Here is a 144,179-nt window from a genome sequence, read left to right on the forward strand (position 1 = left end):
ACTGATTTTCCTTATTTTTTATTGCTCTATTCAGTATGATAGCAATTCTTTAGCAATATCCTGGAGGTGGTAAAAGGGAAGATATGTCTCTGGTTCACCCTTAATCAGAGAGTGTAACCCTTTTGGAACCCCAGCTCAATATGGAGTAGATCTCCTTTGATTTCTGCCTCCCTCATCCTGTGGTGAGTCCATTGTTATCATTGGAAGAAAATTAGATGTTTCTCTAAAACGAGGCAAATAATTAGAAAATAAGACTCAGTAAAAAAATGTGGGTTTTAACCTCTTCAGGTCTTCATGCATGAAAATTTTATTTAAAAATTTACTTTTCCTTAAAATAATCTCTAATAAGCACATTTTATAAGTGGAAAAAAACATATAGCAACATCAAAGAAAACTTATCACCACCTATATCACACATGTTGGCAAGCTATGGCCTATACTTTTTTTGTAAATTAAATCTTATTATAACACAACCACTTTCATTTCTGTGCACATTATCTATGACTGCTTGTGCAGTACAAGGCAAAGTAGAGTAGTTGAGAAAGTGACTCTATGGATTATAAATCTTAAATTATTTACTGTCTGGACTTTTAGAGAAAATGACCCTTTTAGAAAAAATTTCCTTTCTAAGGGAGTCACTTCAAACTTTATCTAATTTAACTATAAATAAACATAGATGATAGAAGACTTTGATGTTGAAAATATCATGCTTAAAAAGAAAGGTGTTAGCCCACTTGGAATGTCCATTTGACTTTGACTTAAAATAAATCTATAGAAACTTTCAAGATCCTAACTAATCTGCTTCATTTAACATTGCCAGAAAGTGAAAGTGACTAATACCATACTTTTTTATTGTTTAAATCATAAAAATGAGTAGCATATACTATGGATGAACTTTAACACCTCTGACTCATGTGTACATTTATAGTTATTTCTAATCTGTTGCAGAATTACCTATACAGAAGCATAAGACAGTTTTCATATTTTGGTTTTTTTTTAAAAAGGAGGAGGAAGAAAAAATAGAAAGATAATCATGGTTACTCTACTCGCAAGTAATTAATTTCTCCTAAAGAATGATATTGATAAATATCAAACTATCAACCTTTTTACATAGCTATACAAATGCATATTTGTGGGTCTTGAAAAAAGGTCTGAGAGGACAGAAAAGTAAGGGAAATGCCCCTTCCAAAGACTTCTTATCCTCAGAGTAAGGGATGCCTATCTGATAATAGATACCATTTTCTTTGGATATAACCCCTTAGTAATTCATGGTCTGACGGTTAATACTAACCCTCTCTTCAAGAATGCCCTAAGAAAGTATGCACCATGGAGACTGAAGCCTTCCAAAGGGCCATGTATGCCTGATCTCTCCAGCAGGAAGTCAGAATCCCAGTGCTAATGATTATATTGATTAAAAAATATCATTCATTATTATTATTTTTAGTTGACATACAATAAAATTAAATTTTATGTTGGTGTACTGCATGCATGAATTTTTTAAATCACCACCACTGATAGGATAAAGAACAATTCAACACCCCAAGAATTCCATAAACTAATCATAACTCAATTAAAAAAATGTTAAAAAAAAAACCCCAAGAATTCCCTCATACAAGCCCTTTTGTATTCAGACCCTGTTCCCACTACTAACCCCAGGGATCCATTGTCTCTATAGATTTATCTTTTCCATAAACTCATAAATGTGATAATAGAATATGGATCCTTTTGGGTCCACATTCTTTAACTTACTAAAAAATACATTTAAAATTCATCCACATTGTTACATATATAAAATCCATTCCTTTTTATGGCTAAGTAGTATTCCATTGTATGGCTGTACAACAGTTGAAGGGCATCTGGGCTGTTTCCAATTTGGGGCATTATGAATAATGCTGTATTAAATATTTGCTTGTAGGCTTTTGTGTTTTAACTTCTCTAGGTTGAGTACCTAGAAGTGTGACTGATAGGGTTCATGATGAGTGTATATTTAACTTTATAAGAAATTGCCAAACTGTTTTTCAAAGTAGCTGTACCCACTCTGCACTCCCACCAGTAATGGTAATGTTACAATTTCTCCTAATCCTTGCCAGCACTTGCTAGTGTCAGGGTTTTATAACTGTTTATTCCCAATCTAATAGGTATTTAATGGCATCTCATGGTTTAAATTTGAATTTCCCTGACTCATAATGCTGAACATATTTCATATGCTTACTTGTTATTCATTTATCTTCTTTGGTGAATTGCCTATCTGTCAAAGTTTTTTGTCCATTTAAAAAAATTGGTGGGCTGCTTGTTTTATTATTGTTGAAGTTTGAGCTTTTTTTTTTAATGTATTCTGGATACAAGTCTTTTATCAGGTATGCAATTGTCTACCAGATGGTGGCTTGTCTTATTATATTTATGGTGTCCTTAGCAGAGCAAAGTTTTTAATTTTGGTGAAATCCCATTTAGTGAGTTTTTCTTTTATGAATTTTGCTTTTGATGTCAGATCTAGGAGGTCTTTGCTTAACCCAAGGTTATGAAAATTTGTTCCTATGTATTCTTCTAAGAGTTATATATTTTAATAGTATTAATTTAGGTTCATGATCCATTTTGGGTTAACTTTTGCACATGGTGAAAAGTTTAGGTTTAAGTTCATCCCTTTTTGCATGTGTATATTCAGTTGTTTTAGCACTGTTTGTTGAAAAGACTTGCCTTCCTCCATTGAATTGTCTTTACATCTTTGTCAAAAGTTGATTGACCATATTTGTGTGAGTTTCTATCTGGACTCTCTCTTCTGATTTCATCAATCTATTTGCCTATCTTTTCTCCAATAGCACACTGTCTTGATTATTGTAGCTTTATAGTAAGCTTAATATTGAGTGATATCTGTACTCCAACTTAACTATTTTTTTTTCAAAATTAGTATGGGCATGGCTATTCCAGTACCTTTGTCATTCCATATAATTTTTAGAACTCACTTGTGTATATCTACAAAGAATTTTGTTGGAATTTTTTATTGGGATTGCATTAAATTTATAGATGCATTTGGAGAGAATTGGCATCATGGCTATATAGAATATTCCAATCCAGGAACATGGGATATTTTCCATTTACTTAGGCCTTATTTGATTTCCTTTATCAGTGTTATATAGTTTTCAGCATACAGCTCATATGTTGTTTGATATATACTTTAATATTTCACTGGGGGGTATTGTGAATGTCATTGTTCATTTTTATTCCAATTTCTACTTGTTCACTGATAGTGTATAGAAATACTATTGATTTTTGTATGTTCACCTTATATCCTTCAGTTTTCCCAAACTTATTTATATTAGTTCCAAGAGGTTTTTTTGTAGATTTGCTAGGATTGTCTACATAGACAATCTGGTCAATTGTGAATAAGGGTAATTTTATTCTTTTCCTTTCAAATATGAAATCCTTTTATTTCATTTTCTTCCCTTTCTTCACTGTCAAGGACTTTGAGGAGTGGTGAGAGCAGACATCCTTGCTAGTTCCTGATTGTAGGGGGAAAGCATTCAGTCTTTCACCATCAAGTATGATATATGCTGTAGGTTTTTTGTAGATATCTTTTATCAGATTTATCATTAGGCATGAATGTAGGGTTTTATCCACTGCTTTATTGGCATCAACTGAGATGACTATATATTTTTTTCTTTTTGGGTTTGTTAATATGGTGAATTATATTGATTGATTTTCAAATGTTGAATTCTTTGCATTCCTGGGACAAACCCCATTTGTTGATAATGTATTATTCTTATTGTATTTTGTTGTATTTGAATTGTTAATATTTTGTTGAAGATTTTTGAGCTTCTGTTCATGTTATTGTTTTATAGTTATTATTTCTTGTATTATTTTTGTTTGCTTTTAGTGTCAGGGTAATGCTGGCCTCAAAATACATTAGTAAGTGTTCTTCTCTTCTGGAAGAAATTGTATAGAAAGTGTAATGATTTTTCTCTAAATATTTGGTGAAATTTAGCCTTTTTCTTTTTGGAAGGTTTACTATTATGAATTCTAGTTCTTTTATAAATATAGATTTAGTCAGTTTATCTATTTCATTTTGTGTGAGTTGTGGTAGTTTGTGGTTTTCAAGGAATTGGTCCATTTCATCCAAGTTGGAAACTGTATGAATGTAGAGTTGTTAATAGGGTACTTTATTAGCCTATTAATGTCTGTGGAGTTAGTAATGATATCTCTCCTCTTTCATTCATGATTTTAGTTATTTGTACTTTCTTTTTTCTTTGTCTATCTTGTTACAGGATTATCAATTTTACCGATTTTTCAGAGAATCTTTTTTTTTAGCTTTATTGATTTTTTTCTATTCTTTTTCTGTTCTTAATCTCATTGATTTCAGTACTTATACTTATTATTTCCCTTTTTTTCTTTGCTTTGGGTATTTTTGTACATATATTTTGAATAATTCTATTAGGTTAAAATTACTCTTTATAATTTCTTTGCATTACAACACAGATACCCAGAACAGACATCATAGGGCTTTACTTTCTAACTAAGCTCTTCCATCCTAGCCAAGCTTTTTAAATTATAAACGAAAGTCGTACAACCAAACTTGATTCTATCTTTCCTTTTTGGTAAGTTGATTGAGCCTTCTCTGTGACTGTGTCATCTGGCATTTCCCCACTTCTGTTGTTTTCCCTTTTCTCAAGTCCGACCTGTCTCATATGATACTTTCTTCTATAGGCAGATTTCTATCTGCAAAGCCATGGCAAGCCCTTTCTTTCTTTATGCCAAGCCCAATTTAAAGCATGGTGTTAAGAACTCCCATTTATTGTGTAGTTACTAGGAACCAGACACCATGCTAAGTATTTTACATGCATTTTATCTAATCTACACAACAAGCCATTTGTTAGGGACTATTATCCATTTCATTGAGCATAGCAGAAGCTTAGAGAAGAAGTATGACTTGCCAGACCATAGAGCTAATATGTGGAAAAGCAAAAATTTAAATCCAGGTCTGTCTGACTGCAAAGTTACACTCATCAGCACTACATTATATAGCCTGTGGTATATTCCAATATTCTCCTTTTATTAAAATAAAAATATTTTACATTTAGTATCAGAATACCTTAGATAGCTATAATTAAAGTACTACACTGTAGTTCATGCTTATCCTAACCTCCCCATTTATATAGAACAGTATGACTCTTACCCAGGGTTGTAGCTCACCTCTACTTCCTCATAAGCTTTCTTTTTAAATTTTATTTATTTAAAAAAAATTTTATTGAAGTATAGCCAGTTACAATGTGTCAATTTCTGGTGTACAGCACAATGTCCCAGTCATCCATGTACATAACATATATTTGTTTTTGTGTTCTTTTTCATTAAAGGTTACTACAAAATATTAAATATAGTTCCCTGTGCCATACAGAAGAAATTCTGATAGACTTTTAATGACCCATTCCTGAGCTGCTTACAATTTCTTACCCAATACATTGGAAGTCTCATCTCCCTGGCACGACAGCCTTCCTCTTTGGTCCAAGCCTGCACTCAACATACTGGTATAATTTGGGGATTTTCAAACTTTATTGTGCATCAGAATCACCAGAAGTTCTTGTTAAACAGATTGTTGGGCCCCACCCCCAGAGTTTCTGACTCAGTAGATCTGGGGTGAGGCCCAAGGATTTGCATTTCTAAAAATTTTCCAGGAGAAGCTGATGCTTCTGGTTCAGGGACCTCACTTCAAGTATCACTGGTATACTGATATGGGTGATCAAATGGTCTTTGGTATGATTTCATGGTATTGGTAGATTTATGAACTAGTTATGAATTCCCACTTATTTTATGAGTTTAATATAAAACATATGGAAGAAAAAAGCAAAAAGAAAATAAAAGTCTGAAAAGCCCCAGTCACTAAAATTATTCCACACAAAATACCTTACATCACCAACAAAACTTGAAAAGCTCTACACAGCATCGTCCCATTTAGATCACAGTGTACGTTAGTTTATAAAAGGCTGTAAGAACTATGTCAATAAAGTTACTTCTCAAATTATATTTAACCCAATATTTCTTTCATTACTTTTTTTTAAAACTGAAGTGTAGTCAGTTACAATGTGTCAATTTCTGGTGTACAGCATGATGTCCCAGTCATGCATATACATACAAAAATATATTCATTTTCATATTCTTTTTCATTATAAGTTATTACAAGATAAGTACTCACCTATTTTTGATTAATAAATACATATAAATATATTTGACTGTTTAATAATGGTTCTTGCTGTGTTTTCTACTTGAAAAACCCAAGGGATTGACACTGCATTCCATAAGCTTCATGATTATGCTACCCTTCTTACACTGGTGTATGAGAGAGACAGTAAGAGCTGATTTCTTATTCTCAGTTCCAGACTTGTTCAGAGAATCCTTAATTATATTTCTGGCATTTACTTTGTTTCAGTCAGTAATATAAATATTTTGTGTTTAGTACTGAAAAAAATCTCATTTACGATGATGGATTTGATTTCCTCTTAAAAATGATATCCCTTTAGAAGCTAATTCAGTTCTAATAGACTTAAAAATCTTTATTGTTTTTCATTATAAAAGTAATTCATTCTTTAAAAATGAAAATAACTAAAGACAGGAATAAAGTAGAAAATGAAACTTCCCCATATTGATGGTGGGACCAAGGGATGGAGTAAGAATCAGGAATGGCTGCCTAATACATTATTGGTAATAAATAAAAAACAGTGATTTACATTTTGACTAAACTGTTTTTTTTTTTTTGACTATGCTGTTTTTGAAGGCCATCTGAAAAAGTCCTAATTTTACCTACCTCATAAAATTGTTATTACGGTTAAATGCAAAAGTGTCTGCTAATTGTGATACACTATCCAGATATAAAATTTTAAAATATATTATTCACAGGTGGTGTGGTGTGATTTGTGTGAAATAGTAGGCTTTGGAAAGCAAATATGAATGTCCCAAGAGGTTAGGTCTGGTGTTTTAAAAGCTTAGGACCTAAAACGATGAAGGTAAAACAGTTCAGTAATTTATCAAAATTGATGTACAGAACTATATTAGAATATTAAATTATAATACTAATTATGAATTTAACACCAAATGAATTTCGTCAGCAGCAGCACTGGAGTTTTTATGTGTATAACTAATGCTGTACTCCACCTCCTGTTTTATGGGGCTGACGCTCCTATCTATCTCTAGCCCTAGCCCGTTGCTTCAGGCTAATGGTGTAATGGCAAAGGATAGAGTTAAACCAAAGTCATTCAAGTCTTTTTTCCTTTCACCTTCTCTATGATCAAGGAGAAGTATGTTCATATAGAAAAGCTCAACAAACATTGGTCAGAGGGAGCTGAAGGCCAAGGTAGTGAGATGACTGTAGGAAAGCACGTAGGTTTTACTAAATGGGTCCAAGTCATGTGATCCAGCAGAACTCAATTCCAACCTTCTGACAGAACTTAAAGTTGAGCTTGCTTAACTGCTGTTGGGAAACTTTAGACTAGGCAATGTTTCAGAATATCAGAGATGAAAAAACAGTCTTGATTAAAAAAAGAATAGCAAATTTACACACTAAGCAGTTTAGTCTGATATCCATTCAAGTCAAAACTCTGTATCAGAGTATCAAGTGTCTGATGATACCTGTACTTAGAAGAGAGATAGGTGATCCCTGAGAGTCCTTTGGTATTCCTTGTTATGGTTTCTGAATCTCTGTCCTTAAGTAAATTTTAATTGTGGCATAATTTTGCTCAGAACTAAATAATTCCAATGTTCTAAGAGCCACATTAGAGAAAATCAGACCTGGATTCTGTGCAGAGCAAATAACTCCTCTGTATGATTTTGAATGCAGCTGGCACCAAGCCTCTCTGATTCTGGCAGATCACCAGGGGTGCCTGAACTTTCTTGTAAAAGAGATTACCTTAGAGTAGCATAGCATTTCTCAAAGTGTGTCATGAATAACACTGGTCTACAGTGTGTTATACCTGGAAAAGTATTTTGTGACCAAACGAATTTAAGAAATATTGGATTTACTATATATAAAAATAGATAAAGAACAAATTTCTTACATATAGCACAGAGAACTATATTCAATATCTTGTAATAACCGTTAATGGAAAAGAATATGAAAATGAATATATGTGTGTGTGTGTATATATATATATGATATATATATATCATATATATATATATGCATGCCTGGAACATTATGCTATACACCAGAAATTGACACACTGTAACTGACTGTACTTCAATTAATAAAAAATAGATGAGTACTAATATCATCTGCATAAAGGAGAAATAAAACAATTGGAGATACAGATCAACCAAGGCACACAGGAATTCTCAGAGGAGCAAAAACTTTGGAGAGAATAATTGATAAGCCTCTCTGAGGTAGACAAGGGTGGTCAACATCTGTTTCATAGTTAAATGTGGTTTGTCTGTCAGATAGTGTCTAATCTCATTCCTTATATACTGTCCCTGTGGTTCAAGCTCTTGCTCCTTCACACCCAGCCATGTAGAACAGGGATGGATGAGGCTCAGGAATTGGATGAGTGTGTCAGTTTCACACATTAATTTTTGCCCAACTGCATCAAGGTGGTTACCTCAAGCTATCATATGTCCAAGAAATATGGAGGGCAGGTATGGTCACCATTCTACAGATGAAGTAATTTTTTTCTTCATCTCAATCTCCTGCTTTATTTACTAGGTCACCTCTTGGATGCAGATATTAGCAGCACTCTGTGTGAGTGTTTATGAGTTTGCGTATGCTTGACATTCAGATTTCAACAATCAGAGCTGACTGGATGACCTCACTTAACACCCATTCCCTGTTCACATATAAAGCTTATTCAAAATGATACTGCTAGTGATATTAACAAGTTATTGATCTGATATTTTGCCCGGCTGTTTGGCAGGTCATATGTTTCTAATTAACTTTTCATTGATTCTTGAGGAACAGCATTAAAATGAACAAGGATTAGATTTGAAAGCTTTGCATACAACACACAAATAGAAATGTAAATATATAATAAATTATTTTAAAGACTTTTTAAGGTCGATTTTCAGCATTTTGCATTCTTCTCCCCCATAAAAAAATACAAAGATTCTTTTTAAAGTCACTTACATGCTAACAGTTCAAAACCGTTTTTTTTTTAAATTTCCACTTAGATGTTTTAGATGGCCAGATACAGAACATAATTGACAATTTTATTGAGCAGAATAATATAGTAGAGAACAACTTAAACTCTAATATGAGTTACCCTCTGTTCAAATGCCAGACTTATCATACACCAGTAGTTTAACTTTGGGAAGTTTTTCAGCCTCTCTGTGTAATGTCTGTGCCTCAGTTCCTCACCTATAAACCCTCATAAATTTGGGAGGATGACAGATAATCCATTTAAAAGTTCTCCACATGGTCATAGTGAGTGACCGGTAAATCATTACCTTTTGTTCACTCAGCAGATAAAAACCTGGCTAGCCAGCTTGATGATATTCTCTTCCTCTCCAGAATGGTGGGGGTGTCTTAGGTTCTACAGTATATATACACACTAGGAAGATCTCCCTTTTCTGAAAACACCTTCATTGTCTGAGTATTCTGGAGTTTAGTGGTGCTGAAATACCTCACAAGGCAAAATCTGGTGGATAAGTAGATACTATGGTTGTAATTTTAAGTAGTAATATAAGTGCTGAGCATATTTAAATCTCATCATATCAAGGAAGGCAATTCTCAGGACTTGCAAGCTCCCTTAACAACTATATATTAAAAAGACAGTCAAACTCAGTGTTTCCTAAGGCACAAATAAAGTCAGGGTACATTCCTTTGTAAAAATGCAAAACAATAAATATAAATGTTAAAATGCAAAGCATTTGTGGAATGGTTAGATTCTTCTTGACCAATTTCCCACGTAGGGACAGCAATTTAATCATTTAGACAAATCTACCGTACTTTAAATTAGAAAGCCATACGAGGCCTGGAGCAAGATAAACAGGTCCATAAATTAGAGAGAGTTGCTAGAAGGAGACCCCATAGCAATCTCCCTTAACTGCGATTACCAGCTGCGTTTTGCAAAGAATGCAAATTTATCTGTGAAACCTAGTGTGTCTCTAGGCTAATACCCCGTATTTTGGTCTGGGACTCTGGAATGATAATACTCCTGCTTGTAATTACCTTTGCTAAGCCTAAGAACCCTGGGAAAGCCAATTTCATGTGACGTTTGTGACGTTTTTTCTTCTCAAGATTTGGCATGGACATGTCTTTGTTTGCCTGTTTACGGTGAAAGTGAATTTCCAAGCCTGTGGACTTGGAATCTCTGGCTGCTACCCTGAATTTCCACATTTCCTCGCTTTCCAGACTTCTTAGCCTACCGGGCAGCCTGGTAGCTACCTGCGTGGTAAAGCAGGGCCTCTCCGGGCAGGTAAACCTGCCCGGTGATTCCGCCCCTCAGGGGCGTGGCCGTACTATTTCCTGGAGCCATCTCCCAGGGTGGTTCCACTTTGCATTTGCACTCAACTACTTTGCTGCCTCCTCTGCAGCTGCCAGACCTGCTTCTGCTGCTGCTCAGGTAACGCTTGTCTCTAGGCAGAGGTGGCTGATAAAAGGCTCCGACGTGTGCTTGCCTGCCTGCTTTCTTACCCCTTTCTTTCACGATCTTTCGCTGTTTGTTCCTTAGGGAGAGCATCTGGGGAGGACCTTGCTGACCACTGAGAAGATGATGAGCTCAAGCTATTGGAGTGAGACGAGCAGCAGCAGTTGTGGGACTCAGCAGGCCCCAGAGGGGCTGCAGTACCAACCCCAGAATTACCACTGTTACCATCAGTCAAGCCCAGCCCAGCAGCCTCCAGAAAAAAATGTAGTTTATGAGCGAGTGAGGACCTACAGTGGGCCCATGAACAAGGTGGTTCAGGCCTTGGACCCCATCGGCTCACGAGAAGTGCTCTCCCCTCTCAAAACTGCCTCCTCCTACCAAAATTTGGTTTGGAGCGACCGTTCCCAGGTACCACAAAGACAGCTATGCCAGAAGAGTAGCGAGGGGAAATCTTGAACCTCATTTCCTTTGTTTCCTGCTTCTCTGCTTCTGTTCTACAGGATCTCATCTTTTGGATCGCAGCTATTTAGGCAACGTATGGTCACTCAAATTCTATCCTTTGGCTGTTCTTTCATTTACTAGGGCCTGTAGCCTTTTGTTTACCAGTTCCGATGATTTGCATAATCTAACTAGAGCATAGGATGACTTCATTTTTTGTTGGATTATTTGATTGGAATATCTGATTTGAAGTATTCTTTTGCTCCCACCGCAAAGCAATCCTCAACTTGAATAGTCATTAAAAAAATTTTTTTTGGGGGGTAGGGTAGGTGATTTGGTTTATTTTAATGGAGGTCCTGGGGATTGCACCCGGGACCTCGTGCATGCTAAGCATGCGCTCTACCACTGAGCTATGCGCTCCACCTTGAATATAGTCATTTTTATAAAATAAATTCCCACTTGTTCACTTCATATAGCAAAAGTTAAACAGGCTTTTTTTTTTTTTTATCAAATATGGTGGTGCAGGGATTTGGCATGTATGGAGTGATGAGCAATTATTTGTGTTTAGCTGCCTTGGGATAAGCGACAGGCACAAATGTCTGAATTGTCTTATGTGTTTCATCTTCTGAAAAGGATACATGGGCTCTTGTATAGCCAGGGTGGATAATTTATGAATATTTGTAGAAGGAGTATTGAAAGAGTGGATATAAGACTGAGGAAGGCAAGTTGTAAGCAACTGTTACATGAAAGTTAAAAATATTGGAGGTCTAAGCCACCGTTTAAAATGAGATACATTTATTTTTAAAGGTGTTATTTTAGCATTAGTATCTGTGCTAATAGTCTTGCCAATGTATGTGAAAGAACATGTAAGACAATATCAGATTAACAGTTCCATCTGTTTTCATCTTTAACGCTTTTACATTAAATTTGAGTGTCTTTGAGCTTTCACAGAAACTTCTATCCTATCTGAAATTATATTTCAAGATACAAGTTGTACTGTCAAGGGCTCAAAAAGCAACTAGCGGGATGATATTATCCTAGATTGCATTATTATGCTGATCTGGAATAAGATGGATTATTTTCCCAAAAACCACAATTTAAAGTAGGATATGAAGCAACCTTTCTAAAATGCATGATAAAACTATTTTTAAAAGAATTTTTGAAAGAGATAGGTTACTCAACAACTACAAAGGTCACAATTTTACTCTTTTATTTCACTCCTAGCCTAATTTGAGGGGAAAAAAATACAAAGAAAAAAAAAAAAACCAGCACTGACTTTCAGTAATTTCCTAGTTGAGAAAACTCCACCTGTATTGAAGTCAAAGGGAAGAAAAATAAAAGGTTAAAACTACTAGTTTGTGATCCCAATAATGCAAATATACATTCCAATATTCAGTATTAGGATGTTAATGAACAGCAGAGTGGGTGTCACCCATGTTCCTGAGTAGCCCCAAAACAATGCGAAAGTTGAAAACAACAGTTACCATTATCATAGGAATGCTAAAATCACCCTATCTGACAGAATTCTTTAAATACATTAACCTCTTTTCTTATCAAACTTGCTAGTAAAAGAAAGATAAACAGATCAAAATTTAAAAACTGAAATTTGGCAAATTATAAATATTGACCATGGAACAATTTTTAGGATCACACTTTATGGTGTACTCCCTTATTTCAACTTTCCTTTTCAATAGTCCTGGGACCAAGCTGGTTGAGTTTTTTAAAAGACTTTATTTCTACCTGATATTTGCTAAAGTGATCCTTCCAAGAGTAGTTCCACCTTGAATCATATCTCCCCATAGGGGAGTTTATAAAGAAACTTTGGGACAGAAAGTATGGCCACAGAAACTGGGATAAGAGATTGGAATGGAAGGTGTTGTGAAGTTAATCATAATTGGAAAGAAAGAAAAGTAAGGACTGGGTGAGGATGAAGGAAGTGAGATTCTAGATCTGTGATAAGAGAAAAAAATAAGAGTCTTTGAGGGAGAGGGTATACCTCAGTGGTAAGAGTAAATGCCTGGCATGTACAAGGTCCTGGTTTCAATCCCCAGTACCTCTGTTTAAAAAAATAAACAAATAAACCTCAAATTACTTCTCCCTCTTAATTTTTTCTTTAAAAAGCCTTTCTTTTTTTTTTTTCAAAAAAAGAATCTTCATTCCCTTAGTGAAACAAGAAGAGAGAACATTTGACTATAAAATTTCAAACTGAGTTATGTATCAAAGGGCATTCATAAATCCACTGAAAGATAATTTGGCAAGAAAGCTTTTAGATAGCTGCCACAAAGAATGTGACTAGGAAACTATTATTTTATTTCCTTTTTCCCTGTTTACTGGGAGGATGGCATTGTATAGCGTAGGACTTCAAATTTATCTGAAATTACCTTCATGCTAACTAAATGGATAAGATATGTCAGCGGCTTTATTATATACCATACCAGGCACAGGCAAGCAGTAGATATGACTTGAAACCCTTTTTGTTTGTTTGTTTGTTTTATGTTTTAAAATTCTCTCCTTCAATAGGCCATGTTTCCACGCATTTTGAGTTGTTATATAACAATTACTCTGATGCTAGAGTTTGTGACCATGGCAGCTAGGAAAATAGTTATAATAATCAATTTTTGGTTACATGAATTCAATTAAACTTTTATTTCAATTGTTTTTTAGCATTTTGGTGTTAAGATGGCAGTTAGAGAATTCATAATTCTTAAAAAAAAATAGGATTGCCGGTAGTAAAATATGTTCCCTTTAGAAACTGAAATTGATGCTACTCAGCTTTGCTTCCTGAATCTTAATTTTAGCTTATGTGGTAGACATTTTAGATTTAATCAAATGCTTTTTGCAGCATTTTAATATTTTCTATTTCTGGCTTTTTGTGCTTTCTTGCATTAAAATGGTGTTTATAGACAAACATATTTAAAAATTCTTCAGATATAATGTTGCTTTGTTTCTTGCCTACAATTGATTAGATACATTTTATGACTCTTGGTTATTATTTTGTCTGATTGATTCAGGGTTTCTCAGAAAAAACTGAATGTAGAAACCAGTTGCTGAGGAAATTGTCTAAATTGATGGTAGAATGAAAATGACTAGGCTTATCCATATGAACAGGAAAAAGCAAAAGCAGGTGTAATCAAGGTCATGGGTGCATTTTAGAACTGAATGTGGTCTTGTAAATAAATGGAGTTCTAGAAACTACATAAAAAAGAAAACACAAACCTTATAGCTCAACCTCTTAAAAGGCCTAAATATTAAACAACCATCACTAACTCAAAATGAACTACTGCCTTAATTCAACAGCATTGCTGTGAATACACATTGGACATGTATATTTTCCTTTCCATTAATTTTAGCTGTTTATGAAGTTCAAGCTATTTTTCCATGTATATAGAAGAGCTCTGTTGTGTGAGAGAGAACTTGATCAAAATAAAATATTTTCAATACCAGCCATTCTTTGAGCACATATTTATTAAGTGCCTATTATGTAGGAGGCACCATGATTATCCGGATAAATACCATTTGCTTATTGAGGGAGAGTCCACATTGAGGACAGATATATAAGACCTGGTCTGTAGATGTCCTATATGCCTAGATTTCATTTTAAAATATAATTTTGTGCTTTAGCCATCAATATTTTATCGAATAAAACAAGTTATGGTGCAAGAAGGGACCTCTTAGAGTATGTGTTATGTGGGTTACCGGTCTTTTAAATTTGAAACTTCCAACCAAATTTAACTCCAGAAAGCAGCCCAGGGGAGAACATGAATTTATGAATGGCCTCTCCTCTCAATAATTATTCAGCTTGGGCTTTTCTTTGTTTACATGATTTTTTTTTCCTTTTTCTTTGGTTACAAAGATCGTGGATTGCTCCCTTACTGTGCCAGGATTTCTATACACTATCAGAAAATTTTCCTGTTCTATGGAATGGGTGTGTTGCTTTGATAAATTGTTATTCAAAGGCGTGGTCACTAAAGTGAATGATTGTTCAGGGAAGTAGGTTGCCTGCAAAAGGAATGAGGTCATAGGATAAAGAGGCCAGAGGTTTCAGCTTTGGTCATCCCTCTTGTGCTTGCAATTAAATGAAGCTATAGAAATTGAGTGCAGTTAATTGCTGGGTGAAAATGCCCTTGCCTATTGTCTCTTGTTTAAGGGAGGGCTGATAATTGCCGAGCCTGTTTTCAGTCAGTGGCACCCACAAGCTATCATTGTGTGTGTGTGTGTGTGTGAGTGTGTGTGAAGGTCAGGTTGGGGGTTGGGAGCAGGTGTGGCGGGCAAGGGCAAGGGAGGTGAACTTTTCCTTTAACTGTTGTGAAAAAAAAATTTTTTTCTCTTGACAATTCTTGGTAAAACAACTGCAAAGTCTTGGACTTGCCATGCTCTTAAACCCCATTTCAAAGTGAAACATTTTCTAAACAAGTATATTTGAGCTTCACACCAACAGCTATCTTAATAGCCATCTTTTTAAAAATTTTATTTTTTTGGAGGGAGGAATTGGATTTACTTATTTATTTGCTTTTAGAAGAGATACTGGGGCTTGAACCCAGGACGTTGTTATGCTAAGCATGCGCCTTACCACTTGAGCTATACCCTCCCACCATACCCTCCCCGCCATAGCCATTCTTTTTTGACGTACATTGGAGCATATGTACTTCTTGTTTTTAAAGACAAAAAGCATACATTGCGAAGTGACTATCTACTTTTTCTCTCCTAGTTTCCTTCAAGAAAAGAAGAGAAAGCATCTAGGAATGGGTCTCTTAAATGAGGGATTTTCACTGGAGGGAAGGGACGAGGGGAAGGAGTTCTATTGCTATTACATTCTATTGCTTTCTTTACATGAGAACAGAGTCACAGACTTTATCCTAAATTAAGAAAGTGTTTGTTTCCTCCAAAGAGAGATCATTATAATTTACATGTTTCTTTCTGTACAAAGTTCAGAACAGCATCTCAACAATAACCTAAGGCAGGTGTTTAACCATGTTACTGACATTGAAAGGTTCTAACAAAAACATCTCCCATTCTATTCAGAGAATTCATTCAAATGGCAGTTTGCCTTGGCAAATTCTGTCAGCATGAATGTCAGGTGGTTTTTAAAGATACTGCCTCTTTTGAAACTGCTCAGCCTAGACTGTTCCTAAGTCACTATTAATACTTTCAGTGATTCTCATAGTCATTAAAACTGACAGGAGCATCTACAAGGCTCCCATGGTTTTCCTTCTCAGAACATTATATTATTTATTCATTTTTAAGTAAAGTTTTAAAATTCAAAGTAGACAACATGAAAGAGTTTCACATTCATTTCAACAAGCTTCCAAATATTTAGAGAACAAAGTCCTGTACTATGTATGTAATCTTTTCTGTTACCTAATTCTCACTTCCAGCAATCTCGGTTTCTCTCCTGTATGTATTGCACCAAAGTCTTGAACTCTTTGACCAGGCCTATCAATAGGAAAATGAAAGCCAATAGGTATTGACTGAAGATGTTCATTATTTTTAGAGTCTAGAGACCAATCACAGAGAACATTGTGTGGAGAAAATGTCCGTACAAATGAATCTATGTGTAATATCTTGACAGAGCTACAAATAATAAATGTGCAATGATGAGGTAGACTTTGGGAGAACTGAACTATAAAACAGCCTAGTGTAGTGGCTAAGAGTGTAGGCTTAGGTTTTAAACTTCTTGGGTTTAACTCCTGGTTCAGGGACTTGCTAGCTCTATGCCTCACTTGCCTCATCTGTAAAACGGGGCAATGATAACACATAAACATCTAACTCATAGGATTGTTGTTAGAGTCAAATGCAATAATAAATGGTGGAAAACACGCAGCACAGTGCCTGACATATATAGTCAATGTTACTGGTGTATTACCTGGAATAAATGACTTCTCAGGACCTCAGTGTCCTCATTTGTAAAGTGGGAACAATAAAATCTTCAGGGTTTGTAGTGAGTATTTTTTTACACTTTTTTAGGGGGAGGATGAGAGGTAATTTGGTTTATTTATTTATTTAATGGAGGTACTGGGGATTGAACCTAGGGCCTCATGCATGCTAGGCATGCACTCTACCACTGAGCTACACCCTCCCCAACCCTGTAGTGAGTATTGAATGGGGTAACACGTGCAGGTGTCCAGCACAATGTTTGGCTGAGAGTTAGCACTGAATAATTCTTTCCATTTGTATTATTGATTTATAAAAATATAGCCAACAATAGCTGCTAACCACACAAAATAAGATAATAAACTAAATGAATAGACTCTAAAGCAAGACGTCCTTTGACACTGGAAAGATTAGGTAAACATATATGCTTGCAAGGCTTATTAGGGCTATACTAGCTAAGAATGACTAATGAGGAAAAGCATTAAAGCAATTTTCTAAAACTGATGGTGTATGATCAAAAGACTGGAAGAGAAGGAATTTATTTATAGTGTTTACTGGTGTAAATATCCTTTAGAAATAGTAATTTGGAAGTTTCCATGCTCTTAGCATCTTTGAACTTGAACTTCAATATTTGAAATGGAGTTTTTTTTTTTTTAAATGTGTGCTTTCTTTCCTTTTTCCTTTTAAAAATGTGGTGACACTGAGCATTAAAGCTTACTTGCAGTCTACCTCTTACCTAATGCTTCTAGAGCTGCATGTCCAATAGGGTAGCATGTGGCTATTTACATCTACAATTAAATTAATTAAAATCAAATAAAACTAATTATTCAGTTCCTCAGTCTTGATAGCCATGTTTTAAGTGTGCAATAGCCACATGTGGCTAGTGGCTACTCTACTATACAGAGGCAGAACATTTCCACCATTGCAGAGAGTTCTACTGGAGAACTCAGATCTATACATTCAAGATCTATATGGTCAGGCTACTCATTTAAATACAGAAATACTTCTAAGGTCCTCACATTCAAAGAAATTCATGGTGGTGCAAGTGTGGTGATCAACGCGCTGCCAATTTACACGATCAGCTATAATAGACACATAGGAATGAAACAAAAAATGAAGCCACAAACTCTTAAAGTGTAAGTTTAGAATGACTCAGTAGGAGAATTAAAGCCATAAACCTTTAAGAAAAGAGCTGAATGAAAGATTTTTACTTATGTATGCATGCACAGTCATCCTTTGCTATTTGAGGGGAATTGGTACTTGGATCACCCCCACCAAATCAAAATCCAAGGATGCTCAAGTATCTTATATAAAATAGCCTAGTATTTGTGTATAACCTATGCATATCCTTCTGTGTATTTTAAATCTTTAGATTATTTATAATACCTAGTACAATGTGAATGCTGTTGTAAATACAATGTGAATACTCTATAAATAGCTGCCGGATTGTGCCAAACTCAAGTTTTGCTTTTTTGAAACTTTCCAGATTTTAATTCTTTTCTAATATTTTCAGTCCTCCATTGGATGAATCTGCAGATGCAGAACCTGTGAATCTGGAGGGCTGACTCTATCCTTCTATGTATGTAATTTCCCAAAAACCTCTCTTTTTGGAAGAGCAAATGGTTAAAAAGAGGCAAAAGATGCAAAAATACTCTTCCCTCCAATCAAAATGCATTGTCCTTTTTTGGGGGCACCTGATCTGGGTTTCATAGCCTCTCTGGAACTGCCTATCTCCCTTAGCCTACTGAATTAATTTTAAACTTTAGTAAGTAAAGTTCAAACATCATTCCCAGTTTTACAGAGGAGGTAACCAAGGCACAAGGGTATCATGTGACTTGCTCAAGTCTATACAGCTAGTATGTGGTAGACCCGGGATTTAAATCCAAGCAGACAGGGTGGGGGGTAGGGGCTATAACTCAAGTGGTAGAGCTCATGCATAACATGCACTAAATCCTGAGTTCAATCCCTAGTACACCTCCATTAAAAAAACAAACTCAAAAAAGAAATGAATAAATCCAAGCAGTCTAGTTTCAGGTCTATGCTTGTAACCACCATGCTATACTGAATATCCCAGCTCTACACATTTGATGCTTATCTATGTTCCACAGTCTCTGTTATCTGATTGCTGTTTATACCTCATGATCATTTTCTTGTATGTGCTTCCACTATGAACCACCAAAACTCTTTTGGGACACAAGTCAGGGCATAAATTAATAATGTAAATGAACATTTCAATGCTTAAAATAAAATGTTATTTACCAAGAAGGCAGATATATTTTGTTGCTGTTCAGAATTCTTTTTTCAGTATTTCTCTCATAAACTTTATTGATTGTTTTGTATCAAAACATACAAAGCTTCAGCACTGGGTAACAAGTTGATTAATTATTAGTTATCGAAAGACTCATCAATGCTTTGGGAGAACTTTGATAGAAATATTAGGAAGAAATAGCATTGGTTTGTACCTTTCTGTGAAATTAATGATCTCAGCAATAAAATGGCATTTGATTGGTAATTTAGAACCTTTTCAAAAACTTTGATAATCGGGTTCCAAAGTTATATTTAAACTCCTCGACTTGATGATGTTAAAGCGCCTCCTTAGGACAGTTCTACCCTGTCCATACTGTCTTATCTGCCACTACTCACATCCTCCCACCTTGTGTTCCAAACACACTGTACTGCTCTCCATTTCTTGAACAAACAGCATTTTGCCTCCTTCTCACCCCTTCCTTTGTTCATTCCATTTCCCGCTCTGGCAACGTTCACCCTTCCTTTCTATGTTTGCTGGAATTTTATCTGTCCCTCAAAATCCATCTGGAAAGCCATCTTGAAGACATCCTCTCCAACCCTGAATCTTCCTGCTCTCTCCTCAATGTAGGATTCTACTCTCACTTGCATCCCAGATGTGGTCTCCTTTTAAAGCTTGTATCACTTTTTGTTATGTAACTAAGTAACCTATGTATAATACTGAGTAGTATGTTATTTCTGTGGTTCTTATTTTCCACCACCATGGACTGTACATTTGTTGATGGTTGAAATTTTTAAAAAAATCAAAACTCAAAGCCAATCAAAATTAGTGTTTTGGGGGAATAGAATGGAACTTCAAATCCTCTCTCTCTTCCCTCCCCTCTCCCCATTCCCCTTTGTGATTATGGCTAGCAAAAATGCCTGAATGTGGCTGTCACCAGTCACTTTTATAAAGATATATGACTAGGACTGTTTAGTGGGTTTCACTCCTTTATGCCCTCTCTTTGAACTGACAATGGAAAGTAGGATGCAAATTCCTTCTTTCAAACAGTGAACAACATATAAAATAAATGTAAGAAAGCTATTTAATAAGTCAGTTTTTACTCTAGTTCTTGGGTCTAAGCATCTGGATTTGACTTGTTTATCTTTGATTAATACTTCTTTTTCTTACAGACAAATATTTGTCCTTACTTATGGCAAATGTTGTTAAAGGGTTAATGATTCTCATCTGTCATCAGATCATTTCCCTGGGATCTTGTTGATACTTCCTTTAACAAAATTAGTTTAAAGCTGCTAAATAGTCTGCTTTTAGAGACATTCCCTCTACCTCCCCTGCTACTGAAATTCTGTTTAGGTGGTGTTTTTATTTATTGACTCTTAGTCAATTGCCCAGTAATTGGTTTAGCATATCAGTTATATGCCCTGAGATTCTCTCATAAAAACTATTACTGCTGTTCAGTACTTATCCACATATCAAAATACATTTAGAACTCTCCAAGGAAAGATTTTTATCCTCAAACATAGTGTTTACCCATTTCTTTTTAACACAGACTTCAGGTTGGATGTATAGATTCCTGAATAAAATTATTTAAAAATCTTTACAAATCTAATTACAGCTAAGAATATGTTCTCTGGAAACGTTGCTTAAATGACCTACAAACACCTCAGATCTCTCTTCTGCCACAAAAGCCTCCAATGACACTCAGTGTCTGTAAATTTCTTAGTCTGACTTTCAAAGCCCTCCATTACCTGGCTCCCAGAGACCTTGCTGCCTGGAACTCCCCTTCTAGTGTTCTCTGTTTCAGCCAAAATATAAACTGTTCTTTAAATATAAACCCCCATTTTCCACAGCTATGTCTTTTCACATGTTGCTCTTACACTTGAAATGCTCCTATCCCCCATCCTCACCAATCCTGAGATGCTGAAATTATACTCATTTTTCAGGCAACTTTCCTCAAGTGTAACCTTGTGATGAAATCTTAAATTGTCCCAGGCAGTAGTTATCTTAGGCTTCGAAATTCTCAGAGTAAGTTCCTTATAGCTCTCATGATACTACACTTTACTGTTATTCACATTAATAGTTTTTACCCCCAACTGATTATAATCTTTGTGAGAGTAGAGAGTATATTCTATCTTTGCTATCTCTTTCATTACTATTACATAGCAAGTATTGAACAAGTAACTTAGTTACATGTTACCAGTCCAGTAAAAATAATGCCTCATGTTAATAGATGGTATATTTTATTTTTCAAAATTCTTTTACAAGCGTTATTTACTCACTAGAACTCCAAAATTAGGTAGAAAAATTATTATTACATCTGTTGCACAGTGTACAAGTGAAAACATGCATTGAGAATTTTCTGTTGGACAAATACAAAAATCAAGGTTCATATAATAGCTGAAAATAACTTGTCTAAGTTAGAACAGCTAGTTAATGAATGCTCTGGCTTTAGAAACCAGTTCTTGTTATTTCCACTATATCAGCTATCTCCCTTAGTTAACCTTAGTTAGATAATGAAGAATTTTTAATTTTATTTTATTGAGCTATAGACAGTTTACAATGTTGTGTCAATTTCCAGTGTAGAGCACAATTTTTCAGTCATACATAAAAATACATATATTCATTGTCACATTATTTTTCACCATGAGCTACCACAAGATCTTGTATATATTCTTCTGTGATATACAGTATAAACTTGTTTATCTATTCTATATATACCTGTCAGTGATACTGAGGAATTTTTAAACAAGTTTGTATTTTTTAGATTTAGCAGATCATTTGATGATCACTTTTACTGGCTTTTTTTCCATTCTAATATTCCATTATCAGAGTGGAAATTATCAAATATTAGAGGGCAAAAATCATTTCTGTTCTGCTTTTCAAGGTCTTGCCCTGTAATAATCCTGGAATTCAGAGTATGTCCTAAATTTTTAATGTTTCCCTTCTCACCTAAAGGAGAATAACACCTCTCCAGCTTCTGCTTTCCCTTCTATCTCTACTGCACTGAGCTACTCAAAAGCTCTTTGACTAAGGTAAGTAACTGAGTGATTGGGGCCATTTGCATTTCATGTGATTTAACTCTGAATCACATAGCCATTTTAACAAACAGAAATAAGATACTGTTTGTGACTAGTGAATTCTCCTTAAGGCAACTAGAGTTTCCCAACTCTGATTTAGGGTATACCAAGAAATTGCCAATTATCTCAAGTGATGTAGTAAGATTATCCCTCAAAAGCAGGCTGATTTTAATCCACTCTGATCTTAAAATTGGTAATGCCATATGTACTTTATAAGGGAGAAGGAAGAGGAAGAGGAGGAGGAGGAGGGAGGTAGAAGATGAGGGGAAGAGAAAAGGAAGAGGGCTCCCACAACTTCCCCAAACTTGAAAATCATTCCTTTAGTCAGTGTGGGGAAAAATAGGCCTGGATTTTATACTAAGCCTAAGCCTACCTAATTATAAACAAAATTATTTTTCCACAGGACTCTACCTAAAGAATGTTGCCAACAGGCAATATTTATATATTTAGCCAATCTGAACCTCAGGAATAAATGACTCAATACTATGCTGAGAATTTAACAAGAAAAAGTAAGGCCTTCCTCTAAAATCAAAGGGCTTAAATGATTATGAGTAGTAAATAAAAATTCAGTGTTTTATTGAGTTTAGTGATCTGTGAGTACACTCCATAGCTATATCCTGCTGTCTGTTTTAAAAACCATATTGAATTTGTAGAAGTTTAAATTATTTAATCAGGGCTATTCTCTCACACAGTCACTTATGGGTGGATCTCTTGTTTTCAGAGTTGCTTTTGACAGTAAATAATAAAAAAGACAAATATCTCACCTCCCATTATAAGAACTAGTCAAAGCTAATAGTAGAATTATGTTCCACACTTGAAAAATAAAAATATAATGAGACAGGCTATGGATGTGGCAAAGTATAACGATTAAGAGCATTAGTTCTAGAGTCATGCTACTTGAGTTGGAATTCTAACACCTTAGTATTAGCTGTCTGATCTTCAGCTAGTTACTTTATCTATATTTACCTAACTTTACTCATGTAAAATGGGGTTATAAGAGTTCCTTCCTCATAGCATTTTTTCTGAGTGTTAAATAAGATCTATGTAGCATATTTGGCAAAGGAAGCTCTTAATAGTTGTTCCTTGTCATCATCATTATCAAAGGAAAACAAGACTGACAAGTTGAAAGGATTTGGAATTGTTTTGCCTATATGGAAAAATAAGCTGGGAATGACCTCTTGTATTCACAGAATGTCAGAAATAGAAAGAGGCTTAAAGATCCTCTAATCTACACTCATCCATATTCACACCCCATTTCTCACATGAGGAAACTGAAGCTCAGGAAGATGGCATGAGTTGTTCATTATAACAGCTGGCTGCTGATATAACTGGAAGTAGAAGCCAGGGTTTCTGACTTTAAGTCCAGGACTCTGCACTATATTATGATAGTCACCACCACCCCTTCCCCAGCCTTTTATTATTAATGGAAATGTTAGGTATCTTGATTGTGGTGGTGGTTTCATAGGTGTACACATCTATCAAAATTCATCAAATTGTACATCTGAAATATGTGTAGTTTACTGTACAGAAATTATACCACAATAAAGTTGTTTAAATTTTTTTTTTAAAAAAAGAAACATGGCTATGGCATTAGAAGACATAGGCACATAAGGTGTGAACTATTCATTGGATTTAATGATTTCAACATGGAGTAGATTTAGGTAAGCTGTACACAGATGGCTGACACTGAAAATTAAACATTTATATAGGTTACCAAGAGGGAGATTGACTCCCATTCTTGAGATGCTTTTAAAGATAAGACATCCTTTTCATTCATTCATTCAAACATTTTTGATCATTTCCTGTAGAATAGGTGATAGCTATTTGTGGGATGACTTGCAATCCTGCCTAGAGCTTGATGCCACTGAAGGTATCTTCCATCATCCAGATAATGTTAATTTTGGACACTTACACTACTTACCTAACTCTGTAGACTTCCAGGAGAAAAAAGGATTTTCTTTAGCAAGTCTTCCTGGAATTAATAAACCTTATATTCAGATAGGGTTTTTTTTTCCCACTTTATGATCAACCTAATACTGCTACAGTTTAAATTCGTGCTGGTCAACACCGTATGTCTTAATGTCTTTGACCCATGTTAACCTACCACCTTACTATTTTACACTTGGAAGTTTTTCTATTTGTCCTTTGTTTCCATGAGGGTTGTATGCAAAGAGGCAAGATCAATTCTAATAAGGCTGAAAACAATTAAGTATAATCTATGGAATGAATGTACTGGCTTTCCAAATATAAGAAGATTGAATAATTCCTTCATTTTAGGACCACACTAGTCTTTGTGCAAATACACGAATTTGCCTTTTGAATATCTACTGTCCTGGCATCTGAATAAAGTAACCCTGCCTATACTACTACAAATAGATGTCCTAAAGATGTAAGATATATGTATATTCGTGCGTGTGTGTGTGTATTCCTACTTGACTTAATTTCAGCAAGTTTATTGAACTCAGCACATTTTTTATCTCAAAAGCTAGTCTACATAGCTAGTCAGTGTCATTCTGTTTAATTTGCTGATGTCATCAGATTTGAACTGAGTAAAGGTAAGGAGAAAGAACAACCGTATATAGAACCAGGTGCCAGGCAGTGTGCACTGTCTTCTCAAAATGACCCTAGTATTACTAGGCCCAGCCTAAAAAGGCTAAAAATTTTCAGAAAAGCATGTTTCAGGCATGATACTTTTACACAGTTGCTGATGGCAATATCACTTCTTTGTGAGATTCTCGAGAAATACTCACATTGGACAAGGATGCTCATTGCAGCATGGTGAAAACCTGGAGACAATTTAGACAAGATAGATAGCTGAACAAGCTAATCTACAATGTAAGAGATATTGCTTGGCTTACATTGCAGAATAATAAAGCAATGCATATTATTATTTATACATATATATTTATGTAAAGATACCCTTGATAATAAAGGTTACTTCTGGGTAATAGATTTGGATGGAGGGGAGGTGGTTAAGAAGGATCTTTGACTTTATCTGTATAAATTCTTATGTTAGAATGTATTCATGTACTATTTTTATTTTGCTTATTTATTTTTTGTTTGTGTTTTCGTTGGGGAGGGGGATTAGGTTTTTATTTATTTAGTTATTTTGTTAATGGAGGTACTGAGGATTGAACCCAGGACCTCATGCATGCTAAGCACGTGCTCTACCACTAAGCTATACCCTCCATTTCACGTGCTATTGCATAACTAAAAAGCATATTTTTTCCCCTTGTCTCTCTGAACCCTCTTCTGTTGGATCTGTGGGCCAAATCCACCTGCACTTGTTTACATTTTCAGCCATATTCCTAAGCTGAAGAATATGTACCTGTTTGGTCGACAGTCTTTAATTCTCTGCATTTGTCTGAGCAATTATCCTCAGCTACCAGCAGGAAATCTGCGAACATATTCAAAGGCTGCCTTGAAACATTAAGCTTGCAGTATTGCTGTTGATGTAACAGGGGGAGGAGGGATAAAAATATTACAAGTTGAACCAAAAGAAAAACCACAGTGTGCAGAACATTTGGCAGTTTGAGTAAACGCATAGGTCTGTTTTAAGAACAGCATGTTACACCTACATTATAGCTATACTTCGTATGAGTCTGTCAGGGATTCCCTTGTAAATCCGTGATTCTGATTTTCAATACCTCCTTGTTCTGAAGAAAACAATATTTTTATCATTTGAGGAATATTATCCTGGAGTTGTATCAGTTGGTTGTGAATTATAGTAATGTATGAAGAAATTGAGTAAAGCTATCAACTTTTTGCACACTAATAGAGCTATGCAGTTTGCTGATTTGGGGAAAATGTAAAGAATGCTGGCATAATTGATAGAGTGACCATTTTATCTACTCCTTATTAAAAAACATACTCTCACTTTTATGGATCATTTTTTAACCTCAGAATCTACTCTTTGAAATGAAACTAGAAGCAGATCAGACAAAGCACAATTAAGAATCAGCTTAAAGTAATCTAAGAGCAGTAGTCTTAGTTGGGCTTTCAAAGGGAGTTTCCTATATTGATTTGAGAATTTTTTACATTTAATGTTTCTGTCTGATAAATTTTGCATCTTGTTGATTGCAAACATCGAACAATATCAGGAGATGTATCAGCAGAGTTCTCAAAGAAGAAAAAAAAAGGATGCAAACTAAAAGTACAAGAAGAATGTATTGTTTGGACAGCATTCTAGAAATTATTTTTCATTAGGTTACTTGCAACACTGACAAAGGAATTCAATAATGTGCTCTTTGGAAAGGTGTCTATCACCTAAGAAAACACTAACCTTATTTCCAACAAATTGGGTTATTATAAAAATAAAGGAAATAATAATACCTTAAGAACCTAAGACATTCAAATGATGCTGCTTAGTAACAATTCCTTAACCCGCTTTTGTTTCTCTCAACAGGAACTCCATTCTCCAACTCTGAAACTATCTACTTGTGCCCCAAGCGCTCTACATATAACCCCAAATACTGAACAGGTAAAATAAGTTACGGATTAGATAATTTTCTTTTTACATAAGCCTTGCTTGTACACTTAAGCAATCTTTAGGTCCCCATAAAGCTTTACACATTCGTAAAAAGTCAGGAACATGAAACTGCAAAGGAGAGTCTCACATGATGAATATCAGCTCAGCCCATTAAAGGAATGTGACAAGTGCTGGAACAAGTGCTGTGAATTGAGATTTTTCAGTTGCATTGTCTACTCAATCTGATTACTTTTAGTTTGAATGCAGTTTATTTTTAGCCAAGGATCTCCCACTGATTAGGTATATTTTAAGGGTCCTTGATTTCAGCACAAATAAAGTACCTAGATCTTCGATTGATTGAGGACGTGACTTGGTGAGTGATAATACTGAAACTGTACATCCAGAAAGAATAATCCAGGATCAGAACTAGATCTTCTCAGAGGAGCATGATTTGAAAGACACATAAGGGTCAAGTTCCCTTAGCCTTTATGATCAAATAATCCCACTTTTAAGATTTTTTTTTGAGTGTAGACATTATATCTCTAAAAAGTAACTGTAATAATAATTAAATACCAGATTAACAAATATGTGTTTGATGAACTAGTCACCATATATCAAAAAGTATATTCTAAGAAAATAAACCATAAGATGTCCCACGTTTGTCAGTACATAGGAGGGGAGTATAAAGCCTACAGAACATGGAGGATAAGAGGGAGGAAGATGCTTTTCTAAGAAAACAGACTTGCCCAGATTGAGGTGCCACATTGTGAATTTGGACAAAAGCTGGTCTCTAGACTTGGGATCCAGTAAGAAAGAGGTGATATTATGCAGAACAAATAAGCTTACGGAAGAAAAATTTGCCTACCACGTCCCAATTTGGCCTAGCCCAGAGCTTGGTCACTTAGAGTCATGTATTTAATCAGTAAACATTTGCTGAGTGCCAAGTATAAACCAAATCTTGCACAAAGATGAATTAGAACCAATCACTGTTCTCAAAGAACTCACAGTCTAGCATGGGTCATGTTCCTAACAAGACATAAGACAGTGGGATAAAGGCTACAACTGAGTTAGAAATGGAACCCCATGGGACCACCAAGATAAGATTATCACAGAAGATAAGTCCACTTAAATCACAGAGCTGTTCACCAGTCAGAAAATTGCATTTACTGTTATTTGTCATAATGAAGGTCTTTAGAAGTAGTTTTACTGTATGTTTGACTTCTGCTAATAAAAATATGGATTTCTTTGTTCTTTTGTTTTTAGTTTTTGTTTTGTTTTTCATTATGCAGAAATTTCAAACCTACATAAAAGCCCACAGAATCAAACCTGTCCCATAAATGGATGCTTTCATATACTGAAATTAACCAAAACATAAGTTCATATGTCAACATTTATGTAAAAGACTTAAAATTTCAGTCTGAAAATTGCTTCCTATTATTATTGATGGCTCCAAAGTCACTAAATAACTATGATTATATGCAGCTTCTGTCTTTTCATCACAGGAACTCCATTCTCCAACAGTGAAAGTCACTACATATCCACAGACCACTATTAGGAGATACATAGTACAAAATCCTGAACAGGTAAGCTATATAATGCAAACTCTTGTCCAAACCTACTATTCCTCAGAAGTTGATAACTTAAATAAGAAGGATAAGTCAGTTATAAGATCCCTAAAATCAGATTGTTGGACTTCCTTCTAGTTATAACATTGATTTCTAATCATTGGTATGAAAAAAGTCATCTTTAATTCCAGACAGCCATGTGCGTCAGAGATGAAGCAGTTTCAAGTAGCATGGAAATTCTTGGGTTATGAAGTCTTTCTATGTCTAGCACACCACCCTTGTGCTACAGAGGACTTTTGTGCACTTTGGACCAAAGGAAAAAGGGACAAATTTCTTTCACAGACTTTGTATTAAAAAAACTATCAGCTGCTGCATTGGAGGTTGGAGTCTTTAGTCTATTTAGATTTGCAGTTGAGATATGGGCTGGGAAGAAGAAAATGAAAAGTGAAAAGTTCAACAGTGTCTCCATGCCTCTGTTGCCTATGGTGTATCAACTTTTGTGCCCAGCAATGAGCTCTTTTGAAAGTTACATTATATTTTCTACAAAGATACATAATCTTATATTTTAAAAACTAGGATATTATTCTGTCTCATTTTGAGGAGAAAATTTAGAAAATATTTTCCCCACAGTAATAAGCTTTCCTTAAGACGCATATATCACACACACACACACACAGCCTTACTTTAGCTGCAACAGGAGATTCTTCTAGGGGGTTATAAGGATAAAAGTTTCACAAATAGAAACAGTGTGCCCCAGATAATGATACAGCAATTCTCAGCTTTTATCTTTATTTTATTTTTCCACCATTGCAAGAAACAATCTCTCCTCTCACAAAATAAAAATCGATTATTTGCTTCAGCTGTGGAAAGCAAAAGGTTAAATTAGGGTAACACACTTGGTACTATTCTAGGTCTGTGGGGAGGATGTACCATTTTGCTTGTGTCTATCTCCCATCTTTCTTTCTTTCTTTAAAACTTATTTTCTCACGTCTAGCTAGAGAGGCTGTTAGTTGTGCACGTGCAAACCTAGGAGTGTGCAGGCTCTGTGCTGGAGGCAGTGATTGGGACATTTGCTTGAGTCTTCATATATCTATGTAAATATAAGAGGAAATATGATTACAGTAAAGCAGCTGCTTGCTGCTCTTGCAGAATCAAGTGTTTAAGCAACAAATCTGAAAGATGTGTGGGGGGGAGGGGAGCCATGAGGAGGACGTGGGAGATGAGAGTGCCTCTTCTGTAACTTGGCCAATCACTTTACGCTTTCCCCTTTTTACGTCCCTCTCTTCTTTCTTTCACAAACTGAGGAATATGCAGACTTGGATGCATATTATACTTGATTATCTCTGGCTTTCAAAGAATTAACTCTAGATAGCACTTTTTTCATAATATGAGAATTGCTGTGTTTGCCTAGGATACATCCACAGAGATTTGAAATATCAAGTCATTTGAAGTCCAACCCTCTTTGCCCTCAATTCTTATGTAACTTTGGATGAATTATTATTCTTTAGTTAATGAGGAAATGGAAGAATTAATAGTTATTGGATATATACTCCATGCTATGCAATTTACATATTTTATCCTATTTAATCCTAAAACAAGCGAGAAAACAGAAGCACAAAGTAGTTGTCATTTATTCAGTGAATTTTTACTGACTGCCTACTATGTACCAAAAATTGCCCCAAGAACTGGGGATAGAGCAGTGAGAAAAACAAGGTCCCAACTTTCTTGGAACTTAAGTTCTTAACTGGCCCCAAACCACTGAGTTACAAAATGGCAGAGTTGGAATTGAAACGGAACAATGCAGATGTGGGAGAGAAACATTTGCGAATTAAGGACTATTAATGATGTCGGTGAGTTAAGATCCAGAGACTCACCTACATAACCACCTTCCCAGCCCCACATCCTTCCTAGCCACAGTGTAATCACAGAAGCAGAGAAATTAGAAATATGTATGCAAGTATATAACATATTTGTAACACTGAGCCTCCCTCTGTGAAGGCTTATTATTATGGTTGTGTTCAACTGCAGAAAAACAAATAGTTTCTCAGGCAGAAGATCCCACAGAGGGTTAAAGAAAAATGATCATTTTAAAGCTTTTAACTCTTTCCATTACTGAAGAATGAAACACATTTCAATCCCCATACTCTGTAAACAAAAATAATCTAACTAGTTTTGCACAGCAGCTTGAAAATCCTGTCTAGATATATTCCTCATTTTATTTATCTAAGTATATGCCTTTTTGTTTGTTCTTTGAAATTCTCCCAGGAGAAGATTCTGACTTAATTACAATATTTATAATAAGCTGAGCCTCCTAAATGGCAACTTCATCCTCTTTCACCTCCCAGTTTGTCTAATCGTTACTTCTTCTCCCTGTAATTAAACTGATCTCAATCCACTTCTCTCATTATGATTTCCTTCTAGCTCTGCCTTTTTATTTTTGCTTGTTCTTGATCTTCCTTATTTTCCATTTATTGTCATTTTAGTCAAGGGATTTAGCCATTCTGGTATATGACCCAGAAATGGAGGAAATATTGTTGCTCCATTGATGATAGAATCCAATTGATATTAATCAGTTTCATTAATTTTCCAGTTGCAGAGCTCCTGCTGTGGGAGGGTACTCTATAGCCTTCAAATTGAAAAATAAAAGGAAGTAAGACATGGTTCCCAAACCAAAGGAGCTTACAGTTCCTCTCAGGAAGGGAAATAAGATATGTCCACAAATCACTATGTAAAACACATGGTAGGGTGGGTGATAGATGCCACGAGAGACATACAGATGAAGTCTTATCAAAGTTCAGAGGTTAGAGGTAATGCATTTGTTTGGGGGAATCAGAAAAGGATTTATTGTGATATTTAAAGTATTATGACAATGAACATTGTTATCAGGATCATTTTACTAATGAGGAAACAAGAACTTAAATAAGTGGGACTTCCTTAGGTCTACTGACTCTCAATCTATCACTCTTTATCTTTTCTGACAGCTCTTCTGGGAGTAGTTTTGACAAGATTTGATAACTTACATTGGAGATAGGGTTAAAAGAAGAAGAAAAGTCGAATAGGATTTACATTTTCCAGTTTGAGATCCTGGGAACATGGTAACCCAATTAAAAGGATTAGGATGTAAGGGGGAGGAGAAACTGGTTTCGGAAAGGGGGAGATTGTGAGATCTGTTTGAATCAGTAGCACCTGAGGTGCGTGGAAGGGAAGATGCCCAAGAGGCAGTTAAAAATGACTGGAGAAAGGTCACTTACGTGATAGAGACATAAGAGTTATTCCTCTTAAAGTTATCTTTGTAGCTGTGCGAATGAGTGAGATCCCTGAGGGATAATGGAAACGGTGAGGTCAGAACCTAAAATGCCTATTCTAAAGGAATAGAAGGAAAGGAGCTACTTTCACAGGCAGAGGAGTTGTCAGAGAGGGATGGGAACACAGACTGACTATAGCAGGTAGAGGAAGGGAGTGGTCAACCATCTCATGACCAAAGGACCAAGAAGGATGAAGTTGGAAAATAGAATTTGACCATAAAGAAAGCAGTGGTGATATTTGAGAGAGCCATTTTGGTATACTTGTGGAGGCAAAATCCAAATGCAAAAAATTAATGGGTGACTAGATCAAGGAGTGGAGGAAATAAGTGAGTATTACTCTTCCACAAAGGATACTGGTCAGAGGAATTAGAGATGGGATGGTAGCTAAAGGAGAAAACAGTCTCAGAAATCTGAGAGATTTATAGGCAGAGGGAAATAACCAGTAATAAGGAAGACTATACATGCAACAGAAAAAGGAAACAAATGGGATATAATTCTGGAAGAGTCAAGAGGGGATAGGTTCCAGGTACAGACAGAGAAATGATTTCCGGAAAAAAAAAAAAAGAGCAGTACGTCTTTGTTCATAATGAGTAGAAGGAGCAGAAACTGAAGATTTTTGAGGTGGGGAGTAAAATGGGGGAGTCTCATTGGTAGATTATCTTGGTTTTCTCAGTAAGTAGAAAAAGAATGAAGGAACATGAGCATGGGGGACTGAGGAAAACAAAAAGATTAGTAACCAAGTTATAGAGAATTTGGTGAATATAAGTATGACTATGAATGTTGGAGGGCCTCTTAAAGTTGGATACCTTGAATTTGTACTGAGCCAAAATAGCAAATCTTTGCTAATCTTTTTTTTTTTTTTTAATTTTCTCCAGTAAGGTTTCATGGCCTGGGAACAGTAAAGTAGATGTTGGGGATTGTGTACTTTGTTAGATGTGAGAACTACTGCCAGAGGTTCTAAAAGTAGCAATTAAATTATAAGATCAGCCATCTTTGAAAACACCTGTTAATTTTTAGGGTGGATCTGGCACCAATTCAAATGTACAGCTAGGGAAAAAAATAAGCTCCCAAAATAGTGAAACTGTCTAGCAGCTTGTTTGTGAGAAAGCTAAGACTTTTGATTAATTTTATTGACCTATTTTATGCAGAGTGATTTTTTTTTCTTATTAGTATTTGGTTTTGAGTTCTTATAGATTTGGGGAAAATAACAGTTCCCTAAATTTAGAATTTTTTCTTTCAGTAAATCATTTACAATAATGAGTCCAACATACATTTTAGGGAGAATCAACACTGTTAGCATCTTAAGCCATTTTTCTTCTTAAAAAATAATAAGGGTTTAGCATATATAGTGAACTTTAGTTCACAGAAAAGAAAATTTCATGTTTTTGCTAAACTTTTCCCCCTATTAGAAGATGTTACATCCTTAAGATAAAGGTTCATTTCATCCCTTCTCATCCAATCATCTGTTCATTCACTACAGGGTATTCAAGATGAATAAAGTCCCTGCCCTCAACAAGCTTACTTTTGCATATTTTTAAACTTGATATTTTAGAAAAGTTCTAAAAAGATTCTCATAAATTATTTTAAATGCAGTATGACTTTTAAATATTGTATTATTCAAGGCCAATGCTAATTATATATTAAAATGACAGATTAATGGTACTTTAACATACATTATTTTGCTTGATATAAAGTACCCTGCATTACTATCCCTATGATAAAGGAACTGAGCCTCAGAGAAGGTAAATGACTTGCCTAAGTTTTCATAGTATGTAGGTGATAGAGGCAGAACTGAACACAAGTTTTATTACTTCAGAATTTTTTCCCACTACAGCTGCTTCCACTAATTTTAGTAGTCAAATCCAACAGACTTTTAGTAGTCCAAATCCAGACTACTTTGTAATTCTCACCTGTTGACCTCTCTGAAGCATTTATGCCTTCGCTCACTTTCCTATTGCTTCTTAAAAATATCTCTTTTCTTGACTTTATGACATTTTTCTTTTATGATTCTCATACCTCTTAAGACTTGTCTAGTTCTGTCTTTGATCTTCATTTGACTTTTCATCAATTGCGTGGTTTTAACTAGAACTTCTAAGCATATGATTCTGAAATCTAGAACTGTAGCTATGAAGTCCCCACTCAGTTCTAGACATATGTTTTCAACTGTGTGTTGTAAAAAAAGTCTCTTGGCTAGTTCTTTGCAGTAAGTTAACGCATGTTGAAGACGTTACTATACACTATATACTTTTCTAAGTGTTATGAGGAATAACAACATGAATCAGACCTAGATTCTTACCAGGAGCACATAAAACTCCATGCATCTCCACCTTTACTGTTTTTGTTTTGGGGACCATTGGACATATAGTAAGTAGATTCCTCAGGTTCAAAATCCCAGTCATCTTTGAAAAATGCTGTCCTTGATGATTTAGGATAATATTCTAACTTGTCTCCTTACCTGTATTCTTTCCATTCTCCACTTAATCTTCTGGAAGTAGACTTACATTCACATCCCAGCCCTGTTTAAAAGCATTCAAAGGCATCTCACTGCTTGCAGAACCAAGCTCCATCTTTCAACTATGTCCCCTACATAATTTTATACTTTTCTAACCTTGGTGTCTTGACTCGTTTTGTTTCCTTGGTTGGAATACCATTTTATTTCATCTCCTTATATTCAAAGCCCACCATTACCTTCTTTCAAATGCCACCTGATCTAAGTAACCTACCCGAGCACTGCCAGGTGGAGCTCGGTTTTTCTTCTTCTGAATTACATTCCATAAGCCATTTCTCTGTGCCTTTTATGGGCAATTGCCTCTTTCCATCTTATATTATAGATGTTTGTGTTCATACATCACCTAGACCAGGGATTAGCAAACTTATTCTGTAAAGGGCCTGTAAATATTTTAGGCTCTGCTGGCCACATAGTGTCTTGGTCTTCTTTCTTTTTACTTACAAGTCCTTTAAAAATATAAATACTATTCTTAGCTTGAGGATATTACAAAAGTAGGTTGCTGGCTATAGTTTCCTGAACCCTGATCAATATTCAGTGCTCCTAGTAATTATCTAAGTTTGATCCATGCCTCGTAATATCTGGCAAAGTATATTGTGCATAGTAAACTCTTAAACATGTGTTACATGAATATAAATAACTACCAAATAAGCTTTTTTAAAAAAACAAAACAAACACAAAATAGCTTCTAGGGGAATCTTTTAAAGTATATCCATCTTTAGATTTAGCAATTCATCAGCTAGCCAGAATTCATCACTTATATGTTTGTTTTACCAGAGTATCCCAGGAATATTTAGATAAAGCACCCTTTATCCAAATTAAAAGTGTTTTAGTCCAGTTGTTCCATGAGTTTTCACAAAAACAGAGTACAAAAATGCTACCATATTTTGTTGATTTTGAAATGGTCCTGAACAGATTAACTGATAACAGACTTAGCCAACCCCCTTCTATACTGTTCCTCTGTATTATAAAATAAATGAATGCAATTTTTGGTTTGTAACAAAATAACCCCAACTCCTCTTATACAAGTGAAGAGTCATATGAAAACCAAAATAAGGGAAAGGAGTATAGTACATATTTCATTTATTTTGGACTCCTGGTCTGATTCTTATTAGCCCTTCCCTGGTTTATTTCAGATCTTGGACATGTCACCAGCCTTTTTTTCATTGGGTGACATCTTTTAAGCACTTGGATAATCTTACATCAATTTAGTTGATTATATGGAGATACAGTGGCTCTTAAAGCCTCTACTCTGTTCTTAGTATTCAAAACATATGTTATACTGAGAGTCTTCACTTTGGTTATAATCACACGTAAGAATTGTACACTTCAAGGGCACCCAAACTGAGTTCCCAGAGGAAAAAAAATCTTTAATATAGTTCTACCTGCTTTATGGCTCAGTGATGCTGAATTATGTTTATTTTGCATTTCTCTGATAATAATTTTGCATAGAAAGAAACATGCCAGTGAACCCAATTTAAATGAGATTGACCTCATGTCTGTCTATCTCAGAGGAAACTTATTATATCTTGTTTTAGAAACAGAAGAAAATCTCTCCCACCCACTTCCAATTTCCTCCAAACACTTTGTTAGGCATAGTAAAATGTAGTAGGAGAGATCCAGATTGTTCCGTTTGAGAAAATGGACTGTCTTTATTACTGTTGCCTTACAACTCTTGGAACCTTATTGGGATGTCATTCCACTCTCCTCCCAAAGTCTACCACTACATCAGAGTTTATTAGAGACTTGATATTTTTGTTTGTTTTTGGTTTTGTTTGGGGGGGTAATTAGGTTTATTTATTTATTCATTTTTTTAATGGAGGTACTGGGGATTGAACCCACAACCTCGTGCATGCTGAGCAGGCACTCTGCCACTGAGCTATACCCTCCCCTCAAAACTGGATTTTTTTTTTTTGCATTGAAGTGTAGTCAGCTGGATATTTTTTAAGTTAAGATTCTGAAAAGGTAACTTTCAAAGCAAAACACAGTCTTTATTTTCTTTATAGGAACCACTGTCTCCATTCCTAAGAGGAGGCCATTTCTTTCCAGGAAACAATGTTATTTATGAAAAAACGATAAGAAAAGTGGAGAAGCTAAATATGGATCAGGTACGTAAAGTTTGTTTTAAGGCTTATTTTATAAATGTATACTTTTGAATAAAGAATATTTTAATAGCTCTAAAACGACATTCAGTTGTCAAGTGCCAGGCAAGACCATTATTATATTCACAGCCTTTCATATCATCCTTAACAGTTTTATTTCCCTTTCCTCATTTGAAGTATTACTGTCCCTATTTTACTGAAAGGGAAACTGAAATAAAGATATGTCCAGTCATGGAAAAAAAATAACAATAGAATGTGAACTTAATATAGATATCCCAGTGCTTTGAATGTCTCTTTTAAATTGGGCTCACACAAATCATAATTGAAAACATAGTACTTTTGTGTTAATTCATTTAATATGAAATGAATTTTATTTATTTTTTCATTATTTAGAGAATACTTCATTAGTTTCTGTAATCAAACCCATGTAGATAAGACCTTACATATTTAATGCAGTGTATTACCCCTGTACAAATGGAAAAAATTATGTTTGGCTGTTAATTTTTATACAATGCCAACCCAACAAAGTACAAGTGAGGTACTTTTTCCAAAGCTGACAGCACAGCTAAAGTTTCCAAAAATTCAAATTATATAAATCTATGTGTATATACAGATTTATTTATTTTCTTTATATAAAAGGACCAATAGCAGTATGTTATGCATCAATAGCAGCAACAGCCTTTCCAGGTTTTGTAGTCATCTGAACAAAATTATAGAGACTTCCAGCGCACTCCATTACAAAACAAAGTTAAAAAAAAAACCCAGAATGAAATGGATGTTTAAATGAATAATATCTATGAACAGATTTGTAAACTACTGCATACTGTCAAAAATCTAGAAAACTAAAGCTTCAGTTCACGTTGCAAAAATTCCATTAAGTCTAATTGAGAGACCAGACACAGAGTACAAAACTGCAGCAGGGTGACAATTCCATGGCATCTAGAGCTCCCCGACTGCTCCCACCCATCTGTCCTTCAAGCAGAGTTGTTACTATAACCAGCAGAGGTTTCACGTTGATCTTCTCAGTGGGGACAAGCATGCCCAGCCCAGATAAAGGCTGGGATTTATCTCTTGAGCTAAGACAGTGTATTAGTTTCTTAGGGCCGCTGTAGCAAAGTATCACAATCTGGGTGGCAACAGAAGCAACAGAAATTTATTGTCTCACTGTTCTTAAGGCCAGAAATATGAAATCACCATGTTGGCAGGGCCGTGCTCCCTCTAAAGCCTCTAGGGAAGGAACTTTTCCATGCCTGTCTCCTGTTTCTGGTCGCCCCAGGTGTTCCTTGGCTTGGAGATGCATAACTTTGATTCTCCATCATCACATAGCATCTTGCCTGTGTGTCTTCACATGGCCTTCACTTTGTGCATGTTTATCTCTGTGTCCAGATTTCCTTTTTTTATGAGGACACGAGTCATATTTGATTAGGATCCATCCTAATGACCTCATTTTAACTTGATTACCTTTGTAAAGATCCTGTTTCCAAATAAGGTCACATTCTGAAATACTAGAGGTTAGGACTTTAACAAATCCTTTTTTGAGGGAAGGGGGCTCAATTCAGCCCATAACAGGCAGTTAAACATTATTAAATGAATTTTGAGCAGATCATTTTTCTCATATACAAACAAAACATTAACTTGTACTAAATTCACCTCTTTCATTTTCTTGGCATGAGAACATGTCTTATATTTATGAACATTTATGGGCAGTTGTTACCAAATTCATAGAAACTAATACATGATAACTCATTTGATGCCCAATAAAAACGAAACAGAGTAAACTCTCAGAATCATAAACATCCACATCTTCGGGATTCTGGTCTGCTTGGAAAGCTGGATGTAGTCTGATGGGTTTGGTATAATAAATATTAAACATATTTTCCAGAGGAATAGCAGAATATACCTGGACATTATGATACCAAATAGAAAAATTTCATCAAATATGTCAGTTCTTCAAAGGGCCCTTTCCTTAAGCTACCAAATTATATCTGTCCTTTATCTAACTGGACTGCCAAAACAATGCATTTGACACATTTTAAATAGTAAGGAATGTTTGAGACATATCATTTCATGCTGTTTCCAACTTCTCATTTCAAAGAGAATAAACAGCTTTTCTAAATCTTGGCCTTAGAGGAAAATATTGACTATCCTGTATATTATTATTGCTATACATCTGGAACAATTAAGGAAGAATAATTAAAGAAGTACATTGCTGGGGGTGGGGTATAGCTCAGCAGTAGAGTGCATGCTTAGTATGCGCAAGGTCCTGCTTTCAATCCCCAGTACTTCCATTAAAAAAAAAAAAAAGAAGAAGATCACTGCTACTTACTATTAACTTGAATATTTCTTTTTATATGTTCACTTCTTTTATTAATGACTTACATGATTTGGGACTTTTGGAACTGCACGGGAGACTGCCCAAGTTAAAAAGGAACCATGCGTATAGAACTACAACTGCTTTGATCTGGTTGAGATGCAGTAGAATAAGCTGAATAAAGGCAGAGTCTGGATGAACCTGTTTAATGTCACATGAGACTATTCAAATAAGACTAGCTCTTAGGAGCTGGGACCTATCCAAAAAAAAAAAAAAAAAGGTCTCTGCAGTGGTGCCAATAGCAAGATAATTACCTAATTCATATAAATCGTACTATGTGTATTTTTTCTTGATCAAAGAAAAAATATATGATAAATCAGCAATGTTTGATCTTTTGTACATTAGCAATTCAGCTTGTGGTACGTTTCAAAAGTATGAGAAATGTAAGAATACCTTGCTTTGGAACAATAATTTTAGCACTCAGGTGTGAGTATTGAAAACTGAAAACCTGCTAAGACTTCAGTAGTACCAGTGAGTGGTTCAGAGGCCAAATAGACTCAGGGAAGCCACAAGACATCCTAGATGGAGAGACTGTCAGCATTCTATTCAAGAGTCAACTGATACATTAATAAAGAAAGATGATTGAGAAATGGGTTTTGTTTTCTTTATTGTCCTTTCCAAGGGTTTCCTAATCTGCTTTTTAAGGAACACTTTTTTTTTTCAGGAGGAGTTCTATTTCAGTAGTGTACCAGCTCCCCACTGGGTAAAACTTTTCTCAGACTGTCACATTAACTTTATCCTAATCTAAGGTATGAAGGAATTTGGTAACATAAAAGAACAGATAATACATGTACCCTCAAAATTTGTACAAAAGTTACTGATAATACACAGTTAGACTTCTAAACTGTAAAGATCTTAGTGCTAGCATATTTGTAAAGTAGGTCATATTTGAAAAGAGCCTAGAGAAAATTATTCTGTGAATGAACTGATTCTATAAACTTTATTGTCTATATGTCTAACAAGACAGTTTCTCTCTGTAAAATGTGTTTCTTTATAGATATGTATTTTCTTTCAAAATATTTTTGTATACATGAAAAGATAATTTGTATATAGAGTAAAAAATTTCAAAACATAGAAAGTATAAAAAAGTGTGAGAAGAGTCTAAAAAGTGAATAAAAATGTATGTAGTGAAAAAAAGCTTCTCTATCCTGACCTGCTTGTCCCTCACTTCCTCTTCCCAGAGGCAGTCACTCTGAAACTTTTTGCTCTATGTCTTTAAAAGCAGTTGTGTATATTTGTAAATATACATGTATTTAAAATTTTAAAATATTATACAAAATATTTAAAATTATACATTTAAAAATACTATACAACATATTTTACTTTTAAAATATTATGCAAAATATATGCATTTTAAATGTAAAATACATTTAAGAATATTATACAAAAAGGAGCACACTATATTCCTTTATATGTATTTTGCTTTCTTCATTTAATATAGTTTGAAAATTGTTCCATATAAAATTTTCAAAATGTGAAAAATGCTTTACTTTATTAATATAGGTCAGCTTTCCACTGTCAAAAGGAAACAGAATTGAATTTACACTTTCAGAGTTAAAAATTGTATGTCCATGAATGCAGCATTATGATTCAAAACAGAGTTTTTTCTCTGAAAACCAGCTTGCAGCTACTTGTTTTCAAAGTAGAATAATAACAAAATAATAAAGAAAATCAAGCATACCTGAAATCCTCAAAAGGGAAATAACCAGATATCTTTTCTTATTCTGGGCTTTATACTTACCAGAAAAAAAAAAGATAAATAAGCAAGCAGATAACAAAGATTTAGTTTAAAAACAAGTCCCAGGGGGAAGGGTAGAGCTCAATGGTAGAGTGCATGCCTAGCATGCACAAGGTCCTGGGTTTAATCCCCAGGACCTCCATTTAAATAAATAAATAAACCTAATTACCACCCCTCCTCCCCAAAACAAGTTCTAGAATATTTTGAGGACAGTACAAATTCAGTCTAATGGTCTGAAAGAACAGTGAGCAGGAAATCATGAGTTCCAGTTCCAATTGCACCATTAATTAGTTGTGTCATAAGTAAATCATCTTATTTCTCTGGACATCAGAATTATTTTTTTCCCACCTGCAAAATTAATGGAGTGGATGAAAATTAAGTTGATGATGATGATGATGACAATGATGAAAATATGGTAACAATAATAATAAATGTTTATTACCCACCTACCTTGTACTAGGCACTTTACACACATTAGTTAATTTACTTCTTGTAGCAACCTAATGAGGTACATAATATTTCATTTTACAAATGAGGAAACTGAGGCTCATTAAAGGTTGCATGTACAGTTCCCCAAGATCACAGAGTGAGTGGTAGCATCAGAGTTAGAATCCATGTTTTCTGGATCTGAAGCTTCAGTCTCTGTTTTCCAATCTTTTTTCTTAATTTATGCTTAATTTTCATAAGCATAAGGACTTCACCCGCCCCCACTGTGATTTTAATATGCTTCCTGACATTGAGAATCACCACATTATATTATTTTCTAATTTTATATCTGCCAACATCTTCAGTATTATAGTATTATTATGCAATTAGATCCTGAAGTGCCTGTTGAATCATCAAAGAAACATTAACTAATATTAATATTCATTATAGTTTTAGCATTAAGTATAACTGGAATATTAATTTAATCAGAACATGCAATTCCCTGGCCAACTTAGGTATTTGGATGGCCACAGCCACATGATCAAGTAAAAAAAGGGTTCAATGTAATTTGTCCCAATGGAATAATTGGAAAAAATAATATATCACTTATTGAAACTATACATTCTAGGACTTGAATTATCTTGTGAAAGAACACATTAAGTTTTTAAAAATAGATTCAGTTGTGGGGGTTTTTTACTAGTATTTTTTTATTCTCAGTGGCTTTTTTTGGGCATTTGTATGTGTTTTAGGAATGCTATCCTCAGGTTCAGTGTCATCATCACGTTGTCCAACAGCCCCAGATCATCCACTCTCCACGCTGTCAACAATCCCATTCTAGCCAGCAAATCCAAACCATCGCAGGAAGTGATTCAACTTCTACAAACACTGGAAATGAACTGTGCCATGGTGGATCAAACCATACCCATGAGCAGGTAAGATTAATCAGCTGATTCCTTATAAAACTGGAATAATTCTCTTAAACCCTTCTTAAACCACTGTGCAGGTACCCACATTAAACTTTCATCAAAATATTGAGCAGTTATATCCTTGGGATTTGTGTTTTGTTATGCATTTTGAAACAAAATTTTCCACCTCAGAAGACAAAATAATTCAGGTCTATTAATACATTAAATCTTTGAGAGAAGTTATGAACCAATCAGCGAATACCAACTTCTAGCTGATCTTCAGTTCTTGAATGGGTCCAACAGTTGTGCAACATTAAATATTTTCAGGGAGGGGGTACGGTATTTACGTGAACAGTGAATTGGAAATTATATTGTCTAAGATGATTGTAATGGTCACATTTCACAAGCTGGTAATTACTTTGTTTTCTTTGAAAATACGGCATATTAAGTCAAAATATGTGCACGTTTTATTGTATATTACACCAACAAAATAGAAACTAAAACAATCGCTAAGAAGAAATCTCTTGGGATATAATCATCAGTGACTAATTTATGTTCTGAATACTTTTGAATCTTGTAAACATCTGTTATACAAGTGTTAAAGGAAAAAAAGATGTTCTTGTGTCTTGGTAAAACTAACAATAATAACTAGAACTGTGGGGAAAAAGCTACCATTTGTATTTTTTCATATTCTTTCCAATAAGGAAAAACTTGCTCAAACTGACCTCTTTCATAAGCAATTCCTACTAAAAAGCAAAAGAAAAAGAATAAAAAAAAAAACAAAAAAAGGAGCCTGCCCACAAAAGCTATATTAAATATGTACTTTGGCCATATTGGTTAAAAAAAAAGGACCTCAAAAGATTTAAAATCTACATTTTTCCAATCTAAAAAGCCTAAAATGATCCTTTCTCTGAATATCATGAATGGAAATACTGACCTTTAGAATTACTCATAATATGGTCCAGATGGTGTTGAATTTCTTACATTAAATGAATTAGTAATAACCATTAGACATTTTATTAGGTTAAATCATTTGATATTATCATTTTTATAGGTCAAAGTTGATCAAATAGCAACAATTTCATATGGTTCAATCTAATACTTAACTTTGCTTCACAGTTTCCTCATCGTAGAGATTTATCATCCATTTCTTACAGGGTTGTTGTAAGAATAAATTATGCCTTGTATGTTAATCATTTAACTATAGTTGAGTGCTGATAGAAAGTACTTAACAAATGGTAATTGTTAGTTTTTAGCAGTAATTATTATTCATAAACATTAAAGCTTTATGCTAGAATGTATGAAAAATATAAAAGAGTAAGACATTGTCATATTTCTCATAGGTGCTTACTGTCTAATAGGGGAAAGTGGCAAACCTGTAAAACATTACAAAGCAAAGCATTGCCTGCTGTAAAAGAGGAATAAACAATGTGCTTTGGGAACAGAAGAAAGAAGAAAATAATTTTAGCTGGGAGATCTAGTAAAGCTTTGTTGAGGAGGTGAGGATTGGCCTGGGCTTTGAAGACTGAGCAGAATTTCCATATGTAGTATGGTGGTGTGGCATGGACATCCAAAGAAAAGGGAATCACATGAAATAAGTCATATATTTGGGAAAGTACATTTTGAGTTTCAGGAGTAGTTTGTGGTTTGGTTTGTATGGCAAGGAAGACATAGGATGAGGAGTTCTAGAGTGTAGGGTTAAATTGTTACATTAAGGCCAGATCACAAGGTCCTTGAAGGTTAAGTTGAAAATTTTGAACCTTATTTGGCAGGCAGTGGAGAGTGGATGAAGGTTATTGAGTAGGAAAGTACTGATAGGTATGATTTAGGAGGTTAATTCCAGCAGCTTTGTTCAAGATAGACTGGAAGATGGATTAGTTTTCTTCTCACAGTGATCAGATGAGGAAGGTGTCATTGTTGCCCTTATTGTTCAGAGAAAGAAACTGAGGTTCAGAGAAGTTAAGTAACTTGCAGAGGCTTACACAGTTAGCATGTGGTAGAGCCAGGATTCATACAGAGGTAGCCTGACTCCAGAGTTTATTGAGAGTTCCCTCTTGAAGTTGAGTCAGTAATGTGGAAAGTCCTTGGTCAATAATGTAAACATGAGTAAAGCAGTGGATTAAAGAGTCTGCCCCTGCGGAGATGTTGATGATGTAACAGAAAGTGGACTAGCTTCAGGGTAGGAAGACCTGGGTTCCAGTCCCAGCTATGTCCCTTTCAAGCTGTGTGTTCTTAATAAACCCTAAATCTTTCAGAAATAATCCTCATCCATACAATTTAGGTAATAAGTCTACCTCACAGGGTTGTTGTAAAGAGTAAATGAAAATATAACTTGAGCATGTTTCATAAAGTTTACAACATGAAAAAATGTCACAGAGAAGGATTTGCAGAGGAAAGTTTATTAAAAGCTATTTACAAAACAGAAAGAGACTCACAGACAGAAAAAACAAATTCATGGTTAAATAAGTTAACAAATGTGGTTAAAATACCATATAATATCACTTATATGTGAAATCTTTAAAAAAAAAAAAGACAAATGAACTTATTTACAAAAGAGACAGACTCACAGACATAGAAAACAAACTTATGTTTACCGGGGGTAAGGAGGGTGTGGGGAGGGATAAATTGGGAGCTCAGGATTTACAGATACTAACTACTATATGTAAAATAGATAAACAGCAAAGTTCTACTGTATTGCACAGGGGACTATATTCAATATCTTGTAATAGCCTATAATGAAAAAGAATATGAAAAAAAATATTTAAATGTATGACTGAAACACTATGCTGTACACCAAAAATTAACACAACATTGTAAACTGACTGCACTTCAATTAAAAATTCATTTTAAAAAAAGCTATTTTAGTCTACATGTAAAACTTAAACTAGGATAATGACAGATGGAATGGAGTGAGAGACAATTATTAGAGATGGGAACAATATCACAGGATTAAGAATCTTGTCTGGTGGCAAAGGTAATGCTACAATATACTTTCTCTAGCTTAGTACAACTAACTAATCATGCATTTGACCAGACGATATTGTCAGTTTAGAAAATGGGCAGAGTTGGGTAACTAATATATTACTTTTTATTTTATTATGCATACTGCAGTTTGAGATTCCAATTTAGCTTTGTTAAAGGCTGAAGACTTTCTGTATAGAAAATTTTTTTCCAGTTTTTCAGTATTTTATGTGGATAAAGTTGAAGTACTGCTGACAACAGAAGAGTGCCCTGGGAAGCTTAGAGTTAGTAATTTCCACCTGTGTGGATTACAGAGGCTTGGAGCCATTCCTGGTCAGAGTGAGGATGACCTAACCTGATTGTGCAGATTCCCATGGACAAAGGAGGGCAGAGGACGAGTTTGCTCACCCAGGCTCCTTGGGGTTTATGTGTCTCTTTCACATGAGTGGAAGAGTCTCTAAAGAGTAATAAAGCAGACAACAGTTAGGCTTTTTTTAAAAAAAGGTTGGCCCATTTTCAGTTTGTATTTAGAGTTACGTTGCAATTTGGAGGTAACATAATAAAGCATAAAGAACAGAGGCATTCAATTTAATTATCTGGGTTTATAAAACCTGATTCTGCTGAGCTACATGATCCTAGGTAATTGACTTTAACTGGACTGAGGGAGAATCATACTTAATGTGCACTGTATCTACAATAGGATTAAGTGAGATAAAGTATGTCGTTTCCAGCTTAGTGCCAAGCACATAGTAGATGCTCGAATGAATGTTTGCTTCTTTACCTTTTCCTCTCCCAAACCCAAGCCCCAAATCTTTCAAAGCATCAAAATGTCAATTTCTATTGGCTCCCATTGTAATGATCTTTTTAAATGAAATGAAATCACCTTTATAGAGTACTTTCCACAAAGCAGAAGGCATTAAAGTATTTTTGAAAATCAAGTGTCCAAAAACCTGGTTTCAAAATATTTTGTATAAAACAAATTTGTGTATATATTCCATGGTTCTCCCTAGAAACACCGTTTTGGTTTCAAATTCAAAACATCACTGACCACATTTTCTTCCCTGAGGACATTAAGAATAACATGCTGTGATCATTTCCCTGCTATTAGCAAGGAACAGATAATTCCACATATGCTAGGGACAGGGAAAAGCTCAGCTGAACTCGTTTTACAAGTTGTACAGGTGGTGTTTATAAGAAAGACTTAAATAATTATACTTATTGCATGTACAACTCTTTTCCACTTGGCTTGAGGCTTCCAAAAAATTTTTAAGAGTCATGGGAACATGTAAAGGGAAGACTCCTGATCACTTGGACTATGCTTTTGCCAATGGAAAATACTCCCAATTTGTGATGACTTTCTTTCATCACTGGAAAATTTAATTTTGTCAACACCACAACAGCACCGATCTTACTGTCAGGTGCTTTTTCTGATAAGTATCCAGGAAGCTTGTTAGAATGATTAACAGAAGTCATTCACTAATGATGGAAACCCTGGGCTGGTTAGCTCGATAAACACACAGTTCTGCCTGCTCCCTCACTCATTCACATGTGGCTCCGGTCTCTCTCCCTATTTATTGCCTTCTTCATCCCCATTTAAAATGAATGTCTTTTGTGCAAAACTCTATTTCCTGCTATCTGTTCCAAACATTTAATCCATATCTGTTTTGGACCCATTTTTTTTTTCCTCAACACCACCCTTATCTGTCTCCTGCTACCTCCTGCTCTTGTGCCCCTTTGAACTCTTGTTTTGCAGCAAATGAATCATTTACTCTTTTAAAAATAGTTTTTATTTTTTAATCAAAGTAATGCATATATATATATATATATATATAGCTTAAAAAATCAAATAGTATTAAATGACATACAGCGAATAGCAACTTCTGGTTTTAACCCTTTTCATGCATCCCCAGAGGCAAGCATTTTCAACTCTTAGCTTTATCTTTTGGTATTTATCTCCATATAGCTAAATAGTATGAATATACTTATGCTGCTATTTCTCTGTTAGTGTTGTAGCTTATCTGTTGATAATTCTGGTACTTAAGGATTTAGTTCTATTAATTCCCCATCCACCTGTTTCCATCCCATTCCAGTATAGTTAAACCCCCATTTTTTGGCTAAATCATTATTCAGTGTTTATATTATTATTGCGATGAAAGTATTATTTACTGCTGAACCAATTTGTGTACTATTTTGCTGCTTTTATTAGTACAACTATTTTTTGCTGGTGTTAATAATTCCCTAATTTTTTTTTCATTTGCTTGGTTTTCTACGTATCTATTGCTAATTCTTTTCTTTAAAAAAAAATACAAAACTTTTTAAATGGAAGTACTGGGGATTGAACCCAGGACCTTGCACATGCCAAGCATGCCCTCTACCACTGAGCAATACTCCCCACTTTTAAAAATGCATATTTATTTTTTGCTAATTCTTTTCTCAATATAACTTTTTATAGTCAAGTGTTCTGGTTTTTGTTGATCAAACAGTTCCTCTCCTTAAAACCCTGCAATCCATATACACCACTCCTCTTGGCTTGTATCATTACTGTCTACTGACCTTCTAGTCACTCTCTCCATCCTTCAGCCGTTTCACTGGCAGGCTTATAATCTTCTCCACACTTTCCCTTGACCCCTTCCCTCGAATCATCTATGAGAATTTCACCACTGAAATCAGTGATCTTTCCCAGGCTCTGTCCTCATGCTTCTTTGTCACCCTTAATTTTTTCATTACAACATCTTCAGCCAGCGCAGACTTTGGCCACTCCTTGAACCTCCTCATCACTTGAAACTGTTTAATCTGGAATTCTGAATGTCTCTTTTTCTTATCTTCACTTTCGTACTTCATCTCCTGCTCCCTGATTCCCACTGAAACTTGCCCTCATCAAGCTCTCTAGCCCTCAGTTCCAAACCAGGCTGGTGTCCCTTGTTAGCTGATTCAACAATGCTCTTGCTAGAAATCCTTAAAATGTTTTGTTGCCTTCTCTGATTAGTCCTCACTTTGCTGATCCCTTACCTTGGGTAGACTGCCATCCACTTCCTTTGCCCCTAGATTTTGACTTCTTTGGGTGCTAGAGAAAGTTCACAAATGAGGCCAATTTAATCTAGTACAGATTGTCTCTATCTTGCTGGACTCCCTCTGTTGCTGGACAGCCCTTTTAGTTAATTCTAATGGACTTGCTACCACAGTCTTCTATCTAATCCTTATTTTTCCCTCGCTCTTCATGCTCCAGGGTCCGCTGCTGTTCTCTCACTCTCTGCAGGTGGCCTTGCCTTCTACTGAGAATCGGCAGTGGAACTCAAATTTTATTGTGCACCAGAATCAGTTGGAGGGCCTATTTAGATTGCTGGGGCCTGATAATTTGCATTTCCAAGTTCACGAGTTATCCTAGTACTACTTGATCCAAGGACCACAATTTGAGTTCACTATGTGAACTCCTTCAAAACCCTCCCTCACTGAAAAAATTTCTCTGTACTTTTAACAAACTTCTGATTCTTTTGATCTTCGAGAATTAAGAAGCTAACCATGTCTTCAAAATGACTCCCCTGGCAACCCTACCAATCTATTGACTTACGATCTCAATTTTTTCTGTTCCCTTCACCTGCAAAATCCCTGAAGCAGGAAGACATACTTGCTGCTGCTATTTCCTCATTACCCACACATTCCTAAAGACATTGAAAACCAGATTCTAGTTTCTACATTCTCCTGAAACTACTGTTATTGACTTCTAAATACAAATTCTACTTCCTTTTTTTCTTCATCCTCATCTTATTCCAGCTCTGTGGCATTGTGATCCATTGTATTCTTGATATTCTTTCTGCCGATTATACTGAACTGCTGCTTCTAATTCTCCTTCTCAGGCTCCTCTTCCTTCTTTCCTCAGAAGATCTTTCCCAAGGACCCATCCTTGGCCTCCTTCTCCTTTCTCTACCACGTCTCCCTTGACTATATGATATACAATCTTGAATTCTATGTCCTCTACCTGGACACCTTTACATGATCACCTTTACATGGACAACTCACAAAACTTTCCTCCTAAAGCTCTAATTCATCATTTTTCATCATTTTTAATGGACCAGTTGATGCCTCTATTTGGCTGTCCCACAGTCACCTCCAGTTGATCATGTATCAGCTTTTCATTCTATGCCCTCTATTTCTATTAATAATATCTCTAGTGCCCTAATCACCAGACTTAACATTGAGCATTCTTTTTTACTTTCTGTTTTTGCCACCACACACTTAATCAGTCATTGTAATCTGAAGATTGCTCCTATGTATAACCTCTCTCATATAGCTGAAAGTTAGGTTTTCTTCTTAGAATTCTTTTCCATCTGATCTGTGCTTCTCTTTATAGCCCTTATCAACTGATCAATCTATCATACATTAAAGTTATTTAGGTACATATCTTAGCTTTTCTAAAAGACCATAAAGTCCTTGAGAGAGACGATGACAGTATCTTTTGTCTTTTTTTTTTCCCAAGCACTTTATAGCTTAGGATGGTGCTTAGTAAGTTCTCAATAAATCTATGCTGAATGAATGAAAGCAGTATGCCACTGAGACCTTTTAAATCCTACATGTGGCTTGTGGGTATAGATTTTAGCTTTCAGGTTAAGAAAAGTTAGAATATAAGATAAATTACATTGAAAGAGCTATTGCATATGTGCAGTGAGTTCCTCCATTGGCTTAGCTTACATACTACAGAAGTGGTTTCATTCCTTGAATAAATTGTATACTAGGGAATGGCAGAATAGAGAAATAGCAGAGGTGGAGAAGAGAAAAAGGTAGCAAGAAAGGTGTTACCAAGAAGTTATGTATGAAAAATACGTATTTGTTTCAAATTAATTCTTTGGTGTGCATATATATATATATACAAAAAGGATTTGGAGTGGAGAACAAATGAGATGTAATAGAACAGAAAAAGAGGTGTCAGAGACAATGTAAATATAATGGAGCAATAACACCAGAAAGAAAAGAGAGTACAGAGAAATGCAGGGCACAGAGTTCCATGTCATTAGTAAAAATGGGCTAAAAACTTGGCTCTGAGATTTTTGGAAACCATAGGGAAAAACAAGAAAAACATGATTAGTGACAAAATTCCAATTGTCCATGAGAAAAAGCTTCATAAGTTTTCAATAGCCACTTGTATTATAGGAAAATATATTTTATTTTCCAGTCAGAATACTTTAAGCTGTTACAAATTCAATCACCTGGATTCATTATAAAATGACAATCCAAAACGCCTACTTTTTTTTTTACTTGGTTGGAAGTGGAAGAATCATGTTATTTTATAACAAGATATCAAAATGTACACTAAAAATTGGAGCAAGGACAGCTTTGATTAGGTTTCAATAAAGTTAATTTCAGTGTGCTTTGTTAAAGCATCACTTCCAATTAGTGCTTTTCTATCTATTATATTTAATATTTAGCCTTCATCCTTTATGATAGCTTCCTCATGCAACAAATGTTTGCTGAGCATCTACTATACTCAGGCACTATGGTAGGTGCTGGACTTAAAGAAAGATATAAAGTGTCTCTACAATGGAAATTGACACAACATTGTAAAATGACTACAACTCAGTAAAATTAAAAAAAAAACTGTACCTACCCTTAGGTAGTTGAGAGTCTTAGAAGAAAAATTTTCTGTAGAAAATTTATAATCATCTTCCACTCCTATCATTATTCAAGTAGCCAATAGTCCATATGCCTTAAGTTAAATAAAACCATTATTTATATGGTGGTTTTACATGACAGTTGAATAATTTACCCCCATTCCCCCCAAAAATAATACCTCCAGCAACTTTATTAAAACAGGTACTAAATTACCTACATTTTACAGTTGAGGAACCTGAGGTTCAGAAAGATTAAGCAAAATACTTAACCTACAACTAGGAAGTGGGAGTTCCATTTTTGGCTCCAATTTCCATTCTTTCTTCATTGCAACACTTTGCTGCCTGAGTTTACTCATAGAAAATTAAATTAGGTCTTTATTTCAAGTAACAACCTATTGGGATGAGTAACTTCTTCATTTTAGAATTGTGATCATTGTATAATACATTCAACTCAGTGACAACATTTATTGAAAATCTTCTATGTACCACGTACTGTATAATGAAACATTTCTTTCCTAAAATATCTATGGAGGTCAAAATAGCAATGAGGATTTTCAGAACCTAAAATTCTGACACTTTTTCTCCTGCTAGGATTTCTTCTTGTGGTACAAAATAGGAAAAGACCAATTATTGTGTTTTTTTTGTAACCTTGTTAGCCAAATGACATTGTACATAAAATGCATTTAATTTCACAGGGATTAATGCCCAATGGATTAACTGTGGTTTCAATCAGTCTGATAGCTATTAAGTGTCCCAAATCAAAACAAAATTAGTGAAGCAGTAACTTTATTTTTCTACAAGTATCACCATATCATTATGAGGGTTGCAGGATAATAATCTATATATTGTGAGCTTTTCTTAATAGTAATGTTTTCTGTTATCATGTAGCAAAAAGTTACTACCTGGGAGTGTCTAAGCACAGAAGACCTTGTTTCTTAACATGTTCATGACCTTTTAGAGGATTAGGCATTTATGTACAATTGCTTTTATATAACATGGCTTTTTAAGTACTTTAATCTGCTAAGCAACCATTCTACATAGGTGAAAAATGCACACATTTAGGCCAGTTGCCTAGTGGGGATAAATTTAATTGAGTCAATACCCTCTACTACTAGATTACTACTGGATTGTGGTTTGTGCCTTGATCACAGACTGTCCCTAGTCTTGAACAGCATTCTCACAGATGTGTGTCATTAAGCTTGAGGGGGGCGGGCAGGCAAGAAAATATAGACAGCTCAGCTGAAATCTGCTACTATTGTGTATCTACTGTCTGCAGGACTCTATAATCACTACCATTGAATTTTGTAAGTATGGTTGGTCAAAAGTATCTTTGAATATTGAAGTTTATATAATGTAGATGCTAGCAAGAAATTTGAACCCTTTTTTTGTTGTTAATGGAGGTCCTGGGGATTGAACCCCGGACCTCGTGCATTCTAAGCACATGCTCTACCACTGACCTATACCCACCAACCCCCAATGCTAGCAAGAAAATTCCACTTCTGGAATCTCACAGATCACAAATAAGAAACAAAACCCCAGATTGGAACTAGGACAAGAACTTCCAAGGCATTAGTGAGTTGAAGCCCATGGTTTTTCTTTACAAGGTACTTCCTTTCTACAGATTTTCTGAAATATGACCATGAATTTGTTTCTGATTTCACACCTAAACAGTGTTGCCTTCCTTTGGGTTTGTGGCAGTAATTCTTTTTTAAAAAAATTATTTTATTTTTTGTGGTGGCACTGGTAGATTTTATTTATTTTTAGAAGAGGTACTGGGAATTGAACCCAGGACCTCATGCATGCTGCACATGCCCTCTACCACTTGAGCTATACCCTCCCCGACTTATGGCAGTAATTCTAATGAAAGTTTTTTTTTTTTTTTTTTACTAGGAATCAGAGAAAAGGAGTTAGACTGCTTGGCCATTTTTATGGTCAGAAAGTGATCTGATAAAAGATATTTGATGAATGCATGCTTAAGAATGTCTAATAATTTTTTGAGAAAGCCCACATTTTGTATATCTGGAAGCAACTATTCTTCAGCACAGTTTGTATTTCTGCCCTGTTTCTATGTGAAAAGCTAAAGCTTTTATCTAAGACTGACACTTGAGATAGCTCTCATTCATCAGGCAGAAGAGTTGACATGAGGCACTCTTTTTATCTAAAGTATCCTGTCAACTGAATTTTGTCACAGAGAGAAAACCTTCATCCATTAGGAGCTGTCATTATTCTGACCGAAAACATTCGTGTTTCCTTGGGAGGCTCCATATCTTGGCTTTTTCAAGGTGACAAGAACATGGATTTGAGCCAACTTTAAAAGAAATGTCAAAACATACCTACAAACAGTTCTAATAAAACTAGGGAGCTCTACTGACCTGTGATTTAGTAATTGAAAATATTGCTCACTGGCACATCATAGTTTATGGTTAGGAAATTTCATTTTATTGTTGAGCATAGTTCCATCAAAGACTTTAACAGCAGATGATAAGCTGACTTCTGTCTGTCCTCTCCCTCCAAACTTTTGAACTGAACTGGATTTTGGTTTTTACTCTGTTACTCAAATGCTACTGTAAATTGTAGACTGTACAAAACCGAGGAGGAATATATACACAAATGAGTGAAATTTTGCTTCCTGCTTTTCTACCTTGCCATCTTTTTTGCCAGAAGAACCTATTCTTCAATTCTAATGCTCTTAGTCTCTATTAAATTTTCTCTAAACATTTTGCATAATTTCATACCAAGAAAATCAAACTCTTGACCATTTCAACTCCTAGCCTAACTAACCTCCGAAACTGCTGAGCAAACACAAGAGGTCTTCTGGGGAGGCAATATTGTGTAGTGGTTACAAGCCTTTCCTCATTTAATCTTTGTGGCAAGTTTGTAGCATAATGCCTGGCACATAGCAAGAGCTAATTAAATATTAGTTATTACTATCATTTCTCAAAATAAAATCACCTCCCTTTGGTAACTTTTAATACCTCTCTTTATGTATGAACACAGACATGATGTAAATCATTCTTTATCCTGGACTCTGATTCTTTACTTGGGTGCCACATAGAAATCATGCGAGCAAAAGTTTTAGTGATGGCACTAGAGATTCATGTACCCAAAAGGTTTACTAGTGTACAGCGCAAGGACAGAATATTTATGCAAAAATTAAAAAAGAAATACTTCAAGACAATTGGAAACTATAAAATTATTGTCAAATGGATCAAACTGGATGGAAAAAAAACCCCATGATTTTCACAGCATTATGAGGGGATTAAAATTGGCTAAGAGAAAGGCAAGCAAAATACTAAACATATCAAATCAATTGTTTGTGGATTCTAGTGGGGAGCTCAGTACTTGAATAGCCTCGGCTAAAGAACTGCCCTTTTCTGCTGGGGAAAGTTAACGGTTTTGGAAGGGACCCACAAAGAGAGGGGAGGCAGGCAGCTGTCTGGCCAGCTTCAGCAATGAAATAATGACCTGTAGATCACTGGAATGACATTGACATGACAGCTAGGTTTTCCTCTATCCAATTAACCTTGATCTTTAAAATCAGATTTGAAACCATGTTTTTAGGCCACTCCCAGTTTGGTGAATATATAGATGGCCCATAATGGAGAAATGCTTGAATAAAACATGAAGTCAAAAGTTAATGATTATTCTGAATAAAAACTTGCCTAACTTTAACCTTCACTTACTGAGAGGGGTCTATCACTAAGGAGCTGACTGCCAAGATCTAGAAATCCAGTAGGACTCAAATGTCAGTTTTCAACTCTTATAAGGAGTTCAGTTTGGTTGCTGCCATTAGATGTACCTGAACTTACAAAGAGAGTGTAAGGAATCACCACTTCTTGAGGAAGTACTCTGGCTTTCTTAATCTGTCTTGGTTAGCTGCTTTAAGAGAGAAACCTGTAAAAGATTCTTTCCAGAATCACTTAGCATTCAGAGTCACTTACAACCAAGTAGGTAGATGACTTCTTACATTTCAACGAGTACTTACTGAACCACTATAGGGTGTTCAATCAGTGTTGTGCAAGATATTATGGCATATACCAAAAAGTATGGCTCAATCTTTACTTAAGTTTGTTTCTTTTGAGTAGGAAGAGGGTGCTGAAGAGCACACAAAAAAAACTTATTTAGGACACTATTCATAGTAATCTGTGTTTAGGATTTCAAATGTCTCTGAGGACTGCAAATGTTTTACATTTGGCTCTGAGCTACTTTTTCCCATGTCAGATTGGCTAAATACTCAGTCCAAATAATAAATGGAGGGAATCCAATAAGAAATAATAAAAATACATTGAATTGCCAAGGTTCATCTAATCCAACTTTAAGATGTACTAGTTACATCAAGCTGATTTTCATTGAGAAATGCAAGTCCAAATGAAATTCTTCTATAGTCAGTATAATTTAAATAACTCCCATCTTCTCTTCCAGCAGGGGATAGATGAATAAGCCATGTGGTGGTAACAAGCAATTCAAAGATTTTGGTTTACTTGTTTTACTGTTTTATTTAAATGTCTATATTCAAGAATTTTTATATAAATTATTCAAGTTTGCATTCATTAGGTCATTTAGACTCGAGTGAAGTGAAACTGAAAATGTTATTGCACTTTTGCTTTTCCTTTAAATTCCTCCCATATTGAAAAATGTATACACCAGATGCAAAGACGATTTAGCTGCTTGATTCATGTGATGACTTTGTGATGAGTTACTTGTATTAATAGGTTATTTCACTTTTTTCATTTGATGTCAAAACATCTGTGAATTTAGAAATGCTTAATATTGTTTATAATTGTGGTTGATGTTTTCTTCAGGTGATAATTCAGGATGATGGCCCTGAAAAATTGGACCCCAAGTATTTTGGAGAGTTGCTTGCTGATCTAAGCCGTAAAAATACGGATCTATATCACTGCTTATTAGAACATTTGCAGAGAATTGGAGGAAGGTACTGTAAATATATCACCTGACTCAATGTTGTAATTTTCAAACAGTTTACAATACTCTGGTTTTTTTAATAGACTATTTTTTAGAGCAATTTTAGGTTCATAGCAAAAATGTACTTTTGATGGGGAAACAGGGCAACTCTGAGCAGATCTGAGCAAATGTCTTATTTTAAGAGTTAATGTACTTTATGAAAATCATCAAAGAGGTCACACCAGCTATTTTAGGATCAGTAAATAATTCTGTGTACCTTCTTTTGTAATGTACTTTGACAACAAATGTAACCTCTTGGGCAAGGAGCTCAAAAAATGCATGGCACACTATGACTTGTTTTAAGATATTACACTGATAAGATAAGAAACAATCCCACTGTCAACACACTACTGTTCATCTACTGATGTGTGCTCACCAAATGAAGACCAGAGTTTAATACACTTAGGGTTATGTATTATTAGAAATGGTATATATTATTTAATATTATATATAATATATGAAATAGAAATTATATAAATACCTATTTATAAATTAATATAAATATGTCTGTTATATAATGATATTTTATAATAATATCTAATACATATTTAAATGTGTAAACATAAACAATTTAACAACTGTTCAGTGTAGATGAGAGCAGATTATGTTATGAAATGAATTCCATGAGCTATACTCCAAAAGTCGCCTTCTACTACATAGTCACATCATTTATGCTGTTGTCTGTCAGGCAAAATTTAGGAAAACGCCAAAATTTCAGAAAAATCTGGAGGATAAAGGAAAAGTCAGTGTAATTTTTTTCTAGTTCAGACTTCACTAACTAGATTCTTCTACTTCTTAGAAATCTTTAATCTCTTCTTTATCTTTCTCTCGACTTACTATAACTCTGTTTATTAGCTCTCTCGTCCTTGGCTTTTCTTGCTTTTATATTCATGGTTACAACCATTCTCTCATCATCATCATCAACTGCCTGGCCTCTTTATCTTATTGTCCCTCTGACTTAGCAAACGCTCAACTCTGGATTAGTCTAGCTCTCTGCTTTATTGTTTTCTTTTTTTTCCCTGCATGCAATACTCAACACTCACTATCCCTCGAATTCAGACATGACCCCATGAGGACTGTTTTATTTAGCCTGGTTTCCTTGGTCCTTAGTGTGGTGACTGCTTTAGTGTGGTACTTAATAGATATTTGTTGAATGAATGAATGCCTTCTTTACGCTACATCCATGCAGTTGAGCGCAGTAAGAGAAAAGCACAGCCATTTATTTGAATTGAGGTCATTATTAACGCATGATTTCCATCTTCAGCTAAGCCTTCATCATTGTTTTATGGCAATCAACATCTTCTCCCATTATCCAAAGAACTGTTTCACACATTCATTCATTTGCATAAGGTCACTACCTTAAAATCTTCGCCCTCACTCTGAGTAGTCTGTTATTTATTGAGTGTCCCCTATGTGCCAGACACTGCTGAGTACTTTTTCGATATATTGTCTAATTCACATAGTAACCATAGAAAGTTTCAAATGGACACCCAAAGAGACTAAGTTATTAACCTAAGATCACACAACTACTAAGTGCTTGAGGTGGATTTCAGCATTTTTGAGCATTCTTATCCCTATAAATCATGACCCAGCTCTTCTGCAAAGCCTTCCTTAGATAATGAGTTTGGTCTGAGTGTTCCTCTTCTGTGCATTAATCATGCCCTGTGAATATCCTGGATTTATGCCCCAGCTTTTGTTACATACTAGTTGTGTAGTATTAGGCAACTTCTCTGTTTAACCTCTTTGTACCTCAGTTTCACCATCTGTAAAATAGGGGTTATAATAATAATAATAATAATAAATAATAATAATAATAATAATAATAATAATATTTATTTCATAGACTTTTTATAAGTAATAAATGATTTTACTTAATAAATAAGTAAGACATGTACTTATAAGGCCCAGTAACAAGCCCACCAGAGGATTCCAATACATGCTCAAGTCTGACAACCACTGACCTATGGGCACAAAAGTGGCAAAATCTGGGACTCGAACCTATGGGAGACCCTTTTTCTCCCTTAGGTAAATCCCTTAACCTTTCAATACTAGATACATATCTCCAAATTATTTAAGATATTGGAGACAAATTAAAGGAATTTTCAATTTTTGAATCATCAAATTGGAAAAGGTCTCAGGATTGAGACCAATTTTACATTGTTCAAATTTTGCTTTGGCTCAATTATGGTTATGACAGAACAAGAAAATATTTGTGTTTGTATTGCCCCCAAACAGTTCAAAGTGCATGGTCTTGACAAAGTTGCTATTCAATAAAGGTTTACAGAATGAGAGTTAGATATATTCCAGATTTATTAGTCTCATACTAATTATAAATAGACAAAGTAACTGAAATTAAATTATTTTATAATAATCATCAGCTATAGGTGTAATCTGAGGTTCTGAAATAACTTCCTCTCATCGAGGGCTTTGATAAATATACATGGGTGACCTAACTGTGTAATTAAGCACTGCAAAGCATTAAATTTAATTTTGAGAGTAAATAAAATACCCAAAAGAAAATAGAAAGTGTCTCCACATTAGTAAACACTCCAGAGTGGAGAGGGTTGCATAAAGTTTTGGTGCTTTAGAGTTTCTGTTTGTCAGAGGGTTGTTAGTTTTTTTCTTTTCATTCCTTCCCTTTCTCCCTCCTTTTTGTTTTGTTTTTCCTTATTACATTCCTTCCTTCCTAGGAGGTGAGATGGCACCTATTTTTTTTCTTTTTTCTGCCCTCTTTTTTCTGCCCACTGTAATTTTAGCCACCATCCCCCTGTGCTGAATGGAGATGAAATCCACACTGACCTTTCTACCTCCTGACTCTGCTCTCTTTGTTTCCAATCTCTCTCTCCCTCTCCTTTTGTCTCCACTTTTCTTCTCTTTCCAAATTGGAATTCAGCAATGAGTGGGCTGGAGGGTCTGAATTAAAGAAGGTTGTCTTATGAAACCATTTTGGTTACATTTGTAAATTCCAGTATTCAGGGCTGTTGATTGTTCCTTGTTTTGTTTCTTTTGTTTTCTTATTTGTAGAAATAAGTAAGTGACTAAGGACATGTGTATTAGGTTGGCACTGGAATTGGGATTTTAAACGTAAAAAGACTATTCATACTGTGATAATTCCAGTTAACAGTAACGTGAGATTACTGCAACTGCATTATGATACGTATTTTTAACTTGTTTCAGCTTCCAGTATATACATAGAGTTACTTTAGTACCACATTGAAAAAGTAGGAGATATTTCAGTTTTTCACTAGGGCCTCCCCACAATTTCTATTTTGGGCAACACAGGAAATACCTCATACATATATATATGAACAATTGCACATATTCAGTCATGCCTTGGGAAATGAAATCTTCAGTTCTCATTCTCCACATTACTTTGTATATTTTTGTAAGTGCATGCAAGAGGTTTTGCACAGTGAGTGACCCACTTATCTTTGTAAGCAATATATTACTCATAAGCACTTACTTAGAAGGTAAAGGTAGAAGCTAAAGCACTAGTTTATATGTCTAAAATACTTTTCTGTTGTACTTGAAGATATGGCAACCATATCTGATTTCCTAAGATCGTCTTAGTTTAAAATACTCCATCTTGCTATCAGAACATGAGTGCTGTATTTTTGTTTGTTTGAGAAGTATATTCACCATATGTGTTTGGTACCCAATTTTTCTACTAAGTGCAGAGGGAACAAGTAGGCGAAAAGGCATGTCTGTTGCCATTGACAACACTAGAACTGTATCCTTCCCTGCTGTCACCATTCCCCAAAGGAGCAAGTGCCAGACTGTTATGACCACTAACAATTCTCTTGCAGCATTTCCCTACCTAAAATGGCTCCACAAAGGGCCTTCCAACCCTCATGGACAAACTCTTACCTTGATGCTGGAAATTCTATTATCCCACTAGAATTTTGATCATGTTGCTTAAGGCGCTGTCCCTATGTAAACATGCAAATATCTCTTAAACTTTGTCACTGCCATATAGACTGTGGTGTAGACTGAATGAGTTACTCAGTCTTATCTTGCAAGTTTTGATTTTGATAAAAAGGGTGTGAACAACTTAAAGACACTGTAGGGAGAAGCTGGAGTCAGCATTGAAAGGAAACAATACAAGGAGAAAAAGGAGGTGGAAACAGAGAACAACTATTATTGATATTTGTTCACTCAGGTAGTATTTATTGTCAGACACTGAGGACTTCTACATCTAGCCACAAATAGACTGGTGTTAATGGATGGTACTAACCAATTCTGCATATTTAGTTGGTTTGCTATTTGGATGTTGTTCATTTTGAATAGATTGACTAGTTCCAGGAAAATTATTTTTGTCAAGTGCCCTTTTAGTTAGTTTAAATTTTTTCATTTGGATTATAAATTGAATTGGTACTATTATGATATATCAAAAAGTAAGATAAAATAATCAGAACACTAGCATTTATATATGATCAATGTATATATTTTCCTAAGTTTTTTTTTTCATTCTTGCAGCAAACAGGACTTTGAGTCTGCAGATGAGGTAAGTAGTTATAAAAAGAGTTGAAAATCAAATATAGTTGATAACAAGGCAGATTCTGATTTTTGCACTAATAATATTTTCGTTTGGTACCTTTATTAGACTGGAAACACAGGCTGGTGACAGAAATGATGATCATTTTGCCTTTAAAATGATGTAACCATTTATATCTTTGTGACAGCTGTAAAAGTGATAATTGTTAAAGTAATAATCATTCACACAAAAAATGGTTAATCAGCCATTGCTTTATGATTTAATTTGTCTTTACTTACCAGAACATTTAAAATTTCATTGACTACATACACTCTGCCTTAGAAAACTGAAATCTACATTAACCAAATAAATAGCAAGTTTAGTTTTAATGTATTTCAAAGCCATGTCTGTCCCATGCCAAATATCCAGCAACCTCAAGTATTATATGTGCATTCTATTAATAATTACTTTTAATAGAATAAGTCATCAAATAGAGAAAGAACTGATTTCAATGTAATAAAGGCAAAGTGGCCTCTTTTGTGTTAATTTTCATCTTTATTTTCAATGTATTGATATACTGCATTCATTACAATAATTCAGTAAGCCCTAAATTGCCTCTATGAAGTATTGACTTCAATTCAGCTCCTCACTTAAAATTAGTTGAAGCTTCCTAATGTTGCTGTGGCAACATCATAATCTTTCAAAAGTCACTACAGCTCTATGCAAATTCTCAATAAACCTTTAAAAATTATTTCCCCAAATTTTCATTACTTAAAAAATCAGTCTCTAAAATGTCACGTTTACCACCCAAGAAAACTTCCAGTTGTTGAAAGATACAAGGAAAGAAAATGTTTAATGGGATTTAAGAGTCCACTCTTTTGTTTTTAAATTGCTCTTTTTAAAAATAGAAATGGAATATTTGATTGGTTGCCCAAAACCTTTCCCCTGAAATTCCTGGAATTCAGGTTTCTTTTCATGGTGTATGTAGTATAATCGACATTTTTAAAGTAAGAACTGATAAAGCCAGAAGTAAAGTTTGTAGCAACCTTTACTCAAAAAATGAAATAATCTTTTGATGTCCCTAAAAATATGTCCTGCTGCATGATAGTCTGTGGTCTACTGACCCTATCATTAAAATACTAATGTGTATCTGTTAATAGATAAGCCTCTCTTTTCTTACAGTCAGAAGACATTGAATCGTTGATTCCAAAAGGATTGTCAGAATTTACAAAACAACAAATTCGCTATATTTTGCAGGTAAGATGGGGTCCATAGTGGTTGGGAACTCAACACTAACAAACTGCTAGCCAAGAGCATCTCCCTTAATTAAGAACAGAACGTTCGAAATAAAAACCCTGTTTCACAAGAGTTGATTATACTTTGATTAAACAAGGATTGTGTTATAGTTTGGTCAGACTATCAAACACTAGTATTGAATGATTAGCATTCAGGAAATCATTATAGAAATATTATTCCCTGCTGTGGAATGCCTTATTCTATAATGCTGTAGCATAACCTGACTTTAACTTACAGGCTTTGTCCTCCTCCATTCTACTTTCTGCACCTCCGCATCCTACCCCAACAGTGAGAAATGGAAAAATCAAAGCCTTGGTTTTCCTGAATTGTGGAAAGATAGAGACCACTGCAGCAGTAAATTCCCCTACAATGAAGGGAGAGACAGATCAGGACAGATCAAGATAGGTACTAAGGAAATATGACTAAAAAGAAGAGTAGATGTGTTTGCAAGAAAGGATTCTGAAGATAATCTAGTTTTGTCTAGTCAGGCAAATTTCTAAGTTTGATATTTGGTCTCAAGCTTTTGTTGATCATCAAAATATTAGACTTGGCATTATATCTGTGAGACTTAAATGAAATACTATTTTTAAGTGGTACACAGTCTGTATTATAAGGAGAATACGTGTGGGGAATGCATATGCTCGGCAGAACCTGAATCTTAGAGATGTCGTTGGTATTATTTCTGGTGGCGGATGTCCACCCACAGTGCATTCAAGGCCTATTTCTTAGAAAAACTCTTTCTGGGAATGTTTGCATCTAAGTCCTGAGTGACATTAGTCTGCAGTTTTCTTTCCTTGTACACTCCTTGGTTTTGGTATCAGTATAATCTAGCTTCATGAAATGAATTGGGAAGTGTTTCTTTTGTTTCTTATTTTCTGGAAGAGACTGTATAGACATGATATTAACTCTTTTTTCAAACATTTGGCATAATCCTCCAGTGAAAATATCTGGGTCTGGACATTTCTTTTCCAGGATTTTTTAAAAAATTCTAAATTCAATACCTTAGTAGGTATAAGTCTGTTCAAATGATCTGTTTCATATTGGGTGAGTTGTGGTAGCCTGTGTTTTTCAAGAAAGTAGTCCATTTCATCAAAATTGTCAAATGTGTATGTGTATGATTATTTGTAGTATTCCCTATTATCCTTTTGACTATTGCAAGGTCTGTATTAATATTCCCTATTAATTCCTGATACTAGTAATTTTGTCCTCTCTCTTTTTTTGTTGTCAGTGTTGTTAGAGGTTTATCAATTTTACTGAACTTTTTTCCAAAGAACTAGATTTTGGTTTTATTGATCTTCTCTATTTTCCTGTTTACACATTTTTGCTCTTGTCTATATTATTTCTTTCCTTTGCTTGCTTTGGGTTTATTTTGCTCTTCTTTGTCTCATTTCTTGATATAGGAAGTTAGATTATAGATTTCAGACCTTTCCTATTTTCTAATGTAAATATTTAATACTATAAATATCCTCTCAGCATGACTTTAGCTTGTGTCCCACAAATTATGGTATGTATTTTCATTTTCTCTTTGTTTTATTTATTTTTTATCTTCCTTTAGACTTCTGCTTTAACTGGTAGATTATTCAGAAGTGTATTTGTTTTGTTTCCAAGTGTTTAGAGATTTTCCTATTGTCTTTTATTAATTTCTAATTTGATTCCACTGTGGTTGGAGAACATAGTTCATATTAGATCTATTTTTTGAAATAGTTGTTTTGTTTTATAGTCAAGGATATGGTCTATTTTGCTACATGTTCCCTGTGAGCATGAAAGGAATGTGTATCTGTTGTTGGATGAAGTATTTCATAAATGCTTATTAGATCCTTTGGTTGATGGTGTTGTTGAATTCTTCCGTATTTCTGCTTATTGTGTGCCAAGTCGTTCTATCAGTTGCTGAGAGAAGGGTATAAAAGTCTTCTTTTATAGCTATGGATTTGTCCGTTTCTCCTTTCAGTTGTACCAGGTTTTGTTTGGTCCAGTTTGCAGCTCTGTTGTTTAGTGCCTAAACATTTAGGATTACTACGTCTTCTTGGTGGACTGATTCTTTTCCATTATGTGATGTCTCTCTGTGTCACTGGTAATTTTCTTTGCTCTTAATTCATTTTAATCTAATATCAATACAACACTCATGCTTTCTTTTGATTAATGTTTGCATGGTATATCTTTTTTTCCAAACTTTTCTTCTCATATATATTTTAATTTTCATTATATTTGAAATGAGTATCTTATATAAAACACATATATGTCATAGATTTTTTTTTAAGTCAGTTTGTCAATCTGTCTTTTAACTGGTATATTTAGACCAAGTTGTAATTATTGATATGTTAGGGTAGATCTGCCATTTTTAATTTTTTTTCTTTGCTTGGTTTCTGTTTGTTCTCTCTGTTTTTGTTTCTCTGTTTTCTTTGTCTTGCTTTCCTGTAGATTATTTGAACATGTTTTGGAATTCTATTTTGATTTATCTCTAGTGCTTTTGAGTGTATTGTTTTATACCTTTTATAGTGGTTGCTGTAAATATTACATTATATATTCATAACTTATCCCAGTGTGCTGGTGTCAACATTTTATTAGTTTCAGTGAACAGCAGAAAATTTTGCTTCTTTTATCTCTCTTTAGCCTCTGCATTTATAATTTTTATAATATTTCCTCTACATGTTTTGAGTCATATCAGACTGTCATATTTTTTTTGCTTCAATTATCAGATATAACTTAGAAAATGCAAGAGGAGAAGGAAAATCTACTCTATTTACCCCTATTTTTGCTTACTCTGTTAACTTGTTCCTTCTTAATCTTCCAAATTCCTTCTTTTATTATTTTCTTTCTCTTCAGAGAATTTCCTTCAGCCATTCTTCTAGTGTAGGTCTGCTAGTGAAAAATTCTTTTTGCTATTTTTCATCTGAAAATGTGATTTCCTGTTCATTCCTAAAGTTTTTTCCCCCTATTGGATAAAGAATTTGAAGCTGACAATTCTTTTCCTTTAGCACTTAAAAATGATGTGCCACTTCCTTCTGGCCTCTACAGTTTCTCATGAGAAATCTGTTATTTGAATTGTTATTTCCAATAGTTATACTTTCTCTTGATGTTTTTACGATTTAAAATTAATCTTCACTTGTAAGAAGTTTGACTAATATTTCCAGCCATGGATTTCTTTGAGTTTATCCTGTTTGAGGTTTGCTCAACTTCTTGAATCTGTATATTTATGTTTTTTGCTAATTGGGGAAGTTTTCAGCCATTATTTCTTCAAATACTTTTCAACTCCACTCTTTCTTCCTTCTAGGACTCTGATGACATGAATGTTAGATATATGTTATACTCCCATTGGTCTATGGGGCTCAGTTCAATTTTTTTTCTATCTATTTTCTCTCTGATGTTCAGAATTGAGTGTTTCCTATTATTCTAACTTCAAGTTCACTGATTCTTTGCTCTTTCCATCCACCGAGGTTTTTGCTTTCTTAGTTATTGAGCTCAGTTTTAAAATTCCCATTTACTTATTCTTATGTCTTCTATTTCTTTCCTGAGATTTTCTGTTTTGTTGCTGAGACTTTCTATTTTTCATTTTAAATCTTTGTAATTTCTTGTTGAAGCATTTTTAAGATGGCTGTTTTAAAATCCTCCAACATTTCTGCTGTCTTGTTGGCATGCATTAACTGTTTTTTCTTAACAGGTTGAGATTTTCCTGGTTCTGAGAATGATGAGTAATTTTAAAAAATTGAAACTTGCACATTTTGAGTATTATGTTATGATTTTCGATCTTGTTCAAATCTGCTTCATCAGGTCTCCTCTGATACTGAAACAACAGGGGAAATGGGGGCACTGCCTGTTACTGCCAACTGGGGTGGACGTCCAGGTTCCCCCCTCTTCCTCTATTGACTGGTTAGGGGAATAGCTCTTTGTTCCTTCTGGGCAGGGCTAGGAATTATGGCTCTCTACTAGGCCCCCACTGAGAACACCCTGGTTTGGATGGGGAGAAGTGTCTCATTACCTTTCTCCTCTTGGCTTCTACCAACACTGCAAAGTGAATAGCCTCATTTTATTGGGCAGTGATGAAAGTCTTGACTCTCCATTATGAATCCTCTTGACATCATCCTAGCAGGGAGGTCGAGAGAGACAATCTAGGTTCCCTTCTTGGCTTTCGATGGTTTGGGTGGGAGTAGGGTAGAGTTACAGGTTTTTTTCTGTGGTGTTTGACTGGAATAGAGTGGTTATTATTTAAATGTTCTCTGCCTTGCTAAGCTGCCCTTTTCATGGTCCTTTGGCTAGAGATACTAGGGACTTTTGTTGTTTGTATCCACTGGTGTTTCTGGGTTAACTGGTTTCCCCAACACCACCCTGTGATATATGAAGCAAAAAGAAAATCCAGGAACTCACTTCTGTGTTATTCCTCAGCTCCCAATGTTCCTAACCAGACTTCATTTTTTGATCACCTTTCAGAGTCTTTTTATGTTTGTTTATACATAAAGTCTAGGGCTTTTAGTTATACTTAGCAGGAGGAATAAAGAAAAGTATTTTTGCTCCATCTTTTCAGAAACAATTTGCTTCTTTTTAAAACCATTTTTCTTTGAAGAAATTAGTTTAACCTAGTGAAAGGGTTTCTCTTTCTCCTCTTTAAAATTTGAGATATTTCTATACTTCAAGGTTAAAGTTAATTAGTATTGTATTCTATTCAACTAAGGCAAAATCCACATATTTGGCAGCACACTTGCAATTTATTATTGAAGTTTGACTCTCATCTTTTCTAATCTTTAGAGAATAAAAGTAAATTTGAGAATTTGCTGATAGATTTCTGTCATGAGAAAGATGATACTTCATCATGAAAAAAATAATAGACCGCTGTTCTAATTATGTAACTATGATCTCTTCAGGAATATTGTTTAGATTACTTATGTATGTTATTGGTAAAATATCCTGTATCCCTATTCTAATATTTCCATATCAAAAATAAAACTGTTAATAAATTTGCTTGTAGGAACAGGAAAATAAGACTACTATTACTTACATTGCCTATTTTTAAATGCTAGTAAAACTAAACTATCAATCATTTTCTTCCTCCAGATGAGGGGTATGTCTGATAAATCACTCCGGTTAGTGCTGTCCACATTCAGCAACATACGGGAGGAGCTTGGACATCTTCAGAATGACTTGACAGTAACATTTATTTTGATTTTTATTTCTTCCAAAGCCTTTCTAATTCCTAGCTTCCTAGCATAGAAGTCAAAGCATTCAGTCTTCTTTAAAAAATACTGAATACAACACAACAATATTATGCTCACCCAGATATAGTTATTTCCTTGAGACAGTTAATTTGGGTTGGGAGAGGAATAAAAAGCTGGCCAATGTGAAAATGGAAGAAAGTTGGGTGTACACATTATTTAATTTACCATTAAGGTAATTTAATGCTTAAAGCTAGGGAGTAGTTTGTAAAATTAGAATAATCTGACTCATTAATTGGGAAACTCCTCTTTTCTGTAATAATAAAGCATACTTTGAATTTCTTTGAATACTTGAAAACTTCTTTCTCCAAGAACTTAAACCTTTTCTATTTTCTATTTCAATTGGTGCTCTTCATGCCACCAAATAGATACATTCAGAATACTTTCTATACAATGAATAACTCCTTGAGGACTTTGGAGTGCGGCTTTTTTGTTTGTTTCTGGGTTCTGATGAACATATTTAGACTCGAATTTGAAAATTCACCACCTGCTGGGATTAACAAGGAGTCTTTGTAGATTGAAGAAAAACATTAAAATACTTCAGAAGGTTCTGCTTCATTGCACTTAGAATTGGTCAATTCATTAAAATGTCTCTTTCAGTGCAGGCTTTTAACATTTCAATCCTTTTGTATCCCCATATTTTGATTAACTTTTAAGAATTCTGTTTTATTAAATAACTACAAATGAAACAAGTGCTTATTTAAACCTTCTAGTGTAAACAAGTCTTTGTATTATGTAACTATTGACAAGTTTCTGTACTTCTGAGTCATAACAAATAATTTTACTTGTAGTCACTGGAAAATGACAAGATAAGACTTGAGAAAGACTTGGCATTCAAAGAAACTCAAATAAAAGAGTATGAAGAACTTTTGGCATCAGTCAGAGCAAATAATCGCCAGCAGCAGGTAAGTTGATATTTTTATTGATAATAAATTAGATTGATAGTTTTCCATATGCACAATTACTGGCACATTGGAGTTATGAGATACAATCCAGACAGAATTAAAATATGATGGAACAGTTTGCTCATATGAGAATTGAATGGCTTTGGTTATTTCAAATGACTGAAGCCCTCTCAGAAAAATAGATTACCTTAAGTATTAGATATGATTATATATATAATCCACAATTATCAGTGTTTGTTGGGTGATAAAAATTGTATAAATATTGAAAATCTAAGTTCACTCATTTTATCTCCTAATGTGTTGATGAAAAAAGTTTTTGTAGATCTTAACACATGTTTGTGCAATGAATAATTTGAATGAAAGAACTCTACAATTTTTCTCCAGATAACTGAGCAGAGATGATTTGTAGGAAATCATAAATCTATAAGTCGGATCCATTCCTAATCTTCACTCCCATGACAGTCCCAAATTTTTGCTCAGTTTCCAGTTGTCAAATTATCAGGCACATAGTCATTTTGGTGCCTACTAGAAGGCTGGTTATGGTATTGTCAAAGAGTACCAAGAGTCAGATTGCTAAACTGCTTGGTACATTGAAAATTCATCTACTCTTAATTCTTTCTCACTCAAGTTAGGAAAGTGAGATTAATATCTTTCTTGGCTGATTTAACTTACCATTTAAGGGGAAATATAGAAGAAAACTGGGCATGGAAAAATATTTCCTTCATTTCACTGAATTAATCAACTAAAAGCACTCTCCCCCCAAAGTAGAATTCATTAGTCTTATTTACTGTGCCTCCTTTATAGCAAGGACTTCAAGACTCAACTTCAAAATGCCAAGCATTGGAAGAAAACAATCTCTCTCTTCGGCATACACTATCAGACATGGAGTATAGACTAAAAGAACTGGAATACTGTAAGCGTAATTTAGAGCAAGAGAATAAAAATCTTAGAATACAGGTATTAAATTTTTGTTTTAAATATATGTTATTGCCTTAGTTGTACCATTATAATCCTAGCATTGGCTATATATATATATATATATATACGCACACATACATACACACATATATCCTATTCTTCTTGAGAAAATATGTGGACTACTTTCTGATGGTTTCACATAAAATTAGGTCTTAACTCATTGCCATTTGAGTTGTATAATTGAACTCCTAAAAATCACTCTTATTATTTCAATGTCTTGTTTAATCATGTGGTTTTCATCTAATAGTAAGTCTTATAATATAATATGTATTTTCTTCACAACAATCTAATTACAGAAAGTTATTTTCTCTTGTGTAGGTTTCTGAGACTTGTACAGGCCCAATGCTGCAGGCTAAAATGGATGAGATTGGCACCCATTACATGGAGATGGTTAAAAACTTAAGAATGGAGAAAGATAGAGAGATCTCCAAACTAAGGGTATGTGGATCCCACACTGCATAAATGCATAGTTCAGCACAAAGTTGCTAATAAGATAATGATGGTTTCAAGTTCAATGCTACAAAGAAAAATCAACTGAAGGTAGAGTTCTAGGAATATGCCATAGAACCCTTTGTTTAAATACATATCACTGTGTAGAGAATATTGCTAAATGTTTCCTAATTTAGCTTTACCTTTTCTAGGAAAGCAAAAGAAGACAGTAAGTTCAAGTTTGGGGGTTTTAATTTCTATTTGTTCATTTATTTTTTTGATGGCAGGGGCGGGAAGGAACACTTTATGATCTTACATAAAGCATGCTTATGCAGGCAAGAGTAACTTTAAAGATTATCCAATAAAGCTGCATTTGAATTCATAAAAATTCTCACTTGACTTTGTGGGGTGATTCATATCAAGTACTTTGTCAAGCACAAGGATAAAAACAGTGTCGAATTATGTACCTGTAATTAGCATCAAAATTAAGATGATATTTGTGAGGATAAGTATACATTGCCTTATCTTGTCATTCTAGGTCAAATTGACTAACCTTTAATTTACTGATTCTTCAATGGAGTTATGTAAACCTAGAAAGAAAAACTGACCATAGGATCCTTCTTTCCAAATATAACTGTACAATCTTTACCAAAAGTTAAAATGAAACAAAATAGAATTCGTTCAAAAGCCTACCAATTTTTCTTGCAGATTTCCTCCACTGGTTTCTTTTCCAGCCCAATGTTACTAATAACACTTTAACCTACCTAATAGCTATCTGTGCACACATAATGTAGTAAAGGGGAAAACGGACAAGATTTGGGGTCAGAAGACCTGTCTTGGAGTTGCAGCTATGTTGTTTACTAGCTGTGTAACTTTGTGTCATTTAACATCGCCAGATCTCATTTACCTGTTTTGTAAGTAAGGATTATAACAATACTTATCTCAGAGGGTTGCTGTGAGGACTGAGGTAAGTTATGCAGGAGGAATATTTTGTGGACTGCAAATCATGATATTATATTAGTTATTATTGAGCTTTCCTTAATTAGTATTTAAAAGAATCTAAAGTACCTGTTTTCTTAGCTTTTTTTTTTCTTTTCTGTTTTTCTTAGCTTTATTTTAATTCTTGTGGCCTAGGACTGTTACCTAGGTACTGCCTAGGCTGAAATAGTATGATTACTTTTAAAAAATGAGAAATTCCTAATTGACATTTCAGTTCATATTTTACATTCATAACATTCTATAAATGCTTATAGCTATTGGTATTTTGCTGTTCATTTCATAACTAGCTGTATAATTTTATGTCACTTAACCTCTCTGGAACTCAGTTACCCATTTTGTTAAATTAGAATTATAATTCTTAGTTCTTTTTAAATGTTTAGACTCAATTAAATCAGTACCAAAAAGATGTTTCAAGAAGAGAAGGAAGTTGCAGTGACTTCCAATTCAAGCTTCATGAACTGACAAGCTTGCTGGAAGAGAAGGATTCCCTTATAAAGCGTCAGTCAGAGGTAAGAGAGAAGGGGTGCAGGTGGAGAGGAACAATACAACTCAGCCCTGTAGGATAAATACTTCCCATGAACTATAAAAGGACACATTTCCAAGGCTTTATTTATGAAATACGATGTAAGTGACTGTGAAGAAGTAAAATTTTCATATTTCAGGAGAAATAATTTGAATGAAAGCTAGAATGGAAGCAAAAAAAAATGTGCCGTTGTGCATTTAATATTTTTGAGACATTGATTTTCTATCTCATTTGCAGTGAAACTCCCAAGGAGACTGAGCTGTTTCAGCAAGGGAGTGTGTTATATACCTTTCTGTATCTGTAGCAGGTAGCCCAGGATCTGTTATAAAATGTGTACTGTAGGAAGAAACTACCAAAAATGGTGGCTGTTATTGGACAAATGGCACTTATAGTCTCAGTGATAGACTTTCTGTTAGGAAACAATGCCTCCTTCTATACTGAAGGTTCAGTACTTTTCTGCTATGGCTACAACTTTTAAAACTTTGGGACAAAATTGTGCTCTACACTGGAATTTGACACAACATTGTAAAATGATTATAAATCAATAAAAATGTTAAAAAAAAACTTTGGGACAAAAACTTTCATATCTTCATCTTGAGAAGCATGGCCATTCAATCTCATGTCCCTTAAATATAGAAATCCTATACCAGTTACATTCCTGCACAGGCTTATAATGTAACTTACTAGGTACCATGAAGTAAGAATATATGGAATTCAACAAGTGGGATTAAAACATTCTTACCTCAAGGCTAAAAAGGAAGGGAAAAAATTATTCTTAGTAACCTTGTTAAATGATCAAATATACTTCTTACCTCATGTTTCTGCTGTTTTCAAATGATTGTATTGTCTTTTATTTGTAAGGAACTCTCGAAGTTGAGACAAGAAATATATTCATCTCATAACCAACCCTCCAGTGGTGGAAGGACTACTATTACCACTAAAAAGTAATGTATTTAAAAAATGAAATTTGGATATGACTTTGGTTATGATATAATCCAAGTTATAGTATGTTTAATTGATATATACACCCCTAGGCAGAGTTTGATGTTTTCTGCAGGCCAGTAATTCTACTGAAGAATGAATATTCACAAAAAAGACATAGCTATTATGGTTAATAAAAATTCAACAGCATACTTTTCCTGTTTTTTTTCAATACATTAAATACAATGGAAGTGAAAGGCAAATAATTGGTTGTCAAAGCAACCCTATTAGTCAGGACTCTTTCAGTTGCACATGCCAGAAACCCAACTTAAACTGGGAATTGGTTAATTCACTTAATTGGGATTGCTTGGTGTCCAGGTGGATTCGTGTGATCAAAATATGTCTTCAGAAATCTGTCTTTATCTCTTGACTCTGCTCTTTCCTGTGTAGTTGTTCTTAGGCAAGGTCTCCCCTCATAGTAGCAACTGACCACAGCTTACATCTCAGCAATTTAGCAAAACCAAGTAGAAAGTGACTCTTTGTGAATAGTTTCAGCAAAAGTTTATTTTGGATATTTCACATAAATTGAAAAATACAAAATGTGGTCTTTGAATGGATTCTTTCACTTGACACGTTTTCAAGATTTATCCATGTTTTAGCATGTGTCAGTACTTCACTGCTTTTTGTTACCAAATAATATTCCATTTTATGGATGTACAACATTTTATTTATCCATTCATCAATTAATGGACATTTTGGCTCTATTCAATTTTTGGCTATCATGAACAATGCTGTTATAAATATCTGCGTCCAAATTTGTGTGGACATATGTGTTCATTTCTTTTAAGTATATACCTAGGAGTAAAATTGCTGAGCACATGGTAACTCTGTTTAACTTTCTGAAGAACCGGTAAACGTTTCCAAGGCAGCTGCACCATTTTACATTCCCACAGCAGTGTAAGAGGATTCCAATTTCTTTCTATCCTCCTCAACATTTGTTATTGTCCATCTCTTAGATTATAGCCATCCTAAGGGGTGGGAAGTATTATCTCATTTCTCTCATAATTAATGTTGCTTAGTATTCTTTCATGTGCTTATTAGCCATTTGTATATCTTCTTTGAAGAAATGACTATTTAAATTCTTTTTTCATTTTTAAATTGGATTTTTTTTTGTGGAATTGCAAGAGATATTTATATATTCTGGATATAAGTCCCTTATCAGAGATATGATTTGCTAATATTTTCTTCCATTCCATGGGTTGTCTTTTCACTATTTTGGTAGTATTATTTGCAGCACAAGTTTTTTGTTTTGAGAAAGTCCAGTTCATCTATTTTTTCTTTTCTTACTTATGTGTTTAGTATCATATGTAAGAAACCATTGCCTAATCCAAGGTCATGAATATTTACATCCATATTTTCTTATAAGTTTTATAGTTTTATCTATTACATTTAGATCTATGATTCACTTTGAGGTAATTTTTTACATGGTATAAATTAGGGATCCAAGTTCATTCTTGTGCATGAGGATATCTAGTTGTGTCAGAATCACTTGTGGAATGTATTATTTCCGCCATTAAATTGACTTGGCCCATAATCAAACTATCATAAAACAAGGGTAAATCTGTAGACTCCCAATTTTCCTCCATTGATCTATTTGTCTGTCTTTATGCTAGTACCACACTGTCTTAATTACTATAGCATCATAGTTACGTTTTGAAATCAGGAGTGTGAGTCTTTAAACTGTTCTTTTGAATATGTAGGACACTTTAGGTATTACTGCCATGTAAACAAAATTAAGTCTTCTGGTCCATGAGTATGGGATTCTTTTCCATTTAGATCCTCTTTAATCTCTTAAAACAATACTTTGTATTTGTCATTGCACAGGTCTTACACTACTTTTGTTAAATTAATTTCTAAGTATTATATATTTCAGTGCTATTGTAAATTGAATTTTTTCTTAATTTCATTTTCAGATTGTTCATTGCAAGTATATAGGTTTAAAATTTATTTTTGTATATTTACTTTGTACCCTTTAATCTTATTGAACTCATTTACTAGTTCTAATGGTTTTATTGGATTCCTTAAAAATTTCTATGTACAATATCATGTCATTTGTAAATAGAGATAGTTTGACTTTATTTCCAATCTGGATGCATTTTATTTATTTTTCTTGCCTAATTGCTCTAGAAGCTCCAGTACAGTGTGAAATAGAAGTGGCAACAGTTGTTGTTCCTGTCTTGTAGTTTGTATTTCTCAGGGAATTTCACCTAAGTTGTTGAGTTTTTTGGCATAAAATTGTCATAATATTCCTTTATTATGCTTTCAAGACAAAGGCTTTTTTTATTATGCTTTTAAGACGAAGGATCTCTTCTTTAAAAAATTTAATTGAGATATAACTGACATTACATTATGTTAGTTTCGGGTATGCAACATAATGATTCATTATGTGTGTATTGCTAAATGATCACTGCAGTAAGTCTAGTTAATACCCATCACCATCCATAGTTATAAATTTTTCTTCTAATAAGAACTTTTAGATCTAATCTTTTAGCAACTTTCAAATATACAATACAGTATTATTAATTATAGTCACCATACTGTGCATTATATTCCTAGGACTTAAAATTTGTTTTGTAACTGGAAGATTATACCTTATGACCAATTTCACCCATTTTGCTCACTCCCCACCCCCCACCTCTGGTAACCACCAATATGTTCTCTTATCTATGAGTTCGTTTTTTTTAGTTTATACTTATGAGTGAGATAATATGGTATTTGTCTTTGTCTGACTTTGTATAATGCCCTCCAGGTCCACCCATGCTGTTGCAAATGGTAGGATTTCCTTCATTTTTATGGCCAAATAATATTCCTCTGTGTGTGTGTAATGTTTTATTTATCCATTCCAACACTGATGAACACTCATTGTTTCCATGTATTGACTACTGTAAATAATGCCACAATGAACATGGGGGTGCAGATATCTTTTAGAGTTAGTGTTTTCATTTCCTTCTGACAAATACCCAGAAGTGAAATCATTGGATCATATGGTAGTTCTATTCTTAACTTTTTGAGGAACCTCCATACTGTTTTCCATAGTGGCTGCACCAGTTTGCATTCCTACCAACAGTGCACAAGGATTCCCTTTTTGCCACATCTTTGTCAACACTTGCTATTTCTTGTCTTTTTGATAATAGCCATTCTAACACAAGTACAAGGTGATGTCTTCACTTTCTTGGTACCAGTAAATTAAATGTGCGCTCTCTTCTTTTGCTAACTAGTCCAGTTAGAACTCTATCAATTTTAGTGATATTCTTTAAGAACCAGTTTTGTTTTAATAGATTTTCCTCTATTATTTTCCTATTTTCTATTTCATTGGTTTCTTTTCTTATCTTTATTTCTTTCTTGTGTTTACTTTCCACTTAATTTTCCTTTTCTTTTCTATTTTCTACCCTGGAAATGAAGGCCATTTATTGTAAACCATTTATGAGTTTTAATGCTATAAATTTCTACTTAACCATTGTTTTAGTTGCATTCCCTAATTTTGATAAGATGTGTTTACATTTGTATTCAGTTCAAAATATTTTCTACTTTCTCATTTCACTTATTCTTTGATCCATGGTTATTTGGAATTGTGTTCTTTAGTTTCTAAATCTTTAGGAAATTTCCAGATATCTTTTTGTTATTGATTCCTAATTTACTTCCATCATGGTCAAAGAACATGTTTTGCATTGATATAATCATTTTAAATTTATCGAGAATTGTTTTGTGGTCCAGAATACGGACTCTCTTGGTAAATATTCATTGTGCTCTTGAAAAGAATATGCATTCTGTTGTTGATAGTTGGAGTGTTTTATAAATGTCATTTTAAAATTCTTATTTTTAATTTTTTTCATTTTTCAGTGTTAGGTAAAATTGATACAATTTGACTGCACATATACAATATATTGCATGTAAATACATATATAGAATATACTGAACATATTTTTTAATTTACATATATGTACTGTTCATTGTTTCTAAGAACAGATTAGAGCTTTAGCTTTTTAAACTTACATAGTTATCAAAGAAATAAAGCCAACCACAAAAGAATAATCAACAGAATGTGGTAATCCAATCATAAAGGACAGTCAAATGTGCTTACACATATTCAAGAAATCAGTCACCTAAGTTATAAATAATAAGTAGTTCATTTGTGTCCTTTTTTTTTTAAGATTACACATGTAAGTGATATCATATGGCATTTTTCTTTTTCTGGCTTACTACACTTAGAATGACAATCTCCAGGTCCATCCATGTTGTTGCAAATGACATTATTTTATTCCTTTTCATGCCTAAGTGGTATTCCATTGTGTGTGTGTGTGTGTGTGTGTGTGTGTGTGTGTGTGTGTACACCACATCTTCTTTATCTAGTCATCTATTTATGGACATTTGGGTTGTTTCTATGTCTTGGCTATTGTAAATAGTGCTGCTATGAACATTGGGGTGCATGTGTCTTTTTGAACTATATTTTTCTCTGGGCATATGCCCAGGAGTGGGATTGCTGGATCATAGGGTAAGTCTATTTTTAGTTTTTAAGGAACGTCCATACTGTCCTCCATAGTGGCTGCACCAATTTACATTCCCACCAACAGTATAAGAGGGTTCCTTTTTCTCCATACTCTCTCCAGCAATTATTGTTTGTGGACTTTTTAATGATGGCCATTCTGGCTGGTGTGAGTTTTGATTGTAGTTTTCATTTGCATTTCTCTAACAAGTAGTGATGTTGAGCATCTTTTCATGTGTCTGTCTTCTTTGGAGAGATGTCTATTTAGGTCTTCTGCTTATTTTTTGATTGGGTTGCATTTTTTTTTTATATTAAGGTGTATGAGCTGTTTGTATATTTTGGAAATTAGTCCCTTGTCAGTTGCATTATTTGCAAATATTTTCTCCCATTCTGTAGTTTGTCTTTTTGTTTTGTTGATGGTATCCTTAGCTGTGCAAAAGCTTTTAAGTTTAATTAAATCCCATTTGTTTATTTCTGCTTTTATATCCATTACCCCAGGAGCTGGTTGAAAAATATATTGCTGTGATTTATGTCGAAGAGTGTTCTGCCCATGTTTTCTTCTAGGAGTTTTATAGTATCTGATCTTACATTTAAGTCTTTAATCCATTTTGAGTTTATTTTTGTATATGGTGTTAGAGAATGTTCTAATTTCAGTCTTTTACAGGTAGCTGTCCAGTTTTCCTGGCATCACTTACTAAAGAGACTGTCTTTTCTCCATTATATATTCTTGCTTCTTTTGTCACAGATTAATTGACCATAAGTGTGTGGGTTTATTTCTGGACTTTCTATCTTCTTCCATTGATCTCTGTGTCTGTTTTGGTGCCAATACCACACTGTTTTGATTACTGTAGCTTTGTCGTATAGCCTGAAGTTAGGGAGCATGATTCCCCCCCAGCTCTGTTCTTCTTTTTCAAGACTGTTTTGGCTTTTCAAGGTCTTTTGTGTTTCCATACAAATTTTAACATTTTTTGTTCCAGCTCTGTGAAAAATGTTGTTGGTAACTTAATAAGGATTGCATTGAATCTGTATATTGCCTTGTCAATTTGGTTAATAGTGTTGTTTACATCTTCTATATCTTTACTAATTTTCTGTATACTTCTAATATCAATTATCTGGGAAAGCATGCCAAAATCTCCAACTGTAATTGTGGATTTGCTTATTTCTCCTTCCATTTCTATCAGTGTTTGCTTTAAATATTTTGAATTTCTGCTAGGAGGTGCATGAACATTTAAGATTGTTATGTTGTATTGATGAATAAACATGAAAGATTGTTACCTCTTGTTGATTGACACCTTTATTATTACTAAACAATCATTTTATCTCTACTAGTGCTTCCTGTTCTGAAGGCAGCTTCATCTGATATTATTAGAATTACTCCAGCTTTCTTTTGGTTACAGATTTCATAATATATATTTCCTTTTTTTACTTGTAGTTTAATCTATTAATTTGTTTATCTTTAAAGTTTTTTTTAAACAGCATATATAACCAGGTATTGTGCTTTTATCCAATGTAACAATATTTACCTTTTAATTGGAACATTTAGGCCATTTATATTTAATATGATTATCTATATTGTTTAGTTTAAATTTACTATTTTGCTATTTGTTTTTGATTCCCCTTTTTACTCTTTTCTTTTGGATTAATCATTATTTGATTATTGCATTTTATCTATTTTATTGGCTTATTAGGTGTTTTTCTTTTTTATGATTGCTATAAGGCTTAAAGCATTCTTTTTTAAAATCTTATAAGGTTTAAAGCATTCTTTTTTTAGTCTTATCACAGTCTATCTTTAATGTTATACTTCATCACATGTAATATACAAACTTCATGATAGTATTCTTCCATTTCTCCTTCATAATCTTCTTGCTATTTTTGTCATCTATATTTAGTTTTACAAACACAATGCTAATTTTGTTTTCAATAGTCAATTATTTTCTAAAGAAATATTAAAATAAGAAAAATAATGTTTTAAACTTACCCACATATGTATCATTTCTGGTGCTATTCATTCTTCTGCTGAGATCGAAATTTCCATCTGATACCATTTTCCCTCTGTCTGATGTACTTTCCTTAACATTTCTTGTCATGCTGCTATGCTGGTGAAGATTTCTTTTGTTTTTTTATGTCTGAAAACAGTTTTTATTTAGACTTTATTATTCAAAGTTATTTTTGCTGTGTATAGAATAGTTAAGTTGATATGATATTTTTTCTTTCAGTACTTTAAAGATGTCATTCCACTCTTCTGACTTTCACTGTATCTGATAAGAAGTTGGCTGATATGATTATGATATATAATTATGTTGTGTTATGATTATTCCTCTGAGTAATGCTTTGTTTTCTCTGACTGAGATTATCACTGGTTTTCAGCAATTTGATAATGATGGGCCTCTCTGTGTTTCTCTTCATCATTCTTTCTCTTGAGGTTCACTGAACTTCTTGGATCTCTGTCTTTATAATTTTCATCAAATTTGGAAACAATTAGGTCATTACTTCTTCAATTATTTTTTGTCTCCTGCGAATCTCATAGGACTTCAATTATACATATATAAGGGCATCTGATATTTTACATAGCTGACTTGTACTCTGTATGTATTTTTCAGTCTTTTTTCTCTCATGTTTGAGTTTGGATAGTTTCTCTTGATGTCTTCAAATTTAGTAGTATTTTCTTCTATAGTGCCTAATCTGTTAATCCCATACAACATAATTTTCATCTTCAGAAATCCAATGTAGATTTTTGTATCCTCCATTGTTCTCACTGTGTTCATGCTTTCCTCTATTGATTATACATTTTATGTATATATTTTATATTTCTAATAGATGCATCCCTGCTTATTTCTTTTTATCTCATTTCTTGGTATGTTCCTACTAATTTATTTTTTCTACATTATTACTCATATATTCCTGCTTCATTCTATACCTACTAATTTTTTATTGTGTGCCATATATTATGATTTTACATACTTGAGCTCTGGGGTTTTTTGGTAATCACTCTAACAATTTTGGAGCTGTCTTTAGAGATGAGGTTAGTTACTTGGAAATAGTTTGATATTTTTAAGCTTTTCTTTTGAACTGTTAGAACAACCTGCAGTCTAAGGCTAGGTCATCTCACTACTAAGGCAATAGCTTTTGTAGTGTCTGCCTGATGCCCTCTAGTATTAGGAGATCTTTCCACTCTGGTTAGTGAAACACAAACTATTCTCTTCACTATGTGAGCTCCAGGAATTTCAAGACTGCTTCTTTTCAGTGGTTCTTTCCCCAGCCTCAGTACCTTTTTCGCATGCTTACACTGATCAGTATTCACCCAAAAACTTGTAAGGAATTCTCCACAGATCTCCTGACCTCTCTCAATATATGTAACTCTCTCCTGTCTGGTATTCTGTCCCACAAATTCTGACTCCAGGCAGTGAGCTAAGCATTTGTAGGGTTCATGTCATTTGTTTCCCTTCTCTGGGATCACTGTCTTATTCTGCCAGTGGTCCATCATTGCCAGAAGCAGAAGTACTTCCTTCTTACTCTCTTGAAAATAGTAGTAAATCTGTAAACTGAGAGATTTTCGTTCTAGAAAGACTTCAAAGTCATTCAGAGCCAAATTAATTTGATAAGGAGTATCAAACTAGAAGTGACTAAAATGTAGTGAAAGTTATTTTCTTGTGCAGCTTGTAAACTAACTTTTTTTTTCTGTATAGGTATAGAACACAATATCCAATCCTAGGCCTCCTGTATGATGACTACGAATATATACCACCAGGTAGTGACACACAGACTATTGTGATTGAGAAAACAGAAGACAAATGGACTTGTGTAAGTTCACTTGGGCATTTCTAGAGTATATAATTAGGGGAAAAAATTCCACGGCCATTGAGTTGTGTTAGCAGTTTCTCAGCCTCAGCAATAATTAACATTTTGAGCTGGATAATTTGTTGTGAGGGACTGTCCTGCACATTGTAGGATATTTAGCTGCCTCTAAAGCCATATAGAATCTGACTTTAACACTATGAAAATGACAGCCTTTGTTTTGTTATGTTAAAAACTTCTTAGGTACTAAAAGCAGGTAAAACTAATCTTTGGTTATTAAAGTCAGGAAGAGGCTCTGCTTGAAGGTGGGTACTATTTGGAAGGAAACAAAAGGAGGAATACTAGGGTACTAACAATATGCTGTTTCTTGACCTGAGTGATGGTTATATATGTGTGTGTTCAGTTTGGGAAAATTCATTTAGTTGTACACCTATATGTATATTTTTTCTACATTTATTATACTTCAATAAAAGTCTTAAAATAAGGCTTAAGTATATTGTGATGAGCAATAGATAAATATGTCAGTCAATTATTCTCCAGAACCTTTTGAAGAAATATTAAAACTGCAGATTTACAGTTAATAAAATACTGCAGAAGTATAAATAATAAATTACTGCAGATGTAGTTAATAAAATTAAACATCTGTTAAATAACTCACTGTAAAAATGTTTTTAGCTCTGAAACCCTTCCTAACTACAATCAAGCCATCAATCTTGTATAATATGATTATCTATTATCAGTGAAAGCAACCAACATTTAGTAACTCCCAAATAAAAATAATTTGAGCTTTGAAATATATTGTGTTTCTTAGATCATTAATTAGTTAAGAATTACTTATTACTAATTTTTAACTGATACAGGGTACTTGGTGGCCCAAGAACCAGATGAGCAGAAAGTCAGCATAGGATTTAAAATTTTTCACTTAGAGATTATTTGATGCTGAAATTTAATACTGAGACGCAATTGCCGCTACTAACCACATTTGCCTCAGAGGTGGTATCAATGTGAAGACCTGACAAATAAAGTGTCTACAGAATAATAGTCATTACTTCACTCTTCATTAAAAATGTACTGCAGTGAACATCAAACTTGATATCTGAAGGGACTAGATACTGGCAGTAAGTTCAAAATATATTTAAGTAAGTTCACAGATGATAGAGCTGTATTTATTAATAGAGATGTCTGGACATATTTAACCTCTAAATATGACACCAAGGAGTAAATCTACTCAATTCTCCCTCCCTTGTGCTTAAAGTCATTTGAAACATATATCTTGACTAAGTCAGACAAACCATTGTTTCATTAAGTATACATATAAAAGAGTGCCAAAACAGTGCCATGCATTTCCTTTGGTATTATTCATATTGATTTAAATCATTTTTATAGCCGCGTACAATAACAATGTCTTAATTGTAAGCCAGTTCTAAACTAACTTTTTTTTTCTTTTCTAGCCATGAATGAATCTCCAACTCAAAGGAATATTGTTGTGTCTGCATTAGTACTTTGTTATTTTTCCATAACTAGAGGCCAATCAATATTTTGAACCATGCTACTACTCAGCAATCTAATGGAATTAATTAGTTATACAGAAGACAGTTTCTCCAGCCATTAATGAGGCCTGTAGCCTCATTTTTGTATTCAATGTAGCAACACACCACTTGTTTAAACTTTAATTACAGACACTGTAGGACTTAGTTTTACATTAGTTTTCAATAGGGTGCTTCCTAAACACTGGATTAATTTGTTAGGGTAGAGATTTTACAGGTTATTCCATTAGAAGATTTTCTCTGATTTTGAATGTGCAATTCACCTACAAGAGTAAATACTGTTTTTTAACAACAACAAAAAGTAACACTATTGAATTAAAAAAAATCAGTTTAACTAGTGCATGGTATATACAGTCTATATTTGATTTTTTTACATTAAATCTTGTGATTAGAAGATACGATTTATTATATGCTATTTAATACCTCTGGGAGATATAACTAAATCAAAGGTGGTGGTTAATTTCATTTATCAGGGAAGTGGGATAATATTTTTTAAATAACTAAATCTGCTAAATTGCACATTATACTATTATGATTCTAAGTACGTATCAGTGGCTTGGCAAATCTGTTCTTTTGAAGCATAACATCCCCAAATGAGCCCACCCACTTCTTTAAAAACATATAACTATATTGTAGTCTTCGGAGGAAGGCAAGTGGGCTTTTTTATAGCGGTATACAAAACATAATATTGAAATACTGCGTAAAGGCTTAGGGAATGAAAATAGCAACAACAAATACTTGATATCTGTATTCTACTTGGGATACTTGGGAGAAAGAGATTATCTAGTACAGTAAATTAATGTACTTAGAAGTTGGTTGATTAATTGGGCTCTAATGACCTTACAGAGTGAACTAACATATTTTCTAAATACATTAGTAGATAAGAATGAAATTTCTTAATTTCAAACCCTCTGGTAAAAGTTAAGAATTAGCAAAAATTTAAATGTTTGCATTTGACAATGTATAGATTAAGGTAACAAATAAATTCGGGTTATATGTGAGCAAGGTTTTACACTGAAACATCTCTGCAAATATCTATATAGAATTCTGTCATTCTTTATAACTACATTCTAATAGTTACTCATTATACTAAGAAACTGTTAAGATAGGAACATATGAGGCACTATACAAAATGAAACCATAAATGAAGAGAAATATGCTTTTTATACTCATATAAATATTCTAGTAAGTCTTGATATGAAGTGAAAAGCTCTGTTTTATTATCCTGATACTTTGTGATAGAAAATGTTAATATTCTTCATGAACTATACAGTCCTTATATTTTTTCCTTGGTGTAGGAACAACAGGTTAGTTAGCTACTCATATATGTAACTGTAACAAAATTATACCACGTTATCTACCCATTACATATAATATAAGTGGAAGTTTTTAGTAGCCTGATAGAAAACTGCCACCATAACTGAAAATTAGAATAAGTGTAAATTTTTCAAAAAAAAATACTCTTAAATAAAAATAACAGTGTCTAAAATTTGGGACATTTAAGAAGTCAGCACTTCATTGGCTCACTTCAAAGTGAGTAAATGGGGGTCATAACAAGGTGCTTATTATACTTAGCAAAGTTAAATGTATTTCTTTTCCAATTTTTGATTAATAGAAATAGTGATTTTTTTCTCTCACAACTTTCACACAGCTTTTCTCTGAAAATTGCAAAGATACTGTCAGGTGAGGAATACCTGTTGATCTAATTTCTGTTCCAGCATATTTTGCTTCAGATGTCAAATAAAATGGAGACTGTGTAATGACATGCAAAGTAATTTGTTTAAGTGTTTAAATAAAATGTGTATCTGTATGGTCTTTGTGGAAGTCCTAGTAAGAAATCTACAGGATGGATTTTTAGCTTGGTTGTATATTTTTGTCAGAAAGTTATTATCCTGTGAATGTTTATGTTACAGCTAACAAGCACCACTCTAAAAATAAAAATTCCTGATGTGGACTGCTAGAGACAACACTTTAAAATCGTTGGACCTCTGGTTCATTCAGCTTTCTGCTTTAAATAGGAATTTCTTAGCTTATAAACCTAGTCTTCTAAGTTCCATAACTCACTAACTTCAGAACTAGATGCCATAAAGCATTCTTCTTATCTCTGTAATGGTGCTTTAACTGTAATACCTTGTCTTTACACAAGCAGTACAAAAGGAACAAAACATAGCTTAAAAATTGCATCTTACCACCCAATTTAGATCACTTTAACAAAAAGCCATTCTCACTTCTTTCCCGTTATTGTAATCTACAAAGATAATATGTAGACTTAATTCCCTTGAAAGCAAATAAGCTGTGAAAAGATTTCCCTATAAGGTCTCTCTCCCCTACCACACAACTTTACTAAATTTATTGAATTTCTATAGTACTTTTTTGTCCAATGAAAAGTACAAAGTATTTCATGCTCACTCTAGGATAAGTAGGATAAGGATAAACACATTTACAAAAATAAAAAGTATAATAAACAATTACATTTGTCTTATAAAACCATTAATATTTAGTGACAAAATAAGTCATACCTCTCGAGTCTACAAAGGAACACTGGAATTGTTCTATGACATAATTAGATGATAGCCAGGCAGTCTTGGTAATCTTCTTGGATTGGTCTCTTATAGATGAGATCTTAAGTTCCAGGGTCTTTATGTTTGGTTTCCCATCCCATTTGTTATTAAAGTTTATGTTCCAGAGATCCTTTGTCAAGGGATAGACTTTGCAATATAATACTTTAATAGCTGGTTTGCTAACACAATCAGTGTTGAACACTCCTTGCCAAAGTGTGCCAAGATATAACAGATCAGACCAATTTCTTAAAATGGGAGAATATATAAGCTTTTTGAAGTAGTTCCCTACAGGGGTCTGATGAGCCAGCTGTGTTATGATGGGTAGGCTGGGATCTAGGCTAATAGGCTTTTCGAGTCAGATGGGAGGCTTACTTGGACTTACGTTATGGATTAAATAGTTCCAGTATTGCCAATTGGTCATGGTTTTAAAATGGAGATTTCCCTTTGGAAGTTTCTTGCATAATGCTCAAAGAAAGAGGCATAGAAACGAACAAGGCAGATGAAAACATTTTTAGTTTGAGATATCTAGTGCTACAGCCTTGACCCTACAAACTACAATTTCTTCTGCAGGGCCTCTAGATTGCCAATAATAGCCAGTTCCTCTCAAGGATCCAAGGTTCCAAGAAAGTTTTGTTAACCAGTATTAAATTTACAAGCTAATTCTTTTGGTAAGACAGGGTAGAACTGAACAAAGTTGAAAAGATTTTCTAATCAAATGATATTTTAGGATTTTAATCTAGTTTTGTATTTTCTCTAAATGAAGCCTCATTAGTCCAAAAAGCCTTGTTTTATAGAATCCCAATTATAGCCATTTTTTTTAATTGATTCTGACAATAAAGAGAAATAGAAAGATCTAAACAAGAAGATTCTTTAGTTCCTCTGCCTTCATGGGAAGTGTCTCCCCCCACCCCCCCGGAAGTAAGCATATATAAGATTAAGAGCGGTGCTCTATTTTTCTTCAAAATTTCTTAGAAATATGTGTGGGATTTACTTCAAATTAAACTGGTGAGAGAAGAGGGTTTCAAAATGAACCAATGAGGGGTCGGTGGGTGAAGGTAGGAGTGAGGAAGAGTATAAATGAAACAATTGGCCATGAAGTAATGATTGTTGAAGCTGAATGATGGCTATATAGGGGTTCATTATATTCTATTCTTGTATATGGTTGAAAATTTTACGCAATAAAAGTTATCATGTATCTTTCATACTTATCTTTAAGGTAAGTTTAAAGTTCAAACTGGTGGTTCTGTATGACATGAGTTGAACTTGAGAGCTCTACCTGAGTAATAATTCTAAATATTTTCCTCTCCATCATGGTATAGGCCATTTATAAATGACAATCAGACAAATCCATCTCCACATTACGACCCTGAACTGTTCTGAAAAAAAAAAATGCCTTTTTAGTAATTCCCAAATTGTTTCTCCTTCTTGTGAAGGTATTTTGACCTACACTTTTAGGTCATATTAAGGCAGGCCTGTGCTGGTAAAATCTATGATTTTTAAGACAATCTTTCATTTGCAACATGGACTGAATTCTTACCTGTTCTATCTTGGCTGACGTTTTCTAGACCAAATTTATGAGAAAGAAAATCCATTTGCTTTTCTCCAGCTCCATTGTAACCATGAACAACTGGAATAATCTTTTCACATGGCTCCCTGCTTCCCTCGGCTCCTTTACAGTACATTCTTCACACAACCTCCACAGTGATCTTCAAAATGTAAATCATCTCACATCATTCCTTTCCTTAAAACCTTCCATTGGTTTCCCATTTGAAATTCTCACAGGTCTCATCTCTTAACAGTACCCCCTCACCATGATCCAGACAAACCTTGTACCATCTCAGGTTATTTGCATTTGCATGTATGTTTCTCTGCTTTGTATGCTCTTGCACAAGATCTTCATATGACCAGTTTCTTCTTGCCACTCATGTCTCAGCTCAAATGCCATGTCTTGAGTGTGGATTTCCTCTATCTACTCACCCATATGTATTTGTTTAAGCAAAGTTGCCAAAGTGTACCAGAATTACACGGAGGGCTTTGCCTACCACCTTATTAATCCTATGGTGGTAACATACTGGGGGCTTGCTAGAAACACAGAATTGTAGGCCCCATCCCACACCTACTGAATTACAGTATGTATTTTAACGATATCCCTAGGTGAATGCTATAGACTTTAAAGCTTAAAGCACTCGTCTAACATGTAATGGCTAATAGATGTCTTCTTTTTCTCTTAGTGGTTATTAAAGAATAATTAACCCAACTGACAGTCTTAAGCAACAGTGCTATGTATCTAGGTACATGAATTCTATTGAATGCTCACTAGTTTGAGTATAGCAGGTTATTTTTATGCTCATTTGCAGAAATCTTCCCCAAATACTTGATTTAATACTTTTCCTTTTGAATGTATATTGGTCTATGGGGAACATAATTAGATTCATTTTCCAGGATCCTGGTACTTAAGCAGGTTAATAATTTTTAGTTTTCTCTATAATACTAAGTCTTAAGTCTTAAGATGGGCAACTTTAAAAGCATTCCATCATGGTTTTAGAAAATCACAAATTTCTGAGGAATAATCATGCCACAATGATAAATTCCTGTTTAAATTCCTAGCTCATGTAGTTGTTACTTCACAAAATTCTCCAAGATGTTAAACTGCGCACAAAATTGCCTAAGAGCAATTTTAAGTGAAAAGTCTTTTAATAAAGATTGAATATTACAACACAGCTTTAAATAAACTCATAAAACCTTGAAGTGCAATAAATGCTTTTTATTGTATGCTCATTTCAATGAGTAACATTTAGAAATAATAATTCCACGTAACAGTGACAATCTTATTTTACAGCGTGTACATCATTTACAACCACATGACACACAATTTTAGATTTTCCAAATTTAATATTCTGAAGTTAAGAAAGATAAAAAATTTATTCTCAAGGAACTGATTCTTATCTGGTGCAAAAACAGAAAGGTGAACATTATTTGAAACACAAAACCACAATATAGCATGAAGTAAAATTACATTTTAATTATGCTGAACAGCTGAGTGTAAACATGAAGCAACTAAAACTTAAAAGTACACATCATATGCATTACATTTATGAACAAGATTTTCATTAAATTTCCCTAAACCAGCTTTTTATATTAAGCGCCATTTTGATTTGCAGCATGCTAACACAAAGTGTTGTTAAAGGGATGCATATTTTAAATTTACACACTGTAAACTGAATATCCACCTCCAAACTATTGGCAGCATAGTGTTTTGTTAAATACTGCATAAATACTGCCTCATATTGAAAATGCATGTTAATAACATGGTGTATAGATTTTAAAAATCAAAAATTTCAATAATGGCATAAAATTGCACCTTTAAACATTAGAGCAAGTAAGACTAGAACAATCATACTTGCTAAAACTGTCCTAAAAAAACCTCTAAACATTATAATAGTTAAGAAAACTGTGTTCTCTCAATTTAATCTTTAGATCATTAAGAAATATAGTGCTAACTTTTGCAACACTACTGTTGCATCCATTTTAGAAAGCCACATTTGACTCAAATATACTTTTGTCATAACTGCCATACTGAACAACAATCAACTTGAACATCAGAAAAAAGGGAACTTTAATCTTTAGACCTCACCTTAGACTTCAGCACAGAATGCTATATTTAAACATCCTATCCCATGGTAAAATCTTAGCAGCTCTGAAATTCTTTTAAATAGTATTGAATTAATCTAACCAGTTTTCCAGTGAAATTTTTTTAAATGAATGCACAAAATTTTTTTTAAATGAATGCATAAAACTTGCCATTTCTGGAATTCAATTTCCAGGTACCATATAAAAGGCTCAATGACTAAGTGACTGATGGATGACCCCCACCTCATTTCTAAAATTGCGTAAAAGTGAGGTTTGCTTACCATAGTAAAGCATCGCTAAACTCCTTAATTAGGTATGATCTTTTCAGAAACATTTGTCTCTAGTATGATCAGCCAAATAAAGTGGTTGTCTTTGCTCTTCCCCTCTGTAGTTTAATTATGCATATAATACTATTTAAATAGACAATAAGGTTTTTCTGCAACCATTCTATGGTGCTCCTTAAATTCTTTAATTTTCAGAGGGCTAAGAAACCCCCCATCAATTCAAATATCTTAAGATCTTTAATAAAAAGAATGCAAATTTAATATCAAGCTTTGTAACCAGATGAAAGTTTGTGAAATTATCTTCCCATGTAGCATATTATATTTTCTAAATAGCTTCTTTCTTTATATTGATCTTATTACATAAGAGCCTCTTTGTGGTGTCTCATAATATGCTGGTTTTTTTCTGATGGTCTTCGGAATCCCTTCTTGCAGAATTCACACCTGTGTGGATAGTCTTTTGTATGTATTGATATCACATGCCGTTTAAAGCCAGACGCATCTGTAGTGCTGTATTCACAATACTCACATTGGTAAATCTTCCTTCCAGTGTGAGTCTTCATATGCTTTTTGAGCTCATTTTGTTGTCTGAACCCTCTTTTGCACCTTTTACACTTCAATGACTGATCCTTAGTATGAACTGAAAGGATATGGCCACTAAGAATAAATGGATCTGATGTTTTAAAGTCACAGTGTCTACACTGATGAATCTTCCTACCCTTATGGATATCACTATGCTTTTTGAGCTCAGAAGGCCGATGGAAACCTTTATCACAGACCTCACATTTGTGAGGAAAGTCCTTAGTGTGGACAGATATGATGTGCCGTTTAAGGTCACTTGAGTTGGTGCTCTTATGGTCACAATGAGGACACTGGTGTGTCTTATGTCCTTGAAATAAATCCAGATGGCGTTGAAGCTCCCTCTCATCACCAAATGCTTGGGGACAATGCTCACATTTATATGGCAAATTGTTACCATGCTTAGACTTAATGTGAGTTTTCAGATTTGATTGATCTGCACACCTGAAGACACAATACTGACACTGATATGGCTTCTCACCAGTATGGGTTCTCATATGCTTCTTGAGTTCAGAAGGATGTCGAAAGCCCTTCCCACACTCAACACAAACATGAGGAAAATTTTTGCTGTGGACAGCCAGTAAATGTCGGTTTAACAGTCCTTGTTCTGCAGTTTCATAGTCACAGTATTTGCACTTGTGCATCTTCGGCTCCTTGTCTCTTAATATAAGTTTATTTGAACTCAGTGGACTAGCCTCTCTGTATCTTCGTGTGTATTCCGTAAATTCATGGGTTTTGTCAACTTTGTTTATAAGCTTATGGCTTTCTAAGTGGTTATGGAAACTCACTTTCTTGTTAGTTGTAAAGTCACAATCTGTACACTGATACTTTTTTCTCATCAAATGATCAGGATGATTCTTCATGTGTCTTTTCAAGAATCCCCTGGATTTAAACTTTTTTGTGCAAATATGGCAAGGGTATACTGTCAGGGGCTGTCCATCAGGGCCTATTATAACAGCTAGATTAAAAAAAAAAAAGGGAAGTTGTGACATTTGGCCAGACTGTTTTAAAAGGGTTTTACAGCAAAGGTGCGAAAATTAGCTGACATTCACAATGTGAGAACTATACTAGTGAAATAAAATCCTGTAAGATAAAATGCATATGAAAAGCAATTTATAACAAAGTAGCTCACTAAAAAGTGAGCACTCTACCATAGACTACTCAGCTGCCAAAATGCTGTATCACATGCACTTTGCAAACTAGAAACAGGCACCCTTTATTAAACCAACATGAAATCCTCCTTAAAAATATCATTTGGGTAAAGAGCAAACAAGCATAGTTTTATTAAGTACCAGTAAAACACTTAAAAAACCCAACTATTTAGATGAAACACAAACAGGTACATGTGAGTAGAACTACACTATAAACAACTGACTTATATTCTTGGGTTACAAAAAATACTTCTGCATTTAAAGGAATTATAATATTCATAAAGCAAAGTATTAGTATTTTACCTGTTTGCCACTGCCTGGTTTCTCCCCTTCTCCTCTTCTTAGCTTTTTGTTTAAGTACTTTATTTGTATTAATGCTATCACAAATTTGAAGGTACTGTGCTGCTGTACTGCTTCTGTTTTCCAATGCTGAGTCCAAAGTATTTCCTGAAAAATAAATCGATATACCATTAAACCACATGTATTTATACTTTTTGGTTTTGGTTAGATGAATTACTAGAGATGACATGGCATCAAGTGGCCACTGTGGTACTGAATTTCACAAAGTATATCCATTGTCTCCTTTCTTTTTTACACTCTCTCACACACATGTATATATGCAAACACTTTTAATACAATATCATGTGAAATTAACTTTAAAATATCCCAATTTACTAATCCTAAAGGAATAAACTGATAAGGTGAATGTAATGTAAGAAACTTAATTCTATGACCTTAAACAAAGTCTTCGCATCAGATAAATTTCTCATCAGTGAAGGACAATCAAATTTAAGAGATTTGGCAAAGAAATTTTTATGTGTTAGTTAACCAATACAATCATGGTGACTGTAATACATGACAAACAACAGATTTCTTGTATTTATGCTTTAGAATACCTTTACTTCATGTTAAAAGTATTAAGTATTAAGATTAATTTTTTAAAGTGTTAAGATAAATGTGGCAGTCAATTTACCATAATTTCAGCGGGATCAGTGTATACAAAATAAAGTACTTAATAAAGTCTCAGTTCTCACACTATCTTATGTTATACAATTTAGCTTAAAAATGTAGACCTAAGAAACTGTTTAGCTTAAATGCTATGATACATATGCCTCTCATCAATTCCATTGAAATCTAGTTAAATTTAGAGTCAAATACCTCCTAAAGATAGAAACAGAACAGTAAGACATATTATCATAAAAAAAAAAGTCTCCTTGCTTAAGAAAATAAAAACTATCAACCATGGAATAAATAACACTATATGAAGTGTATTAAAACTTGAAAAAAAAATTAAGCTGGGACATGAGTTTTATGCAACAGCTATATAAATTTACTGGTTGCCATAGAAATTAAGAAAACATTTCCACCCCAAAGAAGACATTAACAAGTGGTTGATATCATGAATAATTTTTACTTTTATGTCAAATAATTTCTATTTTATAATTTTTTCCATAGCAATCTTTTATAGCATATGTAGTAAGTGGCCTAATATTTGCTATCTTTAGGTAAATTTAAAATGAATTGCATTCATAGAATAACGCACATAAATTAATCAGTCCCTCAAAGAGGTAAACTCTTATAACTAGATATGATCAGGCAAGTAGAGTTCAACGAATGTGTCTGTACACACAAACTAATAACCCTATATATACCAAGCAGTAAATAAAACCAGCTACTTAACTTAGATCTCACATATAATGCTCTCTCACCTGATGACTGACAGTCTTCATACCTTCGAGAAACTCTTCTTTCATCTCCTAAAAAAAAAAAAAAGATTATTAAAAACTGCTAGACCAAGTATAATGATTATTGGTGGATTACATCTCAATCTACCAAATCTTACTTTGACCACCGCTCCTTGGATTAAACTTTTTTTGTTGCTGAGTTATTCCACTCCCATAGATTAGATAATTTCACACACTGAAAATAAGGGGTGCTGTCAGCATCCTTGGAACTACTAACATCCAAAAAAAGCTTACTTTTTAAATAAAACCTGGGTAGATATTTCTTTCTGCAGAATACCCTCAAAATTGAAGATGTTCAATAAATGACTGCTGAATGAGTGAACCTTTGGAAAAACCAAGTTAAGATAAATTAATGCATTTGAACAACAAAATTTTTCAAAGTAAAGAGTATACCTGAACCATCTTGTAAATTACTAGGAATGAGATAAAATAGAAAGGGAAATAAATAACTTGATAAATTTACCTTCCATTACGTACTTCCTAGAAGAGCACACCTGGATTTCTGTTCCTTTTCAAAACCTCAATATCTTATTATTTGTGGTGTTAATACATGAAATAAGTTTTTCCAAAAGGGGAATATTTCAATTTTCAAAGGACAGTCCTATTTTAGAAAAAATAAAATTTTTATGGCACTCACTTATACAGGTAGGATTTAAAGTAAACCCTACTGAAAAATACAATGCATTAAGCAAGGTTCATTTTAAATAACACAAGATATGTGGTATGAAAATCATGTAAGTAACTAGAGATGAATCGGTCCACAGCAAAACATTTTATATTAGCCAACTCATGGGGGGCATTAGCATAGCATATTTAATGACCTAAAGGCTGATCAAATAGATATGTTATGTACTTATCAGGTGAAAAAATGCCAGTGTCCTACCATATGCCGCAGCCCAGACAACAGGGACAATTGTTTTATTAACATCAGAGTCCTCAAGCTGAGTCTCAGGGAGAGAAGTTCCTTCCTCTTCCCCTACAATGACTTCCATGTAAACTTCATCTGCTATTTCAGCGCAACCTAAATTTTAGAAATAATTGCTTGTTTATAACCCCAAATATTTAATAAATGGGTAAAATTTTCCAAACAATTTAAATCTTTCAACTTTCAAGATTTCAATTTGGTTAATTTAAAAATTACATTAGGCACTTTGGAGGCTAGTGCCACTAGGAGACAATCATTTATTAGAATTCTTATTCTCCTCTTGGAACCTAGTCCTGTGAAAATGACTTTTAGATTGTATAAAACATGTGCGCTTGAAATATACTGATTTTACAGTCCATTGGGCATTGCAAATTTATAAGAGTTGTATTCCATAATTCTGCCTGATAATTCTTTGGAACTCAGAAAGCACTTCCCATAGAATCAATACTAGAAAGTGGTCCATGCTATACCACATAATATAACTTAAATGTAGTACTGTACATGCAATGAAAAATAATAAAAAAATACTAGTAACTGAAAAAGAATTAAAAATGGAGATCATTAAAACTATATACATATATATTACACAAAATACTGGTGCTCAAGGATATGTGGACACCCTCTAAGAAGCAGGATTTTCAGAGACCCTACTGATGACAAAAGCATTATGTGAGACTCATTTAAAGAAATGCAGTATTGGTGTAAAAAGAATTTAAATCTAGATAGTCAATTAGTATATTTTATGTGAAATAATCCACTTAGATTTAACCTGTTATATAGAAAATTGGCTTGAATTTATGCTTTTCATTTGATTCACATACTGGGACTTTCTATTCACTATTGAAAAATATGGAAAAAATGTGGGGGATAAAAGTATCCTTCTTCTAGTTTTCCCTTCTTTCAATTAGTCAGAAAAAGAAGTTGGTCTAAGTTTTCTACGTCCCCATGGAATTGTGGCATCAGCTAACCTAACCCTCAGTCTCTCACCTTCTACTGTGTCCCTTTTTACTGATCAGTGATTAAAAAAAATAAAGAATTTAGAGACCAAAAAGAAATTATTTAACTCTTTTTCTCTCCAACCAAATCCTCTAGACTCATTTGTTTTGATATTTTCAGCTGTGGCATATTATTCACGTTTGGGATTGGAATTCAGCTCTTCATAGCTTCTAGGGAAGGAAATTTGAGGAGTGGGGATCATAGTGCAGTACAGGTAAAGTCTATAAGCATTGTCAAAGTAATGCACTGAAGTGGAGGCTCTTCATCTTCTAGGGCAAAACAAAGCAGTTTTTGTCGCAGCATGGCAAGAAGACAGAAAAAAACCTTACGGAAGGGCTACATTCCTACACTAAAGGGAGGACAAAGTAGGCAGAGAGTAAAATGTCGTCATAAGAAAATGTGTACCACGGCAGGAAAGGAAATCTGAGGAGATTTTTTTCACCCTGTGGTACTCAGCCCCAAGAAACCTTAAGTAGCAACTACTTGGAGACCATCAAAGGCACAATAATACAATCCTGGCAGCTTGATTGGAAGAATACTTACTCAGCTAATCCCTCAGTGGCAGAAGAACAACCAGTTAGCCCTTCCACTGCTAAATTGAAAGAGAGAGGCCAACAGTGCTCACTGCCATGTGCAAAGAGCACTGGCAGTAAAATTAGACAGACATGAGTTCAAATCCTACCTTCCTCTCTTAATATTGGAATGATCTTGGGCAATTGCTTAATTTCCTTGAGCACTTTTCCTTCCATAAAACAGGGATAATACCACCTACCTCAGAGATAAGTTATGAGAATTAAATGAGATAATACATGCAACATATTCAATAACACACACAAAGTAGATTCTCAGTAATTCCCTACATATTTGTGGGCTCTACTAAAGTCAAGAACCATACGTTGCCAATCTCTGTATTCCTAGTATCTGAAACATAGTATTTTATTTTTGTTTATTTGAAAAATAATGTATGCACAAATGGTCAAAAGGACCATTCCCTTTTAAATTAATTACAGCAAAGGGTCAGACTTATTTTATTGAACTTTGTTCCTATGTAGTGCTTGAATCTCTAAGATTGCTTTGTTTTTAAAAAAGAATGCATCATGGCTACCGATAAGTCACTACAGTGCCTTTTTTTCTTACTGATATCATCTTCTTCTTGAGAAGAATCTTTAACTGCCATGTAAACCATCTTCTCCCGCTGCATTCGGCTCTGGTCAAGCACTCCAGCTACAGAATGTCCATTGGTGTACTCACTTTCTGTGACAATTTCTGTTCCACCTTAAAAATTAAAACACATATCAAAATCAATAAGTATAATGAAATAATTCCTTAAGTTAATAAGGAGGATATATAAAAATATTTTCCTTTAGAAAAATATTCCCTCCAAATATTCCAGTATGAATTTCTAAGAGTCAAGAGAATTTTCTTATAAATTGCACTTTAAATTTTCAGTCATCACTTAGAAATAACAAATGTTAACACTTACATCACACTTATATATGCTAAGCACTACATAAGTCTTTTGCATGTATCTGTGCATTAATCCTCACTATAGCCTTATAAGGTAGTTACTATCTATCATTACAGCCATTTTATGGATGAAGAAACTGAGGCAGAAGGGAGGTTAAGTAATCACCAAAGACCACTCAGCTAAATGGCAGAACCAGGCTTGAAATCCAAGCAGCCTGCCTCTAACCTCTAGCTTCTAGCCTGCCCTTAAATACCTGTAATTTCCTACTCTAAACCAAATCCCCTCCACTCATTTGCTTTGATATTTCAAACTGGAATACTCTACTTATGTTTGAAAAAGTCTAAGGATCTGACTTGTTCTGTATTCTTGCTTTATATTTATATACAATTTAAAAATATTCCATCCCCAAAGAAACCTATAAAAAATCTGTACTTTGAAGGCAATATTAGAATAGTTGCCAAAAAAGATGAGTTCTAATTTCAACTATTATAACAACAAATTAAAATTAGTCTTTGTACCTATTTCAACATCATCTTCAGCCTCAGCTTTAAATATATACACTTTTATAACTTCTGAACCAAATCCATCTTCTTTAACATCTTCTTGTGAGCCATCATTGCCGATTTTTAATGGTGTGTTCCCCATATGCTCTAATTTTTCCCCAACATCATCCACTGTAAAATAAAAAGAGGAAACTATTTCAGTCAGAAAGTACCACTGACATTTAGTGGGTGTTAAGCATAATAAGTGCAACGTGAAATAATGTGTTAACCACCTACCCACTATATTCAATTAATGATCTATTATGCAACTATTAAAAGTGGTATATTTCATGAAAAAACAGTATACAAGATAGATACACTACATGATCACAATTATATTAAAAACTTATTCAAGATTTCAATTTATATATATGAAATAATCTTAACTATACAGCTTTAATTTGAATGGTATGGGAAAAGATTAAATAAACTTCCATCACGTTCAAAATTTTAAGTTAAATCCTAACACCAAAATCAATAACAGAAAATTAAAATACATAGTACTCATAAAATAAGCTGACATAAACACCAATTCCAAAATTAAATAGCACCATGTCTAAAACCAATTAACATGAAATCTAGTATTTAAAGAGGAAACACAGAAAACACCTGAATGATTTCACAACAATGGCTTTTCAGAAATCATAAAAATAAAATCTTAATAAATACTTGTAATTCCTCTTGAGTCGATGGAAGACAACTTCAAATCAGAAATTTTGTATACTTCTAAGTTTCCTATTGTAGGCTTTGCTTCAAAATCATATATAAAGATAAAGCAACAATATCTGAGGATATTACTTACATTTGAAGTATACTTTAAAAATTTGATTCTTTAAGGACAGCATTTAGCTTCAAGTGGCTATTATGTACAAGCTATGCAATGACTTATATTCATAAAGTTTATTCTTTGGACATAAATATTAAACAATATTTTCCCCCAAATATTACATGTGTACCATTTTTTATTTCAATATTTGTCCTGTCTCTATAAAAGTTGAAATGTAATCTAAATTTAAAAATCTTCTCCCTCCATACTATACATATATATATATATATATATCATAGTATCATATATGAAACATAAAGTCACAAAGTCTCTGACTATACCTAAACAATTCCAGAACCACTGAAAACAGAATAAAGTGACATTAAAAAGTTATTAACTCAGTACTCTTAAAATATGAATTTCAGAAAGATCTAAATGGGTCAAAGTCTACTTTTTTTTCTACCTTAGTTTCAAAGTTTTGAACATGCAAATCAAAAACATTATTTTGGCCTTTCAAAATGGTGAAAAGCAACATATTTCAGAAATTCTTTTTGCAGTGCAAAGATATTTAACTTTCTGATTAAATATAAATGATTCCACATTATTTAAGAGTTCAAACAGTTTATTGTTTATGAAAGAGAGCACCTAAATGATCAAAATAAATAGAAAAAAAAATTTCATTCCATCATTGCCCCTAATTCTATTACTACATTTTTGGGCAATTTTTTTTTTTTACAATAGGACAGATTAAAATGAAATAAGAAAAAAAGATGATGAAGACTCTGATATTACTGATTCAATAGCTTCTCTTTTAAAATATGTTGGAAAAAACAATGAGATCACAAAAAAATTAAAAGAGTCAAGTTAAGTCTTCAGAAAAAAAAGTACTTTCTCATTCTTGGGAATAAAGACATAGGATACAAAAAAACTCAAAGTGTCCAAAATATGAGTTTCTTAGGTGGAATAACTTACAAAAAATTAATGAAAAAAAATTCTCTCATTTGATAAATACTACTTTATTATACTTCAGTGGTTTAAATTGAACACAGTTCCTTCTGGGATAAATTGAATTAAAACTATAATTCACAAAATTAAAGCTCATGAAATGAAACAGACATTTGTTTGGTCACTTCTCAACAGTTTTGTACCATAATTTTCGCTTGAAGTGTTGAAATTACTGTTGCTATTCTGATTCCATTTATATCTTTCCTTAAAGTCCATAGCTTAGTGTATCCATTATTTTCTACTTAGATTAGAATCCTCAGAATGGACAATTTTGAAATTTATTGAGAACTAAACTTGTTCTGTATTTAAGTTCATAGATGATGATAAAGTTATTAAATGTGTTAGTGTGCAGTTTTAAGAGATAAACCATTAACTTTACCAAGATTTATTCTATATCCTTTGTTATAGAAAGTACAAAGTTAGCAAAGACTTAATAGGCAATCAACAGACTTTAGAAATAGATCCTCAAAGACTCTTCTTAATGCAGATAATACTCAGAATATCCAAAATTCAAGCTTAACCTTTTTGTTTGTTACAAGGCTTGCAATATTCAAGTCCCGCAGCATTGTTTCTCAATCCATACTACATCTCAGCCAATAATAAGCCTGTAATAATATACACAACACAGAAATCTACTAGCGCTAAAGAGTAAGATGCACTAATTGCCAACACTGCAAAGTTTGCTATTGTTCAATATTCTACAGCCCATTGGCACAATTTGATTAAAATTTAATTTTACCAAAATGTACAATATAATATTCTTTTTTAAAGCTAAGTAGGCTTTTTACTGTACCCTTTTCATGTTACATCCACTAAAATTATATGGTGAATATATTATCAATATAAAGTCCAGCTGACCCTTGAACAATGTGGGGGGTTAGGGGCACTGAGACTACTCACAGTCGAAAATCAGTGTGTAACTTTACAGTTGGCCCTCCATATCTGAGGTTACACATCTGTGGATTCAACCAACCTCAAATTATGTAGTACTGTAGTACATATTTATTGAAAAAAAAGTTCCTTGTATTAGTAGGCCCGCACAGTTCAAACCTGTGTTGTTCAAGTGTCAACTGTATGTTGATGTACCACAGGGATGTGGTGAGGCAATGTGTAAAGGATCTGTATTTCACAATGTGAAACAAACAAAACTTAGTAACATTTAAATCACAAAGATATTCCACTCGCAGGTATATGTACCCAAGAGATCTGAAAATCTATGACCACAAATACTTGCACAAGAATGTTAATAGCAGCGTTATTCGTAATAGCCAAGAAGTAAAAATAATCCAAATGTCCATCACCTTATAAATGGATAAACCACATATCCATATAATGAAATATTACTCATTGATAAAAAAGAATAAAGAACTGACACATGCTACAATATGGATGATCCTTGAAAGCATTCTACTAAGTGAAAGAAGCCAGACACGAAAGGCCACATTTTAGATGATTCCATTTATATGAAATGTTGAGAACAGGCAAATCTATAGAGAGAGAAACTGGATTAGTGGTTGCCTGATGGGTGGCAGGAGTAGGAGGTGGTGACTGCTAAAGGGTATGGGGATTTCTTTTGGGGGGAAGAAAAAATTCTAAAATTAATTATGGTGATAGTGATACAGTTCTGTGAATATACTAAAAACCACTGAGTTGCATACCTTAAAAGAGTGAAGTGTATGGTATGTGAACTACATCTCAATAAAGCTGTTATATTTAAAAAAATACAAAGATGTTAACTTTTCTCTTTCACTCCTGAAACTGGTGGTTTGATGAACCATCCCATAATAACCCTACCAAGATATTTTGCTTTATACAAAACTATGTTTCTGAAAGAAATATAAGCTGATTTTATATAAAGGTAAAAAAAATAATTTGAATGCATTATATTGGCTCATTATTAAAGGAATCTCCCTCTGTAGCAAAGCTTTCTTAAAAGAAATCATCACCCATGAATGCCTTATGGGTATTAGGTATTTTTAAAGAATAGCACACCTGGGATAACCTTAGACAGACAAAGTTATCTTATATTAATTTCCAAGTTACTCAGCACAAGTGAAAGAGCCTATCTGCTAAAATAAAGAAATTGTGACATTTGACCTGAAAGAGGGAATAACTCAGATGCACTTCAGAAACCAAAAGAAGACAAACTCCTACCACTAAAACTCAGCTACTGATAAGGTTTCCTTATAGGAATAGTTAGGGATTCAGGAACACAACAGAAGTCTGTTTTAAATCCTCAACTTTATCTCTTAGAGTTGTTTGAAGATATCTTGGGAAAAAAAACAGCCTTTTAAAATCAACATTGAGGCCTTTCAAGGCAATTTATTCTCTAACTCCTGAAAGATTCAATAGTCAACAAATACCAAGAGGTTAAAAAAAATGAATTGAAGATTAAGAGATGAAGAAAACAGTAAATAAAAATAAAATTTTGAATAAAATAAAGTAAGTGAAAATAGTAATAAAGAGAAATCAGTCCTAATTTGAGTATTCTAACCATTAGAAAAATGGCCAAGGATCTGGGTGGTGCGAAAATGGATGATATAAAAAAATTTTAATTTTTGTATATCCCATTTTCCACAATAAAAAAATTGCTGAAGTTTAAAAGGGGTTTTTAAAAAACATTGCTGTTTCTTTACTAATGATTAAGGAGCTAATTAATCCCCAATCTAAATTCCCCCGAAAATGAACCCACAGCAGTTCAAATATTATGAGCAGCACAATGTTCTTTATAATTTTCAGTCTAATTTTATTAGACTAGAAAGACAGAAGTCTTTGTATTTGACATATATGGTAATATCAAGAAAAAATTTCGAAATTAAAATATTCTAGAAAGTCAAAAAAATTTTTGTAGAATCAAATCATAGAATATATGTTAAGGTGTGCCTATTCACAATATATAAGACGTTTAAATTTTAGACCACTTTAATACCAAAGATTTTAATTTGACAAGTATCCTTTTAAAGGCATATTGAATTTATTTTGGTATAGAAAGACTACCGACTTTTGCCATACCATAACCATAGTTTTGCTTTTTTTTAAATGCCAGGTTAAGAAGTAAATATGAAGTTGCTTTTGTAATCCACATCAATTTAAAAAGAGGTAGTAACATTTGCACAGAGTTCTTTTAGTGGCTTAAACCATTCCCTTAAAAACAACGTACATATTCACTTTCAAAAGCGCTTAGGAAAAAAGTTAACATTTCAGACTTCAGAAACATATTTACAAATTAAGTAAATCTAAATTGTTTTTAGTTTTAAATTCACTGATGCACACATAAAACATGCAATCACTTTCACATATACACAATTATTCTGCCCAGTAATGCATCCCCAATCAACAATGTTTTATCTTAAAAAGAAAAGAACAAAATTCCTCCCTGGAAAAGTGAAGTCTTCATCTAACCTTTACTCCTTCTAGCATGAAGCCTTCAAATTTTGTAAGAATAGACCCACTTCTTCCTCAAGTTCCATCAACAACTTATCATGAGATTTTTATTATTGTTGCTGTTTAGGCAAACCTACCACTTAAAATAAAAACAAGATATTTTTATCTTCGTCATTCCGATAGCATGTCTTAAGGACATTGTAAAGCAGTCTGAAATAAATACGTTTAAAGTATTTTTGCAGAGATTATACACACACATATATAGTCAAATAGAAAATAAACACAGGAAGAATTGTAGAATACAATCTGAGTTGATAGTTTACTTTTCAAGTATTTAACGAAAAAACTAATTACACATTTCTTAACATATTATGCTTAAATTCCTAAGCAAAACTAAACTGACAACTCCAGTACCTGTCATATTAAAAAGAAAGCAGGAGGGAGCCTATGGCTCAAGTGGTAGAGCGCATACTTAGTATGCAGGAGGTCTTGGATTCAATCCCCAGTACCTCCTCTAAAATAAATAAATAAACTTAATTACCTCCCTGCACTTAAAAAAAAAAAAGAAAAAAGAAAGCAGTGGCCATATAAACTTTCCATTTTGAAATATATATATATATTTACCATTAAAACTTTGTATTTTTTAAACCTTCCAATCTATATTTTTGTTCTAATATATTAATAAATTGCATTATTTTACTTCATTGTGGGTATGGAGTTTCATTGAGTAAACTAAAAACACGAGCAAATTCAAAAAAACATCTCAACACAGCTTTGAAAAAAGTTCTTCAAAAAGATGACTTCCATGACTTTTATTGAAAAGATTCCTCATCCTAGAAAACCTTTCCGTGTTATATATAAATCAATCTACCAAGTAATTATGGACTTTAAATTTCACTTACACGATATCATTAAGTAGTCTTCAGAAGTGCTCTTGACATCATCATCATCATCATCATCATCTTCGGTTTTAATAGTAACTGTAGAACCAGGAACACCACCAGCTGCTTGAATCACAGTTTCTGTATCTGAATTAGTTACAAGAACCTCCTCTGATACCATCGTGGGAGAGTCGACTCCTGAAACACAGTCTTGGACCACATGTTCTAAGTGTCCATCAGGACCAGTAACAAGGTCAGCCACAAAAACCTGCTCAGGTACTCTAACGGTTTCTGTAATTAGCTCAGACGTCAAGATGTGATCACCATCATCTTCCTCTAAATCTTCTTCAATAGCAACATCAGCCTCAAGTACAGCTTCAGGAACAATTACACCTTCTGTTACTACATCAGTCTCGGTGATGATATCAGGCCCATGGACAACTTCAGCTGCAAGGCCATGATCAAGAGTTATCCCATCATCTGTGACAACATCGGAAACTAATACAGCCTCAGGAACTGAAACAACAATATGGTCTCCATCGATATGTGCAGTACCAGCCATTCCAGCCACTATAATACAAACAATTATCCAAAAAAAGTAAAGTTATTTTATTAATTAAAATTATTATACTTAGTATATCAGATGACATAAAATAGTTTTAAAATATGAAACAGCCCTGGCCAAACTATCATTTTAAAAAAAATCACACAATTTAACTGCAATAAAAATCATTACTGACCAGGAATTAGGGCAGAGGTGGGTGAAAACAATGTCAGTAAAATCTAAATTAAGACCTTAAAATTAATGTACTTTATTTTCAAGTAAAACAAAAAAGCCACAGTGAGATATTACCACATACCAATTACAACAGCTAAAACAAAAAACTGTGATAACACCACAGGTTGGGGATGCAGAGAAACTGGATCTCTTATATGTAACAGTAGCAGCCACTCTAGAAAATAATTTGAGAGTTTCTTACAAAAAACACGGTCTTACCAATACAACCTAATAATTACACTCTGGCATTTTCCCAGATATATTAAAACATACATTTACAAAAAAAGCTGTATATGAACATTCATAATAGTTCATAGCAGGCTTTTATTCCTAGTAGCAAAAAATCGAAAACAGCCCAAATGTCCGTAAGAAGATAGATGGCCGGTTAAACCAACTCTGGCTCATCCTTACTATGGGATACTACTCAGCAGTAAAAAACGGACAAACCATTGATACATTCACAACAATCTGAATCAATATCCAGAAAATTATGCTAAGTAAAAAAAGAAAATTTTCAACAGTTACTGTACCATATAATGTACAAATGGAATCATTTATATAATATTCTCAAAATTCTACAACTTCAGGGATGGAGAACAGACTAGCAGTTCTAGTGTGAGGGGTGAAATTGTGGTGTGATGAAGGGTAGGGGGTGTGTGTGAATATATTGGCATAGCATATATATGGTGATAGAACAGTTCTGTATCTTCATTGTAGTAGTCCCTACGCAAATTAATATATGGGATTAAACTGCATAGAACTATATACACTCACACACACAAAAATGGTGAAAACCAAATAAGGTCTATAGTCTAGTTAACAGTAGTGCACCAATGTTAATTTTCTGTTTTTGACATTGTACTACGATTATATGAGATGTTACCATTTAAGAAAGATGAGTAAAGGGTATACAGGACCCCATGGACTATTTTTCTACTTCCTGTGAGTCTAGCATTTCAAAAAATTAAAATTAAAATAAAAAGGGATAGACGGGATTTCAAAATTGTAGAACAGATAAACAAGATTATACTGTACAGCACAGGGAAATATACACAAGATCAAATCTAAAAAAAAAATAAAATAAAAAATAAAAAGGATGCACAAACATAAAAGGCTGCTAACATGTTACATTGAGTTAATAAAATATAAGTTTATTATATTAGAAAAAATGTATTATGAACATAAAAGTCCCTGAACTTCTTTATTTTATGAGAATTACTATATACAAAACTAGAAAGCATCCTTCTTATTGAAGTCTAGTCAGTTTACAATGTTGTATCAATTTCTGGTGTACAGCATCTTTTAACATCTGATTTGGGGAGAAAAAACTCAACTCATTTTAGATAAAGATTTCATTTGTTTATTTAAAAAGCATGCATAGACTCTAAATTGTACTGAATTCTAAATTAGTAAATCTGCAGAAGAAAAGTTTTAAATAATGTTTTTCCTGAGCAGGATGGTAAACACCAATTCCTACCCCCTTATAACTATTGTAAGGGTGTAAAATTCCTTCATGAGTAATTCTGTTATATTCTGCCTCTCTGGAGTGGTAGAGTAAACAAGTTAAGAGAATTTGTGGGCTAACTTATAACAAAATTATCTACATGAAATAATCCAGTACAAAGTTTGTTTTTTTTAACATAATGATCACTGCCTACAAAGTAATACCTGAAAGAGTGCCACTTGCTATGCATTATCCACTATTACTAACCAATTCATTATGGAAGTTGTTAATAAGTTAGGATGGAGACGAGTGAACACTATTAATACCCTAACACACCGAGGTGGCCCACATTCTGCCTATGGAGTGTGTATCTCCTAAGCCTATCGTTCTCTCTCACCTTCTGAGACAGCCCGCACTCTGTCTCTGGAGTGTGTATCTACTTTTACTTTAAGCTAAACACCCACCCCTACGCCTTGTTGCCTCTCTGGCCTTCTGAGATGGCCTGCACTGGGTCTATGGAGTGTGCATCTCTCTGAATAAACCTACTTTCACTCTAAAAAAATACCCTAACACATCAAAAAATAACAATGAGAAGGGAAAGGTGCCTTTCAGGATCACCTTCCTTTCAACTCTTCTGTATCTTTTCCCTATTCTCAAACTCTCAACTGAACCATCGTATTACCTCAAAATGACACAGCCCTCAACCTTAAAAATCTGGTAGAGAAAGGGAGTATGTATAGAACAAATACTTTCTATTCCCTCATTACTCCACTGGCCATTTCTGGAGGTGAGGAGAAGGTGGGGGTTCAAATTTAGTATTCAATCAGAATGGAAATGTGGTTTTTAGTAAGGAAAAATTAAATGTTATGCCTATAAAATTCAGAGTATTGAAATTCCATGTATATGAACAACAAAATTAGTATTTTATAAAATCTTTTCACAAGTCAGACTTAAATTGTGAGAAATTCCATTTATTTTAGAGCATTGTTGGAAGCTAATTTGGTTCCTGAGAGTAGACACTAGGGAAGAATGGAAGGACAGAATAACGCAAGTGCTAGCTTGGGTTCAGATTAACCTGTTTGGGAGAATTCTAAGATGAAATAAGTGTTTTTCAGCTTGCTTAGCTTTTACTCTAGCAGGAACTTGTAGGTCAAAATAAATCAGGGCTAAACCAAAATGAATTCAAATATGCTTGTTTACCCTAGACCAAGAACTGATGAATTCCCTATAGGGTACTAGAAGATTACTCAGACCAAGATCCAAGATGTCTTTTATTAAATTTTGTTCTTTCCTCTTATCAGTTCATCTGTTAGATTCCACTGAATTTCTAAACAAAGTCACTTATTTTAGCTATACACAAGCTATATTTATTGAGTACTGACTATGCACCAAGCAACCTAAATCTTTTACATATATTACCTCATTTAAGCCTCAGAACTGTATAGTATGGTGTGTTATTATCCCCATTTTAAATATGAAGGAACTATCGTTTATAGAGGTTAAATAAGATTGCCCAAGGTTTAAGTTGGGAACTGAATTCATTGTTTCACCCCAGACTGGCTTTTTTTCACTTGGTTAAATGAGGAGAATAGAATTTATTTACTCTAGAGACCGTTTTTTTTTTTTTTAAATAAATTTATAGGATTAACCAAGTGAACCACTACTAAAGGAATAGTTTGAGAAAGAATGAAAAGACCTACCAAAAAAGTCAATCATTTAAATGTTAAGGCATTCAGTAAGCAGCATTAAAGAGCATTAAAAATTTATCTCACTAGGTAGCAAATTAGAAATGATATGAAGAAAATAATTTAAAAAGTGTGAAATCAATTAGATAACCAGGTAACAGTAAGAAACAAGTCATCATTTCCCTTCTTACTAAAGTTATTACATTTAAATGTGAATACCTGGAATCTCACCAGAAGGACAGCATAAAATTTGGTATTTGCTGGGTCTGTCTTGGGCTACTAAGAAAGACTATTTTGTTGCTGAAATCCCAAAGCAATATGGATTCTTTTTAGCAATGAAATCTTAACAACTAAACTAAATGGCACAGATTCCAACCATTATACTGAGATGTGTGCAAAATTATTACATAAAGTATACTACTATAAAATTTAAACTCTCAAATATCCTTCAAAAGAAACTGTTCCAATACATTTCTGAATTAAATTAATAGTTCAGATTCTTAATATAGTTGCTACCCCTTTCCAACCAAGAACCTTACAGAATTTACAGATCCTGTACCACACAGTGTGCTTACCTGGCTAGCGCTACCTATGTATGGTAAACTCTTATGTTTCACAAATATCATTAATTTATGAGACTTCAGATAGATATCTAAGTTTTGATGTTAGCCAAAACTTAAAGAATGTATCTAATTTCTAATGAAATTTTAGAATTTGGAAAGGTTAGTATTAGATATAATAAGGGATTAATTAAATCTGAAGACACTGAGGAGAGACAATGGAAAGAAAAGTAAGAGGAACTCCAAGTAAATGTTCACCAGCACCAATTAGACATTTTTTTTCAATCTTTGAAAGGAATTAAGCTTTACTTGCTAATGGGCAACTTCTTTAGGACTGAAGGAGGTTCTGGCACTGTACCAAATGCCAGAGGGTAGGCAATATTTTGTATTAAATGGAAGAAATAGTGTGTTTCTTCTACTTAAAATGTCTTATTTTTAAGAGGTAAAAAAGTTGACATTTCAACCAAAACTTAATTTACCATACTGAATTTCAAGTGTGCCAGTATTTGAAAAACTCTCTCCAGCAAAGAATTCACAAAATTCTTTTTGAAATCTTACTCTTCAGCTCTTTGTCCTTCTTCTAGAATTTATCCCTTTTTCACCTAAAATCACTTCTAAATCATCCCTAATTAACACAACTCACTTCTGACTCAGCAGAATAAATCTATGATTCCTTTCTATTTCATCAATTAACTACATAGTCATCTCAATTCCCACCACACTGAATCTTGATCTACGCACTGCAGCTTTATCCATCAGACAGACTATCAAGGAATCATAGAACTAGAGAGGACATTAAATGTTATCTAGTTCAAACCCCTCATAAAAGTGAATTAAGTAATTTGCTCAAGTTTACACAGATAATAGGACTGCCAAGACTAGACTCCAGTTCTTCTGACTCTCATTACTGTGGGCTTTACAACAGGAGACACAAAAACATATTCAACCATATTATCTGAAAACAGTAGGAGCATTTTCTTAAGTATCACTTGTTGTAATCCCCCATTCCTAATTTCATCTTTGACAGTTCCACAATAGCTCATGTTTCTGTTTACTTTTTATCCCAATTTACCATTTGTCTTTTCCATTCTCACTCTGATCTTCTCTTTAATTCTTACCACCCTTTCCCTGACTCTTATACTTCACTATCTTCTATCATTCACTGACTCTGCCCAAATTCAGTTTCTTTGCTGACTGTCAGTGGAATCTTAGCATCTTCATCAAAATGACTACTGTTAAGAGGGTACTGAAAAATGTGGCCACACAAGTAGGAATTTTTTTCTTTTTCAAAAAAAGAAAAATGTAATGCTATTAGTAACAACTTTCTGAGGATATGGCATCAGAATATGATTAATCACCTAGTGCAAGATATTCCTCTATCACTATATAAACATCTAACTTCTTTGAAATGACTGAAGTGCTTACTTTTTTACCTCTAACAATGCAACTTAAACTGTATTTTAGAAAACCAATTTAGTATCTCCTACATGCGAGAACTGATGCAGGTATTTATGCAAATTGGCTTTTCATTTCCAATGATATATTACCACTATATTCCAAAGTTCTTTACCTCAAACTGCCCACAAAATTATAAGAATGATTTTAACTAGACTACTGACACATAGCTTCACTTTAAGAAAATAAGCCCTACAAATGTGCTTTCCCAGCAAAAGAACAATTTTTCCTTGTAATTACCCCCTTCCTTAATATAGATTTTATATTTAGCATGTTCTGACTTTTCAAAAAGAAAGAAAAAAATACAACAAAGAAAATGCTTTACCAAAATCCTGCATAATCATGGTATGGGCCATTCTAGAGTCTGATGTGTGTAGTCCAAGACTTCCAACACCTGAATCCATACTTAACAAAATGCATTCACAAATCTCTGTAAAAGAAATGGTTTTAAAAATAGTTTAAATACATTTAGGCTACAGCCAGCAGTTTTGAGAAAAAAATGGCTATTGAAAATGTGTCTCTCAACCAGGTGTGCAAATCTCATTACAAAGGAAAACAAAACAAACAAACAAAAACCTCTATTAGATGACTTATGTGACAACCATAAGTAAAAGAAGGGCCAAGTGGAAGTAAACCAAAGATAATGGAGAATAAGCACAGTAAGGGTGATGAGCCATAGGGAAGTGATAGAAACAAGCAAAAGAACAAAACTGTAGCATTGAGGTTCCAGTTAAAATACAGGTTATAAAAGAAGAAAAGGGAGAACAAGATGACAACAGACAATAGTTGGGATATTTATACATTACTAGAGGACTCAGATGTCTAGTATTAGTGAATTTCATCCAGTGGCTCTCATCCATTTCTTCCAGACCCAGATCAGCCCTGCAGCGTAGCTCTGCAGATAAACTTGTGTTTCACCTCTGGATCCCGGGGTTCTACTTATAATGTAAAATGTTCTATCCCAGTATCCCTGGAGTTCTTTGAGCCAGTAAGGACGTCTGGCCTCACTCTACTACATTCTCTTGTCTCACAGTTTTGAGGACTCATGAAACATGACTGCTTCCTAAATATGGTAAAGATAAGATCAATCACATACAAACATTTAGCAAATTGTTTCTTTCAGAATATCTTTTACTTGTATAACTGATAGCTTTAATTCTATAACTGATTTTTTTCATTAATGATTAATAAAGTCATGCTAGCCTCATGTTAGTTTTAAAAGCAAGGGTTAAACCTATTTCATTTCAAATCACTTACCCTATATTTAAGACCACCAGACAGTATGGAACCAAAAGTCAGATTCTGTCACTCAACATATTTCTTACAACTGTGTGTATACTTCCCTTTCAACTATAAGATTCTAAGTAAATCAGCCAAAAAATCTGTCAATTTTATAAAACACTTCCTCATTTTTAGTTGAGTGGTTAATAAATTGGGCTATATTGCACAAAAGATGAGGTTACATCATTAAGTTTTAGAAAGTTTTAGAAAGCTGCCATGTAAGACAACTTAATCTATCCTTAAAAAAAGTACAGGAGATCACTAAGAATTTTTTCCCCTTGCCTCAAAGTTCTATAGGTGTACCGGAGGCAGGAGAGACTCACAGAGTAATCTTTATCAACATTTGAGTCATGTATATCACAATTCTACAGCAGTAGGTGACATCTCTGTATATTAAAACAATTCAAAAAATTACTTTCTGTGTGAGCAAAATTACAAATTTTTAGAAATTCTTAGCTGTATTTTCTCTTTTCAAATACCATATTGTTTTCTGCCTTCAAAATGAGGTCTAGAAGGGCCAAGAGAGTTCACAATAAACTACCTATATGTCCACAGAAATAAATTAAAATGCCAAAAGTATTTATTTTTAATTTAAAATAGTGTACTATTTCAAATTTAATTAGAGCAACCGCTTTCTTTACCACGTAACTAATAGAACAATTACGAACATCTTAAAAATGTTTTAAACATTTAATTTTGTTTAATTATTAAATAAGATAAAACATTAAGTAATTTGTTAATCACCTTAATATGAGTGTCTCGAAGAAACTGTAGATTTTCTTACATATTGTAAAATACAGTCTGCAGCAATTTCTTTTTGTTATTGTTCCTTCTGAACTATTATTTTCTTTGGAAAAACGTCCTTTTTACCTATTGTAAAAATACACTCAACATTAGATATGTTAAAACATTGCCAAATCTCTTACACAACTTAAAAATTTTTCGTCACACTTTAACATTCAGGGTGAGTTTGGGAAGGGTTCATAAGCTTAAATCTGTCAATCAAAAAGCAACCGAAGGGATTCTAACAGAAACTACCTACGACGACATAAGCAACGTTATTACACTGAGAATTCGACCACTTGACTAAACCAGTATCTTCTCTAAAACGTATTTTAAAAATCACTAGCAACACCCTATTTTGTAAAGTGAAAGAGAACCGACCAAGGGCAAGCTTTATCCTTGCCAAATCCATAGAGAAAAACCTGCACTAGTGCTCAATGAAGCGTAAAATTTAACACATAGTGCAACTACTAGGGGGAACATCACACTGTAAGAATACCAAATAAATAAATTGGAGCACCTTTCTCCCATATAGGAAGTTTCAATAAGATCAATAATGAATGAGGTCTGAGAACAGCAGTGTGTTAAGTATTCAATAGCCAATAGATAGCTAGGCTTCTCAGTCTTCTCGAGAGTGTATCTCACATCCTCATTGAATGGAGGTAACCACCAAGTACGCCTCAAGTAAACATCTTTCCATCATTGCACGAGGAACAGGAATCACAAAACAAAAATCAAATCAAAACAAAACACATCTTGCTCTCATCCGATCCCTCTAAGCACAGCTCATTCAGGACCTAGCTTCGGGATGATGTAAATAGGGTGAGGGACAGAAGAGAAATCCTAAGGCGGCAGAACAAGAGAATGCGAAAGTAGTATTTGCAGAGATAGGAGACAAAGGAGCCCTGGCAAGTAGCAGTATTGCAGCTTTGGACGCAACCCTCTTCCCGCAGAAGTCTCCCTTTCCCACGATCATGCCAAGTTTCAATCATTTTGAGCAGAATGCACACACGTGCCCTCTCCAATATTACCCATCTGACTGGATCTTAAACCGAAAGAGAGAACCTTCGCAGTGGAGAGGCAGGGAGAGAAGAGACAAGAATACCCTTTCCCCTCCTCCCTCTCACTTGGTGCAGCGGTCGCCACCGCTGCTACCCACGCCGTGCTGCCCAAACCCTCATCCTCCTCCTGCTCCCTCTGCCCCGCTACACGGGAGACGGCTGGGAACCAAAATGGTGGTGTTTCAGCGGAGACGACAGTTGCCGCACACGGCCCCCCCCGAACAGCCCCCCCCGTCTCTGCCGGCTCCCTAGCCCCTAAAATGCCCGATTCGTTGCCACCTTCTCGCAAACGCCGCCATCCCTCGCGCATTCCAAGGTTACCATTCGCCGCGGGCGGGGGCGGGGGCGAGGGCGAGGTGGGGGGGGGTTGCAAGTGAAAGGAATATTGGGGGGGGTCGCTGAGAGAAAATGCCAGGGGAAGCCGCATTCTTCACTTCACCGTTTTGTTTTCCGCCATTTTCCCCTCATCCTAAACCACCGACGGGCTCAGCGACGGCTCTCGCCCCCGGGGGGGCTCTGGCCTGAGAGCAGAAGAGGTTGGCTGAGGGGGGAAGTAATTCTCTCAATTCCTCCAGCCACCGGCTGCTGCGGAGAACTGTCTGTCCGAGGGGGAGGGAAAGCTTAGGACTAGACGCCACTTCCATTGTTCCCTTTCGCCCTACACTACACGCTGGGTGGGAGCCTCTCCTCCAGTCACGCGAACAACACTGAGCTCCGCAGATCCAAGTCCGTCCACTTTCTCCTCAGGAGTCTCCTTACCTGCCGCCGCCGCCGCCGCCGCCGCCGCCGCCGCCGCCGCCGCCGCCGCCGCCGCCGCCGCCGCCGCCAGTTGGATTCTGACCGCGCTCCGGATTTCTGCGGGGGGCGGCAGCTGTGGATCCGTAAGCTCCTCACATTCGGGTTTCCGAGGTTCCGCAGCTCAAGCCAATCACAAGCTACTCTGCGTCTGGGAGGCGCGCCGCCCCGTCCTCCTTTATATCGCTGCTGACATGCTGAGGTTGCATTACGTCACGCTCCCCTTGCTGCAGGGTAGGGGGCCGAGGAGGGAGCGCGCGCAGGCGCGCGCGCGCGGTAGATCGAGAAGCCCGCGCTGGGTTTCTGCTGGGAGACCTCGAGGACTTCCAAGTGGGGGACTGCAGCGCAGGGCGAGTCCCAGTGCGCGAACCTCGATCTTGGCGCGCCCATGAGGAGTTTCCGTGGGAAGATTTTCTGTTTTCCAGGTTTCCCAGGGGAGAGGGAGGGGGAGAGGGGGAGGGGGGAAAATCAATGACTGGATGGCCACTCACTGAACCTCTAATAGTTGTTGGACAACGTTAAAAAAAATCGTCCCTACCCTCGAGGATTTGACCAATTAGGCTGACTAGAGAGATGAGAGGTATGCCTCCCCCAAGTAAAACCCTTGCGCGTTTTGCAGTTTTCCTCTTTCCCTCCTTCATTCCTTTTATATTTCGTAATGGTAGACAATTTGATGAAGAAAGTAAAGTGAAGAAGAGCATAGAAGGGAAAGGTGGACAAGGGACCTAAATGAAGTGAATACTAAATATCTCTTGCATGTGCCACTTTCAGCTTGTGGCTGAACAAAATGGGAGAACGGAGAAATTCAGTGGTGACGGGTGGGGAAAAAAGTGATGAGATGTGACTAAAAGGTTGCATTTGCAAAGGACCTTATGTTCTGAAAATTTAGATCTAGTACTACAAGCATTTAGAATGAATAGCAGTGTTTAAAAAGAGAAAGTTTACTATCCTTTAAAAACAAGGTAACATTACCTTTGCCTAAATTGAATATTTTACAAATAAAAGATGTTATTGTTCTTCATTAGCTAGATAATTTCTCCAGGTCTCTATAGTCTAATATACCACTGGAGGTTTTGAGAACAGTAGAGGAAACACGGTGTGAAAGCCCTGGCCTATAGAAGACCAGGAGTCGGCAAACTGTATACAGAGCCAATTTTAGTCTTTGAGGGCTCTAGGGTCTCTGTCACAACTATTCAGGTCTGCAGCTGTAGCCCCAAAGCAGCCATAGACAGTATGTACATAAATGAGCATGGCTGTGTTCCAGTAGAATTTTATTTATGGGCACTGACATTTGGGTTTTGTGATTTTAAAGTGCCATAAAAATTATTCTTCTTTGAGTTTTTGAAAAACTATTTAAAAACCTAAAAACATTCTTAGTCTCAGGCCATTAAAAAAATAAGCAGTCATCCAGCTTTGGCCTGAGTGCCAGTTTGCTGACCCCTGAACGTATTATTTGTTTACACTTTTATTTTCCCTCCAGATGAAGAAAGGTATTTTTATGAGTGTATTCCCAGACATGGTGTGTTTTCTATATTGGATACCCTGGTAAATACTGTTTGAAAGGGCTTCTCTCAGCGGCAATTCCAATAGGACACTGACGGAAGAATCCAAGAAAGATGTGGGATTTTTGCATCAATAACCTTTGTGAACATACATTGTGGTAGATAATTTTTAAAACCTGAAGGTCAATCTTGCTCCTTCTTCTTTCTCCAAACATCTGGATCATGAAAATGTCCTGAGACTTCTACTTCCGTAATATCAGTGGAATTTATCCAATTTTCCATTCCTAATATCATTACCTTGTTCAGGTTCATATCCTTTCTTACCTGGATTACGGCAGCACCTTCCTCACTTGTTTATCTCTGTCCATTTGCTCATCAAATCTTGAAATCAGAAACCACCAAATCAGAAAAATATCTCAAATCAAGCCTCCCCACTCCGTTTTCACTTCAGTTGAGGCCCTCAACAAACAGGACTGTGCAGTAGCCTCCTGACTCATTTCTCAGCTACAAGTGTCTCTTTACTCCACTTGATGTCTTTTCCATTATAGAGTCTACACCACTGCAGAGATCACTTGCCTAACAAAACAAACAAAACTGACATCTCATTCCCCTACTTAAACATTGCTTTCAGTTCCCACTAGAAGTCAAGGATAACATTCATGCAAGGAGAGAAGGAGACCTGTGGGACTTCCATCAATGTGGAAGACCATCCAATGTACATCTTTTAGATGTTTGGTCAATATTTATTTGAAGGGTAAATTGAATGCTATGTTAAGGATGGCTGTTTGTGCTATTATTTTAAATAATAAGTGTTGCTTTTATATTCATGGTTCAGCTTTTTGCAGTTTCATATTCACCCCAAGACCAATAATGTTAGTTAGGTGCTGTAAGCTCTTTGTCATTTGTAGCTTGCTTTGTTTTGTGGCTTGCTTCCTTCACTCCCTCTATTTCCCATAGTAATCTTGGCTACCTAATAGTGTTTTGCTGTGGTACATTTAGAAACAACATATTGCTGTCTCTTCTTCCTCATACGCTTCTGGAGTCACAGCTTGTCCTCAGCTAGATTCCCTTCAACCTCAGCCTCTTCTGTGAAAATTTAGTCTTTTTGCTTTAACTGTCACCTGACTATCTCCCAAGGAAAGAATCTAAAATAAATTAACGTAATCATATTCAGGACCATCTAGAAGACCACCTTGTAACTGAACACTATCATACATTATCAACACTCACATTTGTATTTGTATTTACAAGCACATCAACACCAGATAGTACTGCTTTAATTGTTTGGGGTTGATATGATGTGAAGGAGTCAGACTTTGTAAGTTATATTGTCCTATACCAGATGTGCTGTACATGATACAATTTCTTGATAGTTGGAATAAAGTGGTGGGGGAAGTGAGTCATCCCATGGCATACAATAAGATTAAGCTGCACTCAATATGCCATTGTGGAGTCATATTCACGTCGTGAAATGTAATCTAGTTTCAACAAAACAATATAATGCATTACATCAAATTAATGCTGTTAGTTTACTAGTTTTGTTGTTTATTATTTTGCATTTGTAATTGTATAAACACCATAAACCTAAGGTGTTTATTTATATTTAAGTAACATTGTAATAACACTAGTTTAAATCAACATTGAGTACATATATTTTTCCTTTAGTCTGTAATACAAAAAATACAAAAGGATGCACAAAAGATCTTTAAATTCTATTCTACAGAAAAAGCATCAAGACTCTTTGGGGATAATAGCTAATCCCAGGTTTGAGATAGGAAATGAATAAGATGAAATTGTGTTATATTGTTGTGTCGGTGAGCAAGAAAACCATCAAAGATTAATGGGATCGTGTCAAAAGTACCCAAGAGCATCAACAAATAATAGTAACTTCGTGATTACTAAGTGACTGAAGCACATTGAATATGTAAAAAAAATAATGAATTTATTAAGGATACTTAATGAAAGAGAGAGAAATAGTGCCTTCCCCAACCTCTGCCAAAGAAAAGCCTCACTGGATACCATTTAAAGTAAATAAGAATTCAACTCCTTACTCTGACAATTGGCAATTAAAAGAAATTAACTCAGTGTTTTATACTGCTTTTCCTGTACAAACTATTTCAGGACAACCAAATAACCCTAGGTTGTTGAAGGAAAGTTCTTTTTTTTTCACAAGAAATACAATTAATAACTTTAGAAGAAACATAGGAATAAACGTAGGAAATCGCCATTTTACAACTTTTAAAGAAGTAACAGATCCAAGCAAGGATCATCATTGGATGAAACATTAGATGAAAGACTGATGGAAAACTTTATAAAGGAGTTCAGATTGTCATTACTTGAACCCTTTAATCAGTTTCTCCCCATCCTCGCCAACATTTAATACTATCACTATTTTTTTTTTTTATTTCAGCTGGTCTAATAGTTGTGTAGTGATATCTCATTGTGGTTTTCATTTGCATTTGTCTGATAGCTAGTGTTGTTAAACACCTTTCCATGTGCTCATTTGCCATAACCTCTTTGGTGAAGTGTCTTTTCAAGTTCTTTGCCCGTCTTTTAATGTGGTTGTTTCCTTATTGTTGAATTTCATAGTTTTAAAAATATATATTGTGGATACAAGTCCTTTATCAGATACGTGATTTGCAGATATTTTTTATCCATTTTCACCTGATGTTTTCTTTACAGTGTCTTTGGCAGAACAGTTTTTAATTTCGACGAAGTCCAACCTTATCGTTTTTTTTCTTGTATAGATTGCATTTTGGTGTGGATTCTAAGAATTATTTGCTTAGTTTCAGCTCACAAACATGTTCTCCTTTGTTTTTTTCCTAAATTGTTTGTTGTGTAGGCCTTACATTTACATCTGTGATCTATTCTGAGTTAGTCTTTGCATAAAGTGTGAGATTTAGGCTGTGGTTCATTTTTATGCTTATAGATGACCAAACTTTCCAACATTTGTTTAAAAGACTATCATTTCTCCAATGAGATTTTGCATGTTTGTAAAAAATCAAATGGCCATATTTGTGTAGGTCTATATCTGTCCTATTTATTAGGTTCCATAGACCTGTGTGTGTCTAGCCCTTCACCAATATCACACCGACCTGATTACTTTAGCTTTTTCAGTATGTCCTAAAATAGGGTAGCGTAATTTTTCCAACTTTTTCTTTTTCAAAATGGTATTAGCTATTCTCCTTTCTGTTAATATCAACTTGTCTATATTTGTAAAAAAAATTTGCTGAGATTTTCACTGCTGTTGTGTGAATCTGTAGATCTCTGAGGAAAATAGACATCTTTACTATATCAACTCTTCTAATTCATATAACACAGTATGTTCATTTATTTATGTATTCTTGGGTTATTTCATCAGCATTTTGTAGTTTTCAGGATTCAGTTTCTATACATGTTTTGTTAGATTTATACCTAAGTATTTAATTTGGGGGATAACTATTGTGATTTTTTTCAGATTTTAGTTTCCAATTTTTATTTGTATTTAGCTTTAATAAGTTTGATAATAGTGTGTCTGGGCTTAGATTTCTTTGGGTTTGTCCTGTTTGGGGTCCACTCAGTTTCTTTTTATTTTTATATTTTATACCAGATAATTTGCCAAATTTGGAACATTTTCAGCCGTTATTTCTTTGAATACTCTTTCAGCACCATCATCTTTTTTTAGTCATTTTGAGACTTTGATTATATGAAGTTTAGACATTTTGTTGTTGTCCCACAGATCCCTAAGGCTTTGTCCATTTTTTCCCAATCTTTTTCCTTTTTGTTGTTAAGATTGGATAATTTCTACTGGTCTAAATTCAAGTTCACTGACTCCTTCCTCTGTCATCTCTATTCTGCTATTGAATCCAGAAACTGAGGTTTTGTGGGTTTTTAATTTTTTTGATTATTGTATTTTCTAGTTCTAAAATTTCTATTTGGTTTTTCTTTGTATATTCTATTTCTTTGCTGATACTCTATTTTAATATTTGATTCAAGAGTGTTATGATAGCTTATTTGAACATTTTTGTCATAAATGCTTTAAAGTCCTTGTTAGGTAATTCCAACATCTCATAATCTCATCATTAGCATACTTTGTCTTTTCCCATATAAATTGAGATTTTCATGGATCTTCATATGCTAAATAATTTGATTTGTGTCCTGTGAATTTTGAGTAATACATTGAGTCTCTGGATCTTGTTTATATCCCATGGAGTATGTGGATATTTTTGTTTTAACCGACAATGACTTAAGTCAATGAATAATGAAGAAAATGAGAGAGAGAGAAGAAAACAAATGGCATTTTACCTTACTCTCTTTGAGTTTTAGGAATTATTTTTTTTCTCTCCTCCAGCTAGAACTAGTGGATTTCTTATAGCTCTCTACCTCTGCACCCCTAGTGCTCACTTTTGGGTTTCAGGTTACATCAAGTTCATGCTAGGTAATACTGGAGGGGCGAAAAAAGATCAGTTAACCACTGATTCAGTGGTACTTTGAATTCTGATTTTCTCCCCTGATCTTCCTGCTACTGTTTACTTTTCACAGTTCTCAAACAGCTTTCCATGCAGTCTGCTCACATTTTATATTTGAATTCAGTAGGAGGTAAAGGGAAACATGTATTTACTCCATCTTACCTAGAAGCAGAAGTTTGAAAGTAAACATTTTCAATTGTTTAAAATGTATTCAAAAATAATTTTTATAAAAAGTTTTATCAAAATATGCAAGGAATGCTCAGCTGTATTAAATGCTCTTGACAGACACTTTGAGTATGATGACAGCTAATAATTGATGATTGGATTTAGCAATGTGAAAGTTGTTGGTGATCTTGACCAAACATCTTTTGTGAAAGTGGTGGGGACAAAAGCCTGGTTAGAATTGATTCAAGACATAATTAGATGAGAAAAAGTAAATATAATGACTAGGGACAACCCTTGGATTAATAAGTTAAGGCTTTAAAGACCTGAAGCATAGAGGCCCAGTATTTGTCATTCATTCAGTCAAGTGTTATTCACACATTCATTCACCCATTTATTCAATAAAGATTTAGCATCAGACACTTCTAGACACTGGCAATAGAGATATGAACAAAACAGTCTCTCTGCCTTCATGGAGGTTACATGCTTATAAGGATCTAATATTAAAGTCAAAGAAGGAATGAATTCATACGGACCACTTACCACTTTAGGGACCATGTACAAAATTTTAAAACTCTGTGCCTCAATTTCCTCATTTGCAGAATGGAGGTTTAAAGGGTACTTTACCTCACAGGGTCAAGAAAATTGATGTGAGAACTGAAAGAGGGAATTTTTATAAACGCCGTCCAATGCTTGGTACATAGTAAAGACTCAGTAAATGTTAGCTATTTTATTAATCTTATTATTGTCTTTATTAACAGAACAGTTTGAATATACCCCTTCACTAAATTCTCTGCTGGAAATCTGAAATGATTTATTCAAGGCTAAATATCTGTGAATGGTCACGCACCTGCTTAAATTTTGTCTTTTTGCTTTAGAATAGTGCAGTGGTATGCTGGTCAACAGTCTGAGGGAAGATGAGAACCTTTATTGATGGTATGTCCTGATTTCCATGATGTAAATACTCCCACCATGGACAATTCTAGACTACCAATGTGACATCATTGAATGAGGACTTGGAAAGGGATGTATGCAGTTGGCTTTAGTGAGTCAGTATATACAGCTCTAGCACACCATTGAAATACCCCTATAATTTCCTGAATTCCTATAGTAGGAATCCATCTCACCTCAAACCAAGTAAATTTAGACAGCTTGTGACTATTGAAATGCTATATTCCATAATGTTACAACCACCTTGGAAAACACTTTGGCAGTATGTACTAAAGCTGAACATATGCATACCCTGATACCTAGCAATTCTTCTCCTGGATATATATCCATCAAATATGCATACATAAGCACAACAACAACAACAACAAAAATATATACAAGAACATAGCAGCATTTGTAGCAGCATTATTCAAAATAGCCAAAAACTGGACACAAACCAAATGCCATCAAATCATTCATTCACTCAGTTTTTTGAGGGCCTACTATGTGCCAGTCATTTGTCTAGTGAGTCTCTGCCTTTTGGACCTTACTTTCTAGTTGAGGGGTACAGATAATAAACAAAATAAACTACCAAATAAATACATACAAATTGTGGAAACTCCTGTATAGGAAAAGGAGTGAGTGCTCAGGTAAATAAAGCCCCTTCTTGAAAGTGATATTTAGGCTGACACTTAGAGTTTGAGAAAATTTTAGTCAGAAGAAGAGTTGGGGAAAGAACAACACGAAGAGAGAACAAGCATATGTGAGGGCCCCGAGGCCAGAAAATAATCTTTATGTATTTAATAAATTAAAAGAATGCCAATGTGGCTGGATCATGGTAGGTGAGGGTGAGAGAAATGCAAGATGAAATTGAAAGCACGTAGAGCTCAGATGATTCAGGGTCTTGTAATATGTTTGTATTTTTTTTTTTATACACAATGAGAAGTCACTGAAAGATCCTATTGATTCAACTTTCTAAGTACTTTTTTGGTATTCTTTATCCATTTTCCAGGCTTTCATCATCTCTCACCTGGATTACTGCAATAATGTCCTAACAGGTCTGCCCACCTTCCGTCAGTCTATCATTTTCACATCCATAAAATAGATCTTTTAAAAATGAATATCTGATCATTCTTCCATCTTATTTAAATCCTTCAATGGTTCCCCTTTATTCTATAAGATAAAGTTCAACTCCTTAACCAGGACTATAAAACCTGGTGTGAAAGACCACATCATGACTTTCATGAGCCCTAGGCACTTTTGCTTTCCTCTATAAGGATATATTAAAAATTACATTTTGTAACTGAGTTGTTATAAGAACTAATATAATTCAGGCTGGATTCATTATTATATGTTCATTATTATTATATTTCTCTATTGCTTCTGATTTTAAAATAAAGTTAAAACATTTTAATGACCTTTAAAGTTATCATGGGTCCTAGGCATAGTGCCTATTATACTTCATGAATATGTCATTCCTGTTAGTGTGATATAGCTCCAGCCTAGTTCTCTATATTCATTCACTGATTAATGCAAAAAATGTTTATTTAGTACCTACTATATGCCAGACACTGTTCTAGGAACTGAGAGTACATCAGTGAACAAAAAAGACAAAAAGCCATGATTTCATATTGCTTTCATTCTATTGAGGAGGGAGAGGGATAAAAGGTAAACAAATGACTTAATAAAATATATAGTGTGATAGCAATGAAGCAGGGAAGAAGGATGACGGTTTGGAGGATGGTTTGTAATTTAAAATAGAGTGCTCAGGGAAAACCTCACTAAGAATATATTATTTAAGCAAATATCTGAAAAAGATGAAGGAACTCTGAGTTAGATACATATCTGGGAGAACACTGGAAGCAGAGGGAACAGCAAATGTAAAGGTCCTGAGACAGGAATTTGGCTAGTGTATCACTCAATTGTGAGGAAGACAATGCAGTTGGAATCAGAGAGATAAAGGTGGATCAGATCATGGTCATTTTTTCATTATAATGACTGACTTTTTCTCTGTGGGAAATGTAAACCTAATAGGGGGTTTTGACTATGGAAGTGACATGATTTGACATATAATTTATCATTCTGCCTGCTGTGTTGAGAGTAGACTATGGCAGTGCAAAGAATGAAGCCAGGAGATCATTTAGGAAGTAATTACAGCAATCCATATGACAGATAATGATGGCTTTGACCATGGTGGTACCAGTGGGTGGTAAGAAATGGTTAGATTCTACATATATTTTTAAGGTAGACCTAATATGTTTCACTGATAGATTGGATGTGGGGCAGAGAGTAAGAGAGAAGTCAAGGATGATCGCAAAGTTTTCAGCCTGAATAACTGGAAGGATGGAGTTGCTACTAACTGAAATGGGAGAAGTCTGTGTAAAGGAAAGAGTTCAGTTATGGACCTGTTAAGCTTGTAATGCCTGTTAAAAATCCAAATGTATTGTGGATTTCAGGGGGAAAGTCCAGGATAGAAATATAGAATTTACAGATGATCAAGAAAGAGTATAGATAAAAAAGGGAATGACTAAACTCTAGAGAAGTGAATTGCTTGGAGATGAGAAAAGTGAGAATGAACTAGCAAAGGAGTCTGAGAAGGAGAGAATAGCAAGGAAGGAGGAAAACCAGTAGAGTATGTTGTTTTAGAAGCTAAGTGAAGAAAGTGTTTTGAGAAGGGAGTGATCAACTACATCAAATGCTAGTAATAGTTCAACTAAGGTGGGGACTGAAAATTGACCACTGGATTTAACAACATTGAGGTTATTAGTGACCTTAACAAGAGACTTTCCAGTGAAGCATAGGAGTAAAAGCCTAGTTGGAATGGCTTCTAGAGAGAATAGGATGGGAGGAATTGGAAACTACGAATGTAGAAAACGCTTTTGAGGAGTTTTACTGTAAATGGAGCAGAAAAATATGGCAATAGCTGGAGGGTGATACAGGGTGTCTAAAGAGGACTTTCTTCTTTAATGTGAGAAATTATAGCATGTTTATATGCTGATTGGGGCTGATCCAGTAGAGAGGGGAAATTCATGATGCAGGTGAGAAAAAGGAGAATTACTGGAATGACATCTTTGAATAGGTGACAGGGCATGGGTCCTAGTGTACAAATAAATGAGTTCACCTTACCATGGAGTATGAATAGTGGCAAGAGGGAAGCAGAATATGTGTGCATTGTTGCAGGTAGGTCAGTAGAAAGTTATTTTCTGATTGCTTGTGGAAAATATCTCTTTTGAAAAACTCTTCATTATGGAAAGGTTCAAACATATACAAAGGTAAAAAAAAATAGGATAATGAACCTCCATGTTGCTATCACTCAACTTTAGTAATTATCTGTTCATCGCTTTTCTTTCTTTTCCTACAGCCTCACCTACACTCTCTCCTTTCCCCAGATTACTTTGAAAGAAATCCCATCAATCCCATATGTCATATTATTACCATAAATGTTTCAATAATATGTACCATATGAACCATAAATATTTATGATTTATGAACCATATTTTATTATATGTCTCTAAAAGATGACTTAAAAATATAACCACATTACCACAATTAAAAGATTGTGGTAATGAAGTATAATATACTTCCTTAATATCATGAAGTATCCAGTCAGTGTTCAAAATTCCCCAATTGTCCTCTAGCAGTGTTTGAAACAGGATCCAAATAAGGTCCATGCATTGCAATTGGTCAATGTGTGTCTTAAGTCCCTTTTAATGTATAGATTCTCTTTCCATTTACTTTCTCCAATTTATTTGTTGAAAAAACTGAATTATTTGTCCTATAGACTTTCCCGCAGTCTAGATTTTTCTGTATACATCCTCATGGTGACGTCTAACATGTTCTTCTGTTCTCTGTAATTTGCATTCTTGAGGCTTAATGAGATTTGGGTTCAAGTTTTTGCACGAATATTTCATAGATGGCATTATATACCACCATCAGGAAACACATAATGTCCAATTGCCTCTCTTAAGTTATTAGCAGCAATTGATGATTTTTGCTTAGATCTATGAATTCATTAGGCATTCCTGGAATTAGCAGAAATAATTCTAAAATAAGAAACTTCCCCTCATTCCTGATAGGGTTATACTAGTGTATAGTTGGAAATTTTATTTTGATTGCTTCAATTTTCTCGTTGAAATAAGAAGGAAGGTCATCAGCTAAAGTGAAGAAGTATTGGAGATTTGAGGAGAAGAAGATATGAAATAGACATCTAGGAGAGTGAAAACATGATTGTACTAAGGAAATTTAAGATGATTTCCAGGTAATACTAAGAGCACAGATGAGGTTCCTGATAAAGAATTTGACATAAGATAAGTAAATGTGGTTGTGTGCTTTTCTCAAGCAATTTACAGCTGTATGGATGCAGGTAAAAGTAAGTGAAGAACTGTATTTAACCAGAATTGGGTTTGGAAGATGAGTACAAGCAAGAAAAGAGCAAGAATATTAAGGGTATAGGTGAGGAAATGATTATGATGATGAACCAGGGAATTTGAATTAGGTAAAGGGGAAAGTGAGGGCATGGGAACGATGAGGAATATTGAAAAGCTGATAGGGTCAAAGGAGTGCATATCCTGTGAAGGTTAAAGATTTAAAGAAGTCAAGGTGCTGTAAGAAGGAGTGTGCTAGAGGGATAGGAGGTGCTGATCAGATAATAGAATGTTTAAAAATTTGAGATTATGAAGAGGGTAATGACTAGGGCTAGGGAAAGACTAGGGGAGTAAGTGGCTATGGTGGAGTGGGGGACAAGATCCCTAGAAGAGAGGAAATCAAGGAGAGAGGGGACAAGAGATTGGAAAATTCATTAATATAGCTATTGACATTATTGAGTATTATGACAGTGGGTCAGAAGCTAAACTCCTCAAAGGATGGGTAGTATAACTCAATAAGAAGAGGCAGAAACTATAAGCTCCATATGGGCAGGAATTTTGGTCTGTATTTTCTATCATTGTATTCTCAAGTCTTAGAATAATGCCTGGCCTATAGGATGCTCAATAATTATTATATGAATTAATAAGTGGATGAATGAATGATCTGAAATTCAAAGCTGGATAGTATTTAGGGAAGAGGGAGAGTAAATGGCCTGGAATGACAATGAGTTGTAAGTAGGACATCTAACCCATCTCTAGGATCATTGATTTGGCGGGTATGGGAAAGAAAACAACTGCCACTTGATAGGACTTTAGGGGAAGCAGTGTCTTCCTAGGAGAGCTAGAGTTCCTAGATCAAGAAGGTAAAAGGAATGTTCAGAAAAGAGGTTGAGGATATAGAGTTTTCTGGTGATGGACTGTAAGTTCTAGTAGACACTGTAGAAGAAATTCAGGAGGTTGTGAGGGATTGGGAAAAGGGGTAAAAGGAGAATATGCAAAGTTGTATGCAGATTAGAGTCTAGGGATTTGGGATCTCTGGACTTCTTTCAGTGACTGAAGTAAACAGAGATAAAGGGTGTAATAAGATGATCCTCATGATCTAAAAGCAGTTAATTGATGTTGAGGCTGTGATCGTTGGAGGTGAGGGAGAGAGAGATAGGGATCTTGCAAACAGCACAGAGAGACTTGAGGCCAATTCTTCTTTTACGTAATAAAAAGGTGGAGACCTTACTCCTGGAGAACAAGGAGTTCCAGGGTTCCCTTTTGATTCTTATGTATCATAGTGTTAAATTCCAAGGATCCCTTTTGACTGCTACTGAAGGTGAACATTTCAGGAAAAGAGATATCTCCTGCACATACTCTTCATGCTGCAGCCATACTTGCAGCTCCCTTGGTCTGACATGCTCTCTCAGATTTCTTTGCCTTCTAGTCCCTCTGCTTGGAATATCCCCTATATCCATTCCTCATCTACCTGGAGTGCCCCTACTCATTTTTCAAGATTCAGCTTAGATATCTCTTTCAGTCTGAAGTCTTACCCTTCCCCACATCCAAGGTAGATTTAGATACTTCCTCCTGTTGTATCCCTTAGCACATTAAGTTTTATATTGAAATTTTTATTGGGATAGTGTAGATTCACATGTAGTTGTAAGACTTAATACAGAAATAATCCACGTAACCTTTACCCAGTTTCCCCCAATGGTAAAATCTAGCAAAGCTATATATAGTACAATATAGCAACCGAGATATTGACATTCACTAGCAGAGTTCATTGATCCTATTCACGTTTCCCCAGTTTTATTTGTATTCATATGTGTGTGTGTGTGTGTGTGTGTGTGTGTGTGTGTGTGTGTGAATTTAGTCCTATGCAATATTATCATATGTGTAGGTTCTTGTATCCATCACCACTGTCGAGATATAGAACAATTCCTTCACCTCAAGGATCCCTCTTGTTGCTCTTTATAACCACAGCAAACTCTCTTCTACCTCTTGCAATCCAGTCCCTGACAACTGCTAATCTGTCCTCTATTTCTAAAAGGTAGTCATTTCAAAAATGTTATAAAAATGGAATCATACAGTTTGGAAAATTTTGGAATTGGCTCTTTTCATGCATAATTCTTTGGCGATTCATGCAGGTTGTTGCATGTATCAGTAGTTCATTCCTTTTAATATAGATGTATCATGGTTTATCTATTCACCAGTTGAAGGACATTTGATTCCCCCACCCCCCAGTTTTTGACTATTACAAATAGAGCTTCCATTCATGTATAGGTTTTTGTGTGAACATAAGTCTTCCTTTTTCTTAGATAAATACTCAGGAGTGGAATTGCTTAGATAGGAGTAGGGAAGTCCACTTGCTCTTAAATCGGGAAGGCAAAAACTCTCCCAGAACTCTCCCCCATCATTCTCCCCTTTCAATTTCATTGGTCAGAAACAGCTTCAAGAGAGGCTGAAAAAAACATAGGGACAAACTTAGATGTCCCAAACACAACTGGGATCTTGTTAGCAAAGATAAGGAGGATATGGTTATGAAATTAACAATGCCTCCTAAAAAGTCAATGTTTGAGAACAAAATAAACTGTTTACGAGAAAGTGTATCATAGTAGTTGTAGTGGGTTAAATGCTGGCTCCCCAGAAGATATGTCTCTAATCCCTGGAACTTGTGAACATTACTTACATGGCAAAAGATGTGATTAAGATAAAGGTCTTGCTTGTCTTTTAAGAGACAAAAGAGGAAACAGAGACACACAGAGGAGAAGATGATGTGAAAATAGAGGTGGAGATTGGAGTGATGGAGTCACCAGTCAAGGAACATCAAAGCCATCAGAAGCTGGAAGAGGTAAAGAGCGGATTCTCTCCTAGAACCTCTGGAGGGAGAGCCACAGTGCTGACACTTTGAATTCAGGGTTTTACATTCCATATCTGTCAGAGAATAAATATCTATTGTTTTAAGTTACCCAATTTGTATTAATTTGTTACAGCAACCACAGGAAACTAATACAGTAGTTAAGAGCACTGACATTAGAGTTAGATATGAATTCAAGGCCTTCCTTAGCTACTTAGGGCTATGACATTGGAGAATTGACTTAACTTTTCGATGCTCAAGTTTCCTTATCTGTGAAGTGGTGACACAAAATAAAACATTTAGCATTGTGCCTGACACATAGTAAGCACTTAGCTTTTAGCCATTAGTGTTATTAAGAGATGTAAAGCTACAAAGGAAGGCAAGAAAAACATCGGCATTACTATATAATCCATCAATATCTCTCTCCCCCATCTCCAGCGTTATCATTTCCATAAAGAACACTTCATTTTCATTGTGTAATCTGAAAGCAGTAGGCAGTATACTCCCAACTATGATTCATGCCTCCTTTTATCCTCTATTTCCAGGGACATAAAAGTGTACAAATCCTTCTTCATTCCTAATACTTTAGAATATATTCTTTTCCTCTAGGTCTGAAACACGGTTTTTCAATGTTGACAGGGAAAATATCATAAGGTTAATGTAGTGACAGATCTGATTATCTGTTCAGCTAAAGCTCTGGTGAAATACTAGACTACAAATATACTACAGCTACCAAGCGAGCACCACAATATCAGTAATGAGTTCACCAGTGAGACGTGGTGTTGTTTCAAGGAGCCCTAAGCAAGAAAGTAATTTAATATATAGTATAATACTTCATTTTAGTTATGTGGTTCAAAAACAGGTGATATACATGTGTTATAGCTGATTTCAAATGGATCTACCTAATCAGATACTAAACTGTTAAAATTTGGGGTTTCTATCAGAAATCTTAACATATTCTCCAGTCATGTGTTTGGAAACACTATTGCCAACTGTCAGTTTTCTTAAAAGGAAAACAATTCTGTAAATTACAGCCTTCTGACTAACATAGATTTTGACTTTCATTTAGGGACCATAACTGGACCTTTATTTGACGTAACACAGAAGGGAAATCCTGAGAAGTTTATCAGGACTTCAGAGTTTCAAGAACTTTTTGAAAAGACGAAACATGCTCTGATTTCTTTACTAATGTTGAAAGCTCCAAGCTTTTCAAATCCTCTCAAAATGGCCTACTACAAAATTGGATGCAGCTTTGTTTCAAGAACATTAAAATGTAAAACATCTTGTAATATATTTCAATAGAATGTTATTGCTAAAAGAAAGTAAATTGTTTTCTTTCTAGAAATAATATCTAGTAATTTTGCAGGCTTTGCATAATTCATTCAGGATATAATTTTTAAGTAGGAATTTTCCTTTTGAACTCAACCCCAATCCCTGACACAGATTTTTGCTATGATGGTCTTTATCTCAAATTGTTTTTATCCCCTGCTCCTCTACTCCATTACTTTAGGCAGTCACTCCTACTTTTATGTCTATAGATTCAAGTCTGCACCTATGTTGAAAACTGTTCTGAATGACCCTGGGCAGGACTCAGGAAGTTACTGCCTAAAAAAGTATTTGGCTCAGTATCAAGTGACTCTTTTGTTGCTAACTCCCTGTGAGTATCACTCAGATCCTATAATTAGATAGTAACTTTTCGTGGCCCTGATTTTTTTGGTCTAGGATTTTTGTTCCCCAGTCAGCAAGCCTGGGTTTCTGATCTCTGCTAATTGTCCTCCTAGATCTGATCCACTTTCTGGACCTAGGTTCCGTATCTTGGCTCACCCTGCAGGATTTGGATGATGCAACTGGCTGGAAGGGAACTGAGAGGTCATCTAGTCTAACTTCTTCATTTTGCAGAGGAGAAAACTAAAAACTTGACCTCTTTTTTTTTTCTCTCTGGCTGTATCATATCTGTCTGTTTCTCTTGGTTTTAGGTGACCTCCTTGAAATTTTCTTTTCTGCCTTACTCAAAATACTACCCCTTTTTCAGTCTAATAAAACTCCTAGCCAAGCACGCACCCAATCCTACCAAGTCGTTAAATTACAAGTATCACAACACAAACTTTGTGGGAAAGGACATGGGATAATTCTTATGATAAAATATTTTTACTGTAAAGGTATCTCAACCAGATGATACGAAACCATAAACCTTGAAGTATACTATGTAGACTGATCATAACTAAATATACAATGAGCTCAAAACATCTATTAAGATAAAGGCTTAACAATAGAGGAAAAATAGAAAATTTATCTGAAACTGTTAAAAAAAAAAGAGGAATATTCCTTTAGAAAACAGCATGAATAACATTGTGTACAAAGCCATAAAGTTGTAGACATTTCAAGGATAACTCCAACAAGAGCTATTGTGTGTAATCTTAAAAATAATCTTAGCTAGAAACTCTTAGTTACAAAAGTAATATAAAGTGGAATATTTTATTCCTTAAGAGTTCAGTAAAAATATTCTCTCCTCATTGAGGAGAACGTATCCACAGGGGTACTTACTCTCCTACACTGTGATTGGTGTTATTTTTTTGTTTCTCTCTTTCAGTCATGAGAAACAAAAGATATAAGGACTTATAACTGTTGTTTGACATTGTCAGAAAGGCAAACCAAAATCACCCTTGTGCCTATCAGGAAGCAGTTAAAAACAAACTATGGTTACCAAAGGGGAAAGAGCATGGAGGGATAAATTAGGGGGTGGGGATTAACAGACACACATTACTATATATAAAATAGATAAACAACAAAGACGTACTGTATAGCATGGAAACTATATTCAATTTCTTGTAATAACATATAATGGAAAAGAATCTGAAAAGAAAAAAAATATATGTATGTATATGTGTAACTGAATCACTTTGCTGTATACCTGAAACTAACATTGTTAGTTCAATAAAAAAATTTTAAAAATTGCTTTTGTCACTGTGAGGTAGATGTAGGAGTCAACAAAACATACCTGATTGTAATTACATAATTACGTAGTTAAATCAGGAATTCCAGGTGCCATACACCAGAGGGTTAGACAAGATTGAAAAGAGTAAATTATATATGTATACATGCAAAGTTTGGAAAAATCAGCTAAGTAAGTTATAATCAAGTTGAAACATGATATTTGTTCCTTAAAGTGCCAAAAGCATAGAAGTTAAGTCCCTTGCCCACCATCCCATAACTAGTAAGTGGAGAAGCTAAAATTTTAATGCAGAGGCTGACTACAGAGTTGTCAGGGCTGTAAACCACTATGCTGTATTATCTCCAGTATATAAACTATGCCATTGACTATCCTAGATCTTTTCCTGCTCTGACTAGCACTTACAGTAGAAGCTTCTGACAATTTGGGAACTCTTCAGTGCATACAGACGAAGTTGCTAACTGCACAGACTGTGCTCTTATGCCAGCTTCATCATGAAGAGACTGATGTTCAACACCCACTACATATTTTTGCTTAAAATCATAGGAGCCAGGTAGAGCCTGCTTTCATGTGGTATTAAGCACCTATAGGAGTGCTACTACACAGAATCTGAACCCAAAGGCTTTCAACAACCTGAAGCCTGTTGCTATTCTGGGCTATGTGGCATATCACACAAAACATTCAACTATCCAGGAACTCTTTCAGGACCAGCCTTATTTAGACACTTTGTTCTGATATCATACAGTATTTGTCTTTCTCTTGCTGACTTACTTCACTTAGCATAATGACTTCCAAATCCATCTATGTTGCTGCAAATGGCAAAATTTTATTTCTTATAGCTGAGTAGTATTCCATTATATATGTATATGTATATATATATACACTACATCTCCTTTATCCATTCATCTGGTGATGGACATTTATGTTGTTTCCATATCTTGGCAATTGTAAATAACGCTGCTATGAACATTGTGGTGTATGTATCTTTTCAATTGATTTTTTAAAAATATATACCCAGGAGTTGAATTGCTAGATTGGTTTGTTTGGGTTTCTTTTTTTTATGTTGTGTCGTAGGATTTGTTTGTACATTTTGGATACTACCAATTATCGGATGTATTGTTCCAAATATATTCTCCCATTCAGTAAGCTGCCTTTTCGTTTTGTTGATAGTTTCCTTTGCTGTGCAAAAGATTTTAATTTGATATAGTTTCATTTGTTTATTTTGCTTTTTATTTCCTTGCCTTGAGGAGACTTATCCAAAAATATGTTTCTAATAGTGATGTCAAAGAGCATACTGCCTAAATTTTCTTCTACCAGTTTTATGGTTTTAGGTCTTCATTCAAGTCCTTAATCCATTTTGAGTTTATTTTTTATATGATGTGAGAAAGTAGTGCAGTTTGATTCTTTTGCATGTAGCTGTCCAGTTTTCCCAACACCACTTGTTGTAGAGGCTTTCTTTTCTTTGTTACATATTCTTGCCTCATTTGTTGTAGATTAATTGACCATATAAGTGTGGGTTTATTTCTGGGCTCTCTATTCTATTCCACTAATCTATGTATCTCTTTTTGTGCCAGTACCATACTGTTTTTTTAATTGAAGTATAGTCAGTTTACAATGTTATGTCAACTTCTGATGTACAGCATCATGTTTCAGTCACACATGTACATACATATATTCCTTTTCATATTCTTTTCCGTTATAGGTTACTACAAGATATCAAATACAGTTCCTGTGCTATACAGAAGAAACTTGTTGTATATCTATTTTATGTATGGTAGTTAGTATCTGAAAATGTTGAACTCCCAATTTATCCCTTCCTATCCCCTTCCTTCCCTGGTAACCATAAGTTTGTTCTCTATGTCTATTAGTCTGCTTCTGTTTTGTAAGTAAGTTCATTTGTGTCCTTTTTTTTTTTTTTAGATTCCATGTATGAGTGAAATCATGTTGTATTTTTCTTTCTCTTTCTGGCTTACTTTACTATCAGAATAGTCTCATGACTCTCAGAAATGAATTCACGTTAGTATCCCTCTTTCTGGCATAAGCTAGGAGCAGCCTGGGGGAAGCATAGCCTCCAGGCTAAAGGCTGGGATGGATTTCAGAGCACAGTAGCTTGGACCCTCGGTTAGAGGTCCATGAGGCACATTCTCATGACTTCCATAGAGGGATTTTCTTTTCTTTCTTTTTTAAAAAAAGTTTAGTGTATATTTAGGCTCATTAGATGGAGCCAGTATAGAGGGTGAGGTTGAAGATACCCAGGATAAAAGGAAGATAATTGATGCAGCAAGGTCCAGGTACAGGCTGGCGAGGACGGGATTTATCACAGTAAAAACATTGCCCTTGGATGGGATGTGAGACCCCTTGAAGTAAGAATATGAATGCAAGACCATTGGTAGGCTTGTGAATTCTCATCTAATGGGTTCTATTTACTCTTTAAATTACGAAATGGGATCATCTCCTGAGAATGGGGGTAAGAAAGGGGAATGGGTCAAAGCTCAAAGAAAGATATAAAATAATCAATGTGGGGAGTTGGAGAGTGACCTGTCTTGTGGTCAGATGACTGGGCTGTGGTAGTGGGCCCATTTGAGTCAGGTCATGGGTTTACTGCTCCATCCTTCTAGCTCTTTCATTCTCTTGCCCCTACCCAGTCTGCTCATTGACCTGTTGATCTATTAAAGACCTGCCTCCATGATCAGTACCAACATCCTTTCAATCGTAATAACTTCTTCCTCCCATCTGTGACATCTGGTAAGCCTTCAGATCCTGTCAGTTTACTTCTTATAATTTGCTTCAATCTGCCTTTCCTCTCAGTCTTCTTCTCTTACTGCTCCAGTTATAGGATTTGTCGTCTCTACTTACTGGTCATCTTGTCTCCTTTAAGTCCATCCTCTATACAGCCATCAGAATGATCAGTCTAAAACATAAAATCTGATTATAATTATTTAAAACCTTTCAAAGGAACCTCTTAACCAGTAAAATTTGGTCTAAACTTCTTAACAAGGCATATGAGACCCTTCACGACCTAGTCTTTTGACTACCTCTTATCTTACTCTCTTGCTCACTTTTACACTCCAGCAGTATTTGAAGTTCCCTGTATACTCCATGTTGTTTTTTACTTCTCTGCTTTTTGTTTTACCTCTGTCTCAAAAACTCTCTCCCACCCTTCCTTCATAAAGCTAACTTCCACTTACCTTTTATGACAGCTTAGGCATCACCTTATTTTATGGCCTTCTTCCTTCACCATTATCCTCACACTTCTCTCTAGGCTTGGCTAACTGTTCTTTGATCTCGTACTTTCTTGTATACATTTTTACCATTGTATTGATCACATTGGATAATAAGAAGTGATTTTTTGTGTCTGTCTCTTCTACAACTCTGAGCTCCAGGGACTACCTCAGATTCATCTTTATACCTTTTCAACTAACTAGTGTTTGGCACATAGTTGGTGTGAAATAAGTGCCTTTTAAAAAAAGGAGGGAGAAAGGGAGGGAAGTAGGAAGAAAGGAAAGAAGGGAAGGAGGAACCCAGATTGTGGAATCATTCCACAGCACAACTCAGTTACAGAAATCATTTAGCAATTCTTAGTTTATTTTAAGGAATTAATTTATAATCAAATCACAGATTTCAAATAAAATTCATTATTTATAGGCTGATGCTTTGGTGCAATCCCATAGATTTATCCACTAACTAAAAAGTATTCAATATTCCTGATAAGCAATTTGCAACGAATCTTCTATGCATTTCACTGAGTACTTTATTAAGATACATGTCATAAATCAGTAAGCAAGACTTATGCTGAATTTTAGAGATAACAAGTATTTACCATCCCTGCTGAGTTAATGATGTTGAATAGTGGAAATGAAAGTTTTGCTCTGTGGTTGTAGACAGGGGTTGGGGGAAGAAAAAGTTAAAAATATAAAGTGATAAGAATTGATGGCATTAATACAGAAAAAAGGTAAAGTGTAATTTATAGTATAAGTAAATCATACCCATAGTTTTAAAAAATATTCCAAGTGTGTATTTAAAATGATCAAGTGATATATAACATATATATATATATATTTTTTTTTTCTGCAGGGAACTTTTAATAGTTAGGTTTCATCTGCAGATGTCCTATCCTGTAAGGAAGTTCTGGCTCTTCAGAACTTAAGTATCCAATTTGTTGTCTCTCTTTGAATGTAACTTGACTTTGAACTCCTGGTGTGGACGAACTCTGCAAGGAAGTTAAAAATATCAAATGCAACTAAATGGTATTTAGTAAAATATCTATTCTTATTTAGATATGCTTATGTATTAGAAAACTGGGCATATAACATCTGAATTTTGGAAATTTGTTTAATCACCATTATAAATTTTAGTTATTTAAAACAACACAGATAAAATTTTTTTTTAGCAAAAATGAATTGTTGGCCACTTTTAAATAATCATTAAATACTGTATTTGTAATACAGTTTCCCCAGACAAGTTTAGATATTGTGCAATCCAGAGTCTCTGTACCAACGTAAGAATCTAACATTACAGGAGCAAATTTATGTAAGAAAAACAAATACCTCCTTTTCTCTGAAATTACGGTACCAAAGTCCACACTCTAATCTTGCAGTGATGAATGTTAGTACTGTATAACTGCAAAATTAAATTTTTTGCTTTTATGAAGTATCTGGCTTTTCTTTTGTTGTATGATCATATGGACAAATATTAAACTACTTCACTAGGGTTTTCACATCATATGTTATTATAACAACATTGTTTATATCATACTAACCAGACTTTGTCACTGCTATAGAATTGTTTTATGATAGGGGTTCATGATAAAACTTCATTTTTCTCAGCATGACATGTTACTTTTTGACAATCAGAAATCTCCACTCATAGATGCACTTTTCTATTGCAGAGACCCTGACGAAATATGTTCATGAGAATTTAAAAATACCATTTTAAAACAGATCTGTGAAAGAATGAATACTGTAGACCTTTATTTTGAGAATTCTCTATTTTTGTTGAAAAATATTGCACTAATCACCTTCCTCATTTGTAAGAGAACAGTTCAAAGGTAAACACAAACACATACATCTATTGATTGTGCAGGCACTGTGCTTGGCACTAAGGATACGATAATGAATAAGTGATAGTTCCTAATCTGGATGGATTAAAAATCAAGTGAGAAAAATAAACCAATAGACAGGTAGACAAATAATTATAACATGATACCTTAGTACATTAATGAAGGTAATAATAGGGCTGCTGGGAGGGCAGAGGATAGAGCACTACCTCTGCTTAAAGATGAGGGAAAGGCTTCATGTAGAATGTGATATTTAAAGCACATATTAGAATGACTAGGAATTTTCCAGGCATGGAACCATAAATGCTTGGGAATGATATACTTGGGAAATCATACATTTGGTATGGCTGGAACATAGAGTGCAAGCCTAAGATCAGCAAGAAATGAAGCTGGAGAGCTGGAGAGATGAGTGGCTAAAATCCTTCATGTAATGCTTACTTGAGTTTTGACTTTGACCTATTGGTAATAAGGATCAAGTAGGGTCTCTTAAGCTAGATCACAGTAAGATCATATTTGTTTTTAGGATAATAACTCTGGAAGCAGCATGACAGTTAAGCATGAAATAGAGAGACAGATGACAGAGGAATTAGTTGGCAATAATTTAGAAAGGGCATGCTGAAGACCTGAACTAAGTCAGTGGCAGAGGAAGTGGATTTTCCCAGAACTGAGAGAGCTCTTAAGATTTGGGACTTTCAGTTTTAAAATCAAGACTGTCCCAAGCAAATTATGTTGGGTTGGTCACCCTAGATTTAGGGGGAAAAATCCCACATGACTTCATGCATGATTAGATTTAGGGAGAGCAATAAAGAAAAGAAAAGAGTCTCCATGTGTTTCCTATTGTTCACAGACTTCAGTCTAAAGATGACTGGGTAGATGCACCATTCACTGAAATACAAAATACAAAAGAGGAGCAGGGTCGGGTGAAGAGATAATGACTTAGGTCTTTAAGGGGTCTGTGAAAAATATAAATGTGCAAATATCCTGTAGACTATTAGAATCACTGGTCTAGGTCTAGAGAGACTTCTGTGAGTTGAAATTAGATTTGAAATTCACCAACAAGATGGAACCCTGAAAAACAGCACCTTTTAAATTGTGGACAGAGTCAGAAATGTTTCAGGAGTTTGGAGAATAATAATCAGAGACAGTCAGGACAGTGATACCCTGGCAGTCAAAGGAAGAGTTCAAGGAAACAGTGAGTGTCAAATGCCAACAGAGACGTCAGGCAAGGTAAAGTCTTAAAATAGGCCTTTAGGTTTGATAATTAGGGGCTCACAGGTATATGCAATGAGAGAAATTTTAATAATATGGTTTAATAAAATGCTGAGCTTGGTTCCATATGTCCTTTAAATCACAGTGCAATGAGAGATTTCTTGAGAAAAAAGTAAGTTCAAGTTGTCACAAGGAATTCAGATCAAAATTTCCCTAGGTATTACCTGAGGAGCTCTGGGCATATTCTTTCTTGTTTCGTGCACCATCTTCTACCTTTATCAATATCCATTTCACTTCAACTTTTTCTCTTACCTTGCCTCCTCCACTTCCAATCCTGCCCTTACTTCTTAGAAATTTCTGCTACTTTTTGACTGTAGGTAGCCATGAAAGAAGCTATGGCCTACTTCTTACCCTTTAAGGCTTTTGTCCACCTGTTGTATATTATTGCTTTTCTTTTAGTGACTGTAATTAAGGGCAAAACTGATACACACTGCACTGAAAGTGATTGCACCACATTGCCATTTTTTCTTACAACCCTCTGAGCTATTCCCTCATAGCAATTATAGTAATTTGTAATTCTATGTGTTTACTTGTTTAATATATTTCCCCCACTGTATCATAGGTCCATGGAGCAGGAACTTTTCTTTCATCATTGTTTAACTACCACAACAGTGCTTGGCACATAATGGGCAACCAATTTGTTGAATGAATGAAAAATATCATGTTACTCAGTTAACTTCACTTCGTTTTAAAAGATTAATCTATCTGTCCCAAGATTCCTATAACTCTGTAACCTTTAAGGATCACTATATAGTTTTCCTGCTTACTTTGTCTTCCAGTAAAAAGCTGATTTAGTACCATTTTAGTCCCCTTTTAGCGGTAACATGCTATTTATCTAAACACACCTTAAAGAATGATCCACAGTGAGTCATGTCCCTTGTGTGTGAGCAGAACCTGTGACTCACTTTTAACCAATAGAATATGGAAAAAATAATAGAGAGTACCAGTAGGGTAGTCATTCCCTTGAATAGGTTTTGTAATATAAGACTCCATGTTAGCAAAATGGAACTGGGGATTCTTCTGTTGACCTTGAAGAAAGCTGCAATGTTGTGAGGGCTTCTGTCAGAGGGCCAAGTGGCAACAGTAGGTGGCCTCTAGGAACTGGCAGTGACCCCCTAGCTGACAGCCAACAAGGAAAGATACGGAGCAGAGTTGGGAGGGGAATCACCTAAGTTCTACAGCTGCAAGGAACTGGATTCTGCTGACAACCATGTGAACTTGGAAGAGGACCCAAACTCCAGCTGATAATGCAACCTGCCTAACACCTTGATTGCAACTTTGAGCAACCCTGAGCAGAGCACCCAGATAAGCTATATCCAGATTCCTGACCCATGTAAACTGTGACATAATAAATGTAGATTGTTTTAGCTGCTAAGTCTGTGGTAATTTGTTAGGCAGCAACAGAGAACTAATACACAGATCAAAACTGATCATGAAGCCACTTGCATTCAAACCCAGCCAGTTTTACCACTATAATTTCAGTATTAGTCTTTCTTCTTTCATTATTGAGATTGTATTTTCTCTTCTTGGATTTCCATTTACATTGACCCACAGTGAGTTTAGTACAACTCTGTTTCCTTCTTTTTCTGATTTAAAGTGTCCCTTGAAAATTCTCAGTTTCTTCCAAGTTCTATCTTCCAGAATCACTGGTCCACATAGATGGTACTATTTATCTAATATGTGTTAAGCACATTAGAAAAATCAGTTTTTATTCCATCACACATCCAGCATTTTTCTTTACCTTAAACAGTTAACATCATTAAAATGCCACATTTTCATTTCCTTACTTTACCTCTCTGAGGTCACTCATCAGTTCACAGTGGGTTTTTTTCAGTTTTAATGAGAAATAATTAACATACATCACTGTATAAGATTAAGATGTACAACATAATGGTTTGATTTACATATATTGTGAAATGATTACCACAACAGGTTTAGTTAACATCCATCATCTCATATAGCCACAATTAAAATAAAGAATTTTTTTCTCCTTGTAATGAGAATTCTTAGGATCTACTCTCTTAATCCTTTCCTATATATATCATACAGCAGTGTTAACTATAGTTATCATGTGGTACACTATAACCCTAGTACTTATTTATGTTGTAACTGGATGTTTGTACATTTTGACCACCTTCCTCTAATTCCCCCTCCCCCTCCTCTAGTAACAACAAATTTGATTTTTTTTCTGTGAGTTTGGTGGGTTTTTTTGTTTGTTTATTTTACATTCCACTTCAAGGACCATCCATGTTGTCGCACATAGTAGGATTTTCTCATTTTTATCTTGCTGAATAATATTACATTGTGTACACAACTTCCATTCCACAGAGCTTCTTCATCCATTCATCCATGGATAGACATTTAGGTTGTTTCCATGACTTGGCTATTGTAAACACTGCTGCTATGAACATGAGGGTGCAGGTATGTTTTTGAATTAGTGTTTTCATTTCCTTTAGATATATTTCGAGAAGTGGAACTGCTGGACCATATAGGAGTTCTATTTTTGATTTTTTGAAAACCCTTGTAGTGTTTTCAATAGTCGCTTTACCAATTTACAATCCCACCAACAGTGCACTAGGGTTCCCTTTCATCCACATCCACACCAGCATTTGATATTGCTTGTCTTTTTAAAGATGACCATTCTAACAAGTGTGAGGTGATATCTCATTGTGGTTTTAATTTGCATTTCCCTAACAAATAGTGATGTTGTGCATATTTTCATATACCCATTGGCCATTCATATATCTTCTTTGGAAAAATGTCTATTCAGGTCCTTTGCACATTTCTATTGGATTATTATTATTATTTTGCTATTGAATTGTATGAGTTCTTTTATATTGAATATTAACCTCTTATCAGATGTAAGGTTTGCAAATATTTTTTTCCATTCTGTAGGTTGGTCTTTTTACTTTCTTGATGGCTTCTTTTGCTGTACAGAAACTTTTTAGTTTGATGTGATGCCACTTGTTTATTTTTGATTGTGTTGCTTATGCTTTAGATGTGAACTTCCAAAAAATTATTACCAACATTCATATCAAGAAGCTTTGTTCCTATGCTTTTTTTTAGGCATTTCATGGTTTTAGGTCTTACCTTTAAGTCTTTAACCCACTTTGAGTTAGTTTTTGTGAGTAGTGTAAGAGAGGGGTCAAATTTCATTCTATTACATATGAATATCCAATTTTCCCAGCACCATTATTGAAAAGACTCTTTTATCCATTGAGTATTTTTGGATCCCTTGTCAAATATTAGTTGACTATATATACTTGTGGTTTTTCTGGGGAACTTGAGTCTGTCCCATTAGTCTATTTGTCTGTTTTTATACCAGTGCCATAGTGTTTTAATTACTATAGCTTTCTAGTATAGATTGAAATCAGTAAGTATGATGTCTCCTGCTTTGTTCTGCTTTATCAGAACAGGATATATTTGGCTATTCAGGGTCTTTTGTGGTTCCATATAAATTTTAGGAGTATTTTATGTATTTTTTAAAAAAAAATGCCATTGGAATTTTGATAGTGAATGCATTGAATTTATAAATGGGTTTTCGTAGTACGAAAATTTTAACAATATGAATTCTTCCAACCTATGAACATGGGATACCTTTCTATTTATTTGAGTTTTCTTCAGTTTCTTTCATCAGTCTCTTGTAGTTTTTAGAGCTATTTCATGTCCTTGGTTAAATTTGTTCCTAAGTATTTTATTATTTTTGATGCTATTGTAAATGGGAACAATTTCCTTATTTCTTTTCAAGAAAATTTGTTGTTAGTGTAAAAATGCTACTGATTTTTGTATGTTAATTTTGTATCCAGCAATTTTACTGAATTTGTTGATTAATTCTACCACTTTTTTTTGTTGTTGTTGAGTCTTTAAGTTTTTCTATATTTAAAATCATGTCATCTGCAAAAAGGCAATTTTACTTCTTCCTTTCCAATTCTAATGCTTTTTATTTCCTTTCTTGCCTGATTGTTCTAGATAGGGCTTCCAGTACTATGTTGAATAGGAGTTGTAAAAGTGGGCACCCTTGTCTTGTTCCTAATCTTAGAGGAAAAGCTTTCAACCTTTCAATATTGAACATGATGTTAGGTGTGGGCTTGTTATATATGTCCTTTATTATGTTGAGATATGTTCCTTCTATGCCAGACTTGTTAAGTGTTTTTATTATGAATGGATGTTGAATTTTGTCAAATATTTTTTCTGTATCTATTGAGATGATTTTATGATTCTTTCATTCTATTAACAGGATGTATCACATTGATTGATTTGTGTATGTTGAAACATCCTTGCATCCCAGGAATAAATCCCACTTGATCATGGTGAATGATCCTCTTGAAATGCTGTGGAATTCAATTGGCTAGTATTTTATTGAGAATTTTTGCATCTATATACATCAGGGATATTGGCCTTTGTTTCCTTTTCTAGTAGTGTATTTTTCTGGATTTGGTATCAGGATAATGCTGGCATTAGAAAATGAGTTTGGGAGTGTTGCCATCTTTTCAATTTGAGGGGGAAGAGTTTGAGAAGAATTGGTGTTAACTCTTCTTTAAATATTTGATAACATTCACCAGTGAAGCCATCTGGTCCTGGACTTTTCTTTCTTGAGAGATTTTTAATTACTGGTTCAATATCCTTACTAGTAATTGATCCATTCACATTTTCTATTTCTTCCTGATACTGTTTTAGTAGATTTTATGTTTCTAAGAATTTTTTCATTTCTTCTAGGATGTCCAGTTTATTAGCATATAGTTGTTCATAGTAGTGTATCATGATCCTTTGTATTTCTGTGGTATCAGTTGTAATGTCTCCTTTTTCACTGATAGTTTGTTTATTGGAGTCTTCTGTCTTTTTTCCTTGATTAGAGTAGCTAAAGGTTTGCCAATTTTGTTTTATGTTTTCAAAGAATCAACTCTTAGTTCAGTTAATCTTTTCTGTTGTTTTTTGTTCTCCATTTCATTTATTTCTGCAGTAGTCTTTATTATTTCCTTCTTTCTGCTAACTTTGGGCCCAGTTTGTTCTTCTTTAGTTTCTTAAGGCATAGAGTTAGATTGTTTATTTGGGATCTTTCTTGCTTCATAGTCATTTATTGCTATGAAGTCCCCTCTTTGAAATGCTTTTGCTGCATCCCATAATTTTTATGTGTTTATGAATTTTCAAGTTTTCTCTTGTTATTGATGTCTATTTTCATGCCATTGTGGTCACAGAAGATATTTGATATGATTTCAGTCATCTTCAAGTTGCTAAGACTTGTTTTGTGACTTAATATATGGTCTATCTTAGAAAATGTGCCATGCACAGTTGGAGAGAATGCATATTCTGATGTTGTTTGATAAAATGTTCTGTATATGTTTACTAGGTCAATTAGACTACAGTGTTGTTCAAATCTCCTGATTCTTTATTGATTCTTTGTCTGGATGATCTACCAATTGTTGAGAATGGGATATTAAAATCCCCAACTGTTACTGTATTACTGTTTATTTTTCCTTTTAGTTCTGTTATTATTTGCTTTATATGTTTAGCTGCACCAGTGTTAGGTGCATAAATATTTACAGTTGTTAAATCTTCTTGATGGATTGACCACTTTATCATTAAATGATGGCCTTCTTTGTCTCTTTTTATCAATTTTAGTTTAAAGTCCATTTTTCCAATACAAGTGTAGCTACCAGTGCTATTTTTTTTTTTTTTTTGGTTACCATCTACTTGGAATGTCTTTATCCCTTTGTTCTCAGTCTATTCTGTGTCTGAGGCGAAAGTGAGTTTCTTATAGGCAGCCAGTCATTGGATCTTGGGTTTTTTTTTTTTTTAATCCATTCAGCCACTCTGTGTCTTTTGATTGGAGAATTTAATACATTTAATTTTAAGGTAATTATTGATAGATAAGGACTTACTATTTGTTATTTTTTTCTCATTGCTTTGTAGATCCATTGTTTCTTATTTCTTATCCTGCTCTCTTTTTTTGTGTGTGTTTTGATGCGTTTGGTATCAGTAAACTTTGACTTCTTTATCATATTTTTTTGTGTAATTTTTGCATATTTTCCCCTTATGGTTTACCATGTGGCTTACACAAAATATATTAAAATTATAATGCTGATAACATTTAAGCTGATAACAACTTCAATAAAATTCCTAAATTTTACACTTTTCCATCTCCTCCATTGTACATTTAAAGTTATTGCTGTTATAATTTTCATATTTTTTATATTGTGTAACTAATAGCAAACTATTGTAGTTATGGTTATTTTTACTATTTTAATTTTTTAACATTTAAACTAGAATTGTAAGTGAATTATGCACCACCATTACCATATTACAGAATCTAACTTTGAGTATGTATTTACCATTAGCAGTGAGTTTTTTTGCTATCTTTTTATGTTTTTTAATGATGTTAATGAATGTGCTTTTACTTCCACTCAAAGAACTGCCTTTAGGATTTCTTGTAAGGCAGGCCAAGTGGTAATAAACTCTCTCAGTTTTTTTTTTGTTTTTTTGTTTTTTTTTTTAGGAAAGTCTTTAGCTCTCCTTCAATTCTGAAGGACAGCTTCACTGGGTATACAATTTTGGGTTGACAGCTTTTTTTTTTCCTTTCAGTATTTTGAATGTCATCCCATTCTCTCCTGGCCTGAAAAATTTCTGTTGAGAAATATGCTGATAATTTCATTGGGGTTCCCTTATATGCAACTTCTCTTTACTCTTGTTGCTTCTAAAGTTCCTTCATTGTCTTTGACCTTTGGCAAGTTAAATAATGTGTCTCAGTGTAGCCCTATTTGGGTTCCACTTTTTGGGGGTCCTTTGGGCCTCATGGATCTGAATGTCTATTTCTCTCTCCAGATTCAGGAAGTTTTCAGGCATTATTGCTGTAAATATACTTTCTATCTCTTTCTCTTTGTTTTCTCCTTCTAGAAGTCACATAATGCAAATATTGTTTTTTTTTTTCCATAATGTCCCATAAGTCCCACAGGCTTTCTTCACTCTTTTTCATTTTTGTTTTTTTATTTCTCTGGATAATTTTAAATGCCCAGTCTTCCAGGTTGCTGATTCTTTCTTCTGCATAGTCGAGTTTGCTATTGAAATTCTATTGAATTCTACAGTTCAGTTATTATAATTTTCAACTCTAAGATTTCCGAGGTTTTCTTTTTTTGATGATTTTTATTTCTTTGCTGAACTTCTCATTTTGTTCACTCATTGTTTTCCTAATTCAATTTAGTTGTCTGTCTGTGTGTTCTTGTATTTCACTGAACTTCCTTAAGAGAATTATCCTGAATCCTTTGACAGTTCATAGATCTCCATTTCATTAGGGTCAGTTGTTGGAGCTTTATTAGTTTCCTTTATTGGTGTCATATTTACTTGGTTTTTCATTATCCTTAATTCCTTACATTGGTATCTATGTGTTTGAGTAATTTGGGCTCCTCTTCCAGATTTTACAGGTTTGCTTTGGCAGAGACAGATCTTCACCAATTAGCTCAGTTTGGATTTCTAGGCACATCTGCTGGTAATGTCCTTAGGCCAGTGGGCCCTGCTGTTATGTTCTACTTTGGGAGGAGGCAAGTGTTCAAACTCTGAGAATGGTGATGGGGAGGTGTGCCACTAGCTGAGAACAGTTGGGTAGGACTGCTGGCTTGGTTCCCTACCCAAGTGAGGCTGTTAGATGGTGCTATAGTTGCCGGAATTCTCTGGTCAGGGTTACTAGATGGTTGGGACTGGATACTATATTCAGTAGTAGATGAGGCCATGAATTAGCTTCCCTCCCTGGCAGGGCAGTGAAGACCTGTATGGCTTGTTTGGGAACCCAAATGAGGCAACAGTGTGCAATGAATTCTCTGCTCAGGTGAGACCACTAGTTTTTCTCTGCAAATGGGGAAAAACATGGGTTGTGCTGTCTGTTCAAGTGCCAGTCTAAGCAGGGCTGTTGGATGGGCTCTGCAGCTTCCAATATGCTCTGGTTAGGTCCCCTGGTCAGGCAAGCCAGAGGCTGTATTCAGCAATAAGTGAGGCTATGAATGTTTCCCTGCCTGGTTGCAGTGAGAGAAGCAGCTCTAAAGCCAGTAAAGTTCTTTGTTGTCTTAACTCAAGCCAGTTTGTACCCCAGGTTCCATGGCCAAACAGGTCTATTGGTTTTGCTCTGAAAACTATCAGCTCTGCCTGCCTGCCTTTTGCCTCAAGTGCTGCTACAACTTCCGGGTGTTCTTGTTTAGCCTTTCTGGTCAGATGGGGTGGGGAGATACTCTCCACAGTGGGTAGAGCTATGTCTCAGTTCCCTTGCCTGGGCAGAATGGGAAGGGGCCACTCCAGGCCTCTCTCACTTTTTCCAAGTAGGTTTTCTGGTTCAGAACTACTCTCAGCCTTGGCTATGAATTAATCCCTCTGCCTGGACATAGCAGGGGAACCCTCTATGCCCAGTACTGGCTTTGCTCTGGGATCAGTCAGCTCTGTCTGCCCACCTCTTGGCTTGAGCATTGCTGGTTACACAGCTTCTAGGTGTTCTTGCCAGTTCTTCTGGTCAAATGAGCATGGAGCCTCAGTGAGTGGGGCTATGTTTCAGCTCACTTGCCTGAGTAGGACAGGGAAGTGTCGCCCCAGGCAACTCCCATTTTTTTCCCAGCAGATTTTCTGGTCTGGAGAGACTGGGAGCTACCCTCAGCCTTGGCTATGAATTAATCCTTCTTCCTGGGCTTAACAAGGGAACCCTCCAAGCCCAGTACTGGCTTTACTCTGGGGGCAATCAGCTCTACATGTCTCTCAGCTGGAGTGTTGCTGGGCTACACAGCTTCAAGGTGATCTCACCAGCCTCTCTGATCAGATAGGGTTGGGAGACACTTCCCAGTGGGTGGGTTTTGACTCAGCTCCTTGCCTCAGACTCCTTGGCCCAAACTCTAAGGCCAGCAAAACTCCCCATTTGAGGACATAATTCAGGCAGATCTGCATTCTAGTGAGTTGTGCCTGGTCAAAGTACATCCCTGACTTGGTTCTGCAGATGTGCAAAGCTGCTAGTTAGGATTACTACTTGGGCACTGCAAGTATGAATTTGTTTTGCCAAGATCCTGTGCTGTTTATTGCAAGCCCCTTCCCTTTTCTCCATAACAGTCAGATTCACAGTGGTTGAGCCCTTCAGATTCCTCTGCACACTCTGTGGGGCAAGACCAGAGTAGAGGCTCCTGCAAAGCAACCCATGAAGCTGAAGGGGCTGCTTGTCTCCCACTATGTTATCCTTTCCCATTGGAGGAATCACAGAGATTCAGAGGAGACCTCTCTGTGTGGTGCTATACTAAAATTTGAAGGGCAATGCAGTCAACGTGTAGCTGCTTCTCTTATCTTTCTAATGCAGTATGTCTTGGCCTCTGTGGTGCAAGGAGTGCTTTAGTCTCACCCCCATGTTCTAGGATTCACTCAGTGGTGCCATGTTCTTGAATAGATGTTAGTTGTTCTTCTAAGGGGGAGTGAAATTAGGAATGACCTATGTTGCCATCTTTGTGACATCACTATCTCCACTGTGGGTTTTCTGGGGAAGGTTATTTTGTCAGTGGTCACTCAACTAAAAATGAACCCCTTAAAAAACAGCACCTCAGCATGTCAATCAACATCAGGTATTCATGTTTGATGAATTAGTTCCATTTTTCTGTAATTCGTTGTATTTGTTAAGAACATTCAAGAAGATAACTTTTAGTGGATAATCTATTTCACTTTTTTTTCTGATTGCTGTTTTAAACACTTACACAGAGAAACACATTTTGCATTTTATGTTGTTAATGTGTCTTGTAACTAGAAATCAGTGATTAGCTAGTATTCAGCATTAGCTTGAGCAATGTACTATTTAAGTACAACATATTATTTAAGTACACTAAAACACAAAATAGCAGTCACCTTGTTAGATTACAATAATTTAATAATTGTCATAAGAACAGTCTGACCTCTGAGTCAGTCTCATGGCATTTAACCGGTCTTCATTTAACTCAAACTTCCTTTCTAAAGATTGCAAATTTAAGTTACATATATAATATAGTATATTAATACATATGAAGTATTATATATACCGTACCTTTGACTCCTACTTTCAAATCCCATTTTACAGAATGAAATAGTAGTGATAGTGAGTCTTATAAGCTAAACTTTCCATATCTTTATCTCAACTGATTCTGTCATATCATTTTACTCTAGCAAAGTCTTAGTATTCATTGTATTACCTTTATTTGAATTATGGT

At 34.6% G+C, this 144,179-nt stretch overlaps 2 protein-coding genes across 6 annotated transcripts; one reads left to right on the plus strand and one right to left on the minus strand.

The window, feature by feature from the left end:
* The first annotated feature begins 10,481 nt into the window (after positions 1–10,481).
* Positions 10,482–82,648, plus strand: POF1B (POF1B actin binding protein). Of its 2 annotated transcripts, XM_031445980.2 has the most exons (17): positions 10,482–10,532; positions 10,641–10,964; positions 26,593–26,667; positions 28,158–28,238; positions 36,038–36,139; positions 41,418–41,600; positions 54,940–55,070; positions 59,576–59,603; positions 60,756–60,830; positions 65,916–66,008; positions 66,865–66,978; positions 67,783–67,935; positions 68,275–68,394; positions 69,765–69,893; positions 70,769–70,851; positions 79,058–79,172; positions 80,618–82,648. In XM_031445980.2, the coding sequence occupies exons 2-17, from the start codon at positions 10,680–10,682 to the stop codon at positions 80,621–80,623; spliced, it is 1,773 nt and encodes a 590-aa protein (XP_031301840.1). In that variant the 5' UTR covers positions 10,482–10,532; positions 10,641–10,679; the 3' UTR covers positions 80,624–82,648. The 2 variants fall into 2 exon arrangements, with proteins under 2 accessions (XP_031301840.1, XP_010981703.1); XM_010983401.3 differs by lacking the exon at positions 80,618–82,648 and having other exon boundaries at positions 79,058–79,196.
* A 3,405-nt stretch (positions 82,649–86,053) lies between these two features.
* ZNF711 (zinc finger protein 711) lies at positions 86,054–108,694 on the minus strand. 4 transcript variants are annotated; one of them, XM_010983399.3, is made up of 9 exons: positions 108,575–108,694; positions 107,356–107,612; positions 106,875–106,979; positions 100,649–101,197; positions 94,568–94,723; positions 93,719–93,856; positions 90,625–90,672; positions 89,219–89,362; positions 86,054–88,722 (listed from the first exon to the last, which is right to left on the minus strand). In XM_010983399.3, exons 3-9 carry the CDS (start codon positions 106,951–106,953, stop codon positions 87,545–87,547), a joined length of 2,292 nt encoding a protein of 763 aa, XP_010981701.1. In that variant the 5' UTR covers positions 106,954–106,979; positions 107,356–107,612; positions 108,575–108,694; the 3' UTR covers positions 86,054–87,544. The 4 variants fall into 4 exon arrangements, with proteins under 4 accessions (XP_010981701.1, XP_010981702.1, XP_031301838.1 ...); XM_010983400.3 differs by having other exon boundaries at positions 107,351–107,612; XM_031445978.2 differs by lacking the exon at positions 107,356–107,612.
* Positions 108,695–144,179: the final 35,485 nt, after the last annotated feature.

Source organism: Camelus dromedarius, chromosome X (genome assembly GCF_036321535.1).
Source record: "Camelus dromedarius isolate mCamDro1 chromosome X, mCamDro1.pat, whole genome shotgun sequence".
NCBI classification, from domain to species: Eukaryota; Metazoa; Chordata; class Mammalia; order Artiodactyla; family Camelidae; genus Camelus; species Camelus dromedarius.

Coding starts and splice junctions, on each gene's coding strand:
- ZNF711 (XM_031445979.2), bottom strand. CDS start 106,953: ATGGATTCAGGTGTTGGAAGTCTTGGACTACACACATCAGACTCTAGA. Junction 94,724..100,648: donor AGACTACTTAATGATATCGT/GTAAGTGAAATT, acceptor TTTATTTTACAG/TGGATGATGTTGGGGAAAAA. Junction 88,723..89,218: donor AACCAGGCAGTGGCAAACAG/GTAAAATACTAA, acceptor TTTTTAATCTAG/CTGTTATAATAGGCCCTGAT.
- POF1B (XM_010983401.3), top strand. CDS start 10,680: ATGATGAGCTCAAGCTATTGGAGTGAGACGAGCAGCAGCAGTTGTGGG. Junction 41,601..54,939: donor CAAACCATACCCATGAGCAG/GTAAGATTAATC, acceptor TGTTTTCTTCAG/GTGATAATTCAGGATGATGG. Junction 66,979..67,782: donor CAAATAATCGCCAGCAGCAG/GTAAGTTGATAT, acceptor CCTCCTTTATAG/CAAGGACTTCAAGACTCAAC.